This window comes from Etheostoma spectabile, chromosome 17 (assembly GCF_008692095.1).
Source record: "Etheostoma spectabile isolate EspeVRDwgs_2016 chromosome 17, UIUC_Espe_1.0, whole genome shotgun sequence".
Classification (NCBI taxonomy): domain Eukaryota; kingdom Metazoa; phylum Chordata; class Actinopteri; order Perciformes; family Percidae; genus Etheostoma; species Etheostoma spectabile.
The window spans coordinates 23,891,884-24,036,062 of record NC_045749.1 but is presented as its reverse complement, the minus strand read 5'-3'; the positions used below and the strand labels follow the sequence as shown (position 1 = coordinate 24,036,062).

Below are 144,179 nucleotides of genomic sequence, written 5' to 3'. Positions count from 1 at the left end.
ACTAGGATATTCTTGAAATATCACAGTTTATTTCTATTTATATTATGACTTAATTCTTGAAATGCCTTCTAGCAGTGGGCCTAATAGTGTACAGAGTGGCACCCCACCTTTTGTGCTGGATCAAACCCCAAACAAGGTGTGTACCTTCTGTCCCGTACAGGTGTGCCACCTCTGGCTGTTGGCTGCAGGGAGGGGGGGTGGGGGGGGTCATTGTGTAGCAGCTACACCTGCTGGAGCTGAACGGCATTGTGTAAATCCAGTACTGATCTGCATGCTAGCTGATACACTGGACCAATACGGGGGGGGGGGGGGGGGGGGGGGGGGGGGGGGGGGGGGGGGGGGGGGGGGCACCACTAACTTCGTTTAATCTGTGCAATCTGTCATTGAGTTGTTTTAACCAATCAGCAACAGGGATTTCTATTAGACCTGGAGCATACAGTTTGGTCTGCGTACATTTTTGTACAATATCATACCCATTCATGAGAATGCGTTGATAAAAACAGCTGTGATAAACATTCATGTGGCACTGGTTCATCTTATCTTCACATCTATGGAACTTCCTCCTAAATCAGTGCTCGCAATAAACTCCTGAGATTTATCCCACTTTAAATAGGTTGAGCAAACAGCTCATAAAAAGTATTACCAAAAAGTCACTTTGTTTAGTTAATAACTTTGAAAAGCTTGTATCAGCCAGTTCAATTTTTTCCTAATCCTCTACCAGGAACAAACAGTAAGAAGAGTCTGCTGAACTACTCCGTCACTCTGTATTTTCAACAGTAATTACCATGAAGGTGTTTTCTGCTTGAGCCCTAATTATATTTATCACATTCCTCGCTTTCTTTTAGTGCGTCTCCTCTGAGACAATAATCTGCCATATCAAGGAGGAATAATGAAATGCAAATACTTCCTCAAATTATAACCACATGCTTTATGTAACTATCAGATTTGTGGGCAGAGGTCAGCAGAGCCACTGGACTGACCCTTTGGATAGACAACACCTAATATTTCTGAATAATTCACACATCATGTACATATTAGATTTACCAACCATGGAATATGAGTTATTGAGTTAAATTACTTCAACACCATGCAATTATTGTTCAGGCAGAGATTATAACTGGATGTGTTTCCATATGGCTGGTCCAAGCTGTTTTGCCACTGCACCGTGATTTTATTTTTGTGGTTTGACATAAGCACAAAATATGACCTTTATGTGTAGGCTAATGCTGATTTGACGTTGCTGGGTAAGACATGAAAATACATGAGTCAGTCTGCATGTTGTGGTTCATGTTCCAGCCTGTTGGCATGAGCCCTTCATTCAAAAGACCACGAAAAGTTAAGCACTGTAATTCGTGAGCATTTCACGTTTCTTTTGCTTTATTCACGATATTAACGTACATATATATATATATATATTCAGAGGGAACCAAAGAGTCTGAAGACAGGGGAGGGCCAGTCGGAAGGTAATTAACGCACATTGTTGATTTTGGTCTTTTTTAAGAGATTTGTTGATTTTAAAAAAAATGCTAGATTTGAAAAAAATCTATTTTAACTTCTGTAAATTAGTGTTGGACTAACTATGTTGGTTTGCAGAACCATATAGGCCACTGGGCCGATATTGCCCTTTCAATGAATATTAAAATATAATAATTGGAGTAGTTTAGCTCCAACAGTTTAATTTTAACTGAATAGATAACAGATGTTAATCAATTATAAATATTGCGGTATCTAAATTACCTAAACGCATAGGTGTAACAACCTAAAAACCTATCATAATTTCCTTTATGTACATCAATAAAGACATTTGTACTATATATTGTTGCAGAAAAAAATCCCCAGAATGCAGAAAATGAAGCGATAATTTCATTTTTGCTCAATTTTGGCGATCTCAACCCCTCTAATGTTGAGCTTTAAGTTCTGGCCTTGTACATCATGCAAATATGGCACGGCATTTTTGGAATTAGACCTATATCCATATCCAAAATCATACTGTTAATGCTGTAAATAATAGGACACATGAAAGGCATACTGCAGCCTGAATGTTTACAATTATTTGCATTTGTGCCATGTCCATAATTCGGTCATCTTATAGACTTATAAGCAGATATATAAATGTATTAACATATGATGTTGGAAATTGTAAGTACCCTTAAAACTGATTAGTACCTTGCTTATGCTTATAGCTTTCAAAGTACAGGCCTGTATGCATTTCTATGTGTGCATTTCACTGTTTGCATATATTTTTCACTTTACACAGAAAAAAAATGCAAACATGCCTAATGTTATACAAGTGATTATAATTATTAGATTCAGTTATGTTTTTCATGTGTCATCTTACAAGTTTTTTTATTTTAATAAGCTTAAGGCCAATGTACAAAATACTCCATATCATCCAATATTTAACATATTCCCGGGAGGCGTTTGCATTCGGATTGTGTAAAGAGAAAAGAAGGAAAGAAAGGATGAAGCAGACAAGCCCTAATTCCTGAAACACGGGGTCCAATTATTACAACCACTCCCACAGACCTGTGGATGTTCCTCCAAATATTTCCACCTTTTGAATTCCTCCATGTGTTGTTTTCCGTCTCTTCTCCTCTCTCTATTCTCTGAGGTAATCGTTAGAACTTCCTCTGCCCCTGTATTTCTTTCCGGGCCACGGCCTGCAGCGCTGCCCTGAGTAAACATCAGGGACCGGCCCCCGGCTCGCCTCCACTGCAATATTGATTCTTTGGTGTGGCGCGGCAGTGAAGAGCACACACTGTGACCGCTCCACCCCGCTCCACCAGATAGGTCGGAGTCTGGTCCTCCAGGAGAATCGCTGCTGGCGGATCAGCCGGTTGATTTAAAAAGGTCTGCCTGTGTTAGAGCTCGTCTTTCACTGAGCGTCTGTTTGATGCAATACCACAACGTCAGGGCTGGAGTATTCCGATCCTTTACTTAAGTAATAGTACTGATCCCACACTGTGAAAATACTCTCTTACAAGTAAAAGGCCTTCATTAAAAGTTACTTATGTGACCTGTGTGTTGCTCTAGCTGTCTTCTGTCTGCACAGCTCCACCTGGACTGATGTCTCCTGTTGCTCTGGTCTAACATCATCTGGCCAATGACTACGCTGGAAAACTAGCCAGCTGGCTAACACTGGCATAGAGATGTTAATTATTGTGTGTTGTCCTTTATAAAATAAAGAATAAGAATAGCAGTGTGCAGCTATCATCAGCAACATGTACTTAAAGTAAAAGTACTCAATGCAGAGCTCTCCTCCCGTTAGGATCCAACCAGCGGTGTGTTCAATGGTCTCGTCATCTCAGCTGTTTCATTTCTAATAAAACTTCAGATCATAAACTACACGTGTTTAGTGTATATAAAAAGATTAGAGAGAGAGTTTTGGGGACTTTTTGTCTTAATGCAGAATATTTTTTTCCTTTTCAATGTGTTTGATTTCTACATGTTCATCATGTGCTATATCATATTATTTTCACTGGACAACCAAATCAATCTGAACTCAAGATCCGTGTACTTACTTACGCGGCGCAAACTCCATTCAACGATGGAGAGTGTGAGTTTTGGGAAATCTATAATCATGTTATAGTTGATGTAATAATGTTACATTCCATGCAGATAACACAGCTGGAACTTCCCCTCCTGTAAATCCAGTCAGTCGGTGGAATCTCCACATCCCATCACATGACTGGACCAACAACTCAACTTGGAGCTAGTCAGTGCACCTTGACTTTCCAGGTTACAAAATGCATAATAATATAATATAATCTATTGTTTTTTTTCTTCAATTGTGTATTTTGATATGCCAAAACACATTGTAAACTTACTTTGAATGTTTTAGTTTGTCTTTCCATGTCCTCTTTAAAACAGAATTTTTAATATGTGTCACTCATTTATAAAAATATGGATGAGAACACTTTAAAAGATATTCTATGAGCAGTAGTTATACTAGTATAAGAAGTAGTAGTATTGTGTAGTAGTATAGCAGCAGGACTCCAGAGTTGAGACCTTTCCACTCTCATGACAGGAAGTTTAGGAGAAGCTTTGGGATTTAACCCTTTGTGTTGTCCTCAGCTCAAATTTGACTCGTTTTCAACGTTTTTTTTATCCTAAATATGGGTTTCTTTTAACCACATTGCCCAAAATAACATGGAAGCCTGCATTTATGTTGTATGCAACCCAAACAACATTCTTTGCCGTTAAAATGAATGATGACTTGCATTGCATTTTGGGTGTTTTATTTCAATTTCATAGCATTAGTGTCCTGACGACACTGACATGAAACCAGCCTGGGACTCAGCAGTCCTCTGATATTACCTATCACTCCAAATAATCCAGCATTTCTGCCTTGTTTTGACTGAAAAAACAGGTATAATGTCATATAAATTAGGTTCATTTACCATGAATAAAAAAAGCGTCGAAATAATATAAGTGACAAAAACCTTTAACCCTTGTGTTGCCTTCCATTCGACCACCTACTTGAAAATCTTCCACACTTTCTGGCGTTTTCGTCTCTTTTATCGACACGTTTGTCTCTTTTTTTCAATGTTTTTGGCTTTTTTTTTTACATTTATTGCTTCTTTTCACAACCATGTACAAATACCACTAACACTAACTTATTACCAGGGTTACACTCATTTTTGGAATTCATGGTCAATAAACATCATTCACAGAAAATTACCTAATACCTAACACCTAACCTAATACCACAATTATGAACCATGTGGACTCACTTTAAAGGAAGGATAATTACAGAAGGTTATATATCAACGTTCAGTCTGTTTTTTTTTCCAAATGCAGTTTCTTTTTATAAAACACCCAAGATTCAATGAAAGTGGAGATCCTATCTGTTGTTGGACTTGCAAAGCGCAATGTGTGCACTCATCCGAGTCATTTATGAGTAATTAAAATTAAGAAGTTAAAAATAAACCCATATCTCTGATACAGACAATTTATAAAACAAGTCAAATTTGACCTGAAGACAGCACAAGGGTTTTTAAAAAGCATCAAAGGCATTAAGAAAATTTGATTTTGACCTGGAAGTTCATGGTTGACGGGAAGACAGCACGAGGGTTAAAATGTTAAAGATTTACCTTGAAATCGGCGTAAAAGAAAAGACAACAGCGGTGGAAATGTCAGAGCAATAAAGAGTTGCAGGGGCTGATGGGATTGATGGGCTGCTAACCCCTGGTCTGTGGCTCCTTGAGGCCCTTATGTAATCCTGGACCTGGTTCAGCCTCGGCCTCTGTGGATTCCTGCTGTGTTACTGGATAGCCTGCTGTTACCGCTCCGAGTGTAGGTCAAACATATCAGCGAGCAGCCATCAGGAACATCTCTGCTCTGCCTCCAGCCGTTGCATAAGGGTTGCCATGGAAGTGAGTCGGGGTTTCCATGGCGTTGTGCTCATTGTTGTGAGAACATTGGGTTTTGGCCTGTGCCACTCAACTAATGCCATGGGCTGTAGATTAGAGATATGAAAGGACATGTACTGTTCCGTTCACTGGCAAAATCCATGTTGTAGTTCATAAAAACGGATCTTTTAATTGGTTCTTTAATGAGACAAAGCAAGCTACACCAGGAGAAAAAAAGCTTGTTTTTTTGTTATGACAACTGCACTCTTACATACATTTTTTTTACAGTCATGGACTCCCTTTGTATAACACCACACAAATCTATATACTCAATGGCTTTTTAGAGTTTTACTTGAAAAATCGGATCTTCTGGTATGTGTAATTAAATTGTTGTTTTTTGTGTTTAACCGCTTGAGGTTGTGTTCGCTTTCCAGGACTGCCCTCCTCTTGCCCATCCAAGCTGACCTTTGACCTTTGGCTTTCCAAAGGGGAGAAGAATTCACAACAAAGTTTAGAGTTCCTAAAGGATGAGCTCATAGTACATAAACCTAGGACCTTTGCTTTTGAAGAGCATGCTTTTCTCATCTTTAAAGTACGTTTTCATATATTTTTTGTCACATACAAAACAAAAAAGTCCAATATATACATCCTCCATTTGTCCCGCATTGCAACCACAGGTCTCTTGTCCTGCGCCAGTTGCAAAGACCGTATTTGATGTTTTTTGGGCCACCAGTCCAGTTGAAGCATCCGTGTTTTATGTACTCTTGGTTTCTACGTTTACTTGAATCATGCAGTTCAAAAGAAGGAAACAAAATGATAATGGACATTTCTCTCTCTTTAGAAATCCTTTGAAGCAGTTGGTCAGTTCAGCGACAAAGTCTCACAAACTGGAAAGAATTCCTTTTGAAGCGCGATGGTCCATCCGGGCCCGTCTATTTGCTGCGTCAGTTTCGAAGATTATTCATATTGTGTACCATCACGACACGGTCTGCCAGTCTGCAGCACATCTGGCAGTCTACAGATGGAACTGAAGAGATGTGAAGTGGGATGGGGGAAGAGGGGTGGGGGGGGGGGGGGCAGCAATAGTGGACTTTTTGGGTCAGGGGGGCGCCGTCGGAGCTTCTTCTTCATACCGGCCGGTCCACAGCATACTGGCAGGGGCTCAGGTTGGACACAGGGTTCTGCACTGCCGGGTAAGCAAAGTTGGTGTGCTGCTTGGCTTTGAGCCGCAGGCTGGCCAGGCTGGAGTTGCAGGTGTCTCTGTACATGTAGGGGCTGGCTGTGGTGGCGTAGGGGCACGTGGCCGCGCTCACCGCTACCGAGTTGAGCGCCGTGGGGCTGTTGAGGTTGTTGAGGTTGCCCAGGTTGTTGAGCCCCGTAGTGGGAACCCCGGCCACTGCTGAGGGCACCATGCCAGAGGCCATGTTCATGGAGGGGATGGAGCTGGGGGGGGAGAACATGGGCTGGGAGGACAGGGGGCTTACATTCATTGAGTTAAAGAATGGGAAGCTCTTGGCAGAGAGCGGGCTGCTCGCTAGGCTCTTGGTAGCCCAGTTGTTGTAGGAGTAGCCGGTGTACATGTCGTCGTACGGCTGCATGAGTCCATTGAACTGGGCACCGAAGCCGTTTTTGCATAACTCCGCCTGCTGGTTCCTCTCGCGCTTCCTCCACTTAGCACGGCGGTTCTTGAACCAGACCTAGGGTAGACAAAAAGGAGAATCATCTGTACCACTGCAGTCCTCGTGCCTTTATCACTTTATGTCCAGGTTGGTGTTCATGTTGTGGTTTATGTTGTGTCAGTCATTGTTAATTTCCTTTAATTGTATGTTATGTACTTGGGAATGTAATCAGTCTTCTCATGCCAGTAAAGCTTTTTAAATTGAATTGAAATAGAAACATAAGTTCAGTCAACCCTCTTTGAATCCTGGTGCTCCTTTAAAAACTTTATTTCCAAGCTCAGGTTTTTCTCAAAAATATAAATATGCATGACTAAAAAAAAACGATACAGCACAGTATAGTGATATTTTACGAGGCAATACTGTATCAATACACAGATGCTAAGTATGGATCTATAATTATATATGTGTTGGTCAGTTTGTCCCATTTTACAGCATTAAATTGAAGTGAAATGAACAAACAGAGAAATATATATTTTTAGATAAAATAGATGTCATTTGAAATTGGGAAAAATGTAATAAATTGCAATATAGCGCAGAATATTATTCTATGTCTAAAATCACATTATCAGGGTATCGTGATGATATGGTATCAGGAAGCGTCTGGTGATTCCCACCTCTAATACATATAGAACAGTCTCATTTATGTTTTGGAGAAGGAAGACCTTAAGATATTAATTATTAAATTCTCAGCTACTCAGCTTCATCAGGACTGTGTAGGTGTGTTGTAGTCAGAACCAGTGAGACGAGCACAGCTATATGGAAATAACACTCATAGTAGGAAGCACATTAATAATGACGTTTTTATTCAACTGTATTAAAAAGATGAAAGAAACTGACACTTAATAATAATTTTTAATTTTTTGGATCTTCATTACAATTTAAAGAAAATGACTTACCACAACTTGGGTCTTATTTTGGTAGTTGTGTCCATCATTTCTATCTGATATTGTTGTACTATCTGCTGAGATCTATATAGATCTATATATGTGTATATATGTATATATAAAGGAGCCTAGAGTTTCTATTTTTTTTAATCCAAAGGTACAGATGGTACGATTTGTTTAAAAGGCTGATGTACAGATACTTTGTAGACTCAGTGGCTTTGAATAGTTTTACTAAGGAAATTAAGAAATACATAAAACATAACTATAAAAGCTGTCCTGGCTGTAGGTACGTGGCTGTTTGCCACATCTCCACCATAACTCTGAGTTCAGTAAGAATGATGGCCATAACACCATGTGGTTAAAAAAAAGTTGTAAAAGTTACAGAAATGCCAGTAGTAGAATGTAACTAAGTACATTTACTCATGAGTACTGTACTTCAGTCCAAATGTTGAGGTACTTGTACTTTACTTGAGTCTTTTCTTTTCATGTTACCTTATACTACTACTCTATATTCTACTTTAGTATTCTACTTTACTGCTTTAGTTACTAGTTACTTAAGTTACTATATATTATATGAGATGTTTTCAGAGCTTCACCAATAATTTGAATAATTGTAATTTTTGCACAGATGGAAAAAAAATAGAGTGACAGAAGAAGTTATTTTCCAATGACTTTTACCCTAACTATCAGAAAGTGTCAGGAGCCAATCCAGTCTAATTCTAAAACCCATCTAGTCGGAGTATCCTAACCCCTCTCAAATACTTTCAGTAATTTTGTGTGCATATGAATCCGGAATTTTCGAAAGACATAATGATCCCAGAAAGTAAGTGAAGTGTATCATCAAACAGTCATATTAGGCAAGGCTTATTAAAACTAATCATTGACTTATTTGAATAGTGAGATCCCGATGAGAGAAATGTCAGAAAATGGCAATCTTCACATTTGTCATTTTATGGTCCTATATTTGGAGGATATGAATTGGATTAAAGCTTAAGAGGAAAATCAAAATTGAGGGTTTTTTAGAAATTAAAACTGTAAAAAAGTTCCTCTGAGGGTAAAGTTGTGGACCAACTTTTGCTTTAAACTAGACAGAAACCTTTCACTTGTGCATGGAAACAGATCTATAAACAGCATCTGACAGAAGTTTCCTGGTCATCTGCATTTGTTTGTTTTACATCAAAATGAATTGCTATTAAATGTTTCCTCTCTTATACCCTCGTTAGACTTCTACAGGCTTTTCCTGTGTTGATCCTCAGCCGTCTCTCTGCTGCTTTGGCATACGCGCTGCGTATCATCCAATCCTCCGTGATCACAGTAACAGAATGCTGTTGGCCATTAATATGAGCAGAAAGTGCATGACTCTGAGTTTTCCATCCCACTTAGTGACAGCAGGGGAAGCCCCAGGCCAGGGGACAGAAGCTACCCAATCTTTACGGTGACTCGGAGGCAATGCTGTTTGAAATGTTGAATGTCAAGGTCCCTGGATGGCTCGACTGCCACATGAGTACGTCGTCTGTGGAATGCTCAAATGATTGCATAGGAAGGAGATCAAAGAGATCCTTTAAAGAACCACTGATGTTTTGCAGTGTAACGTACATTGCTGTGGTTCAGAAGTCCGGGACCCTTAGGGGGTCCTCAGAGTTACTGCAGGGGGGCCGCACAATTGTTGCAATTATTATTTCCCAAAACTAAAGTTTCTCAACATGAATCCAACATATATTGGACACCACACTACTACACTAATGCAACCTGGACATTTGGTTTATTTAAATTTACATTTTAGCATATTATTTAAACAGTTGCACATTTTTGTTCCCCCATCCTGTACATATTCAAATATTTGTTCTTTTTACTTTATTTGTATTATTATTTCATGTATATTGTATGTATGTATATTTTTCCTAGTATTTCATTTATATTTATATTTGTGCTTTGTGACTGATTTTGCTGCTGTAACACAGGAATTTCCCATTTTTCTTGGGATCAATAAACATCTATCTATCTATCTATCTATCTATCTATCTATATTATAAGCAAATTTAAATCAGCCTATTTGGAAAAAAAAAAACATTGATAGGCTTACTGTCCCATAGTCACATTTACAGTGACTTATTATTTAAATAGCTTTAAAAAGGTATGTATAAAAGCTTTTGCCCACCCTACATGTTACTCTAGGCCCAGTTTAATATGCAACTTCATTTTATATCATGTTGTAGGGGGTACCTAATCTGTCTCTCTCAGTTAAGGGGTCCTTGGCTTAAAAACATTGAAAACCCATGATGTATTCTGAATGACAAGTTCTGAGTTCTTAATGGAGAAATATATAGAACTCAGGCCTCCTTGGTGATATCGGCATACTGTAGAGGCTTAAGCTACACAGCATTACCTTTGAAAGATGTAAAATTAAAGACAAAATAAATTAAGATTGACTTTATTAATGCTGAACTGGGGAAATTTCTGTGCTGAATTTAAGATTACAAGTCATAGCCCTTGATATCAGTCCGGTCTCTGTTGGAATAATGTGACCCATGTGCAATCTAAAGGCTCTGTGCCAATGCAGGAACTAGTGTGACATTGATGTAGAGTAACAGAAGTTAACTGTGTGGAAGTAACACGCACAACTTGCTGCCGAACCTTAAACCTGTCCAATGAACAGACTGGTGTAAAAGACTGTAAACACAACATCTGATATATTATCACCTCATTCACTTGCTAGTCATGAACAGTTGCTTGTCTACACATCCTGCCAAATATGGAGCTACACAACATTCATCAGTCATATTCCAAGTCCAACACTCACTCAGCTTTTAGCTCCTAAAAGATCACACGCCATGCGCTACCTTTATCTGTCTGCTGGACAGGAAGTGGAGTTTATCCACAGTGGGTTTGTCCATATGAGTAACCACTTCATCATTACACCCAGTCATGTGAGTCAATGTTAATTATGAAATATAGGCAATTAGACCTAAAGCATTTTCCCCGTGCCTGAACCAAACTGCAATACTGCATTTGCTCAGATATTGTAAAAATAATTATGTTTAATTTTATTATTAGTGCTGAAAACTTGCAAAAAAAAATTGTGGGCAAAAGTGGCTTAATATATGATTCTTATATAATCCCATGCAACAGGTGAGTATAGATTGTTGAGAAATGATCACTGAGGTGTTCTGATAAATTTAAGTTAATAAGATGGTGAAAACATTCACACAGAAAAGCATTGCCACAGATGTGAGCGGCTGAACATCAGCACGTTATTTTAATGGTGAGCGTGTCAGCATGCTAATGTTAGCAGTTAGCTCTAATCCCAGCTAGAGACCAGAACACATGTAGCATGAGCTGGTTTTGTGGCATACTCTGACGGTCCTATTATCAGACAGGTTGAGTGAAATTTGATCTAGATACTCTGGAATCACAAATAAGCTTCAAAGGTCTTTACAGTGTGTGTTTAGCATAGCATCCTGTACAGCACGGTCCAGACCCATGAGGGACTGTTATCAGTGTGTTCCATCAGGCTGCATCTTTGATGACTAACAACAGCTCTCTGACGGATCACATGGATCGAGCTGACAGGTGAAGTATTTTGGGCATGTAGGGGTTAGAAAGGCTGCTGATAGACATTACTAGGGTCTGTTTTCCTTTCAAAATAACAACCAGGAATGTGTGCTATGTGACCTTTCATCCAGCCAACATTAATTTGATCCATTACTTGTACGGCAGGCCAGGGACTGTTTTGTCATCCATCAGAATGTGTGTCCTCCTGCTCCATATAGCTACAATGAGTGGATCGCTGGTTGTGGGCACACTGCTGCACCTCGAACATTAAGGAGACAACTACAGCTTTGGTCCAGGGAATAAAAAACATTGCCCCTAAACCTACATTCACTTTTTTTTCTTGTATTTTGAAAAAGCTAGTAAAAGGACCTTTAGTTAGTTTTTAAATCAGGATTTAAAGCTATAGTGCGTAGTTTTGGTCCCCCTCATGAGGAATTCTAAGTATTGACAACAATGTTCGGCGCGTCCACATGATACAAGCCTTCCGTGGTCGCGCACAGAGGTTTATAAAAACATGATGGACTCTTCAGAAGAGGAAATCTTTTTCCACTTGAGGGAAAGTCACCAAACTGAACTGACGGAATAAGTGTTACTTGGCTTAAATGTAACAAATGTTTATCAATATCAAAAAGTTATGCACTAAAGCTTTAAAGTGTAAAGTTTGAGGGTGGCACTGAAGGTAAGGCCATGGTTAATTGGAAGTCATTCTTCGGATCTACGGGACAGCTCCTAAGGAGCTCTGCTCTCCACAAATGTGTAGATCATCAAGTGTCCAAAATGCTGTATTAAATTGCAGACTTTCATTTTAACAAACACTTTTCTGATTAGCACACCTTTAGTCTCCCATTGCCTTCCCTTCCTCCACAGCCCTGCAGAGGAGAGTCTGGCGAGACCACATAGGATTCTGGGATTTTTAGGCACCGGATGGAGCCACGGGGCCTCTGCTAAATGGTCTCAGGTAGGAGGTTGTTTTGGTGGAACATGTGTACGTTCAGAAGTAGTCTGAGTCCTCAACAGAAAACTCAGATTGGACAGATAGTCTAGCTAGCTGTCTGGATTTACCCTGCAGAGATCTGAGGACCAGGTAACCATAGTCCTCAGATTGGACAGATAGTCTAGCTAGCTGTCTGGATTTACCCTGCAGAGATCTGAGGACCAGGTAACCATAACCATAGTCCTCAGATTGGACAGATAGTCTAGCTAGCTGTCTGGATTTACCCTGCAGAGATCTGAGGACCAGGTAGCCATAGTCCTCAGATTGGACAGATAGTCTAGCTAGCTGTCTGGATTTACCCTGCAGAGATCTGAGGACCAGGTAACCATAGTCCTCAGATTGGACAGATAGTCTAGCTAGCTGTCTGGATTTACCCTGCAGGACAAGGTAACCATAGTCCTCAGATTGGACAGATAGTCTAGCTAGCTGTCTGGATTTACCCTGCAGGTAACCATAGTCCTTATAAATCCACCAGAGGAAGGGGACCAACATCCAACGGTTCTTCCAGCGGCATCGGAGCAATACCCTAAATGAATAGTCGTCGATATAGACTAGCACACCTTCAACCAGGGAGGAATCGGCTGCTGTGATACAGATACGACGAGGGCAGAGTGTGGGTACCTACCCTGACCCGTGCCTCCGTGAGGTTGGTCCACACTGCGATTTCCTCTCTGGTGCTCATGTCGGGGTAGCGGTTTCTCTGGAAGGTGGCCTCCAGCTCCTGCAGCTGCTGGCTGGTGAAGTGAGTCCTCTGCCGCCGCTGCTTCTTCTTCAGAGAGCCGTCGTCAGCGCTGGACTCATCCAGCTGGTTCTGGTGGGACTTCTCTGTGTCTGCACACACAGAAAGACAAATAATCTCATAAGAGAACTGGCAGGTGCAGTTTGGGTAGGAAGATAGATAAGAGTGGACAGAATAACATAATGTGAACATAATGCATCACTTGTACTGAACAATTGTAGAAATGCATACACTGTAGGTGTGTTACACATTTACGTAGTGTTTCGAAAAAAACTGTAAATGGAAATATATGAATTAATCTGGAAATCCAGACCCAAATCCGAAAGATTAAGGGTCTGGCACTGAGTAATGAAAGTTGCCCATCTCGAGGGAATTGGATAACAGTACGACCGATCACAACAACACACGTGGTGACGTATCCAGGGCCACATACGCTTAGCTACCAGCGGAGCTAACTGGTAGATTTGACTGTCGTCATCTGTTTAGCTAGCCTCTGGCCCCGCCTACATCAGATACACCGATGTGATTGGTGCAGCTGGCCTATGGCCCCGCCTACATCAGATACACCGATGTGATTGGTGCAGCTGGCCTATGGCCCCGCCTACATCAGATACACCAATGTGATTGGTGCAGCTGGCCTCTGGCCCCGCCTACATCAGATACACCAATGTGATTGGTGCAGCTCGGCTACAAGGGCATAGTTAATGAGCAACATTACTCGATGCCAAAAGGAACTCGCTGAGCAAATTCAAATTGGAGTTCCAGAGTAGTAAGAAGGTAATTGTAAGAGAAGTACCCAAATCAGTAGATCCTATACAAAAGGAACCTTTGACACTATATTAAAGTTAAATAAGCACAAATGTATTTATTCAACCAGTCCTCCAAACCATCCGACCATATGGGGGGTTAACAGGTAGTTAGGATCTGAGGAACAGTTGTTGATGGATAATCACAGACGGCTGTCTGATCCATCATCTCTTTATTATTATGTTTTTTTTTGGCAATTTGGTTAAAAGAAATCCTTATTTGAAACTTTAGGAAATGGGTGACCCAGGTTCAGGTTCAGGTTACTTTATTGGTACCCATGAGGGAACTAGGTTTACTGTCTAAGAGGCAGGGCATCCTTACAACTTTGTAGACCACCACATATTAACAGACAAAAAATATTACCAGATTCCATAGTCCTTTCAAAGGAACTATAGGAAATTACAAATCAGTTCCTTTCTAGTGAATTGTAAGGATACTATGGGACCTGTAAAGTAATATGTTACCAGTAGTACATTGTGAAAGCGTTGCAATGCATATGTAAATACACTCAGGAAGCAGCTGAAAGGAGAGCTTTACTTTTGCAGATGATTTGAATCCTGCTCTGTGCCTGTCAGAGTCTAATTGGCTGAATACTAGATAGAGAAGCAGAACCACCAACACTTAAAAAGCGAACACATCTGTAAAACAGCACATTGTTCCGACACCTTTCACCCTGATCTGCATCAGCACTATCCCATCCCTGCTGATACTGAGTGGATGTTATTATGGGATCAAACATCATGTGAAGTCCCTCCATCCCACAGGCTGGAAAATGACAAGAATGAGTTTGACATTGCCAAGAGAGAATGATTCCAAACACTGCATTTCGCTCAAAGACGTGCAGGAGCAGTGAGGGATTGCATTTGGCCCCCAGCGCAGTGAGTTTAAAGGACCACACATCCATGTTATGTCTGCCAAGGCTTCTCTCTGCCAGATCTGACTCCTGCAATTGGAGGACCTCACAGAAAGACGTGAAATTAGTTGGCCAGCTAATCCTGCGGATCAGGCTTTTGTGACTGGGGCAAGTTGGGCTCTGTTTGGCGAGGGCTTAGCTCTCTGAGCAGTTTGAAATGATCAGCGGGGTTTAAAAAGAGGCTCCCCAGGTCCGCTGGAAAAACCAATAAGGGCCAGGCTGAGGCTGTTATCTGGCAGTAAACTGACACTGGGTAAGCTGTCACTTAAGGCCAAAGTCTATAACACAATAGTGAGGAAAGGGCAGCCCTTTTTAGAGTGGCGCGCTGACCAACAATAGGAGCAATCTGACTGGTAATGTGCCGACATGACAGAGCCGTTCCAGGTCAGCTTCCCCGACAGCTTTAATCTGGGGTAACAACTGCAGGAGGCTTTTAACCAAATCACTTTTCAACATCGTGTTTTTACAGAAAAAAAAAAGCTGTCGTGACTGAACGGCTACTCTAAAGGGTCAAATCAAAGTCAGTTCTTACAGGAGCTGCACCTTTTTTTTTCAAAGAGAAAGCTTAGAATAAAGACACGGATCATTCAGCAGGGCAGTGCGTGCCTCGGGCATGGGCGGCAGCGAGCTGCGGTGGGGCGCGGCGGTCCGCATTTAAGGACCTATTCTGGGTTCATTATGCAGGTACAGGCTACCTTTAAAAACAAAACCCATCATGGATAATTCAAGACAGAACATATTCATGTAATCATAAGTCATTTTGAAATCGCTAGGACATGACTATTTGCTGGAATCTTGTGTGTGTGTGTGGAAGAGCTTCCAGAGCCTTCCCCACTCTCTCAGAACTTTAACCACAAACCAAATGAAAACTTAAACTTGTGCATATTATTTCCCACATTGCCAGCAAAACATGGGGGGGGGGGGGACTGAACTCTTCAATTATTTGTCATTTTGCTGGATTAAAAACTAGTCACATTGTAAACACTTAGCAATTTCATTACTGTGCAATGTTTATTTCATATTTAATCATTTAATTTCATAACTGTGCAATATATATTATTTAATACTTTTGATACACCAATAACTGTGCAATTTTATGACTGTAATGTTATTTTTTATAATGCGTCCATATTTATCTGTCTTACTATTTTATTTATGTTTATAGTTGTCTCTGGAACTGTGCACCTCCCCCCCCCCTTTTCTTTTGCACTACTTATATTTTATATTTGATATTTTGTTCCATGTTATATTCTTTGTTTTGACCCTGGAAAGGTTTTGCTTCAGTCTTGTTGCACTGAGATTGCACATGTGTAAAATGATAATAAAGGCTTTCTATTCTATTCTATTAAACACATGAAATCTCATAAATACTGAAATTAGCTTATGAAATACCAACTGTGTGTAGGTTTTTCATTACAGAATGTTTACTCATATTATTGAGATGAATATGTCATCATACTTTTTCTTATTTAATTTATATCATTGGGTTTAATTGAACTGCACAAAAACTCAACAGTATTTGAGGCTTCTATTGTGAAAATATAGATCGATAAAATATGTAAATTAGGTTTAGATTTACACAGATAAAAAAAAAATACTAATAACATCTGGGCTGCACCATATACATAATACGTGATTTTTTTTTATCAACTGGTGCAACATACACATCGTTAAAAGGCTGCAACATGTGTGGCCGGGTTGGTTCAGTGGTAGAACGGGCGCACATGTACTTGGAGGTTTATTCCTCAATGCAGAGGTCCAGGATTCGAATCCACCCTGTCCTGATTTCCTGCATGTCTACCCCCCCCCCCCTTTCTCATCTAACTGTCCTGTCACAATTAAAGGGCTAAACACCCAAAAAATAGTCTTAAAAAAAAGGCTGTGACTTATACACTCAGAGATGTTTTGGTTTTGTCGTTATTTTTTAACTTTTATATTCAGTTCAATGTCCAATTTGTTCAATAACAGAAAGTTGGAAATGATTTCCAGTTTGTTGTATTTTAGCGGCAGAACTGAGAACACTTTACCTGTTTATAATTTAAAATTGTATTACAAGTAATGTAGTTATCTTGATATTCCACAATGTGATCGCATATCGCATATTTCACTCATATTGTGCAGCTCTAATTGCATTATTAAAAACAACACGCAAGCTACAGATTTGTCAGCGTGAAAGAAATGCACCTGAGAGACGTTTCTGTCTATGGTAAAACAGCCGGCTTTTTCATGTCAACATTTAGACGCTGTAAAAAAGCATCATGTCCCAGAAGAGACAGAGACGCAGAGAGCAAGGGGGTTGTAGTGAGACGGGGACAAGCTCCAGGCGTCCTCCTCCAGCAGCAGGAGACACACCAAGCTCCAGGCGTCCTCCTCCAGCAGCAGGAGACACACCGAGCTCCAGGCGTCCTCCTCCAGCAGCAGGAGACACACCGAGCTCCAGGCGTCCTCCTCCAGCAGCAGGAGACACACCGAGCTCCAGGCGTCCTCCTCCAGCAGCAGGAGACACACCGAGCTCCAGGCGTCCTCCTCCAGCAGCAGGAGACACACCGAGCTCCAGGCGTCCTCCTCCAGCAGCAGGAGACACACCGAGCTCCAGGCGTCCTCCTCCAGCAGCAGGAGACACACCGAGCTCCAGGCGTCCTCCTCCAGCAGCAGGAGACACACCGAGCTCCAGGCGTCCTCCTGCAGCAGCAGGAGACACACCGAGCTCCAGGCGTCCTCGTCCAGCAGCAGGAGACACACCGAGCTCCAGGCGTCCTCCTGCAGCAGCAGGAGACACACCGAGCTCCAGGCGTCCTCGTCCAGCAGCAGGAGACACACCGAGCTCCAGGCGTCCTCGTCCAGCAGCAGGAGACACACCGAGCATTCTCTCCCAAATACTTTGTGTTTGACAGTTTGTTACGACCGGATTTCTAACCCCACACAGTTTAACAAGCAATTAGATTGGGTTACACACACACACACACACACACACACACACACACACACACACACACACATACACACACACACGCACACACCACTAGATTTAAATAGAGAGGAAGGTGGGTTAAAAACAGTGGTGGAGGAAGTATTCAGATCCTTTACTCGAGTAGAAGTACTCATACCACACTGTAAAAATACTCAGTTACAGTAAAAGTATCATCATGAACATGAGTATTTTTAGAAAGCGTAAAAAGATCCACCCATAAACTACATGTGGTTATTGTGCAGGAATCTTAATGTGAAAAATAACTAGTAACTAAAGGAACTAGTAACTAAAGGAACTAGTAACTAAAGGAACTAGTAACTAAAGCTGTCGGATGACTGTAGTGGAGCAAAAAGTAGAATATTTCTCTCTGAAATGTAGTGGAGTAGAAGTAGAAGGTAACATGAAAAGAAAAGACTCAAGTAAAGTACAAGTACCTCAACATTTGGACTGAGTACAGTACTGGAGTACATGTACTTAGTCCCACTACACCACTGGTTAAGATGCCATGGGCTGCATGGAGAAGTTAGAGAGGGAGTGGAGAACTCCATCCAGGTGATTATTTGTCACATAACAGCTGATCATATTCCATAACTGGGACTAGATGAAACGGTCAGTAAGGGTAACGGGAGAGAGAAGCTTCCAGGAAGAGCCCTCCACCAATCAACAGGCCACCTGTCATCACGTGACCAACGTCAGGGCAACAGGTTAACCACAGGGAGAAATCCAAGGCCATCAGATGGAAAGAGTTATTATTTCATAGCTCAATTTCTTATTCTGTCTCAGTCCTGAGGGAGTAGTTTCCTCAGTCACTCCTTTGGTTTGCTGATTTTTGGAGATGATTTAACACAGATTCCTAAATATGGATTTTCACTTCTTGATTTCCAATTGTGCTGAATGGAATCAAGGCGCGTGCGCGCGGAGTCGGATGACCCTCTCGGGAGGGATAGCTTTCTCTCTTTTGCAATTCATTTTCTTATTCAAAGTCAAGTGAGCGCGTGCTGTTACGGTCCATCCGCTGCGCCTGCGCAACAGACAGTGGAGCTCCCTGCAGAGCGCCCTGGTACAGGGCCTCCCAAAGCCTCCAGCCCTTTATGGTTTATAATAGATTTTATTTCTATCTGTTTAATCAGCGCTGATTAAACTGAGCTCGAGCTAAAAAAAAAAAAAAAAAAAAGCAGTCGGTAATCGTCCTCTGGTTCTACCTCGGTCTGGTAGAAAAGCAGAAAATAATAATTAACAGCAGATGGTTTTGGAGCCGGTTTGCATCCATAATTTATTGAAGATATTGCGCAGAAACAAACACGATTATTATTATTATTATTATTATTATTAATAATAATAATAATTACCCTAGTATTATTTTAATCATTACAGAATGTTTTATTGCCATTGTATTATTGCATATATGTATATGTATATGTATATATGTATGTATATATGCATGCCCGGTGCCGGGGCTGGAGCTCACTGACCGCTGGTGTCCTGGCCTTTACATCCCGGCTCGTGCTGCGGGGTCCCGGAGTCGGAGAGCGACAGCGCCGGGCTGCGGGCCTCACTGTCCGTCAGCAGGTTAAAATCCATAACCAGGCTCTGCGGACACGCACACGCACACGCACGCGCGCACACACACAGACACACAAACCCGCACGCACACGCGCACACAGAGACAGAGAGACACATGTCAGTCTTCATCCTCCCATCTTCAACGACATAAGATCATGAGAACTATGATCATCTTGTCTTTCAATGGGACATTTTTGTCCTCTAAGGGTCTGTGTCTGGATCCTAACTTTAACTGACACCACTAATAATCAATTATAATTGTAACATGCATAATACAAATTTCACATCATCATAATATTTCAGTTGGTTGATCATTTTCACATACTTGCCTATAATATTCCTGTCATATTCCTAAAACTAAATCAGGAACATTGTAAGTATTCCATATGATGCTGCGTCTCACTTCCTGTAATATTCTGAAGAAGTAGGCTTCAAATAAACATTTAGATCGTTTTAATTTTTCATTCACTTGGCTCATTTTTCCTCTGGACATTACTAATTTAATAACTAAAAGCCTGATATAACACAGCAAAAAGCTTAATAAACACAGACCAATGCTTTTTGTTGTTGTCACGTTTTCAGGTTATTTTTTATTTTATATCCGAAAGAAACAAATACAACATATTTCCTAAAGACACAATGTGATTATAAAGGTTAGTGCATTAATAATACAGTCATTTATGCAGCATTTATAATTCATCTCATTTTGTCATGATTACCAGTTTTTTTTTCTTTTTGCTTCATTTATATAAATGGATTTTATATTTTAATTTTGTCCCAAACACACTCCCTATCTTCTCCTTAAAGGGTCTGTATAGATTTAGTTTCCTATTTGGGCAAAATATCAATTTAGCTATTTAAATCAGGAAAATGTCCATGTGGTGTGGGTTTGTGTCCGTTTGTTTCTATTTTCTCTCTGATCTTTCCATTGCCCCCCCCCCCGCTGCGGTTGTAATCCCGATCCCTTTGTATGAGCCTGACATAAGCAGCTATAACCAGACCGGCCCTGAATTGACTCTATTTCGGGCTGTGTGTGGGGGGGGCAGTCAAATACACAATGATGTCTCCAAGCCAAAGAGTGGAGATAGAACTGGTGTCAGCCCAAAAATAGCTGCTCGATTATTTATCTGCTATCAGTTAACACCTTGAACATGTGAGAGTGTGTGTGTGGTGTGTGTGTGTGTGGGGGGGGGGGGGGGGGGGCATACACTACGACCAAGCTGTAAGAGGTTTGGAATGATTTATGGCTACAATACTAAAGTCAAAGAATAGGCAGAAGCATAATAATTGTCCTACACTTCAACTGCATCCACAGTTCTGCTCCAAAAAGTACCATCGCTTCATATTGTTCTCATGTGTCCTTATTATTATACAGTTGACTTTATGAAATACTTTCACAGAACATGAAACATGTAGGAGTTCTTCAGTTGGCAAACCACAAGACTGAAGAACAAGTCAAAGACATGTGGAGGAAGAGAAGGGATGGTGAATGTCTCTGTTTCCCCCCCCCCCCCCCGCTGCTATTTACCTCGCATCTCCCAGGACACTGGTGAGTAAGAGCTGAAGCTGACGGGGTTAGGGGGACGTCCCGAGGCCGCCGTAGACCACAAGGACTCCATGTCACCAAAGATCTCAAAAGGCAGTTAACCTCCTCTCTGGGCTGGGGCTGCTGCCAGAGTCTGTCTGTAGGCCCCGCTGTGGCTAAGAGCTTCACAAGCAGCTAATGTAGCTATTGTGGGGAAGGCGTAGCCCTATATGCCCCCCCCCCCCACCTCTCTTGGCCTCCCCCTCTGTGTTTCCCTGCAGTCTGTTTGCCACCATGCCAGTCCTTTGTGTGCCAGTCACATGTGACTTGTGCTGGGGTTAAATGTGAAGCCGGGGGGGGGCATTTCATGACATGTCCTCAAACAATAAAATCCTGAGGGCATGACCTCGGTGTTTAGACACATGAGGATCATAAAACTCATCTGAGAATTTTAGAACAAAATCATCAAAACACAGCCCTCGTGTTGTCCTCCCGGGTCAAAATTAACACTTTTTTTAGACACTCTTATTACATTTTTGTCTCTTTTTTTCCACATTTTGCTTGCTTATTCAATCTTGAAGGTGAAGGATAATCACAGATATGCCAAGGTTCAGTCTGGGTAATGCTAGTAAATTGAATAAAATGCAATTAAAAGATAGATAGATGGAGATCTGACCCTAATTTCATTGAAGAGTGAGTTTTACAGTACTGTGTATTTTGGGGCACGTCGGTTGAAAGAAACACAAATGTCTGATGTAGAAAAGGGTCGAATTTTGAAAACAGGAGGGATAAACAATCCTCAAATAGATATGAAGAGTCCGGTAATTAAAGGGAATTCCGACCAAAAGCGAGACAACTGGGTTTAAAAAGTCTTGGTCTCCTGCTTCGTCCCTCCATGTTCTTCTGCTTTCAACGATTTGAATTTGGCACCAAAAATGATCACTGTCATCACTGTCAGTCATGAGCTTCCTCTTAAAGTCTTCCTCATCCTCACCTAACATTGTGTCAGTCAGTCTGACTACAGAAAGCTTCACCAAAGCCAACCTGCACATTGTGATTAAAGGTTTAGCACCTTCTTACCACTGAGTAGCTGGGACATCTGATAGGTGGCTCGACATTTTTCTTCCATCACAAACACCTGTAACTTATTTTAGCCCTGGGCCCTTCAAAAAAATGCTGCCTTGCACATTGCGAAGTTGTCACTGCTAACACAAAACCATTGTCCAGAGAGTTTAACAGAAAGGCGTGTGTCTGTTACGAACGGGCGTCCTGCTGTCGGCCGGGGGCCTTCCCTGCCTCTCTGGGAAAAAAGATGCGAGACGGAGGAGAAGGTCAAGTCTCCCAGTGGAGGGATTACCTCGGTAAGTCCGCTGCCTCTGGGTTGTGGCTCTGGAATAATGAGACTTTGATATGATCAGTTTCCCTTTGCTCATGACCGAGCGCATTCACTTTATTTCTTCTTCTTTTGTTTAGTTGGATGACTCAAAAACAGCTGATTATCTGTCTGAGTGAAAAAACACGGGACCTACTGTTTGAATGGAAAGGAACTTCTTGGCTTTATTAAGTGCTTAATGTTGCAAGGTGGAATGAGAACAGGTGATCTTACATCTGTCTCGTTCTGATCTGACATAGACATTAATATTATATTTTAAAATATTACAGGAAAGACATAACCAAGTGCCACGCCATCACCTTGGTTGGAGGATTCTTTGGACTTCTTTCCATTAAGATCAAACTGCTTCCTGTCCTTCTGAAGGAGCTAACCCTAACCCTTTCCCTCTGCCCAAACATGAAGATACATGTTATATTCCATGTTATATTCCATGTAATATTCCATGTTATATTCCATGTTATAGTACATGTTATAGTACATGTTATATTACGTGGTTACCTTGTGCTGTGTTGAGCCGTTTCCTGTTTTTTTTTTTGAATGAAGGAGAGTCCAGCAGCAGGTCCCAGTGGCCGTGGACCCCTTCAGTCAGCGTGCTGGCCTGAGAGAGCAACAGCTGTCCCTTTGTGACTAGTATTAGCCAGGTCCGATCATTTGGTCCGAGTTCTAAATGCGAGCCAGTCCGGAGAGCTAAATCGGCCCGTGGCAGTGACGGATGGACGGGGGTCAGTGTGGTGCTGGGAGGCTGGCTGGCCCGGCAGCGGGGGGCGTGCAGGTGATGCAAGCCACTCATTTTGTCCAGAACGAGGTGTCGGTACCCCCCCAACCCCGTCCCAACAGAGCCACACACACACACACACACACATCAGGGGCGCATGATTATATTTCCAACATCCAGAGCCCTCGTGCCCCTCCCTCCGAGCTCAGTATGGCCAACAAGCTCTCACTGAGCTAACGAGCAGGCTGACAGCAGAGACCCCCCAGCTCCTGGACCTCTCCTTCTCTCTCTTTAGTTATTGTTTACTCCCATAATCTTCTATATGTTTCTTGATAGATGAAAAGCTCATTCCACCTCGGTGGAACTCACTGGGATAACTATTTCACTCTTTACTCTTTAGTTTCCATATTTTCACCATCTTCACATTCCCTGATCCATGTTCTCTGTGTGTGTGTTTGTGTGTGTGTGTGTGTGTGTGTGTGTGTGTGTGTGTGTGTGGGTGTGTGTGTGTGTGTGTGTGTGTTTTGGTGTTTTTTTTATGTTTGCACCATAGAGTAGCACATTTAATGAATTGATTAATTTGCTCACAATGAAAATAGAGTCAATTCTGGTTTGGAATAAACGTTTTTTTTTTACACTGAGGGAAATTTCTGAAAATAAAACAAAATATATAAAAAATTAAAACCTGAGCTGATTTGGTTCAGCTTTTACCCCCCTCTTCCTCTGCTACAGAGCATATCAGAGGGTGCAGACTATTTCCTGGACTCCTTGTGGCACTGAACACATCCAGCTGGGATGCCACTGTGTGTTTACTGGTAACGCTGGGGGGGGGGGTCCTGTTCAGGTTGAGTCTCCGCTTTGCATAAGCAGTCGCCCGGTGACACCGATCTCATTAAAATATATATCTAGTGATAATAAGAAAAATAATAATAATGGAAGGGGAAATCTTCTCATTTTTTCGGGAGATTGCCGTTTCCATCTGGCGGTGCGCGCGGCAGACTGCTTGCATTGCCCCGGACTGCAGGCATTAGCCCGGGAATTATTCATCAACACGTCGGGAATTAATTCCCGGGATTAAGAGTTGATTAAGATGTGTGTCACTTTGCGGTCTGGGAACTTATTAAGGGCCTCCTCGAAGAGGCGGCAGATGGAATTCCAGTCCAATGTTTGGAGATGTTAATTTCTGCCCTCCTCTAACAGCCATTTGCATATGATATAGAGAGGGGGGGGGGGGGGGGGGATCCGTGCACAGACAGCCAACACGGGTCCACAGCACTGATTAACACACAGCCTGTCCATATTAACAGTTCATTACTGAGCACCAAAAATTAGATTTCACTGCTTCTGCCTCGGCCTCTAACGACAGGAAAGGGTTAAAAGAGAGCGTCGGGTCCAGGAGCACCTCTGGGCCAGGAACCGGAGTGGCGACCAACTGATGAAGTTATGCCATTATGAGTATGAGTGTGTTTTAAGTTGGCCTAGCATCGCTTTCCTTTTTACACTTTATTGTTGTAAAGAAAATAAACTTTCGAATTAAATGACATTACACCGCTTTGAATGCAGCCTTTATACCTATTCTTTATTTAATATTTAGTTCATATTAATCTTTAATATACTTGTTTGGTTTTTTTTACAAAATATGTGCGTAGTTCACCATGTAGAATCCTACATAATTGGACTTTTTCTGGTAACGAAACCTTTTCTGATTCTGATTTTAAAAGCCTTCTTGGTTAGAGCGGTCTAGACCTGCTCTACCTGTAAAGTGTCTCGAGATAACTCTTCTTATGAATAGATACTATCAATAAAATTGAATTGAATTGTTATTGTGCGATTTAATAAGACATTATGGGAGTTCCCACCTGTTAAGGCCGATGAGGATGATTCATATATTTAAACTCAAATGAAGCTGTACCCGTGCTGAACTGATGCTGGATGCCCGGTGGCGGGCTGCAGGAGGCCGGGGCCGGGCTGCAGGAGGCCGGGGTCGGTCTGCAGCAGGCCGGGGCCTGGCGGCCCGGTGACGCCTGTGTTGACGCACGCGGCTCCGTGCACACCGCTCCGTGCGCACGGCTCCCTGTGCATCACCTAACAACCCATTTACATGCTACCCTGAGGCCAAACGTCAAACTTCGATTAAACAAATGTTATTTCCATACGCCCAGACCAGGAAACAGATGCAGAGCTGCTGCCGAGGCCTGCTGAGGAACCCGGACCCGGCGGGTCGGACTCTTTGATTTTTAGAGAATGTCCTAAAACGACTAACGCGCCGCAAAAAAACCCCAAAATAACTCGTTTAGTAAAAAGATAAAATGCAGATTAGGTTTTTATAGTGACAAATATAAAATAAATCTATTGGGTTACAATTCTATTATTATAATTAAATGTATTATTCTTGTTTCAACAAGGACGGCAGGCCTGTATGTATTCAACTAGGCTATTTATTGTGAGCGGTAGGCTAATGAAGAATGGGCTCCAGGTTTTAGTATTAATACATATGTATATATAGGCTATATACACATATATAACACTTTATGTCCCGGCCCGCAGTTTGGCCGAGGCCAATATTACCGGAATAAAGCCGGTGAGCATGACCGAGATGCTGTTTGTTTCATTATTATGATGATGATAATTGTTGTTATTATTTTTATTAATATTATTATTGTCATTATTAATGTCAAACTACAGTTTCCAATGTCAAGAAGTCGCTCTTAAATATTAAATTGAATGCGTTAGTTTAACGTTGAGGTAATGTGTGTAAAACGGAGGCAAAATGGAAGTGTGTGTGTGTGTGTGTGCGTGTGTTTGTGTGTGTGTGTGTGTGTCTGTGTGTGTGTGTGTGTTTGTGTACAGCTTTGTTTCTGTGGCCCCAGCAGCCACCACCTGCCCCCTATCAATTTCCTCCGCGTGCCCAAATATTTTTGACCTCCCAAATATTTCCCCAGCGTCCGCCGCCGCGAGGCATTTTGGAGAAAGCATAAACATGATAATTCCGTATTTTTTGGGTGGGGGGTGTGGGAGCGTTTCACCCTGTTCCTAAACTCCACACACGCCGACAGAAGCAGAATATCGGGATGTTAGATGAACAAAATAAAAGGGTGACGGTGTAGTGGGGCCCGGCATGGGGCCGCAGCGCGTGCTGCTGTCTGAAATCATTCGTAACGACGGGGACCATTTCGTCTAAGTAGAAGATATTTAAATATGTCTCGTTGCCACCAGTTGCCCGACGTGTCGCCTCTCATCAATAATAATAATAATAATCTGCACCTAGAAGGAACTCCTGCGGTTTTAAACCATATCCAGAGCACTCAAAATCATATTCATGGTACTTAAACATCGAAGAATAACGCGCTGTTGGTATTCTGGAAAGCTGGACATTGTATCTTAGTAGAGAGTTAATGAAAGCCCTAACCTACCCCTCGGCTCGCTCTGGTCAACTTTTACGCACAAACCAAAAGGCGCTGGATGGATTCCAGACGCGCAAAGGAGAAAAAAGAGAGAGAGAAAACAGAGGAGAGAGAGAAAAGTGCGGGTATTTGCACTTACATTGAATCCCTGGTTGGACTGGTCAAATTAATCCGGGGAAAAGGCAAAGAGCTCTGCTACAGGCTGATGGGTGTCCTGGCCTCAGGCTTGCTGGTGACATGGACAAAAAGTTCCCCGGTGCGTCAGAAAGTCAGAAAACGCGTCAGTCACTTTCCTTTTTCTTCTTCTTCTTCTTCTTCTTCTCTTTCTTCTTCTTCTTCTCCTTCTTCTTCTCCTTGTCCTTCTTCTTCTTCTGTTCTTCTTCTTCCCTCTGTGCTGTCAAACATGAAGGCTGCGGAGTAGTGAGGCTTGATCCCCACACAGAGTATGGGGGGGGGGGGGGACTTTATGCTAAATATTGTGCTTGACAGGTCCACCACTGTAGAAAGGACAGCCCCTTACTCTCTCTCTCTCTCTCTCTCTCTCTCTCTTTGCGTGAACATGGGGCACACACGCACGCATAGACAATTGCAAACCCCCCCCCCCCCCCCGCCTCTTTTTTCCATTGGCTCTCTGTCTACAAACACTCTCCATCCCTCCATCCCCGTGCAGCCTCCCCACAGTGCAGCACTCTGTTTACCTGCCCGCGGTGCAGCTCGGAACTGCAAAGGGGGGGGGGGGGGGTATTTATTACTCTTAGGTCCAAATTCAATTGTTTTGTTTTATTACTGTGTTATATTTTATTTCACTTTGATGTTCAAGCTATCTCTTAGCAACAATCAATTTTGAAACAAAAAAGAAGAAGTTCGAAATAAAGTTCCCTGTTATCAATGTTTAACACGTTTTGACATAAAGTGAGTTATAGCATATGTATACATCTCTATTTCCAATTTTGACATAAATATGTATTCATAAGACAAAGGAGGAAAGGTTGAAAATTTTGAAAAAAATAGAGCTAGCTGCAAAAGAAATGCAGTTAGAACTTTAAACAGCTGAAATACGAAAAGTAGCCAAGTTCAATTTCAAACGTAATTCCTGAAAGAAGTTGAAATGGCAAATTAAGGAAAATGATGTAACTGTTTTACCATGAAATGTCAGCTTCATATTCATATTGATGCTACTCCAGCTTGGAATAGGGAGAATGGTGCCTAACCCCTGATTTCCACCAACTGTGGATCGGCTCCGTGCTCCGCCGTCCGTCAACACCACCAGGTCCAGATCTGTTCCAGAACGGTTGCGGCCACGACAGACCGCTGAGGTCACGAGGACCCACGAGATCTTGAGAATTCATTTATGATTGCGCGATATAACAGGAGGTAGATTCTATGTGTCTGAAAACCTCTGACCTGCTGACTTCAGGCCTGTCTCCGCCCATCATGACGTTTCCAAGGTGTAGTGCAGGGAAACATGATCCGCAGACATTCTGCAGTTGGTGGAGATCAGGGGCCAGTTGTTCCACTACGGCCCTATCGTCTGTTCTCGCACGATGTCATGTTGGCGAGCTGGTCAGATCCCCCGGGAGAAGTGCTGTACAGAACTACTGATTTTGGTGAAAGTGGATCATATTTTATGGAGAAGAAGTTTTGTGGTTTCTTCTCTGATGCTGCCTCAACTCTCTGGGATTTACAGAGTTTCCTAATGGACAGAAGGCAGCGGCGCCATTTCAAATGGAGGGGCCAAGCTGGGGCCACATGGGATTTTAGGGCCAACCCTCCATAGGTTTGATTCTACAAAAAGACCAACAATACGCGTATAACACTGAACACAATAATTCTAATTTATTGTTAAGGTACATGTTCTTTTTTAGGTACATAATAATATAAAATATTTGCCACAGTTAGGGGGCCCAGAGGGGGGTCGAGGCTTAAAATGACTGGGCCACTGGCCCCCCTTGGCCCACAGCTACAACCACCAATGCCAGAAAGCTTTACTTGTTGCTAAAGCAAAGCTAACCACTCACTGCTGCTAACTAGAGCGGCTGTCAGCCAGCCATCATGCTAATATAAGGAAATATAAAACACAAGGAAAGCTTGACAATGAGTATACATATTTCATTTAAATGTGTTTACCTTTGCTGTAGCTGGATAGTCACAGTTAGCTGTGTGGCACTGAAGTTACGAGGACATTTTCCGCACATAACTTTCTCTGTGTTCACTCATTTTAAATGCCGATTCAACGGTTAAAGGTTCCGTGGCATTAAAATTTTACTTTATGAGGTTTTTTAAAATTAAAATAAGTTACCCCAGCCTGCCTTACCCCGTCTGCCCTTCCCATCTGTGTACCTCCATGTTCCCAGTAAACCCAGTACACCCAGTACTGATAAGCAGGAATAGTAGTTCTTGCTAGTTTGTGGCAACTTGAGTCAACAAAGTTTTATGCACCCTGTGAACATAAAGTAAACTATAATTTAGGTCTTAAAACTACATTTTGACGAGGCCATCTTTCTCAAGAAGAACAACAGTACCAGTTGTTTCAGCAAAGTTAAGCACTAAAATGAAGCTGTCCATGTTTTTTCTTTTCGCTGCATGCACCACATTGACTGCAGCTGTGTGAGAACGTGGTGGCCTGGGGTGTGGGTCAGGGTGGATGTTTGGACCAGAAAACACTTCCACAGGAAATCAAAGGACTTTCACCCAGGACATGTATGTTCCTTGGGAGTGTTTTAATCCAAACCATGACCTGTTCCTAAACTTGGCTAGTCGTCGTGGTGCCTAAACTTAACTGTCAACGCTTACCTTGGTCGCCTAAACTTAACCGTAATCTCCGCCGAAGCGACCTGCAACTTGTGGGGCCCTGTACCCAGCTGAAAGCCCCCTGTTCTTGGGTAACCCAACTACCAACTGCCGCTGATACATATCCAGTCAATATGTATATATAAACACAGCTAAGCAACTACCACATGGCATCACAGAGACTTTTGTTGTGGCCAGATCTAGGATGCCATTCGTATTATGGTGGAAGTGGTAGAAATGTGGAGAGAGAGAGAGAGAGAGAGAGTAATAGTCCTGCAGTTGCACTGTTTTAAAAATAGATATGAAAGACATTTGTTTGAGTAGGGTTAACACATTCTTAACACAGCTGTGGGCTTTGAGATATGATGTTGGTGTACACAACGCTAACATTAGTCATCTTTCACTGACCTTTGTCGGTGATGCTGGAACTCGATCCCCAGAGTAGGTTAGGAATGAAAATGACCAAAAGTTGCCTGCAGGTGTATTTGTTTTTCTGTAACACCTGATGTGTGTAAAGGTGCATGGCAACGCTGATAAACTGCTTTTCAGCCATCTGCAGGTCAGGCGATACTGAGTGATACAGTATAGATGAGGAGAGTGAAGTTATGGAATGGGGGATGACTCCTTGGATTTTAATGTCTTGTTTTTCTGGAACGGTCACTGGAGTTGATATTTGGGACTTGTACTCTCGAAACCATCATCAAAACATTGGAATCGGCAGATGTATTGCAGTGACTGAGCATCAGAGCCAACCATAGTCTCACACTGCTAAACCAATCAAAACTAAACCAATCATAATGCATAATTATTATGCAAAATATATTACAGTTGTAGTTTGTCTAAAATCAGTGGGGAACATTGTCATGTCACCTGAATTTAGTGGGTTTAGTAACCTGGGCTGAGTTTTATGTGCTTAATTAAATTGGTAGTTTCAAATGTTGGGAAATTTGTTTCTTTGTTTTCTTTCTGACAGTAAGATGAGAAGATCAATACCACTCTATGTCTGGGAATCTGGTGCAGAGCTGGAGCCTGGAGAAATTAGCCAAGCTTAGCATAGCAGGGGGAAACAGCTAACCTCAAGCAACATCTTTAAAGATCATTAATGATCACTCTTTTGTGTAACACTCAAAGGAAGACATCCATACATAAAAGTGAGTGGTTGTAGCTGAACTTAAAATAAGTTTAGGTATATTTAAAAACATTTTGGTTTGGTGGTTAGTTGTTTTCTCATCTTTCCAGTTCTTAGTTCTTTCTAGGGCCAATTCATTTTTCCTCTAGACATTGCCATAGTTGGATCAGCATGAAACTCAGTTCAGTCATCAGTACAAAAGATGAACAACTGTGTTAAAATACATCTGGTTCTCTGGACTAAAAAGACAAAGGTACAAGCCTGTGGACATACACACTAAAGGACAGAAGTCAACACACGTTTTTAAAGGTGCATTTCGGCAAGAAACACCCAATCACAGAGCTTCAATTCATGTAATTTCATAGCCATGAGTGTGCCCTCAGGCCTCAAGAAGTGCTCAAAAATATCTCCAAGAATGTTGGAGGAACTTGTTATAAACAAGCCTCAATTTATCACTCCCACATGTTTCAAAACGAGAATACACTCGCCAAATATGACACAACCCTTCTGCAACATGATGCATATTACAGTGTCAGGGTTTATGTGGGTGTGTTTTGTAAAGCCATAATGCTGAGTCTGAAGCGCAGAACTACACCTCCATCCTGACAAAGTGGTGTAAATGTGTCATTTATGGTGAACTTAAAAAGAATTATTTTCTCCTATATTCTCATGACTGTTATTAATGATGAACCGACTCACGTCAAAGTGCTTCACGTAAATATTTTCAGTTTGGATGAAGGAAATGTAATCAAGAGAAATCCAGCTGTTTCATATGCTGCTGACCAGGGATTGGAGAGGAATTGGGTGGCTCAAATGAGAATATGCAACACAACTGCATGGTTATTACAGATGATTTCTTATAGAAAGATACTATTTATTCGATATTTGAAGCCAGGCACTGATGATTAAACCAATCTGTGACTTCATGTTTTATTTCCACACATGGATAGATTATCTATACTATCTGTGAGAATGTTGTAAATGTACATACTAGTGCATGAGAAAAAAAGAATTAAGAAAGTTATTGCCTCGGTGTTGCAGACATATTTGCCGTCGTGGAAAATGACATGCATATATTTGCTGATGAAATTTTGCAATTACAAATCCCACAGGTGATCAAACACTTTGCAAAGAGCAAACAGAGGTCTGACACACATGGTGTAGATTCGACATGCTTTAAACACAGAGCAATACTTTGAGTGTAAATGTTGAGCAAATGGCTGCTTCTGATTGCAGAGAGAGAGAGAGAGAGAGAGAGAGAGAGAGAGAGAGAGAGAGAGAGAGAGAGAGAGAGAGAAGAAATTGTAGGATTGGAGCTGTGCAATCTTTACATACAGGCCTCCGCCCAACGTACAGCAAACACACATACATTGTTTGGTGACTGATTGTTGGATCATTGTATTAGATGGTACACTCTCTTAAATCCTTTGATACACTTACGTAAAAGTTCTTTTTGTTGTTGTTGAAAGAACATAAAAGAACATACCAGGGAAGAAATATCATTCCACCTAACATTCATAAGCAAACAGAAGCCTTGAGACACAACCTCAACAGCAACTAGTGGGAGAAATGCTCCAGTACGTTCACAGATAATATATTCAATAAAATATAAAGAACATGATAGTCTTACCAAAATAATGAAGCTCAATGTACTCCCCAAGGTTGTTTCCAGTCACTTATGACCAAAACACATGCTAAGAGGTTCCTTGTATTTCATTGGACAATCTCTCATAAGGAAAAATCTATGGTAGTCTTTCATACCATTGATGATGAAGGAGGATTTACATTAAAACACATTAGCAGACTTGAAAGGTCTGCAACACATAACATAACACTAATGGTGTTTTCCCGATGCAGGGCACCTGCCCAACTCCCCTCCACTCTACTCGCCTTTTTGGGGTTTTCCATTACGAAAAAAAAGTACCTCGTACCTTCTAACAGGTACTTTATTTAGTACTACCTCAGTCGAGGTTCCGAGAGAGCTGAGGCGACACCAAAAGGTGACGTGAAAACCTGCAGACTGCTGATTGGTCGGAGAGAATCGTAGAATTAGCCAACGTTATGGAACAAGCACATCAGATTTAGTTACTTTAAACAGCACCTTTACAGTAGGCACCAAATCCCTTTTCCTCTGTTACTGTTACTGTTGCATTACCATCATTCTTATGTCTCATTCAAACAGGTGAATGAACCACTGAAACCAGTTTGGAAACATTGTTTTAAGGTACAAGAGAATATTTGGTGTTGGATTGATTCACATTGAAATCAATCGATATCAATAAATAAGGTCTCTGTTGTGTGTTGCAAAGTGGAATGCAATCAATGACAAAAAGATGCCTTGTGGCAGAAAAATATTAAATCTACTGCTAGTTGCATCAGTATAAGGAATCCTAAACAGACCCCTTAACCAGCACAGACACACCAGGTTGGATAGCATCAGAGAGAGACTGTTCTCTTTTATTTGTATGTATTGAAGAAAAATGTTTTCTTTCTTTTTCAACATAGTTATTTTTATTCATTTTTTATGTATTATTTTTATTTTTTAGAGACTTTTCTCTTTTATTTGTATTTATTCAAGATTTTTTTTTTCTCTCGTTCTCTGCATAGTTTTTATTTTTATATTATTTTTATTTTTCAGTCTCGGTTCTCTTCAATGGAGCATCAGACCGTGCAGTCGTCATCAACCCTGCGCAACCAACCGGTACTCCACTATTGCTACCTTTGTCCCGCCCTTATTTCTCTGTAACACAAGTGAAGCTTTCTTTTTTGTGAGTTCCTGTAATTCTATATGGTTAGACAATTTTCACAAACGCCACACATCCTTAAACTTTGACTCTTTAATACTGTCTTGTATTTTAAAGCCCTACATAACGCTTAAAGTGATCAGTTTGCATGCCTGTCAATCAAACTCGGTCACCAGGCTAGGTTGAGACTGCAGAGTTTTCCACGTCAGTGTGTTTACCAAAACCAGATTGACAGCTGCAGGAAGGTGTTGACTTTATTCACTTATGGAGCATTTTTTTGAGGAGTAAATGAATAAGTAGTGTTTGGAAATATTACGTTATCACGCAGTGGAATGTCCGAAACTTTTAAATTGTCCTGTTCTTGTAGTGAACTGAACTTTGGTCTGCTTCATTCACTGTTGGCCGGCTAGCCTGCTAGCTAGCTAGTTTGCCGAGCTAGGCTAGCATTAGCTACAGCAGGACTCCATCTTTGAAATATCAGCATCATTCAGGTAATATGTTTACTTGTAGAGAACCAGAACAGCGTGCTTACATATCTGCAAACCGGCGTTTTGCTTTATTAAATCAGGAAAAAAAATGGCTGTTGTCTGAGAGTGCAAACACGGAAGACACCTCTATCCTCAGCCAGATGACACGCTAGCTAAGTAGTTAGCTGTGGTTTCTGGGCTGCTAACGGTGACAAATGCAACGCATCTTAAACTCTTTAGTACCTTGATAGGTATTAGCTAAGTGTTAGTCATGTGTCCTCATTGTGTCTTTGTTTGTCCCAGATGACTGTCAGCAGTCCCAACACCTCAGGGTGGTGGTGAGCTAGCTTCTTAGCCTTTCTTTTCTTCTGACTAGCTAGTTAATCTAATTAGCCAGCTGGCACCTTACTAGCTCTAGCAGACTAGCAGACTATATCACTTGCTTTTGTTGTATGACTGCATTATGTTGCTCTGTTATAACATGTGTAGAGAGTGTCCCTATGTCTTTGTCACGTTCGCCTGGAGCCCTGACTGTTTTTCTATTTCTTACAAGTTACAGCCAGAGATGCTGTGTTATCCAGCTGCTTTCTAAAAGCAAGGAAGAAAGTCTTGAGTTCACTCAACAACATGCTGTGATTTATGTGCTCCATAGCTAGCCTGACCATGAATGGCACTACAAAAGCTCTTATCATGCAAAAATAGGTGTTAAATCATCACCTGCCAAAACAAACAGACTTTTATCTGGATACTATTCTGAAAAGCAGGGAGCCCCTCTGGCCCATTGAGCTGTCATTCAAACCAGTATGTAAGGTACTGATCTGGAGGAGAGACATGTTCATATTTTAGATTATTTTGGAAACGGCCTTGTTTTCCAGTCTGGTACCCCGTCATACAACACAATCGACTATATCCATGACGTTCCCCTTCCGGGATGCTCTTGTTCCGCCAGATGTGACTCTTTTCAGATGTCCCGTCACCTTCTATGTGTTGTAATATTAAACCCCGTGGATTTATGAAAACTACTTTTGAACGTACACGTATTCCACCAAAACGAGTTCCTTCCCAGGACTAGTTAGCAGAGGCACCGTTGTGAGATGATTGTGATTGGTTTAAAGAAATACAAATAAACCAGAGCACGGTTTTCTCCCATCCAGGAGTGCTGTGTGGACTAGCCAGACCTTCCTCTGCAGCGCTGTGGAGGAAGGTCTGGCAATGCAAGACTTGCAACACACTAATAGTCTTATCATATCATATCAACAGGAACCCTGCAGAAACCCGTTCATGTGTTCCTGCTCAACACAGTAGCAAGACAGCATGCAGTGACTGTATGTTTATACTTGTGGGCTTTATTAAATAACAGCATTCATTATTAATATGTCAGAAGGAGAAACGTCTTTCTCATATTGTTAATAAATAAATGAAAGCGATTGAAGGTAAGCTGTGATGCAGGCAGTTATTTTGGAAATGCAAAACCATTTAGTTCTCCAACATTTGACCTAAACTCACTTGTTTTTACTAAGTTTACAGTCCCTGCTGTGTGCACTGTGCAGCTGTATTGTGTTGGAAATTACAATATCTGACACTTGATTCACAAGGTATTAACTCTGCAGGGGGGCCAAACCTTTGCAGACGCTATTCTTTAGTTCTCTGGTATTTTGAAAGCGTAAATTATGGAAATCTAAATTTTTGTGACATATTATACATATGTCTAATCTGTCATTTGATGCCTTTTGGAGATTTCTCCATCTTTTCTTGGCTTCTTTATGCACATTAATACACATTTTTACCTGGGGTGCCCAAACTTTTCAGCCCCACTGTATATGACAAGTCTCTACATCCTGACCCCTACCTGTCATACCTTCATCCTCTTATTATTTTGAATAGGCTGCTGACATGAATTTGAAAGAATGTGCCCTCCACCACCGAGTCTTTACATTTCTAAATCTTCCCATAAAGTAAGAGTATTATCTGGCATGGCTTTAGTGGCACAGGGAAAAAGGTTAATCCTACCATTTTGAGGTATACTGCTTGTCAAATATGAACAGCATGTCATTTTGATATTGTTTGGTTATCCTTATTGGTTTTTAGGCATTGTCAAGGTACACATAGACCTTTGCTGTTCTTAGATTCTATATTCATTTGTGGGTGAGAGTTTTTTAGTTTGACTTTAGGCTTGGCAACTTCATTTTCATATACTTCTATACTTCTTACAGCATTTCAGATTTTCATACTGGATATGATTGTTTATCCATAGCTAGGGCTAGGCAATAACTCCATATGATCATTTATTGTCTTTCAGTGGAATCCTATCGGTATGAAATCAAATATTGAGATATTGTGTAACAGTTATGTTGTCTAAATTGATAATAGCAAGCACACACTAACTCTGTTCTCGGAAAATCTGTTGTGAAACATTTTGAGGGTATATAATTTGAAGAATTGCAGATTTGTTTTAACATCACACTATTTTTGTACATGCATGTCAACATAGTATATAGCTGGAAAAATATACGATATTTAATTTCACTTGAAACCACAGTTTGATGATTATTTATCTAAAATGTTATTGTAATAAATCTTTTGTGAAAGCACCAATAGTCAACTCGACAATATCATCGCAATATTGATGTATTTGGTCAAGAATATCGTGATATCTAATTTTCTCCATATCGCCCAGCCCTATTCATAGCTCAAGATGAATTCCAGTGTATGCACATGAATTGCTGTACAAAATATGTTTGCCATAAGAAATGCTATTTGACAGTTTTACTTGATGGCTCAGGGGTCTGTAGGGCATTATGTATAGTATATGTATAGTAGAGTATATGCCAATCTGTCACGTGGTTGGCTCTTAGGTTTGTGGCGCCCACCCATGCACGCGCTCTAAAATCTTAAGATAGTGAATTTTGATTTCAGTCATGGGTAAGGCAGGTCATAAATAAATCAATTTTGTGATAATAACCACATTATTGATACAGACATGTTAACAACATGTACTTAGGTATTCCAAATTGCATGTAAATATAAGCTCAAGTTCTTGGAGTCAAGTGATTTATAGTGTATTTTTATTTTACCTCAAATTCATACCAGACATTAGTGGCGTGTGAATCTATTTCTGAAGCATCAGTCCAATCAATCCAGACAGACTCTGGCCTCAGTTCCACTGTCACTGTCTTTAGAAGCAGCTGTCCTGTCAGCAGCAGGAGGACACTATGTCTTCTCCAGTCACCAAAGAGTTTTTAAGTAGTAGTAAATGACATTGTTTTTATTTATTGAAGAACCCATTTTGAAACTTGATCCGTCATTACAGATGTAGTTTATAAGTTATCAACATATAGACTGCGAGTCATTTTCATGCTAACTTGAACAAACAGAAGTGTGTCTGTTTTGTGAGATGGAAGAGTGACCGCATTAAAACCTGTGTGTGTGTGTGTGTGTGGTGTGTGTGTGTGTGTGTGTGTGTGTGTGTGTGTGTGTGTGTGTGTGTGTGTGTGTGTGTGTGTGTGTGTGTGTGTGTGTGTGTGTGTGTGTGTGTGTGTGTGTGTGTGTGTGTGTGTGTGTGTGTGTGTGTGTGTGTGTGTGTGTGTGTGTGTGTGTGTGTGTGTGTGTGTGTGTTTTTTCCTATTAAGACCTGACAACTATCAACCAGGATATCTTAATTTAATCATTTTGCAATAATGCTGTTTATACAGGGACTTTAAGTGATTATATAGAGTTATTGCCAAGCCCTGGCTTGAATTTCTGCCAAAATCAACTATCCCCTCTTCTTTCTCTCAGAAAAGCAGCATGGTGGACAAGAATATCTACATCGTCCAGGGTGAAATTAGTACTGTTGTTGGAGCTATCAAGAGGAACTCCAGATGGAATACCCACACTCCACTGGTAAGTGAAAACACAGCAATTATATTTGCTACTTTTAACTGAGTTAAGGTTGAATTAACTAAAGATATGAAAGCTGACTCGTGGGTTGGCTAACTACCGTTGTTTTCATCCTGGACCCTATTTTCTTATGTTTTTGTGTGTAAGTGACTGATAGGAACAATAATGTTTTCAAATTGTTCTAGTATTTAGCTTGACCGCTGTAAACGGCAGCCACGGACTGCAATGTAGCTCTATGGGGAAAATGTGCATTGTCAATTTGGTCCACTAAAAGTTTTTTTTTTTGACGCTGACAGACTCAGATTATTATTCTAAGTGTCTGACAACATTATGGAAATCCCTTCAGAGATGGACCTTTTTTAAAACCTCCTTTGAGACCTTTCTGTTTAACCAGAAAAAGCTCTGAAGTCGCTAGCACTAAACCCACCAGACTCCATTTAAAAAAGACATACTTTTAGCGTGTATAGAGCCAACATATTTCCACATGTAAATCAGTAAACTGTGTTTATTTCAACCGCAAGTAGAGTTGTGATGGTTAGAAAAGTGGAAAGACGAGCCACTACGGCTTTTCATAGTTTTATTTTTATTTTTGTCGACTTTGAATGAAGTATATTTTACACTGCTAAAAGTCCTGTTTATTTACATGGAGTCCGGTGGGTTTGGCAAGCGCAATTTCACGGATGTTTTTATATTTTATAAAAGAATCTTACTCTTTCACAGAAAGGTCGACCTCCTTTGAAATCCTTTCCGTAATGTTGTCAGACATTTAGAATATCGATCTGAGTCCGTCACTTTTGTGAAAGTAAATACAAGCTGCACAATAGCCCAATTAACTTATGTTGTAGATTATTTCACGGATTGCAGACAGCAGCGACCTTGTTTAATACTGGACCAATTTCAAAGATTGTTGTTACCATCAGTCACTCAGACACAAAACCGTTGGAAAATAGGGTCCAGGTTAATAAAAACGGTAGTTACCCTTTAACTTCAGGTTTTACTAGCCACTCATTTTGATTTGGCAACTATATTTCCAATAACATCAGTACTAGTTTAAAATGATTGATGTTGTGATAAATATCACAGATTTTGAAAAGAAACTTGAGAATCACAGGAATGACGTTGCCTTAGTCCACAATAATCATGGAATCATTCCTTATCTCTAGGGCCGCAACCAATGATTATTTTCTTGATCAATTGATTAAGTGTTTAGTCTATAAATTGTCAAATTAAATGTTATTCAGTGGTTTCCTAAGTCCATAATCATGTCCTCAAATGTCTTGGTTTGTCCGTCACTCAACTTTATTCAGTTTACTGTCATAGAGGAGTGAAGAAGCTGAAGTCTGAGAATTTGGAATGTTTTTTCATAAGAAATCACTCAAAACAATGAATTGATTATCAAAATAGTTGCTGATGAATGTAATAGTTGACAAATAACTGACTTCTTATCTCTGTAGTTCTTTTTGTCATCCACTTACATATTTTGCAATCATTGATTGCAGATGTAGAAGGGACAGTATTATCAGGTCTAGTGATGTAATTCATTATTTTTTTGCTTCTTCAGCTTTCTAAATTTAATTAAAAATGTACAAAATATCTTGTTTTGCCTTCTTATTTTTAGAAATGTAGAACTAAATAAAATACAGGAACAGAAACTCCTCATTAAAATGTTCCTTTGATCATCGCTGATGCATCTCAAGAACTTGAAGCTGCAAATTCATGAAGTTTGTTAATGGGCTTTTCAAGTCTGGCAGCAGCTGTCTTTGAAGCCATATATGCAACATGAACTGATGATTTTATACTGTTGATAACTCGTTCAGGATATTGACCTGGCTCATTGTGCCATGCATACAAAACCAAAGATTTTCAGTAAAGTTGGAAAAATTTCCACATGACCTGAATTGTCAATTGAAACAAAAAATTCTACGGTCTGACAATGTGCTGAGAACCACTGCAAGACTCTACCAGATACACCAACCCACTTTATAATCCACTTTTTTAAAAGCTTTAGAAGGGCCGTTTCTGTGCTATGATTTTCCAAAAACTTGACTGAAAGATGTAAAAACACTATTGTCTCCCACGGCTTTCAGAGGTTGTAATAAAACAGTATTTTTTTAAATAGGTTTTTTTAAATAGTCAGGGACCCAGCCATTAGAAAGGGAAATGTTCACTATAATAAACAGATGGTGCAACCACATCCCAAACTACTCATACCAATATAGAGGGCATAACATCAACTGGACTAGTGTCCACTAGTTTGTCAACAGAAATGGGGGGGAAATGGGACAGTTGGGAAATTGAAGGAAACTGGAGTGGAAATCTTGGACACCATATATACCTAAAATTTTGTTAGTAAAAAAAAAAGTGGAAATATGGATGGCATTTAATGATCCACTCACAGTGTGCATGTCCTCCCATCATGTTCTTATCATGTCTTTTCTCTGCCCAGGATGAAGAACAGGACCCATTACTTAACAGCTTTGGCCACCTCAAGGAAATACTCAACAACATAAAAGGTATGTGCGGCTGATGTAGGTTGGGTGTAAGGTGATGGTGTAGGTAGGTCTGCCGATGTGAGACTAGTACCAGTTTAGGGGCAGACCAAGCTGTTTAACTCACAGCTTCCCCACCAGCCTAGGCGAACCAAACCGGTAAATGCACCAGATTTATACGTTTTTCATACAAATGACCAGGGTCGGCCACGGTTGTGGAAATTCAAACCACGCCAGTCAACATGGGTATATCCCTGGTCGTGACAATTCAGAGATCTCCTGTGTCACAACCAAAATGAGCGGGGTGTCTGGCGGTGCAGAGAGAATTTAACTTAACTTTTCATATGTTTATCTTCTAATGCTGTTTTTTAACAGGCTGTGGTGCCTGTAAAATTACACTACCGCTCTGCAAAATGTCACTAGCAGAGTCAACTTTTGAGACCGGGGCAGATTAGTGAACATCCCGGCACTTGCTGTCAGCAGACTCTTTGGGAATGAATTGAACTGCTCCACTCTTCTGTTGTTGAAGCTGCCTGTGGAAATCCTAGTGTTATACAGTCTATGGTGGAAATCCAGTGTAAAGCACACTGAGACAAAATTTGGTGCGTGCGTGCGTGCGTGCGTGCGTGCGTGCGTGCGTGTGTGTGTGTTTAAATTGTGGATTTAGTTAGTCTTTTTGCTCACAATAATCTCGCCCCAAGCCTCTGACGTAAGTGGTTCTTGGTTCTACACCAGCAAAGCGTTGATGCTGCTCTGGAACCAGTTTTGACCTACAGAGAGCCGAGTCTTTGGCTCAGAACTGGTTGGAGATTAAGTACCGACCCTCAAACTGCCTTGGTGGAAAAGGGTGAGACCCAAGCTGGCTCTGAGGAAAATCCTGCATGTTGTCATGCCTTTGCAATGAGAGGCCTGGCAGCTCTCACAGCCCTACAGCCCCAGTTGTAGAAGTTGTGAGCAATGGGAAAGATGCAACACATGGAGCTGCACAGTGTGAGCCCCCACCGCTGCTGTCTTACTCCAGGGAATGCCTTTGTCACTGAGAGATGGACAGGCACTGCTGGCTGAGGCGGAGTCCACCACACTGGTTCACCCTCCTCTTTCCTTTTCCTCTCCCTATAATCCTTTACCTTCAGCCCTCAAATCACCAAAAGCCTTTGTTCCTCTGGTAGCAGATTCCTTTACAGTTACTGTATTTGACCATAATGGAAGTTGAATATAAAATTGAATTTTCCCCCTAGCTTTTTTAGGGCATTTGCATGAAGTAATGAGTCCATGTCAAGGATGTTTGAAAGCCTTGTTGCATCCTTAAGCCCAAATCCCCTGTGCACCCAGTCTCTGAAATGTTACATCCATGCCCTGATAAGAGACAAAATGGAGAGCAAATAACCACAGTAGAGCTCAATTCTGTGCTTGACAGACTGATCAATTTGTTTTGTTTTTGCAGCAGCATAACAACCTAATAGATCTCTCATACAGAAACAAAGCAATATTTGGGCAGGAAATCTTGCAGGTGGGCTGTGTTTTGCTGCTGCTTTGAGGCTTTGCAGCGGCCCAGCTGTCTGCTTAATGAATGCCCAGTAATTCCATTCATTCTGGTGTGTAGCTCTGCTCCTTCTAACACCTGAAGCCAACCAGCAAAGGAAATATGAATTAGTCCCCACAAGGTTTCTCATCTCCTCTGTCTCTTTACTCTTGTTTTCTTTCTTTTTATATTTCTCTGTCCCTCTGTCTGTCTCGCTGAGGGTTTCGCTACTCTGGCAGTCCTCTGCTATTGTAACTAGTGTGATTGACAGGACCATGTGCCATGGAGCTGGAGAGTAGTGCAGCTGGAAGTATATCATCTGTGAATTTAGTTGGGTAAATATAGCAGGGAGTCTTGTCAAGCAGAGAGATAAATTGTTCTGGGAAAGGAAGTCTTGTCTCTCTTTTCTTAAAGCAGAAAAACAGTTTCCTTCTATTCCTTGAAAATGCAAGGTCCTCTCTTGACTCCTGAACAATGAGAGCACAGTTGAAGAAGATGACCCAACGATGGACCATGTGTTGTGATGCTTCAGCTCCACCTTGCTTAGTCAACCAGGCAAATTGGGCCCAGGAAGCGGGGGCCTTTCCTCTGATATAAATGGGATGGTTTGGATTAAGCCTGATATCTAATGCCCCATCCCTAACCTCATTACACCCATATCATTAAGTGCTTTCCACAGCTTTGTGGCAAGCATCTGTCTTTAAATATGTACTGGCTTGCAAAAAAGAATGGTGTTTTCTGTCCTACATAGGTTCTCTGGTTTTAAACTTAAAGAACACAATGGTACAGAGTGTTTAAAAACAATAATAATTAACAGTTAAGCATCAGTTTGGTCCTTTTTCGTAAATTTGTACGTACTGTAACTCTTTAACGGTGATGGGGTTAGTGTCATGATCCCAAACCATTTTGTACAGGATGTTCAGTCTGGTATGCCCTATGGCTTTAACAATATGTAGGCTGAACTCCTTTTTCATAATGTTGGAGCACTACTGACCTATTGACATTCCACAGTTTTTGCAGTAAACATGTGGGACATTCTTTGTTTAATTATAAATAATGCAAATTTTCCCGTTTGGGTTTCATTTCCTGCTGCATTAAAGATATACGCCACTAAATTGAGCTAGGTACCCAACCATGGATTGTGCGTACCATTAAACCCATAGAAAGCTTTGATTGGTAATTACACATGAATTGTTTCTGTGGCTATATGTTGTTCACAATTTGGATTATTATGTGGATTATTTTGCCTTGTCATGTAATATGATTTCATTATTGCTAGTAGGCCACAGGTTCGCTAAATGGACCAGTAGCTGTTGTGATAACATGAGTAGCCATGTGTTGCGTCTAATCCAGGCATTACACTGGAATTAAAAACAAGAAAGTGATAGTGACAAATTGGCTCTAAGATTTGATTTGATGCTGCATATAAGCATAAACTCCAAATACCTGTATACCAAATATAAGATTGCAGAAATACAGAAAGTACTTAGTGTTCCAACATCTGGAACAATGTTTTGAGCTGCAGATTGAGTCTTTGTCTCTTAACTGACATTGACAGGAGGTCTCTCCCGTATAGGATTGTCGTCACACAGACAAATCTGTCTCAATCTCTTGTTGAATAATTCGTTGGATTTATTTTACTGCTGGACTATACCCCAGAGAGTAAGAAAGAACAGTCTGACATATATATATAGATATATATATATATCTATATATTTTTTTTTCCTCTCCTGTGCACCTATTCGCAGGTATACCTTGTTTTATCCCAAATTCACTGAGCCTCAGCTTTTCAAATCATCAATTCTTTCCCTTCCATCCTCCTCTCCCATCAACCCCCTCTGCTGCAGCGAAGGTCAGATTTTTTGACAAGTCTGCAGAAGAAACAGTCTGTTCCTAAATCCCTTCATTTTTATTCATACAAATACAGGTTTAGAGCCCCTTGCAGCCCCCCAGATACAAAGCCAGAGTGGCCTTTTGACTGACAGCTTTCTCCTTTTCATCCAAACACTAACGAAATTCACAAGCACACCTCTAATTGACTCGAATCACCAGCCCAGCACCAGAAGTAGATATCAGGGGGCATGGCAGTGAATTTGCAGAATGAACATTGTGGAGGATGATTTGATTACTCTCCTGCTGACCTTTTACAATAATTATCGTGCTTTCCCCAAAGCAGAGCACAGAAAGCAGCGCTAATTTGGCATGCAATAGTAGAATTATATTTTTATTAAGTCAATTATATGACCTAACAAGTGACAGTCATTGAATGCACTCATTCATGTATTTTATCTATTGTAATAATAAATGAATGAAATGAAGGGGCTCATGGGCGTCAGTATGATGACGCTGGTGTTTTGAAAATGTTTCCTTCTGTTTTCACACAGCCTAATCCATGCATTGCCGACAACCTCACTAATTCATCACATTTTACAATCTTGTCAGTCATCAAGAGATAATGCACACACATGCCGTCCCTCCGTGTTATTTCAAGGTCAAGCGTGAGTGGGTGTCGTCTTGGTGCCCAGCTGTGGTCAGGCAGGCGCTGGTGGGCCTCGGGGGGTTGCAGCCCTAGAACTTGCGATCTGGTTGTGGCCCTATACCCCCTTTACACCCTCTCACCCCTGTCTTCCTTTTCCCTGCCACCTGATCTTCACACATAAATCACTCCCAATTGAACCAGCAGAAGGCAGCTGGCAAATGCCGAGGAAGAGGAACCATAATTCATGTCGCTCAGCCACTTATGCAAATATGTTTACTCATGAAGGCATTCTGAGCAAGGAGAATCTGCCTCACGGCAATTCTTTACATGTCTGCCGCGTGGCCCGGGTGTCCCTTAACTGTAGGCATGAGATCACGGGTTAAATTCTCAGTCCTGCTGTCAGTGTTATTTTTACGACATGGTCAAGAGACAATATACTGAGTGGGCAGAGACACTTACATTAATGTCTTGTCAGATTTACCTGGGCATGGCATGAGTAGCTCGATAAATGATCTGTGCTTACACATAGATATGTGCAACAAATGATCATTTCCGTTATTGATTAGTCTGCTTGGTTTAATTTTTCTTTTGGTTCATAAAATGACATCCTAAAAAATACCCTTCTCAAATGTATGTTGTCTTCAAATTGCTAGTTGTACAACAGTCAAAAACCCAAAGATATTCAGTTTCTGATTATGGAAGTCAAAGAAAAGCCGCAGTCCTACACATTTGGGAACCTGGAACTAGTTCATTTTTGGTATTTTTGTTTGAAAGAAATACTTAAATGGTTACTCAATCATTGTAATTTTTTGTCAATTGACTGAGCGATTTATTGTTTAAGTGCTGAAATAAAGCTAAGTCAAACAATTAAAAATGAATGTAATGGAATATTCTGTCAAAATGTCAATGTTTCACTCAATCTTGTAAATTTTCCGGATTCATTTGTCCCAGATATACATTATTAATGTCAAGGTTACTTTTGTAACATATAAACATATTTTTAGCCTTACTGCTCCAATTTCTGGGAAATAATTTCCCAGAAATCATACATGCTAATGTCAGCAACCTCAATTTAATCATAGTTGCTTTATGTGTACTTACTATCTCATAACTCAGTTCTATAACATTGAGAAGACTTTCCATTCAACTGTCCAGAATCTGCACCTGTAGTCATTTCAGATTAATTGACAGTATGCTATGCTTCACGCCGTCAGGGGGATTGTCCTGTCATTGACTCTGTCATGTTGATGGATAACCTGACTGCTTTCCAAGTTTGTCTAGTGTAACAGTCCTGGTACACAATAAGAATATTGCAAAAAACAACAGCGTGAAGATGAAAAGACTTGCCATACAGACACCAGTTACTGGTTGGAAAAACCCAGGGTTTCCGTGGGGTCTTAAAAAGTCTAAAAAACGTCTACAATTTCTAAATCAATATTTTAGGCCTTCAAAAGTCTTTAAATTTGCAGTATTGTGTTCTAAGTCTTAAATCATTTTGAACTGGTCTTAATTTTCCTACATCCATGCAATGCTACCCATGATATTTTTACAAATGCTCCCGCAGTCCTTTACAACGTTTTTCTTTTTTTAATTTTGTGTTGTTGTAGTTCTTCCTTTTGCTAGTCCACATATACTTTCGCTCTATTATGACCACAAATCTCTTTTGGATTGTACCACAGTCAAAACAGATTCATTTATTTAAATTTCATTCATAATTGTCTTAAAAAGGTTTTGCTGAAACCTGCAGAAACCCTGGATACCAGCAAAGCTTTCATCTTTTAGGCATTACAGTGCAGTCACTCGTGTTCAAATGACATGCTTTTTGATCTACTAAGCGATTAAAGTTAAGTTGGGCTGGTTAAAAGGCTGAATGTCTCAAAACTTATTAACATATGACACATATACCTATTATGGGAACACTAAGTACATCCCAGGGAACACCTGTCTGTTTTTGATTGACCCTTTAAAGCATTCATTTTGAAATTTTTGCACAGTTGTGAAGTAGGCCTCAACTAATGACTAATTTGGCGATTGATTATTCTGAGGATTATTAATTGTCTCAGTTCTCAGAGCCCAAGGGGACAAAGTGTTTTTTTTAAAAATCTGATCATCAGAAACAAACCACAGACATTCACGCTACGATATAAAACGAGGAAAGGTGGAACTAGCAATTGTTTGGTAGTTTTACTTAAACTATTATTTTTACTTTAACAATTCATCATTCAACTATTGGATATGTTGGCCATTCCTTTTCTGTTGACTAATCGTTGAGATACTTAAAGAAAACCTTTTTGTAAATCATACTTTATCTGAACCGAGATGGGGTTTATTAGATATTTGAACCTCTATTTGTAGTTAATTTGACTGATTAGTGTCGCCTGGCTTCTGAGATCACCTGTTGCTCTTAAATGAATTAAACTAAATGTCATGATATCACAGAGAATATAAATACTGAATGGATGTGTAGTTGTGATTGATGGTAGATGGGAGGCACCATGGATTATGCAGGTGTTATACATTGACAGGCCTTTGGCCTACCGGCTGTAAAAGCTTCCATCAAAAGAGCTATGATTAATAGGAGTTGCTCCCCCCTCCCCCAGACAGGCTGCCACCTAGTACTGGTTAGTAGCTGTAAATCTGGCCAGTTAACAGTGCCCTAACCGGGGACTGACAGGCAGGGCTTAGGACCAGTGTGAAGAGGGGATGCAACTGTTGGACTGTTTCAGAGGCTCTCAACGATGTGATGAGTGGATGGAGCGTCCCAGCAGAGGGCTATTAATCATGCCAGCTGGGGTGTCTGTTAGGTTGGAGGGGGATCGGGCTCAGGCATGGACTGAGCTGAGGGTTGGATGGAAGAGAGGGTCCAGGGTGCCGCGGAGGACATGGATGTGCTGACAGAAACAGTGGGCAAGATGTGAGCAAAACAAACTAGCCTTCATGAGCACCATCACACAGGAGGTGGAGGGCAGCCTGGGCCAGGGCTCGGACACAAAACCACATTCACACTCAAGCTCCCAGCATGCACAGACATCATTTTCTTGAATAATGCAAAATCAAATTACAAATCAGATTTTAAAAAATTAACACACAAATCAGTGTGTAAATACAGACATTTCCTACTTATGTAAAATTCATGTGTGCTTTTTGTCACCATCTAAACTAATTCACTGATTAAACCTCACTTTAATCTGATTGCACCTGCACAATTTATACAAATCTCAATCAGAGGCTACAATACACAACTTAAAATGCTGGTTATTTAGGGTGTAGCGATACACAGAAGTCACAGTTCAGTTCATACCTTGGTTTAGGGATACAGCTATTGATTATTTTAGTAATATAATATTCTAAAGATTATTCCATGGATTAATTGAGTATTTGGGTAAGAAGTACAATAGTAAATATACAAAAGAGAAAATCTGACAATTTCCTTAAATGAACACACTAATTGATTTATCTTTTTTGTGTTGAAAAATCAACATTTTTATTGCTTAAATAGCATACAGTAATATCTGTCAAAACTAAAGGCATTTAGTGCCACTGTTGCTTGCTCTGGAGGAAACCACTAGAACTGTTGGGTCCTTGTAAATTCTGGAGTGTGGTCTAGACCTACTCTATCTGTAAAGTGTCTTGAGATAACTCTTGTTATGAATTGATACTACAAATAAAATTGAATTGAAAATTGAATTGAATAGTGCATTTAGGTGCCATATTACATTCTGTTTTTTTTTTTCTACCATGGTTGAAAAGCAAGAAATTCCTGCGCTAGTGCGGCATACCACAACCCCCTTAAGAGAGTAGAGTAAGGTAGAGCGAGAATGGCAGGGCGCCTTAAGTGAGTGACGTCAGTGGCCGCGTGGTCACGCAAGGAGAGCGAGCGGTAACAAAGATGATGTAAAGTGAGTTAAAAGTGAACAGTAAAACAGCAAGCTAGAGCTTCTCAAGACACGGTGGCTTTATCTGTTGTCAATACCGCCAGGAAAGTGAATGGTGCTACCCCCGAAAAAACATTGGCTTAACCCTTAGCCTACAACATCTGTTGCAGCCCGAGGGCAGCCCGTCTAGCTGCTGAGCAGGCAGAGAGCAGAGGGGGCGACTCAGCATTTCGCTAACTTGTTCCGCACATTGAGCTTCTGTCTATCCGCCATATCGACCAGTTAAAAGTTTGTAACAGAAATAAAATGAATTATGGATCATTTTTATTCTATACTTTGTAGCCAAGTTTACTTCTCTACTGGCTGTTGAAACAGGAGACGTCTCTTACGTTCTAAAACCAGCCTCTGGACCCTCGACCAGCTGAGTCGCAGGAACACCACCAGCTGGTTTAAGTCGAGCTGAGGCGGGCCGGTTCTGACCACTGCAACTTTTCTCTGTGACGCTCTAAAACAGTTTTGTCTCATCGCGAATCTTTAGTCTGAACTGGGTTTACGTGCATCAATCTACCGACCATGTATTCTGCGTTCACTGGACCGTGACCCCCGTACCGTCATGGTTTGGCACAAAGACATGCAACTTTACAGCCCTGCTCTTTATGATTTTAACCAGCTATGGATTCTTATCTACATACAGTTCTAAGTACACATTTGCATAGACAGTAACACTAATCTTAGTCAGAATTGATGATTGTCCTGATTTGTGATATAAAGAATCAAACAAATAATAATATAGCTAGAACAAACCTCCAGGTTAGTTAGTCAAACTCGTTTGGAAGAGAAGGTAAACAGTAAAATTATGACCACAACTGTCTGTAAACCTCCGTCACAGCTTACAGACACGCTGTGTGGGGCGGCTGTGAGGGGGTCAAAGCATGTTGAAGTGTCCTTGGGCAAGACACTGAACCCCAGGGGGTGGGTGGGTGGGTGGGTGTGTGTGTGTGTGTGTGTGTGTGTGTGTGTGTGTGTGTGTTGGTGTGTGGTGTGTGTGTGTGTGTGTGTGTGTGTGTGTGTGTGTGTGTGTGTGTGTGTGTGTGTGTGTGTGTGTGTGTGTGTGTGTGTGTGTGTGTGTGTGTTTACCTTGTACGGCAGCCTGTGCCACCGTGTGTGATTGAAGGGTTCCTGTACTATGTAGAAGAGCTTTGAGTAGTCGTTAAGACTAGAAAAGCGCTATATATCAAAACAGTCCATTTACATTCACTTCCTGCTTCAACCTAGACCACCATAGTTTTGTAGTTTTACCTTCAGTACGTACATTTTGTTAGCCCTTTGGACTGGATGCTGATGTAGCCATTATATTTTCCAGGCCTGGCCCACTGAGTCCGATGGATCAGTTAAGGTCTAGACCTTCTCTGTGTTGTCAGTTGTGACTTGCTGGTGAGGATTTAGTGTTTTTTATTTGTGCAACCTGGATTCTGTTTTAATGTTCAGTTAAGCACATTCTTATGAGGTGGTAATCTGGGTTCAGCACAATACTGAAACCCTGACCCACACTCACCTCTTTTTAGCTTTCTCCAGAGCTAGTGAGCTTTGTCTTAAGTGTTGCTTTAATTACTCACACTGAGTTCTTAGCATTTAGAAACCGGGGGGTATTGGGGCAGGGTTTGAGATGTCTCAACACCTCTGAATCCAGCACCCGCTCATCACTGGAGGTCTGCTCTAAAAACACTCATGGTCTGCATGTGGTGACATATTGATTGGCTGAACAGCATTTTCCAGATTGACTAAACAAGCTGGCTACTTATAAAACTTATAAACTTAAATATGTTTGTTGTGTTGTTAACAAAACACCAACATCACCACTGTGTGATGACAACATCCAAAATACAAGATTTACTCTTTGTCTTTGTGACTTGAGAAATACTTTCAAATGCTTATGTTTGAAAATACAAAAACAGCCAAAATTAACAGAGCTACTTGCCTCACCTAGTAAGAAAGTCAGGCCACACCACTGCTGTTTGGGTCACAGGGGAGAAAAAGAAGCTGCACAGCATTGGAATACTGATTTAGAATTTAAATGTCTACGTTGTGAAGGAAGCTTCAAGATAGATATTAAATAGAAATTTAAATTTAAAATGTTATCAAATCATGGATTTGGAAAATCGTGACCCCAGAGGGTTGATTGATTGATTTGGTGTGTGTCGTGTGTCTCCCCCCCCCCCCCCCCCCCCCCCCCCCCCCCCACACCTAGTCAGAAAACTTGCACATTGTTGTCAGGAACAAGTCAACATTGGTGTCAAGCTTCATCCTAATGAAACTGGACTGGTTGGAAGCACACACATTTCACAGCCCCCATCTTTCTATAAATCATTTAAATGTTTTATCAGCTATTAACAATATTGGAGACATTTCATTGAAATAACAGTATCCTGATTGACGATAAAATGTACTTGAGCTGCCAGAGTCTTTAGACATAACTCACAAGGTTCTTTGAGCTTTAGATCTCAGCGTGAATCTTGCTAATTTTGCTAGTGTGAAAGCCTTTTGTTTGTGTATTGTTTCTACTTGTAGTGAATCGCCTACACTTTTTTCATATAAACCTAAGATTTAGCATCTGGTTGATGAACAAAAAAAATCTCAGGCATTAATATTATACTTATTTTTGCCAGAATTAGGTTAGGCCGCTGCTACTTTTTGTGTTCTCTGGATATTTTTAGCTTTCATATAATTTCTTTTCATTGTCTTTAATAATAGTGCATTGCTTTGTCCCAACACTTGTGGCACACTGTAGAGAGATTAGTTTAACAATTTATTGCTGGAGCACAACCCAACATAACTAAGGCTAAGCATGCTAATGCCACAGGACTGTAGTTTGTCAGTGAGTTGTATTATGTGGACAATGTATAAGTCATGGCTGGTTAATGGCGTCGCCACCATTCTAGTGTCTGGTATGTTGCCATTTTGGTGGTTGTAAAATGCGTTCGTGAGAACACAGACTAAAATAGGTCTTTAAGTCCGCTGCACTCTTGACAGAGCTCTGTAATTCCATATTGACAGTTATATAGGGTAACGTCCTGTAAAAGGGGTTTAACACTGTCCTATTGATCGTAATCATACAGAGTTCTGCGAGGTGTAGTGTAATGGAGAGTCAATGCACATGCACTTAAGGCGATACCCTGATTTCTCAACGCCATGTAAACACCTTTCAGTTAAAATTGGAGTTCTCATAACTCTGTAAACAGAGGAAGAGAACTCCTTCAGTAAACTGGGTATTGCTTAACACCTTATATATATAACACCTTAACCGGGCTATGATTGGTTTAAGCGTCTGGGCATGCTTCAACTGCCCTTCAACCGATATACTTTGTCAGCGCGCGTTAGTCGTTGTCGTTGCTTTGACATCATACAACAAAACAGCGTTACCTGAATCCGTGGGCATCTGTTTTCCTGCCTGTAGAAGCAGCAGTGGACATTGGGAGATGGCTAAACCAATTGTCCATCTCCGGTCATTGGTTACAGATAACATTATGATGAGCCGAACATGTTGTCAGTCATGTGGTGGGAACACTGTGCTGTCCTACGCTGAGATAATCTGTGAATTAAACATGAAGTTGTTACATTTTGCTAATTTTAATAATCGGTTGAGTGTTGGCAGAGTTACTCCTGTCATTCTCCCCATTCTTCGCGGTTCATGTATACGGGAAGAACTCTCATAACCTGGTTATTCACTAACCGAGGTAAGACCATGCCCCGGTTACTGCTGTGCATGTAAACACACTGAATGCTGCAGAATTGGCGATGGTGTTGATAATCTCCGGAGTAGGACAGAAAAGCTGGTCAAATCAAGGCACACAGTCCACTAGCTGTGGAAGCAGCGTTGGTATAGAGGTGTTGGCTTTGTAGGGGGGTGGAAGGTGCGTGGGGGTTTGTTGTGGTAGAAAATAAGGGTCCATATTAGTATTTCGGAGAGGCACTGTCTTGCTGTCTTGCTTGTGTGGCGCTCACATCCTTAAGCCTTTGGTGTCTCAGTGTGAATCCCAGACTGCCTTGATGGACTGGGTTAATAAACCTCTCAGCAACCATCCCTCCCACACACACTGGCAGTCAAACTGAGCACACACACATGTGAAGTCTCTTGACACACACAGCTGCTTGTTATTTCATGCCCCATAAGGGTGCTGTGACCACGGACATTGTAATACACATATCCAATTAGCTAAGCATTGCATTGCGCATCGGTCTCAAGCTGGGATTCTCACAGATACATACATGCTCTCTTGTACTGGACATACAATTTATTTTCTTGTTCGTTTCTCATCCCATTGTAGTGCTTCTTTTTTTAGCAGGGCTTTACTTACGTAGATCATTAAGTCAAATAATTTATCTTAGCAGATTGTAGTTGTTTCGTCCAGGCCTTTTTTTAAAGTTTATATTCTGTCCCATTTCATATTAGAGATTTTACAATGCCAAAAATGTTGTAGTCCGTACCAATACCACCAAGAGTACACGATACTGTTTGTGTTAAAAAAAAAAATACCGCGGTAAAAAAACAAAACAATAAATCCCATGTCCTCCGTTATAAAGTGTATTTTAGGATAATGAGGATAACACTTGTCACCCTTTTGTCATTGTCAGTTTTTTTTGTTCTCTGAATTTTCTGTTACTGTTTTGGTGTGGAGGGGTCATGTAATCTGAAGAAAGCTCACAGCACACCTCTCTGAAGCCTGGCAGCACCACTCAGCCAGCGTACAGTAACGTTCCAAATGTTCCCCAGAATTCCCAGAAAGCATGTGTAGTTACTTCTGTTTCTCTCTGCCGTTGTTGTTTTTCACATAGAACCGGTCTGGTTGAGGTTAATTTAACTGACGTTATAGAGGTCCACTAAAACAAGCTCTAAAGGGGGCTAATGTCAGTAGCTATCTTAGCTAACGTTAGGCTGTGACAGACAATGCCAAAGAGAAACAAATTCATAGTCCATAGTCGGAAATGGAACCTCGTCAATATAGACTGGCGGAAGACTAGAACACTTGTAGGTGTATACTGCTCTCGTCAAGTCTGGAAGGATTGCAGCCCCTGATACCTACGGTAATGAACAGAAACGAGTGTCCTCAGATTTTCAGAATGTTGGTGCCAAGGTACCGGTTCTCGTGACATCCCAACTTCATATTATTTATACTGTCTGCTGTTTAATGTTGTGTTTAAAAAGTCATAGCCAGAAATTAACTATATAATCCATGATTTAAATTCCATGTACTTCCACTACTGTGGCAATAAACTGCTTTCTGACTGGCTTTCATGGACTCCCGACCTGTGTGTTGCTGAATGAATATAAGGGAAACGCAAGGGATATTTGGAGTAATTTTTGCCATGAAAAAATATTATGGCCTGTCATAGCTTTTACCCAGATGTCAAAGGTGCAATGTATAATGTAATGTCTTCTCTATTCAAACATCAGCATTTAAAATTCACTCGTTGCATGTGCTGATTAATTGGACATGCCGCTCCAATAGAAATATCTCAAAATGCACAGTAGGGTGCAAATATTTTTTAGAAAATCTTGTTTCTGACAGGTTATTTAAGATCGCTTTGACATCGGCGTAGAAGAAAAACAGTCGTCCATCCCTTCTATCATTGATATACGATCCCATTGCCAATTGGCACAAGCCTACTCTGCCCAACATCCATACGGTTGTCATCCCCTACCGGTTGGAGCTTGGAACAGGACACTGGTCCGAGGCACTCGCCTCTTGAGTGGACAACCAGAATTATAAAAAGCTGTCCTATTTCTGGGCTGCAGCTGGGGCTTTAAAATGAGTGTGTGCTGTAAAGGTGACATGGGTCAAAAATGTCTTGTTGAGGGATGGTGGGAGGGTCACTGGTGGCTAGAGGAGGACAGTTGTGCTTGTGGCCATGTTTGGGGGGTGATTAAACAACTGGCCATATTTCATGCACAAATATTGAATGAAAAAGAGGTGACACATTCAGTCGGAGTGCTTTAAACCTGTTGACGCACCCCTTCTTAAATAGAGTGGGATCAGTGCCGCCCTCCATGGGAGGGAGCCGGGCAGGCCGCTGTGGCCCAGTGCAGCTGACAATACGTGCTAACAACCTGGGACAAAAGGAAGGTGTTGATTGCTCTGAAAGCAAAATAGACCTGCCAATATGTGCAACCATGTTCACTGCCTGCTCTCTGGCCCACTGCGTTTTTCACAGCTTTGGACAACAGCTAATTCATCTGGGTTGTAGAAAACTGAGGTTGAAGGACTCTAGTTGTAATATAAATATTTTAATCAGTGTTCAGATCGAAGATTAGTACTTTTAAATTAACAAATCAGTTTTTTTATGTACAGGGAATTAATTCTGGCACTCAGCAAGATGTTATTTAGAAATACATGTTTTTATTAGCCTAAATTAATTAGTTTCAGTAATGGTCCCATCCTTGATTATTGCAAAGTCTTACCTTAATGCTGATTAATATGAAGGAAGCTTTGTCTGTAGTAAGATAGAGATCACAAGTGTACAATACAAAGTTTTGCCTTAATGTCCAGAGAAGAATTGGTGACGTAGATGTGACGTCGAGCATGAACTTGTGCTAATGATTATTTTGGGTCTTTGCAAGAGTTGTGCCGATACATGACATCACCTTACTACTTAAAGAAAAAAAAGAAATTATAAATATGATGAATGTGTACAAATGTTTGCTTTTTCTCTTAATATACCTACAGTTTCCCCAGGTGGTAATAATGTAGTAAATAGCAGTGGGAGAGATGTGTCCCTAGATTTGTCCATAATCCCTGTGTGAGACGAGCACCACCCTGAGCTCTGCCTGCTCCTAGTCTGACCCGCGCCTGTATGTACGAGGCAGCTAGCAGCCATCCCAGCTATGCACTGTGCAGATATGTCTATGTTGATTTTTAACTGTGAAAATAAATGCTAAACGGGCAGGTTATGACTGGTGAAATTTTCCAAAATTTACAACCTGGGAGGAATTGGGATTTGCGGCTCCGGGGCGTCTTCTGGGTCGACAGAGCAGGGGGCGGTGTTAAGGGGTGGTAGGGGGTCAGACGTAGAGGTCAAGAGAGAAAAAACTTGTGAACTTGTGGGCAGCAATGTTGAAGTCAAGTATAGGTCAAACTAATCCCGGGCTCAAAGCATATATGACTCCAAACTCAACACCACAGATGTATTAGTCTGGGCTGTATACTGTGTGTGCTCTGAGAAAACAGGTTACACAAGTGTAACTTTTGTACTTTGTTTGCTGATTGACTAGTATTTGGACTGAACATGACATAGTAACCACACTGAACAACATACTGTACATATGAATGGATTTCCCATTGAAAATAGGTTTTCAATCCTTGACAGATTTTTCATTTTTTTTTCCACATCATTTTATTTATTTAAACACACTAATTTTCCCTTTTGCACTATAGAGAGGCTGTTGTAAAGGAGAGTAGTACGGAAACCCTTTAATTGGCTTCATTTTGGCCAATACTGACCCACGAGCTCATTTTCAGGTTGTGTTCCTAGTGAAAGCCCAGTCTGCTCTGATTGGTCGGCATTGATGTCTGTAACGGCATATATTGCTGGATTTTATATCGTGAAAAATCAAGATAGGCCAATAAAGGCTTGTAAACCACAAACTACACAACCAGGCATGTTAGAGCAGGAATGGGATCGTGAATAAGGGAGAAGGAGAAACCTCAGCAACCAAGATAACAGCTTTCCCTGAAGAATGTCGCTACATGTAGCAGTGTATGTAATGGTAACACTGCAGCAGCATGCCGAGAGCAGGTGACCATGTGAAGAAATCCGTCACGGATTGAAGTCCATTTAGCCGAGAGTAGAAAAAAACTGTTGGAGGTGGAACGGTCTAAAATCTGAGGTTTTGGCCCACACAGATTTCTTTTAACAATGTTTACCTCATTATTTGAAGCCTTTACCATATTTAATAGTAACCTCCAACATTGTAACATTAGATATGACAGAAAATAAGGAAAAGCTAAATAATTTTAATTTTGCAGTGATTGTGTATGGGACAAGGAGGGTGGCCATTACTCTGAAATAATAACTTAATTTTCATATCACCTTTATCAGCTCTATTTGTGCACCTTACTATCCATGTGGATCCTTGACTTCCTGACAGGCAGTCCCCAGGTAGTTAGGGTGGGGGACGCACCTCTTTCACCCTCATCCTTAATACCAGAGCTTTTATCCACCTAACATTTTGGTTTTCTTTACAAAGAGTATTACTGCATTACAGTGCTAACATCACCCTTTTTTGTATAATGTGTTAGGTTATATGATATTGTGACTATTCCCCAACATTGTACTGCCTGTGAACCCCTGATATACATCTGTGTAATGCTAATTCAGTAGATTATAGATCTCTATAGAAGGGCTTTTTCCTAAATTTAGCATGTTCTGATAAATTTGTGTGACATCCCGGTATTAGTTGAGTTTTAAAATGCATGTAAACATAGTCCGTGATTTAGTAGAAAAGTCTCTTGTCGTTGATTTCTTAAGGTGTGATTATAGTATGTACATGGTATACATTTATCCTACATCTTTCTACTGTTTACAGAGAAGTTGTGTTTAGCCATACAGACGGTATCTGTCACTTACACACACAGACACACTACCCATGCCCTTTTCTTTAAAGGTGACAAAAGAGATAACCAATTGTTTTTCTGTTTATCCGAGGTGACATGACCAGTGGCGCAAGGGGGCGAGGAGGCCCTGTGTTGCCATAGCTAAATATACATCCCTGACAGCTCCATAATAGGTTCCAGGAAGTTCAGTCGAAAATAAAAACAAAGCAACATTTCTAGCTGATTGGCTTTGAAAGGCCGTTTTTCCTTGCTGAATGGGAAAAATGTGGACTTCAGCATTCCATGGCCGTGATGCCAGTCGGATTGGATAGGCGCAGCCTTGCGTGTGCAGAACGAGCTTGGTGTGAGGGAGACACATTGCACTGCAGAAACCAACTTTATGGGAAAGGACTTGTCTACATGTTTGAAACAGCTAACAGCAAACAAAAATAACAGGGAAATTTTGAGCTTTGTGTATTTGTCAGTTTTTGTCTTATACATTATTATATTGCACAGTCTTAATCACAATACAGGGTAGTTTTCAGACATATATTATATTGACACTGGCACCTACTTTTTAGTGGTTTAGGACATTAAAGAGTATGAGGCCCACCATTTTGTGGTTTGGAGCTAATTCTTGTAAAGGCTGAAGTGTAAGCCAAAATGGGAAACCGTATACCGTTATCTTTTCACTTCAAAGTTTTTTTTATTTGATGCCAACAATTTTGCATTTCCAGATGTTGTGCACTGTAATGCCTTTTAATGAAAGGGCGATGCTTGTAGCAGGGATGACACCAAGTTTCCCTCACGTGATGTGGCACGCTAAAGTCAAATGAGACAAATAAAGGCCCATTAAAGCCTGCTGTACACTGTACATTTGTGCTCTTCAACATTCTTTTGTAAGAGCAAACCACAAGACAATGTGTATACAAACACCTACCCCTCTGTCACTTTCAGGACAAAATTGTCATGAATTCATAAAGATAATGCACTCCCTGGATCCCATCCCATTTGCTCAGCTGTCTGACATTACCACACAGTATCTTTGAGGAGCCACTTACTGCAGCATGGTTTAGAATTACTGCACTCCTGGCAAACAGTCTCAGTATTAGACTCCAACACCCCTTTAGCAAATTATGTTTGTATTCCATTTTTTTTCTCTTTTCCCTCTCAAGTTTGGTTAAATTATGTGCTGAGAGATGTTTTATGACAAACAGCAAGCCCTAGGGAAGTGCACTTTATACATCAGCGAAAGTGAGCTGCCATGTGAACAGCAGTGAAGTGGCTCATTTTTTTCCTCCTTCAACCACTCAGCTCTCTCCTCGAGTTGACACGCTGAGAAAACAAGGAAACTGGGATCTTGCAGAAAAGCAGGCTGCAGTGTTGGAAATCTTGTGTGGAAGTGAAATGGCACTTTTATTAGAATTGTTTAATTATTGTAAATACCTTATTAATTTGTACATGGACGTATGAATGACAAAAAACAAACTGTCTATCTAATGCTGTTTCTGGCGTGGCTGACATGCAGGCCCACAGGGGAGTCATTTATGACATTTGTCGCCTTGGTCTGCTAAGCCAGCCCGAGACATCTCCAACTACTCTGAGCGGGGCAATTCAGTGGCCCAGTGGGGATAAACCTGATAGGCTTTTATGTTACCCCGCCATGGAGCCTGTGTGGCATCACTCGTTGGAAATGTCCCCTGTAAGCCTCTGTTGTTCAAAAGTCCCCATGTGTTTCCATGGATAGGGCAGCCTGTTGCATGTGGAGAGCTTACATGCACAAGGATAAAGAAAACTGGGCCCTAGTTTAACAAATCAGTGGAACGTGAGCTGCATAGTTCCTCCAACTATATTTATAAAGATATTTTAATTGATCATTTTAAATACATATTTGCCTTGATTAACTAGTGACATGACATATGAGACAAAGGTGAATGTAATCGTTCTCTACTGCTTCTTTACTTATGTTTTTTTCTTCTTTTAAGTAGTTTTATAGATTTTAAAATCATTATGTTCTCCAGTTTGTAACATTCCCAAAGCTGCTTGCTACATTGTAATTCATATACAGTTTTATTCTTATTGTAAAGTGCTGTTTGTAGAGGACCAAGGACTTGCTGCGGCTCAGGACTCACTAAGTGGACCCTGAGGCTTTCAGCTCTGTATACCCAGTCTCTGATGTAGTTCATTTGGGTTTTATCCCAGCTATAGAGAGCACAGGGTGCGGTGCTATATGTGCTTTTTATTTGTGTGTGTTCTCTGGACTAGCTAAAAAGCATGTAGTCGTGGAGATGGCTCATCAGCAAGGCTTTTTCTTTAGCATGCAAAACCAACTCTGTAATGCACATATGCTTTGTTTGGGAACTGGTTGACTAGCTGCTGGCCAGGGGAACGCACACTGCTCTGTTGTCTCCTCAAACCACCCAGCCCCTCAGCCCAGGGTAAACTGAAACAGCTAAGATTAGTATTAATCCCTCTTAATGCTGTGGCTCATAATATAGTCATTAGGTGACTTGAGACTAAGCCATCCTACCTAACTGCTGCGATTTATTAAACGCACACAGAGGATTTGCTGTCAATGCTGGGTGGTTATAAAGCGCGCATCATGTCTAAATACAGTGGTATCAGCCTATTAATACTTATGAGATGTGCTGTGGCTTCATTCAAATGAGGGGTTTGCACACTGAGGCAGGGATGAAATGGAATGACTGGGCTCTCCACTGAATCCTCCTTTCCTGCATGTTTTTGAAATTCCTCTGCATATTCCACAAGCACCTCACATATGGGTCAGTAACAAGGGATGAATTGATATGAAAATATTGGCCAATAACCGATATGAACATTTTGTTAAGGCCAATAACTTGTAACTTATAACTTAAATAAATAATTGATCTGTATAAAACATGTTTCTATGACAATCATAATTTGTACATACTTTAAAACATGTAAACAAAGTAATGTTTTTTTAAATTGCAAAACATTTGGAAAAGTCCATAAATCATAGATTTACTAAGTTACAGGGCCACCATGAAAAACATAAGTAACAGCGTCTTTTACAATTGTGTTTTAATGATCATTTTAATTTGTTAAAGGCACAGTCAGCGCCGGCTAAAAATGAAAAGCTTGTTAATAACTGACATGTCTTCTTAGTTGCTCTTTGCTTATTAAAAGAGGAAGAAACAAAAGGTCTGGTAAAAGATTTGGTAAAAGCTTTAGTTAAGAAGTCCTGTTAATTTGCGTATCAGCATCCCAAATGGAACTGGCTGTTGAGACCCTCATTTATCAGTTGTCCAGTTTTGGGGATGCTGTGCCCATCGTGGCCTCATCTTGTGGTTCTTTGCAGACGGGAGTTAAACAAGACATCATCGTCTGCAGCTGTAGCCTGTTCACTTCAACGTTGAAAGGTTATTTTATTTAGAGATAAATCATTGCTGCTGTCATATTGAGGTGCTACTTGCCCATCTTTGGCCTTCCTTTTGGCTTGACCAAATCTGGCCATTCCTCTCTGACTTCAGTCATTAATGAGCTGTTTTGCCCACACAATTGTACAATTTGTATATTTCTCAATGGTCTGTAAACTCTAGACCCCTTAGTGCACAAAGGTTTCAGGAGTCTAGCTGTTTCTGACATACTGGAACTACTACTTCTGGCACCAGCACATCATTGCATGTTTAAAGATCACTCATCTTGCCCACTCTGTTGAGTCAAACTGTAACCGAACCTCTTAACCCCGGCTACATGCTGTATAAATTGAATTGCAGCCATTTGCCACTGGCAAATTGTGCTAAAATCAAGAATACCAAATAAAGTTGGAACTACACATCTCAATATTCTAGGATAAAAAAATATTTATTAACTAAAATATCAAGAATATCACCAGTGTCAGTGTCCTTGGTTTGTTGAGTGGATTCAGATCAAATTGTATTGAATGTAGTGTCATCTACATAGCCTGGATGTAAAAAGCAGCTCTTTGACTAAATCTAAAAACCCACTTAGAGTAAATAGGGCATTATGGTAGTGCAGTGTTTCCTGTGAACCCTACCCGTTCAATGGCATTTTTTAAACACTACATCAATTTGTTCACAGTGGCCGTGTGTAATACCCTTAGTGTAGTTGTAGTGTGAGCCTCGGGGCTGTGGTGCGTTGTGTCCTGTGTGAACACAGTAGACTCGGCCTGTACAGTACAGTGCATGGTTTCTGGAATCTCTCCTACCCCATGGGAATGCCATTAGTGGGGAGCTGAAGGAGTGCAGCAGGTGAAACAAATAGGGACAAAAACTCCCCGCTCCTTCACACAGCCTCACACGCCTCAGCTTTGTCTCTTTGCCTCAGTCTTTTTTATCTCACCCCACATCTGACATATTCCTGCCTTCTTTCTCTCATCAACTACTGTCTGTCCTCATTCTGTTTTTCCTCGATGCCACTTAGTACCCTAGCTGTGGAAATGTTGGGCTGGACCACAGCAAAGCAGTCAGCCCTATAAGAGCACATGTCGAGCGTTTGAGTTTCCCAATTGGCTGTAACTCTTTTAAAATGAATAGGCGCAAAGTGTTTTCAATTAAGCTTCTTTATTGCTATTATGAGACACGGGGGGTGTGAAGTATGAGTGCGCTCAGAGGCGTTTATATGTTCATCGCGTTATGTGTTGCAGTATTTTACTGAAACACCAGGGGGCGTGCAAACAAAACATGCTATAAAGAAGCAAGAAGTCAACAAGTGTTACCTAATGTTGGTACCGAAACCCCCTACACGACCATTATCTACCGGACCGAATGACAATGGGGATTTCGGTGCCACTTAAATGCCTGTGCTGCACTCTGGTGCTCTGAAACGGACAGTACAGGCTACAAGGCATCACTGATCGTGGTGCTAGCTAACATTGCACTTGCCAGCAGGTAACGTTAGCCTACTGTTAGCTAGTAGCTAACGTGTGGCTGTATTTCACAGGAAAGCATTCCAACACCGGGACGTACAACGGTCTGCAGCTAAAAACACATTTTTCGAGACACAATGGCCACTGTCGGAGTTGTCGGGAAGAAACAACACCAACCAGGCTTATTGGTGCATTCAATTGCACCATGTGTGCTCATGGTGCATTTAAGTTCACCGCGAATATCCAGCTGATGTAAAATACTCTTCTGCCATCTAGTGGTTTTTCTTTTTGATGCTTAACCTCAGTAGATTAGTGAAACAAGTTATAATTATTACTATTATTATTTTTGTCACCAACTTTCGTTTTGTTCCCTTTTTTATAGTATCAATTCAGACACTGGCACTATTTTAAAAATATTGTTTTAGCAGCTGTAAAAAAAATAAAAAACGATGTGTCAAAAAAAATAACCAATCAAACAATCTTGACACGATACCCATGTGTCTCCGTGTTCAGCTTTAGAGATGGGTTGATTTTTAATTTCTACGTCCAATTTGTTGCATGACTTGTCAGTGCATTCTCTAGTCTTGGCAAGTTCTACCTTTTGTTGTTTTACTACCTCACCATACTTCTCTGGCCCTTCATCCCTTATTCTTGCACTTGTGGATGGCGGTCCTCATCAAGAGGGGTGTGAAATCCAGTCCGAGTCCGAGCATGTGCACTGGTTTATCCTGCCGACTGGATGCCGTCTGCAGCTTAACCCTACACCGTACCCAACCTCAAGCCCTTCAAAGCTCATTACCCACAACTGTGTTCTCCCTCCTTCCCCTCCTCCTCCTGCCTTCCCTGTTTTGTCCTCGTCCCCCTTCTTTTTTCCCCGCCCAACATCTTAACCAAGACACATGCTGACATTGGCAAGGGTACATGTTTAAAGGATGGGATGGAAATTGTGCGTCTTGCTCTCCACTGTTTGTTTTTCTGGAAATAGAGGTGATAATACGAGCCTGCCTCGTCTGAAGGGCATATCGCTGTGACACTACAAGCAAACACTTATGCATCAATATGAAATGGAAGGATTTGGATTAGATGTCTGCATTTATGGCGAGGCAGGTCATTCAAAGAAATGTTTAAAGAGTTGATATTTTTTTCAGCTCCATTAAAGTAAAAAGATATTTAACCATGAAAGATAAATTCATGTGGGACTGTTATTTTAAACAAATGATTTCATGGTGAATTGCTTCTTTGAGCTCAAAGTGCTACAAAGTAGTTCCCTTCTGTACATCACACATTTATACAGAAATGTCATGTGCGCTCCCTCAGGTTTGAATTGGGCATGATAACACATCCGTTATTTATAAGTACACTGAGCGTAAAGTATGTCCATCCATCACTGAGGGGACAGCAGGCTGTGGAACACATTAAGTGGACGTTGGGCCCCGGCCAGCTCACTGCCAGAATAATGTGGCCTCTGTGCAAAGTATGCAGCATAGAAAATACATTTTATGTACAGGATAACAGGTGCAAAGCAGCACAGTGGCTGGCAGGCTCCGGCCTAGGCAAGGTTTGGGGATGAAGTCATGTTGTTTGACTGTTTTTTTTTTTTTTTTTTACTTGTTCTGCCTTTTTGACTGAAAATTTTCATTCATTTTATTGGAGACCTTTAGCGATCCAAGGTCTGCATTAATTAAGAGGCTTTCTCTGCTGACAGGAAGGGGCAACATCCAATCTAGTAATCAGTTCCAGTAGAAACAAAATCGGCTCACTAATTAGTTTGCTACCATCAACCTGATACTTCCAAGCAGCTGCTCTTAGCATGAGCTTTGTGGTTATAGGGCATCCTGGGCAGACTGAACCAAATAGAAGCTCCACACTGTTCAGCCGACTGCCATGGCTCTAGCTCTTCTGAGCCAAGATAATATCTCAACAAAAACACACAAGCACAGAGCTCAGATCATTAATCACTGCGGAGACCAGATTCACTACGAGGTGGCCAGAACCAGCTATCCATCATGAGTCACCACAGTCCCTTAAACTGTGATAAGTGCATAGTGTTACTATCCATGTTACATCCATGTTTACAGGACTGTCATGAGTCAAGACAGCTACTGTAGTCAGCTATCATTTCCTGTGGACCCCTTTAGACTAAAACTTGATTTGCACAATGTTTGACATTTTGTGTTTAAGTGGTAAAAATGAAAGGGATTTTAGAGCTGGGTGAGGATGACCATAAAGTTACACTACATTAAACATAAACATGGCTTCATCAGAATCAACAAATACTAATAGCATCTGTTCATTAGGTCTGCCCTACCTGGTAAATGTCTTTTAAACTCCACACGTCATGTTTGTAATGCAAGCTTTCTGTAACAAATTGTATTGTCACTCTATCATTAGTGTTATTTTCTCAGACTTGAGAAAGCTTCTTTAGATCCACAGAAGTCATTACACAATTGTTTTTACAGGATTAAGAGTAATCCCATGATTTGTAAACTGACCTTTATGTGTAAAAACGCTGTGATTTGATTTATTGCTCAGCCCTACATACAGTACCATGGATGTGGTATAAAAAAGGACAATTTAAAGATATTATACACTCTGATACAATAAGCTTAAAAAAAAACAACTGTTGATTTGAAATTAAAGGAAGCCCTTATTATATTTAAAGTGCCACAGCATTGTACTTGTTGCCTGCATTCCTTAACTCAAGCCCTACCACCTTGGCTGTTATACCGCTGTTGCACTCCCACACAGACACACTCTAATCCCTCATAAAAAAGGGGAGCAGCATGTCTTCCCAGTAGCAGGACCTCCAGTTTGTCTTAATGATCAGCAGGAAGTCCAAAGGGCAATTTGAACGGAGCCTTTTAGGTCAGAGGTTTCAACCAGCACTGTGGGCCTGTTTGGTCTTCAGAGGTGTCATCATTAATATCAGGGTCTCCGATCTCGGCCGCATGGAGGACTGCTAGTGGGGGGAGTTGTGTGACTTTCTTAGATTTTTATGAAATCTCTTAGAGTGCTATTCATTGGGTTGAAATGTTTTTCACAGGATTGGTCAGTAAAGTTGTTATTCAGTAGTGACTAGGTGATGCAGTGCATTTTCCCAATCCTCTGCCCCAACCGGCTGCTATGTCAGCATTAAAGGATGATATTAGAATTATTGGTTGCATCTTTTAACTATGTAATTGTCTTGTTAATATAGTCATTGGTGTTATGTTGATCCACTCTAGAAAACAACCAGGAAATAAGTCAGGGGATATTCCACACTGCCAAGCCACGGCCTAGCCACGTGTAGTTCCATTTTACAAGAGGTGACGTCAGGCTACGACGTACAGTCCAGCTTAGGTGTGTGTCTTCACGTACCTACGTAGCAACAGTGTAGATTTTACACAGAAATATAAAAACAGCCTTAACAGTTGAAACCCCTCTAACACACACACACACTTTTGTTTCTCACTGTACTTTAGCTTCATTACACAAATCAAACATTGCACTCTGTAGATTTCAGAAAAATGTAATGTACTACTAGTATTGCAACAAACATCATGACATTAATATGACAGACATATCCTGGTTTAGTAAAAAATACAATATACTTAGTAGACTAAATTTCTCTGAATTGATCTTACCAGCTTTAATTACCATTGTGTTTTCACTAAGTGAAATAGTAACTGTTAAATGTGTTACTTTTCTGAAGAAGCGATATGAAGACATCTTTTGATTGACTTAGTGATTGATTAGGTTTGGGAGCTTATAAGTGTGTGTTCTACTATTGGTTCTCTGCTTCTTCACCAATCCAGTAACCGTGTTCTTGTAAATAAAAATGCAAACTATATTCCTTGTAGCCCTGTAGGAAATGCTCCCCTGCAGTAGCCATTACAGCCGTCCTCCCAAGCATTTTAGAAAGTTTTAATTTCTCTAGGGCTTTCAAATTGCCTGTTTAGGTTGTGCAGAGGCATTGTTCCAAGCATCTATAAAATACCACTGTGGCCCAATGAAAGGACCATATGGAGCACCATAGCATTGTTTCATCCTAATTGCCCTCTTCTACAAGTGTCAATTTCATTCAGGAGAATACAGGGACCAAGGGCAGAAAAGAAGAATGAATGAGACAAGGGTGGGGGCCGAGGGCTACGGAGAGCTGACATTCATCAAACTTCTCCCGACAGATGGATAAGAATACTGTCGTGCAAGACTTTGTTCAGCAGACGAACAGCAGAATTCTCCCTGGATTTCATTTAGCCTTGCTGGTCTTGTTAAAGCGTTGCCTCCATCCTCAGCATTGCAGCCAAGGACCCTGACTCTTAATTTTAGCAGCTGAAGAGGTCCAGATCAATAACCATCAGTGTTTGGTTTTGGACCGCTGCGTCGGTCAAAGGGGGGATTCACCCCCCCCTCATCTACTGCTCCCCCTTACTCTGCCTCTGTTGCCCCTTTGTAGAAGATGTCATTTAGTTTTGTACATTTTCACTGAAAGCTTGTCAACTGTGGGTCAGTGTCAAGGTTGAGATTTGTGTGCACGTGTCGTGCACACACAGGTGTATACTGCAATGTTGTCTCAGCAATGGAACAGCTAGGCAAGGTTGTTTCTTTACGGGAATCTTCTGCTGCTGTGTGCACATAGATGCATTGATCTTATACGTGTCCGGCCAAGTCAGAACCACTGTTGAATATCTGTCTGTTTAGTAGTCTTTCACAAAAAAAAGAGATCTACAGTGAAGTTTTATCATTACTGTCCCCAAATCATTAATGCTTTTTCTACATCTCAACTCATTTCAAACGCCTTTTCACACTGAGGACAAAATAAAGTAAGGAAACAACGATATTGAATATATGTTGATAGTTTTCCACGTTCAAACGTTTTACACCAAGGCCAATGCGAATATTCACGTTCCATGTATTCCACCGAAAATTAAAGGTTTTCACTGTCACACAATCATTGATTCATCATTGTGTTTACTAAAACAAATCCACATTAGACTCTACACACTGAAGACAGGCTCGTTGTAGTGTAGCTTTGCAGTTTTGTTGCATCTAGCATTATGAAGAAGACTTTGACAGTTTGCTGTTTTGATCTAATAACAATTGTGTGTGATGATTTTTTTTTTTGCCAAGTGAGTTTTTTAACACACAAGGAATTTGTTTTGGTGTAGTTGCAAGTCACACATTCTCTACATAGAATATTTAACAATATAAGTATAGGTATACAGTATGTATTAAATAAAAAAAAATAAAGATAGAAATAAAAAGAGCCTTTCAGCAGAGAGAGTACTGTGGCATGTAGAGCCGAGGTGGAGAGTTAGGGTGGGGTCCGGGCCTTGTTGATAAGACTGGTGGCAGATGGGAAACAACTGTTCATGTGGTCCTGATGGACCTCAGCCTCCTGCCAGGGGGGAGCGGCTCAAAGAGTTTGTGGCCGGGGTGGGAGGGGTCAGCCACAATCTTTCCAGCACGCTTCCGAGTCCTGGTGGCGTACAGGTCCTGGAGCGGTGGAAGATTGCAGCCAATCACCTTCTCTCAATGCCTCTTCCTTATCCAACCTTAACCTTCTGAGTTTGGCTGTGAACCAGGGTTTGTTGTTGTTGTAAGTCACCCTGGTGCATGATGGAACACAGCAATCCTTACAGAAGCTGATGCATGACGCCACAGACTCTGTACTCATCCAGACTGTTGGTAGCACTCCTGAACACATCCCAGTCAGTAGAGTCCAAACACGTCTGGAGATCCTCCACAGCCACACTGGTCCACTTCTTTGAAGTCCTCAATACCGGTTTGCAGAGCTTGCTGCAGCTGATTTCTGCCTGTACTAGGCCAAGAACACCACTCTGTAAACATTTAGTCATTTATAGCCTGTTTTTGCACTATATCACCAGCAGTTTGTTTGCATTTAAAGCGCCCTCTGGTGTTCAATTTGAATGAAACTTTCAGGGCGTGGTTCAGGTTGGGGTTTATCACGCCCCTTTCAAAGTTCATTGGTTAATAACTTGAAAAGTAATTGAGATATTGACATGGCTTTATACAACTTGTAATAAGCTTGATCCATTGATGGTTAACTAAAGATTTGGTGTCAATCGGAGCTACGGTGTAGGACGAGATCTCAATTGTGTTTTTCCAAAATGGCGGGAACATTTTCTAGGCAGACCTTAATGCTCCTTGAGGCTTTTTTTGTAGAGCACATTAAGCTGCACCTGTGTGAGAAATTTCAAGTCAACTGGACTTAAGGTGTGGGGGGCGTGGCCTTACTAATTTTGCCTTTTGAAGCCTTAATTACAGCGCCACCATGTGGCCGATTGGGTTCACATTTCTATAGAAGCACATGCACACCATTTCCAGTTATTCCCCCAAGTTTCATGTTTCTAGCTCATTCCAGCATACTGGAATTTGAGCCAGCACGGCAGACAACAAATGATAATAATAATAATAATAATAAAAGACAAACATAGAATGGTTCTACCGCTTTGCGGTTTGAACCCTAATAATAATAAAACTAAAACAGACATTTATTTGCACAAATTATTCCTGTTTGGTTTGAAAACACTAAGAAAGGGAAAAGTATGTTGCTTATCAGTTGTGTTCTCAAATGTAACTTTTTAAGGGGTACCTAACAAATATTTTACATTTACTTCAAGAAATCCACATGAGTGACTCCTAGCATCGACATGAGTTAGATTCATTGCATAGCACTTGTGACATTTAAAGTTAGTTTGTTGCTCCTGTTGTTTCCTTCCTAGTGGAGAACAGCAGGGGCAAATGCCAGGATTAGGGCTGGTGTGTTAACAGCATGCCAAATTAATCCGAGTGCGCAAGGCCAAACTGCCACCTAAGTTACCGTTTGACCGGTTGCTATTTAAAAGTCTATTTTTTTTAAACCAAATCCGTCTCTGTGCTCGCTCCACATAAAACAGTCTGCAAACTTGACCAAGAACACCACTCAGCTTTAACCCAATATTCTGTTCCAGCTCAGCTACAGACTCAAAACCACTGAACCCGGCGACATGTTTTCCTGTCTTTCATGACCCAACCTGTTCATCACCAGTACTCTACCAACAACATTATCTTCACTTAACCTATTCAACAGATTTTAGCAGTTTAGGTAATGTAACACATCTCCTGTGGCAGTTAGAATAACTGATGACAGTTTCCTCATTCAGAACTCACAAAGGGAAAACACTGTAATGGATTGTTGGCATTATTTGTGCCATTAAAAAAACAAAGAAACTGTACAATTATAGGGTAAACACTGCTTGATACACCGCTGAAATACACTGGATAGGCCATTAGGCTGCTGATCATTTGGTAGATGATAAAAGGTTTGAAAATAATATAGTTTGAATAAATGATGCTGAGGATGGATGATGATAAAGGTCCAATGCAACGTCCAGTAGGAACTCATTTGAAGCAGAGGCCTATCATTGTAAAATATGTGACACGTTAAACTGGCAGATTCAGTTCTTTATCCTTTTGTGATTTTAATGAATCAACAACAAATGAGTTGGCTAACCCAGCGGCTGCAGTGTTGGTGTGTCTCTGTGAATAGCTTCCACTGCCTATAGCTCCCCTATACCTTGGGCAAAATGACTGTCAGTCCCTCCATCATTCACACAAACAGCACACACTGATGCAATAGTTTGGAAAATTGGCTTTTTGTTTATATAGCATCAGACACAGAGAAGTCCTCGGCTTGTTTACTCTCAGTAGATATGACTTGCAATCACACTCCAGGTAAATATAAAATGCAATTAATCAGATGTTAAGATCACAAAACTCTAAATATCTCTCTTAGGAATGAATCTCTTTTTTAGGGGCACAGTTAAAGGTCAACAGTTTATGATGAATAACATTAATCACCATTACTTTTGATATGAAAAAAAAAAAACTATACATGCATTGTTTTGAGTGGGAGCCTGATTAATGGGCCCAACCTGTGACTACAACAAAAAGAAGACAGAGAACAGATTTGGTAGCCTGGGAACTTCAAACGTGGGTATTTTGCTACCTGGGTGTCAGAGTCACCCACACAGGTGCATATAAAAAAAAAAAATTCTCCCACCCAAAATGCAAAGAATAAGCTAGCAATGTAGAGCAGAGTTTTTATGTTACACTACTTTCAGATTTGACGTGCCTATATACTTTGCAACATTCTTGTACTATTTTGACAATATTCAGTGTTTTCCTTTGTTTAACAAGGAAGTTACTCAGTGACAATGTAATGTAAATGTAATACTCCTCTGTTTCGGCCATTAAAAGAGCTTGTATGGTTTCTAGTGCTCAGCTCCTTCACACTGGGACTCTGTGGAAGACAGGCCTGTTTGTACAACTCTTAACATGGCTTTAAATGCCCTGCAAAGACCTTTGGAGCCCTCACATTGAAATATGTGCAAATTGAGATGGTCTGGTTAGGTATGGATATTGTTTGTGTTTCATTTCTTGATCTTTCCTGTGCAGTTTTTCTTGTCCTGTTGTCTGGACAATAAGGTGCATCTGCAGCTCAGACTCCTCTCCTGCTGTTGCTCCCTGGGTTCTAAGCCTTTTCTGCTCCAGTGCCAATAGATGTGCATGTGTTAAAGATGGCTTCTGTTTTGCAGTGAGCCGGCCTCATCCCGGGGTGCTCTCCTGGGGGCAAAGGTCCACCCCCGCCTCTCCTCTCTCTCGTTGCCGGGGTCATTTGGAGAAGTAATCCACACATGGCTGGATACTCTCACCACAGCTCCAAGCAGAAAGATGGAGCTCCAGCATGGTAGAGCTAGATAGGATTAGGCTCATGGTGAATCGTAATGGGCTCATTTTACAAACCTCTGTTGTTTTACTAAATAAGCTGAACTCAAGTTGGACTTGTTTGCGCTCTTATATCAGGCAAAGCCAGCCCCTAGATGGCAACATGCACGCCTGGGTGAACCAGTTTAATCCTGCAGTGTTTTTTTTTTTTTGGGGGGGGTCAATGTCAGGCAGAAGTTAACCTGGTTATAGAATGATTGCCTCACCACGGCTGCAAACCGTCGTTATTTATTTCACTTCACTCCACAAGCCCCGGAGATTGAGTTGAAGTACAGAGCCTGTATTTAGACTTTATTTAAGATGATTGGTGGCGGCCACCGACAGCCCGCTCCAGTCAGCCCCGTGTTCACCGATGGCCGGCTGGATCAATACAACACAATTGAGTTTTCCAATCTGTGGTCTTTGGGAACGCAGCCATAGCACTTACAGGGTGATCGCCTCTGATGAAGTCTTTATCAGGAACTATTGACAGATTCATTTGAGCAGCCTCCTTCCACCCTTACTACACTGTAAAGTAATGGGATACAAAACCTCTCTTCACAAAGTTTTCTGGCAGCTGATGGACAGCCACCTCCCTCCCTCAGAAGTTGACACCAATTTTTATTTTACTTAATTTCCAAGTATATGTTTTTTATTTTATCTTCGATGAGGAAAAGTGTTTATTTTTGTGCAGTTGTTGCTAAATTTACACCTGGTGTCACCCTTCACCCTTTAAACCAAAACGGCTTCAAGCTTTATTATATTTAACAATAGCTAAAATAAAACCCTGGATGAGAAAACATTGAATAAAGCAGCAAGCGAGAGATAAGCTTTTGAAAGCAAGGCCTAAAAGTGACCTGGCGGCCGATGAAGGGACTGTGTAAATTTCCAAACTATTTCATATTTGATTTCTAAACAAGCTGCAGGGGTATTGGATATCACACGCTAGTGCACGGCGGTCACATGCGCACTTTTGGAAATTGGTTGGACACTCGGAAGCTTTTGATGTCCAAGTTGTTTTCTTCTTGAAGTGGAGCTGCTCTTAAGAAAGCCATAATCCTCGTGGTATTGCTGTGGCAGGCACTCCTCTGGCACAGCGTTTCACAGCGGCATGCGTGACTCCACTAATTTCCCCCTTGTTGTTTTACCTGTTTTGTATTTTTGCTTCCCCTGCTGAACCCCCTTTCTCTCTGAATTCTCCAGAGAAAGAGAGAGACTATTAAAGTCAGGGTGGATTGGCCAAAGGTGTTTTCCCAGAGTGGAGCTCCCTGCTCTCGCACTGCAGCTGGATTCGATTAACTGTAGGATTCATTTGGTCCGGCTTATTAACACTCATGTTGATGATCATGGTTTTCTTCTGATAGATGATATTTTACTGTGGTCAATTATCTAATGGCACATCAATTCAGTTTTTTTGTAAATACATGTATTTCATTAATTCATTATTAACAATTTTTAGAAGACAGAGGCGCCCTGTTTTTTTAGTTTTGTACTGTAAACCGTGCAGTTGAAATCCGTTCCAACCCATTACTCTTAACAAGAGTTTATCCACACTAGCAGCTCTTTGGGACATATATTATAATAATATAATAATATAATAGATATTTAATATTTTATCCTTGTCTCCTATCTACGTGCATTGCATTTTTAATGACGGATTGAAACTGATACCATTGTTATTTTTAGACCCCGCGGTATACCGTATTATTGCCCGATGTAGCATTTTCACTATAAAGATGCGTAGATTATAAAGACTTGAAGCAAGGGGAAACAGCTAACCTAAGTCACCTAAGTTACAGTGGTGCTCAAAAGTTACATGCCCATGCTTAGTTGACTAAAAAGAGGAATAAAAAAATCATGTTTTGGAAATTTATTTTAATACCTTAATTAAAAAATGAGGTAAAATCCAACCTTTAAGGACACCAATTTTCTTTGTGAATGAATAACGTATTGTAAATAAATAAATGTTCTTATTTAAAATACAGGGGCATAAGTATACATACCCCTATGTTAAATTCCCATAGAGGCAGGCAGATTTTTATTATTAAAGGCCAGTTATTTCCTGGATTCAGGATATTATGCATCCTGATAAAGTTCCCTTGGCCTTTAGAATTAATAGCCCCACATCCTCACATACTCTTCACCATGCTTAGAGATAGGCATGGTTTATTTCAGTTAGACTAATACCTGGTTTGATTTGCATTGAGAGATGATTTTATAGAAAGTATCCCATGCCTATCTCTAAGCATGGTGAAGAGTATGTGAGGATGTGGGGCTATTTTAATTCTAAAGGCCAAGGGAACTTTATCAGGATGCATAATATCCTGAATCCAGGAAATAACTGGCCTTTAATAATAAAATCTGCCTGCCTCTATGGAATTTAACATAGGGTATGTATACTTATGCCCCTGTATTTTAAATAAGAACATTTATTTATTTACAATACGTTATTCATTCACAAAGAAAATTGGTGTCCTTAAAGGTGATTTACCTCATTTTTTAATTAAGGTATTAAAATAAATTTCCAAAACATGATTTTTTATTCCTCTTTTTAGTCAACTTAAGCATGGGCATGTAAACTTTGAGCACCACTGTAACTTAGGTTGACTTAGGTTAGCTGTTTCCCCTTGCTTCAAGTCTTTATAATCTACGCATCTTTATAGTGAAAATGCTACATCGGGCAATAATACGGTATACCGCGGGGTCTTAAAAATAACAATGGTATCAGTTTCAATACCGTCATTAAAAATGCAATGCACGTAGATAGGAGACAAGGATAAAATATTAAATATAATTTATTTAATGCCTAAAAATGCTTAAGTGTGGTTGTCAGAGAGGCAAGTCTTTGCACCGAGTGACCTGGTCTGGAAGAAGAACAGGACTGCAGTTTGGCAGCATTTGGGGTTCGGACCTAATAAGAAGGGAGAGGTGTTTCAGGACCAGTGTTTGGTATCTCCCTCTTCCCATCTCTGTCCCACTTCCGTTAATGGTATGTTCCAGTTGAACTGGGACGTAGTCATTTTTCTGAGGTCCCAGTCTGAAATTTCAACCCCTTCCGATATGAAAAGTCGGGAGAACCACACCAGCCCTGACATCACACTGCTCCAAGCATCAACAGTAGTGGTAGCTGTATGAATGTACAGTTTATTAAAAAATATTTACACGAGAGTTTTGATGAAACATCAGTAATGTGGACACAGTCACTAAGTGGGTAAAGGCAAACAGTAGAACAGTCTGGTATATTCAGAAAATAACACCACTTTACTGTAATGCAGCCTTTAAAATTGGGGGCACAATTCATAAAATTGTCACAATTTGATATTGATTTTAGGCTTTCGATTCGATATCGACTTTTAAGCTCGCGATCCGATTCAAAATCAGTTTTCAATTCAAAAACGATTCTCAATTTTAGAGAACAATTCAGAGTGTACATGTAGTTACTTTTCCCATGTGATAGTATAAACAACATTACAAAACAAAAAATATATATCTACAGTATTTTTGGAATTCTATAAATTGATTTTGTATCGGTAGAGCTTGAATCGATTCAAAAATGTGAATGGATTTTTTGCACACCCCTACTTTAAAACCAGGAAAAGACAACTCTTATGTCATATTACGATATTACGATATCCAAAATCTAAGATGATTTCTAGCTTCATATATTGATTTTGATATAATATTGATATATTGCCCAGGATTAATTTTGGTCTTATTTTTGTCTCATTAAATAAGTCGTACACTGAGTGGTACTGTCCATTTTCCATTTGTGAACATGTTTCTACCGTGTTTGTACATGCAAAATACTTCATAATATTTGTGGTTAGCTGGTATTGCAAGTCATTTATTTCTAATTTAATGTTTAACCTTTATTTAAAACTCGGGGCCCATTGAGGGACACCCTTATTTTCAATGGGACCGAATGCCCAGCATGCATTTCAGCAAATAGACAAACACTTAAATGACAACAGATACAAAGTTTAGACAATCAGGCAAAGCAGACACAAGAAGATACATACAAGACCTTATCAAAGCCTGAAGCTGACTGGTAGATGTGGACAAACCCATTTTAAGGTGCTTCTGCGGCATTCCAGGAATGTGGAGCAGCAAACGAAAAGACAGTCTTGGCAAGCTCAGTCCGACTGCGAGGGATCTGGAGTTTAAGCCATTCATTAGGAGTGGAAAATGGATTAGCATGAGGAGTTAACAAGACGGAAATGTAATGGGATTAAATTAAATGTTTTTTTCCGACCTGCTACTGGAACGCCTTCTACTCGGCTGTGACGTCGCTCCCAGTTCCTACTTCTAAATGGAACGCAGCATAACAATCATACCTCTCTCTCTCTCTCTCTCTCTCTCTCTCTCTCTCTCTCTCTCTCTCTCTCCTGTCCAACATACATTTAGGGCTTATGGCAAATTGTGTCCTGTAAAGGCTGCTAAAAACATACCTATTGAACAAGGACCAGTAATGTTTTCTAACTGCGTCCTTATCCAAACATACTTAGCATACTGCTGAGGCTGTTTCAAGCAGGGATTTGACTTTTTAGCATAGTTACAAATAACAAATGGTTTTACTTTCTATAAAAGTTAATAATATAATGATACATAAATACTATGAGGTTATGTTGAGCTCCAGACTGGGAGAGTTCACACTGCCTTAGCATTGTGAGATCTGCGCTCAGCGAGTGCCCTTCTAGTTTTTAGTGTTTTTTGAGAATTGTATGCATCAGGTAAAATTTTCTCAAACTGTATATTTTGTAATGAGTGACATTCACAGCATAATTGGTAAACAAGAACATATAAATGAAAAGTGATATGTCTAAGGTTATATTCCCATGACTGCATGTTGTGTGCCTACATGACCGACTGTCTTTCTCCTTCTTCAGATCTGTCAGATGTTGAACCCAACGTTTTTCTGAGGCCGTTCCTAGAAGTGGTCCGCTCTGAGGACACCACTGGTCCAATCACAGGCATCGCCCTCACTTCTGTCAACAAGTTCCTTTCTTATGGCCTTATAGGTAAGCCATCTTTACATGTGTCTGATCTTTTTTATACCCTAAAAACATACCAAAGGCACACGGCCCTGCAGCATATTTAAGTGTGGATTAGTTGATGAATTGCCTGCAGTATCACTTTAGACTATCACCTTTTATGAATATGGACAAATTAAAAGCTTGAGACACTTGCTCAAAGTGTTAAGTGTGGAGGACCAGCAGGGAAAATGAACATGGTTTAGGTTCAGGAACCTGGTACCGGGTTGCCAAAAAAAGTGATTGTCTGTCCAAACCTGATTGCTGTCCACTCTAAATGCAAAGGATGAATTTAGTCATACACAAACATGTTATTTGAGCGTTCAGGCTCTTGGGCTCTCCCGCGTGTTGTTTTGTTGCCACTGGTTTTGCACATTTCTCCACCCGTTCTGCTCGCTGTTGCGGCCTCCCCAGCAGGCTGAGCCGGGCCACTTCCAGAATGTTTAACGTCTAGACGAAAAAAGGGGACATGCCAAATCTCTAGATGAGCCTTGTCTTCAGCTTTTTCCTTACTCGTAAAGCACCAGTAAGTTGAAATCCGTTCAGAAAGCCCATGAATCATCTTGGCACTCTAGAAAGTGTGGATGAGTTTTGGTTGGGAAGCTATGTCTAGGTCAATGCTGTTGCTCATCGCCAGATCAGTCGAGGAATGCCAGGAATGGTTTATTCTCATCATCCATTCAGAAGCTAACTTGTGCTGGCATACAGTCAGGTCTAGAGTTTCAAAATTCCGGGAATTTTTAAAGTTGGAAACTTTCCATTGGAATATATGGGAATTAACTGGACTAAATGGGAATGAATGAGAATAAACTGGAAAGTTTTAATATTGCTTGTTAGGGAACTTAAATGTAGTTGAATAAAAAACTTCTTGCAGCATAATCTTGGTTAAAAAAGCCTGACATAATCCAACTTCAGTTGAATGTCACGCAGTAATCAGCATAGGCTACTACATATTAGAACAAGAATTTTTAAAATACAGGAGTTTTTTTCTTTTTTGGGGGGGGGGGGGAGACAGTGCTGATGGTTAGATTAGCACGCATATAACCATAACCATACTAAATCAAAGGCAGCATGCTAGCTGCCTTTATATTAAGCTATAGGTCAATGGTTTGTGCTACTACTTAACCTGCAGACAGCACAGAACACTTCTAGAATCCATTCTAACCCCATCCCTAACATTCTACAGCAGATTGAAGCTGGTTGAAGACAGATTGAAGACATTACTGCATTTGAGCCAACATTTCCAGTTCATTCTTGTAAATCCCATTAATTCCCATAATTTCCCATTAATTCCCATAATTTCCATTATTTCTTATTAAGGTTTCCAAATTGGAATGTTTCCAAAATTCCCTAGCTTAACTTTCCATTGAATGTTTTGGGAAATGTACCAGAAAATGTCCAGCCCTTTGCAACCCTAGTCAGGACGGCCTGTCCTCATTAGCCTCATCATGGGAGTATGGCCCGGTGGCTGCCAGTTGGTTTTGTTAAGTGTGAAATGAGCGTGCATCACCAGATGTTGGTCTGAATAGCAGAGGTTGAGTCAGTGTTACATTGCTGTCAAAACAGCTGCAGCCATTGCTTAACTAAATAAGAGCCTAAGCTTACAGAAACATAGCACACTGTTATGTTAAAAAAGCTTCTGGGAATCTACCTCACAATTTCTGGGTCCTTTTTTAAACAGTTTGAAGTTTTTTACTATGTTAACGATAGGATGTTTAATTGAAATGTTTGAAAATGGCTAATTGTCATGCATGTTCATTTGAAAAGATTCTGTCTGTCCAGGCTCTCACAGATGTACAAACAATATCTCTTCAGAAATTGCCTCACAAGTCATCCCCTGTGTCCCAGAGCCTCTGTCTGTCAATCCAGGCCTGACACCAGCTCCCTTAATCTCCCCCACCCCCATCCCGACGCCATCCTCCCACCACCAGCATATCATCAGCATTGTTCTAAGGGGTGCACAATTGTGCCGATGCAGCACGCTTGCTCACAGCTCTCATTCTCTAGTTGTTGTAAAGACGGAGAAATATGACCGTGGTTCCACAACCTTATTAACCCTGCCACATCTCAGTTTGGCGTTTGCTCCTCCAACAGTACAAAGTCTCCAGCCGCCTGTTAACACACTCGCCTCTCCTCTTGTTTTACTCCGCCATGCATCCATTTTCTCCCCGGTAGTGTGGGTGGGTGAGGGCTGTGAGCATGTGATATTGAATGCCAGTTCAAAGACTATTGAAACCCGATCTGAAAAATGTGTCTGAGGCTCCCGGAGGAGACTGAAGACATCATTTCAGACTGTGTCTAAAATTTAGATTTTAAAGGAGAATTGTACTTTGCCAGTCATTTTAAGTCATCTGTATTACTGAAAGATATTACATAGCTGTCCAATGAAAAGCAATTCATAGTGCTCAATTTTAAAATTTAATATTTAATTTAAAGTAAAAAAGTGACCATAGTAATATACAATTTTGTTCTTGCAGAATGCCAAATGCTTAAGAGTTATGTGATTTAAAAAAAACAACAACCTCTTAATCCTGTCTGACAGTTTTTAAAGCAAAGTTTCATTAATCACAAAGAATGACTATCTAAAACTAAATATCCATCCCTAACTAACTATAGATAGATTGATTATACACTGTACAGTGATAGTGCACTATGGTACTGTACTTTGGTAATTCAACTACATAATTTATTGGCCATTCAGGCCACCCAAGCAAAAATATGGTACTGTTAGAAAACACAAAGGTTTGGCTGTTTCTTTCATTTGCATCAGTTTCAATAATTCCTAGTCAAAGCAAATCATGGACGTCATTACATAATATCCTATAAATGATAAAAACAGTGATTACAAACATGTAGACGGTAAAACCATATCTGTTGATATGCCTGAATAATGTACCGACTGTATTCATCAGTACATAGTTTTAGCTGAAATTATAACTGAAATCAGCATATATAAAACTGACGTGGCATTCATGATAGCTGAGGACATAAGAGTGGTAAATGGACAGCACGCACAACACCAGTGATCTTGTCAAGTACTGCCATCTCCTGGCTTGGAAGAAAAACCCCAAAAAGTCGTTGAACTCTCTTAGGGGCTATCTCTTCTCTTCTGAATTCCGATTTTCTTAATCAATCTTTCCTAGCATGAGGTTCACCTGTGATACCTCTTCGTAAAATGTGTTTGTTTTATCTTCTCGCAGTAAGAAAGTTGCTGCGTGGTGTGCATGTGTAAGCAGCTCTGATGCCTCTACTTCATTGTGATTCTTGCTGAGTGATTCGTGGTTCCATTTTATGCTGCGTAAGCTTTCATCAAAGGAGGGAGTGCGTTATGTTCAGGGTCAGTTTAGGTTTGTACACATTACACCCTCACCCCTCGCTAAGCCTGCTGTGAGGCAGTGGGGTTCCAGTTTATCCTGGGTGTTGTGTTGAAAATGATCCTCCCCTTCAGCACGTCACCTCAAACATTTTCCCGCTGGTATCTCCAAGATGTCCCCTGCACCGTTTTTTCATTGTCTTGGATCCCAAGAGAAAGGGGGAAGGAAATGGTCTCCCGGACCCACCCACTCATAGTTTGAGATAATTCCTCTCGATCTGTGGCCTGAGGTCTACTGGCGTGGAGGCAGCAGTGAACTAAGCCTGGGTGCTGACAGATATCCAGATCTCTGCTCTGCCTTTTCTTTTCCCACTGCTCATCTCTCTTCCGCTGTTTCTCCTTCGTTTCTCTCCGTCTTCTCTCCTGCCCAGCAGAGTCAGCAAAGCCCCTCGCAATGCTGCTCCCAGCCCACAGAGGGCCCAGAGCGGGGCTCAGCTGAGGCTTAAGCTGCAGCCACTGCCAGAAGAGATGAGCTTAGAGTACAGCTGTAGCCTGCCTGTGATTTCACTGTTGAATAAATTGTTATTCTTGAATTTATTTATACTGTTTGTATATAAATAAAATAATAAAATGGCTGGTATAATAAAAGAAAGAAGTATATAATTAGCACTACAACATTACATGTAGTGCAGCAATGGAAAGAGCAACGCGTTTCATTTAAAAAAAGAAGATAAATTGTACAGATTTAAAGGTGTGAGCCCAAGAAAATAACCCAATGATGTCTACGGGGTCCTCTTGGCCTTTTTTAAATCTTGCAGGTCCCTTAACTCATAGAAACACAAAACTGAATAGCAAGAGTACCTCTTTCATATAAAACCAAAGGTGAAGGAGATAATAATCCACAGGCTCTACATTAATAACCCTCCAATGCCCCAAACAGTCTGAAAAGAGCACAGACATAACATACTTATTACGACAAATTTAGACAATGCAGACAATTACATTTAGTTTGTCTTATCATTCCTGGGAACTGTTCTCAAACTATATGCAACTATGTTGAGATTAACTTAAAATGGAGTCAAATTCCTTGCAATAAAAAATCACCATAAAGGCACAAATTTATGATTGAAACTTCAGTGTTGCATTTTTCCTGGATTTCATTTGGGGAACCCATCTCAGCAATCACATTTGTTGCGTTATTTTCGGAAAAGTAAATGCAAAAACACTCAGACAACAAAATTCTATAAATACATATGCATTCCATGCATGTGCTATTGTGCACACTGACAGTGGAGCTAAAGATAAGCGCAGAGCAGCCTGGCTGAAAGGTGATCTTATGCTATTCAGAAGATGAACAGGTGAACAAACTCATTTTCTTCTCTGACGATGGAAAAAGCAGCAGGCCCTTTGTGTGGTTTCTAAAGATGTATTGGCCCTTATACAGAGTGCTGCTCGAGAGCTTTTTGTGTGTTGCTCTCTTAAAAACCAGCCACTCTGCCCTTCTGCTCTCTCTCACTCACACCACGTCTTTGATTTTTGTGACCAGAGTTTGATATTACTTAAACTGTTTTATGTGGCAGCTGGTTCAAACCCCTATTGACTTTGCCCACATACCCTCAGGCGCACACACACACACACACACACACACACACACACACACACACACACACACACACACACACACACACACACACACACCACTCTCTCATATTGAGCCTCTCCTTTCCTCAGTGTTACTTTAACAATGCTCCCCCTAACCCTCCCTTTGGATACCGCTTGTATAGACTGTGCCAAGAGAGGGATTAGAGTTTTATATCACTTCTGACATTCTGCTGGATCCCCCTGTGTCTCCAGATTCTCGGTCTGGACATTGGATGATTTCAGCACAACTTCCATGCTTGTTGTCGCCCTTGCCTCTGGAGGGATGTTGGCATTGCTCTGTCTCAACAGCCTCAACCACGCATACACCAGTTCTCAGCCATTAACCAACTTCTGATTGATATACTGTCTGCACTCAAGGTCAACAGCTGCCAATTACCAACATGTCCCAAACATTTCCTAAGAAGTAACATTTATCATTTATTAAATGTCTACTACGCTCACACAGAAAGGTTCAGTATCACTTTAAACCCAGAGCTGCCCATCTCTTCATGTTGACAGGCTGCATTGTTGTTTAACTTAATCCTCATCTGCACCTCCCTTTCTCCATCTCTCTCTCCATCTTTCTGCTCCCCTCTCTTTCCCCTTGTGCTTATTAGTTAATGAATTGCTGCTCTTGAGGGCGATGGGAAAGGAAAACAGGCTGGCTCCAGGCAGAGAGCTGGCCAGCCGGTCAGGTTTCAAAAACACTGGCTCCTGTTGCTCCGACAGCCAATTTGTCCCAGTCTGCCCCCGACAAAAGGCCACATCTGGTCATTAGATCCCAGGGTTTGAAGGCAATGTGGATAGGCCGTACCAGATTTGTCTAGTTTTGTTTGTGCGTTTCGCAGTTGGAGCTGCGTTCTTGGTTGCTGAGTTTACTGACAATTTCAGCCTACATTTACATTACCGCTGGAACAGTGACTCGTTCAGATTTTCTTGTCATATCTGGCACAGAATGGGTTTGATTGCCAAAAGTACAAATTTCCATTCAGAAATTTAAATAAATACTCAGAGTGGGTTTCTACCATATGCATCACAGGTGGGGCTAGTAGGGCTTAAAATTCCATGTGCACGCCAGTCTCAGCTCTACAAACACAGGTGCATGGAACTGTACAGGGCTGCCAACTGTCACACGCTTCTCACACGCTCTCACGCCACACGTCCCTTTCCCACGCAGCGAAAAACAAATGGATTGGCATTTGTGGCAAGAAAACTCTGGCGGGGCCACACAATATATACAAGAAAATGTTATGATGCAATCCAAACATAATAAACACACGTACATATAACATGTTATAATTTACGCTTTTTCATGATTTTGTCTAAAACTCTGCTTTACGAAGCATTTATTAACCATTAATAAGTTATTATAATCCTCAGTTGTAACATCATAATAGCCATTCAAATCATTTAAATGTAATATAATATATAAAATGTTATGTGTGCAAATTTGAACTGTAATTATTGCATTACTAATAATGAGTACATTTCATTCTCATTTCATAGTTTAACAGTGAAAACATTTACAACTTACATCTTAATTAAATAAGTATTGTTTTACTATTCATCCGTGATGGTTCGTATAAAGTGTTACCTCAATCATAGTCTCGCTTTGCCAGACCTTCCTCCAAAGCGCTCTGGAGGAAGGTCTGGCTAGTCCACACAGCATTCAGGGATGGGAGGAAAACGTGCTCTGGTTTATTGGCATTACTTTAAACCTATCGCAGTCATCTTGGGCAGGGCTAAGCGCCGGAGAAAACAGCTGCAAAATATAATAATAGTCTCTGGAAGGAACTTGTTTTGGTGGACCCTGTAAGGACGTCAAGGATATAGATTACCTCACTCTAAACTGCCCTGAGTAACATGGCTTCCTTTCAGTGCTCTTGTCTATTAACAGCTGTCATTATCAAGCTAATCGTGTGTGGATTTTCTGAGTCAGCCTTTTGAGAAAAGTTGTGTGTTTGCAGATGCCAACCATGAAGCAGCAGCAGAAGCCATTGAGAACATGGCTGACGCCGTCACACACGCTAGATTTGTGGGAACAGACCCTGCCAGCGATGAAGTCGTCCTCATGAAAATTCTGCAGGTACATGTTCATAAGTAGTAACTACATGTTTACAAGTAGTAACTACAGTGGCCTTGCACTGACCTGATGGAATCAACTAACAGTATTCATGTGGTCTCCATACCTGTTACAGTACATCCAGCACAGCAGCCTTTCAACAACTGAAACCTTTCAGAAGCTCAGAGTTTTAGTTTTGTTGAGACTATGAGACAGGAGTGTAATATTTTTTTAAAGATTATTGTTTGGACATTTTAGGCCTTTAATGACAGGACATCTGAAGAAGTGAAAGGGAAGAGAGGGGGCGGTAGGACATGCAGCAAAGGGCAGCAGGTTGGACCTGAACCCAGGCCCAGTGCGTCGAGGAGCAAACCCCTACACATGGGCACCCACTCCACCAACTGAGCTATCTGGGCACCCGGGAGTGTAATTTAAGATATTTAACATGTTGTAACACCAGTTTTTGAACATGATGGTTCACAAATAGAGCAGAGAGCGAGACACTTAAACATATTTCCTCTGACACAAACATAGTATCAATCTTCTGACAGTATTGGCTGAGTGAGATGTTAATGTCTGCAAAAAAAATGTTTTAGTTGCACTGGGCTGCCCGTTAAAATGCATCCAGGGATGTTGTCCGGCGTGGCAGCTTTGCATGGTTGGATGCTGGCGAAGACATTTCTCAACCAGCTGGAATGACTGGTTGCTGGACGATGGCAGGAATTAGTTCTAGCTTTATCCCTGCACTGTGCATCCTGTAAGCCAGACGATTGTGGTGATAATCACAAAACAAATAAAAAATTACATCTCTTTACTGTAACGCAGCCTTTACCAGGAAAAGACAACAGTTATGCCATATTATGATATTACGACATGCAAAATCTAAGACGATATCTAATCTCATATCATGATATTAATAAACTATCAATACATTGTCCAGCGCTATCCATACATACCCTTCTCATCTCCTGACGCACCCACCGCTAGCCTAGCTTACCACAGATCCTGCAGGTAACTGGTTCCAACTAGCCTACTGCTCCAAATTAGTGAAAAAATAATGGCAACATGTTCCTACTTACATGTTGTGCTAGGCTAGCAGTGGGTGCGCCAGACAGAGTTACGACACGCACGGAGGTGAGAACGGTATGAATTGACTTATCTAACTCTGGGGGATACGGTGAATGAGCTAAGGTCTCAATAAGTTAGCATGTTCCTTTTAATGCAGAAGATGGAAAACACCGACCAATCAGAGCAGACCCTTTTTGGGAGGGTAGCCTTAAAGAGACAGGCGCAATGATGAATACAGATGCAGGCACACAGTATAAGGGAAATATTTTTTTAACATTAAAGCGTCTAAATATGTTCTAGAAGAACAAATACACAAAAAGAGGTAATGCTAATGGCTGTTTGTACCTCCACCAGTCTTTCGGGAAAAGATCACCTAGCACGAGTTATGGGAACAAGATGCTTAAGTTCACTACTTTGGTTTGATGTTTTTCCTTTTTTTTAATAGGAAGTCCCAGCATTTGCTTGGAACGGGAACTACACATTTTTCAAACTTTTTTTTTTTTTTTTTTATCGTCCCCATTGTCAGTCCATGAGGGCTGTGGAGCTCTGTGTTTTTGAAATGTATTTTTCTGTGCTGGATATTAAAAGATACATATAGTAGTATGATTTCACTCGACAATTCCGGTACACGGAAGGATTTGTTTCAATTTCCTCATCCAAACTACTTGTTGGATAAACTTGATTGAATTGACTGTAGATTTCAGTCAAATGATAATGTGTTTCAGGTCCTTAGGACTCTGCTGCTGACCCCAGTCGGAGCCCATCTGACCAATGAGTCCGTCTGTGAGATCATGCAGTCCTGCTTCAGGATCTGCTTTGAGATGCGTCTAAGTGGTGAGTCGCAACAAACACTCTTCAACCTCTATTTCTGATGTGATAGTCATTTCTAGTAAAACCCCAGCTGGTTTTAGATTGTTTTACTTCAGCTAGAAACACATCAACTCGTACTACAAAACATTCAAGGACCTTATTTATGGTTTGTGTGCATACTTAAATATCTGAAACAACCTTCTCCATGTTTACACTCTCTACCAAGGTTGGCACTTCTCTTGCTCCTGCTCTCTTAGCCCTACCTTGTTGTACCTAGTTAGTTAAGACTCAAACAGAATAAACTTTATTGTCCCCGAGAGGAAATTTGTCCTGGGCATAGTGCTACAACCTGTTGCATCACAACACACACTTGTAACAGAAAAAACATTCTCGACATTCTAAAATCGACATAAAGTAAAAGAAGTTAGTAGTTAGCCTGTTGTCTTTGTCTGGCCGTCTCTATTGTACCTGCTTCTCTATTTTATTCTGTTTGGTTCTAGTATCTGTTTCTCTTCTGTGTTTGCAGAGCTCCTCAGGAAATCAGCTGAACACACACTGGTTGACATGGTGCAGCTACTGTTCTCCAGGTAAATGAATAAGACTGTGTTTGTGAAGATGGATGCCCTACTCCTGTCTGAGCTGCTACATTGTGTCCCCGTCTCCTGTCTGAGCTGCTACATTCTGTCCCCGTCTCCTGTCTGAGCTGCTACATTCTGTCCCCTTCTCCTGTCTGAGCTGCTACATTCTGTCCCCGTCTCCTGTCTGAGCTGCTACATTCTGTCCCCTTCTCCTGTCTGAGCTGCTACATTGTGTCCCCGTCTCCTGTCTGAGCTGCTACATTCTGTCCCCGTCTCCTGTCTGAGCTGCTACATTCTGTCCCCGTCTCCTGTCTGAGCTGCTACATTCTGTCCCCTTCTCCTGTCTGAGCTGCTACATTCTGTCCCCGTCTCCTGTCTGAGCTGCTACATTCTGTCCCCGTCTCCTGTCTGAGCTGCTACATTCTGCCCCGTCTCCTGTCTGAGCTGCTACAGTCTGTCCCCGTCTCCTGTCTGAGCTGCTACATTCTGTCCCCGTCTCCTGTCTGAGCTGCTACATTCTGTCCCCGTCTCCTGTCTGAGCTGCTACATTCTGTCCCCGTCTCCTGTCTGAGCTGCTACATTCTGTCCCCGTCTCCTGTCTGAGCTGCTACATTCTGTCCCCATCTCCTGTCTGAGCTGCTACATTCTGTCCCCGTCCGTCTCCTGTCTGAGCTGACACATTCTGTCCCCGTCCGTCTCCTGTCTGAGCTGCTACATTCTGTCCCCATCCGTCTCCTGTCTGAGCTGCTACATTCTGTCCCCATCCGTCTCCTGTCTGAGCTGCTACATTCTGTCCCCGTCTCCTGTCTGAGCTGCTACATTCTGTCCCCGTCCGTCTCCTGTCTGAGCTGCCACATTCTGTCCCCATCCGTCTCCTGTCTGAGCTGCTACATTCTGTCCCCGTCCGTCTCCTGTCTGAGCTGCTACATTCTGTCCTCTTATCATGTCTGAGCTGCTACATTCTGTCCCCGTCTCCTGTCTAAGCTGCTACATTCTGTCCCCGTCTCCTGTCTGAGCTGCTACATTCTGTCCCTGTCTTCAGGAGACACGGATGAAGCTGGGAAGAATTAAACACATGGTTTGATAACAAGGATATTTTTAAGGAAAAGGCTAATTGTTATCGTTGTTACATTTCTATCGTGGGTTACCATTACATCCCTAGCTAGGACTCTTCATAATTATAGCTGCTGTAGCGATGGTCAGGGCCGAGCATTTTAAACTAGCAGGGTTAGTGTCTATAGCATAATGGCTGATTATGTTTAACATATGAAATTATGACCGTCAAGCTTTGAACTCGCATGAAGAAGTAATGTTTAGTTAATCATGATTACCACACTACAGTTCTTCAGAGTACATGTACACTGCTGGGACTGGTCAGTTGTTAGAAGAAGACATGAACGTGATTTGATAAATTAGAAGTCGTGATTAAAATACCTTCATTGATGCAATCATTAAGGTATTGTTCCTCCATTAAGCATAAGATACTATGAATCCTTTTATATTACTGATAGTTCATGAAGTACTACAAGAATGAATTCATGCTTTTTTGCGCCTGAAGTCATAATAATGCATGTACCATTATTAGTGTTACAGATGAGATTTGAGATTCTTCTAGAATTTAATCTTGGGTGCTGCTTCTAAATCTCTTTTTTATCTTGAATAACAGGAAAGTTAAGAGTAGTTACAAGCCCCAAATCTTAGGTTGTCTGTCCATAGAAGAAGAGTCCGGCTGCTCTCCTTTATCACCTCTGGATTTTCTGCAAATATCTGTCTCTCAGGCCTCATTATTCTCCATGAAGATTGTGAATTTCATTTGGCACTGTGCACAGGGTCAATGGGCCACTGATTCACTAATGCCATAACATGATTTCTCCTTTGGCATTTAGCATAAGAGATCCCCCCCCCCCCAATCCAGATGCATCAGAGTGCCGGTCACATTCAGTCACAGACGAGGGATGAGCCCATTGAGCTGTCCATCGCATGATCTGCATACAGATGAAGCTGGTCTCTGCGTTAACAGCAGAGCTCCCAGCCCCATAAATACTAAGGAGCCCCCCCCCACACCACACACACACACACACACACACACACACACACACACACACACACACACACACACACACACGCACATAAAGAATTAACATTGCCTGCGATCTCAGACAGAAGCAATCAGAAAAGAAATCTATGCTACAAAGAAGTTCTCCGCCCATCTGTATGTGAAGGAACACACCTGCAGGACAAACAGAGCTCCTAATAAAGTACTGGTGTTACTCACCTACTCTCTGAAGGCATGTATGGTTCCACCAAGACTATTTGACGCAGGATTTGTCACAAAGTGATGGGTTATCTTCTCCACCGTGGAGTTAAGTGTTTGTTTTTGCCAAGCTTGTCGCCATTCGCTGATGCGCCCTCCAAACATTCTAGGCCTGTTTTCATTTTATTTATATGCAGGACTGTTGTATGGCACCTTATTATCATGTCTTCTAACTAGATTTTACTGTGCGAGCATGGAACTAGAGAAGCACGGCAGCCATAGTCGTAAATAGAGGCATCCCTGCTCATGAACAGCAGATATAAATTTAGTGTGGGCTTTTTATTACATCTTTCTTATACTGCTCACACACATACTCACACTCCCCACATCTCATTTTGCTCATGTTCCACCCCAGCCCCCAACTTGTCCACAGACCCTGGATAATAGAGATGTGAGAGGGTCTGTGCAGGCCCCCACCCCCATCAGAGAATGATCAACAGCAGCTCTCCTCAGAAGGAGTCTTAGATTGCCTGCTGAAAGTATTAGGCATGTTAATCTGTTGGACCCACAGATCATCCAATAATCATGCCCGCAAGACAACACTCTATTAACGCTGAGTTAATGTCAGGAGGGGGGGGCTGCTGGCTGCTTTTTCTCTCTTCTTTTTGTCTGTGTGTATGTGTGCGTGACTGGTGGTGACATCTCATTTTCCAGCAAAGCTTTAAAGTCCACAGGACCCTAGATGCACACACACACACACACACACACACACACACACACACACACCACACACACACACTTGAGAGCAGCAGCCAGCGTTGCTCATCAAAGGCTAGAAAAGTTTATTAACGGCTCAGGTTTGAGATGTTGAGATTCCAACCGCGATATTGCCTCTTAAGCAGCCCGTCAGCTTAGAGCATGTTTAAGTTCCTTGTGTATTAATTGTTTCTTCTGTTTTGGGTTAAGAGAATACATGAAAAGGGGTACTCTGGGAATTTAGTATTGCTCTTCCATTGAGTCTGGGAACCTGCAGTAGAGGTTGAGATATACTCCCCACCATTTCAAATGCGGAGAATAGATGGTTTTCTTAGTCTTCAAGAGAATCAAATCTCTTTGGGTTTTGGACATTTAAAGATGTCACATTGCAAACTCGTGATGGCCGTTTTTCACTATTTTCTGACATTTTATGGATTAAATAATTAATTGAGTAAACATTAAAAAAAGTGGTGTTTAATCATCCACGCTACAGCTATACCATCTCCTTTACCTAATGGTTTAACAGCTCAGTTTGGTTTTGTGTCTCGTTCAGACAGAAATTTGCACTCTACACAAACCTTTTCTCTAACATTTATAATGCTTCTTGGAAGGTAAAACCTAGCATATAAACCAGCAAATAACAATTATAAAAGTAGTTAGAGACAACATAGAAGCAGTTACCAGCTACTCATTTTATCAGCAAAATAATGAATCCTGTTTGAGTTACAAATTCTTTTTTGAGTTTCCTGTACCTATAAGGACAATGCCTGGACATTAGGTTTATGTCAGAAGACTCTCCTAACTAAATTCTATGGGTCTTTTTTCTTTCTTTCAGGCTACCACAGTTCAAAGAGGAGGCCAAGAGTTATGTGGCTGCCAACATGAAGAAGGTAAAAGGACTGAAAGGTTGAATGTGTGGATTGCTCGCTACTATTCCCCAATCTTCACTGTCTTGGTTTTTTCCATTGTCTTTGTGCCCTTTCGAAGGTTTCTGTTTGAATGTTCTACCTGTGGCTGTGGAATCCAGTTATTGATGTAATAGCATCACGTCATTGACTGAGAAATGTGAACATGTCCAAAATACCAAGATCAGCCACATTGTTCCTGCATTTTGTAATCTGAAGTGCTCTATTACAGAATCTTAGTTAAAATGACCGTGATTCACTGAACAATGTAATTAAAGATGCAAAAATCGGGACAAACCTTTTTGACGCCTAGTTATGGTTGTCGTCGTCCTGTCACCTGTTCCTATCAATGCCCCCCCCCACCCTGTAGTATTTATGTGAGACCTGAATTTTGAGCTGGAAGCAGGTGTTTTGAGCAGTTTTTGCTTTTTGCATGAACTGTCTGCCCATCCACTGCCTGCTCATTGGTTGGCTGCACATTCTCCAGGTGTGTGTGTGTGTGTGTGTGTGTGTGTGTGTGTGTGTGTGTGTGTGTGTGTGTGTGTGTGTGTGTGTGTGTGTGTGTGTGTGTGTGTGTGTGTGTGTGTGTGTGTGTGTGTGTGTGTGTGTGTGTGTGCGTCAGTGTGTCCCACACCCCCCCACCATACACAAACGTGTACTGTGTGTTTTGTGTTGCTCCCACTGCTGACATGTTACCCGTCACTAATCACGGGCCCCTGCCCGCTCCCCTTCTTTTCTGAGGCTTACAATATCTTGTGGAAAAACAAACGAGTGCAGGTAAGGAAGATGACTTTTAGTATTTAGGCTGGAGAATTTCACTGTAACATTTCCCTTGTCCTTTTTAAAAGACCTCCCTTTAAACTAGAAGGAGGAACTTGTCATGCGCTGTATTTACATAAGAAATCATCTGTTATTGAAGAACACATCAGCTGATGTAGTTTATCAAGTTAAATATAGTCCACTATGACATGTCTGTGCTTGCAAATGCTCACATTACATTTATTTTAGTATTGAATTTTGTTTTTAATTGAATCTTATTTTGGGTTTCCTCCCCTATGCCTATGTCTCAGCTGCTGTGGCTCACGCTACACGATACGTTATTGGCTGTGGCAGGATAGAGCATGTCTCAGTAGCTTGTGTCTGTTTGTTTTAAAGAAAGTTTAGATCAGGTCACCGAACAGATTCCGAAGAGTGTCTGAAACCGTAACTGGTTTGAATAAATAAACTCAAACACCCGCACATAACAGCACACCACATGAAAGCAGAAGAAGTGGCTGTGGCTCTCTAGTGTCCAGTATTTGTGTGCATGTACATTCAGTGCTGTTTTTTTCTGTCCATTTTCTCATAGACTCACCTGCTGTTTACTCCACAGCTGAAGCTGTGCTCGTTTTAGCCCATGATCAAATAGGATGATCACTTTTGAACATCACTTAGTTTTTTTCCAAAGTGGGGTACACCACCCATCTTATACAGCATGATTATTGCAGGTGCACGTTTGTTTCAAATATTCATATTAGCTCAATTGTATGGGAATAATTAACTGTATTTGTCGGTGGCGTTCCCTTCTTAGAAGCTCCATATCCCCTACATGTTCAATCAAAGCTTATAAAGCAACAAACAAGCTTAAAATTAGTTTAACTACATGGCATTTGGCATTCTGTTACTGTCATTACTCATAGTGATGTACAAGTAACATGTAATTTCCCCTTGCAGGATTAATAAAGTATATGTTATTATTACTATTATTAGCCTTTTATTTTCTGAGAATGAGAATGTTAAAAGAAACAAGGCTTCCTATCTGATCATGGCCTTAATCAGCAATGGTGGAGCAGTGTAGTGTGTTTGGAGAAGCCTTACTCAGTGGTCCACTCTGTTTCCTCCAGTTGAAGATGCGTGCTGGTGGGATTCCGGAGTCATCCAAATGGAAGAAGCAGAAACGCTCACCGAGGCAGTCTCGCCACATGGTGCGAAGTCCCTCCGGTCAGATGGACTCAACACAGTCCAGCACCCTCAGCAACAACAACATTTTAGGTAAGACATATACTATTGTGATAAGACACTCATCAAGGACCCATCCCAAGATATCTGGAATTTGAAGAATATAAAATCACATCCACATTGCCTGTTTTCCTCTTTAAAATATCCTGGTATGGTCAAATGTAGATGAGAATAACATGCGTTTTTTCATGAAGAATCGTCTAATATTGACTTTCCGGCAATGCATTAGAAACCTGTGGCAGACCTTATACCATATATTGCTGCTGATTTTGTTATGATGGTGCACTTCACCACTGCCATCATTGAGTCCTTCTTCACATCCTCCATCACCATATGGTACGCTGCTGCCTCTGCTAAGGACAAGGCAGACTGCAGCGTATCATCTGCAGTGCTGAGAAGGTGATTGGCTGCAATCAGCCGTCTCTTCAGTACCTGTACGCCTCCAGGACACTGAGGCAGCACGTAGTGATAAAATTCAGAATACTGGTTTGATCGGTGTTTGGCTTGACATCAAGCCGGTTGGAAAATGTTTACACTGGCCCAAGCATATTGTGTGAACCCTGAAAACGCATCATGTTTCACCCTTGTATGACTGCATCACTTTCCTGGTAGGTGGCGTCCCGTTCATTGAGCAAGGCTTGTCCACCTCTGGCCTACCAGCTTCAGACAGTGCTGGTTCGTTAGTTTCCAGCCCTACAACCACAGACAGTGGCCTGGACACCTGTTCCAAAGCTGCTTCCAGGGAAGACCTCTCTGACCTGGAACAATGTTACTCATTGGCAACCACTCCTGGCACTGCTGCTACGCTACCAGGGACTGAGCCCGGCTCGCCAGATTCACAGGTAAGGCTGTTTGGACTATCAATAGAACGAGGAACATCATTAAGTTAATCATAAGCTATCAAATTGTTTATTTTAGATATCTATTTGATGAATGTCTTTTTCATATTTTATGTTTATTTAGTGAAATTCTGTCTATTGTTGACTGCAAGTGTACTCAAGTGACTATTCCTCTGTCTTATCTTTGGAGCGGTTACGTGACTTTACCTTTTATATATGACTAAAGATTTGTGTTGTGTTTGCGTCTAGTCTGAGGGCAGGCAGGTAGAAACCGCTCAGTCGGCCTCGGTGGAGTCCATCCCTGAGGTTCTGGAGGACAGAGACGCCAATACAGAGCAGTCAGACAGCCCCTCTATCCATGACATAGACTATGTTAACCCCAGAGGAGTACGTTTCACACAGTCCACACAACGAGACGGTGAGGACACCTCTCATTTCTCTATTTTTGGTTCTCAGTTCTGTTTTGTATTTGTGCCACTGTTCCCTTTGTTAGAAAGATGACATGAGTTGTTTGTTTCTCTTGATACACTTTGCTGGTCAGTAGGGCTGGGTACCATTTCAAAACTTCCGATACCGGTACCAATACCGTGACTTCGATACCAATCCTAAACAATACTTATTTTCAATACCAATTTTTTTAAAGCAAAAGAAATTAAAACATAACACATTCGGTACACATTTTTGTATATTCCGTTTTCAGCTCCTACTAATTCGCTCGGTGCCTAAAGATTATTGAGTTGGGTACCCAGCTCTAATGGTCAGATGCAAATCCAACAGTATCTTCACAGAGTAACCTGTGTCCTCCTCGTCTCCCCTGTAGGAGCGTCCCTCATCCCTTATGGCCTGCCATGTCTAAGGGAGCTTTTTCGCTTCCTGATCTCACTGACCAACCCCCATGACCGCCACAACACTGACGCCATGATGCACATGGGCCTGCAGCTGCTGACTGTAGCGCTTGAGTCGGCACACATTACTAACTACCAGTCTTTACTCGGACTGGTCAAAGATGAGCTCTGCAGACATCTATTCCAGGTAAAGTAGAATGTAGAAATAATTGCTTGTAGTTGATGAGTGTACAGTATGTACCTGTTCTGTATGTAGGATATTAAAATGCTCACTGGTATATTTTCTCTGCATTAGTGACTACGAGGAACACCTTTAAAAAAAATCGACCAGCCTCTGTGGCAGGTGGATTTTAAAATCCACTAGCTACACAAGCTATTTACCAGCCAGCTGTTCTTTTTGCCTCATAATGATGAAATACAGGAAATGCTCAAGTGTCATTCTTGAACTTGTTAAGAATACACATTTCAGTGCTGTCAAGTTGTTAAAGGAGAATTCCGGTCGATTCCAACACGTAGCTCTGTTGTCTGTAAATGTGGAGATCTGTCAGTAGAGAGAAAAATAGAACCAATCAGTGCAGCCTACACCGAGTCATCCTCCTGCTAGAGTTAGCACCTGACAGGCTTAAACAGGGCAAGTTTTACACTCGTTTTTAACCTCTTAACATGTTCAAAATGTCATTAAAAGTGCCTACCCTTGTGCACTGATTCCTTCTGAGTGAACCTGACTGCAATAGATGTGACAGAAAGGCATAAAAGTTGTTAATCCATACCTCTGTTTATTGCCTGTTTTTCTGTGAAGTCCACACTAGTCGATTGTTGAACTCATACAATCCAATATTCCAAAATGTATTTTTTCCACACAAAGAAAAACGATTTGCTGTCGTTATGTTATTAGTAATGACTATGTAGAAACAGGTTGTAAACTGACACCACAGTAGAGCCAGGAGAGCAGAGCGGCTGCAGCAGGTCAAAAGTTCAAGAGCCCACTGTTGCTTACTTACCTATGAGCTCTTCAACTCTTGAACTGCAGCTATCCTGTTTTCATTTTTCTCTCTACTGACAGCCCTCCAAATTTTCAAACAACAGAGCTACGGAGGTCTCCTTTTACATGACAAAACTTTTTGGCTGTAAAAGCCCAGATTTTGGTGTCCTTTGGCACATTCTTATGCCCTATTTCTTCATATACACCCATCTTAATTATTGCAGAGACAGCTCAATAAATACATATTTTCTGATTGTGTCCCAATGGTAAACACTGAGACGGCAAGAGAGATGACAAAGCGGCATGATAATATAATAAGAGAATGGGATGGATACCCTGCATGCTGTTATTAGCTGGGGGTCACACACCCACCTGGGGCCTATAGGCCATTTGTCAGTGCCCAGAAACGTCCCGCACACAGCAGAACTAGAAGAAAAGAGAAAATCAGGCTTTCTGCAGAGACAGACACCCCCACCCACTTGTATTTGGTCAGAAGTGAGGATTATAAATGGTTGTTTTTATAAAAGACTGAATAGATTTTTATGAAAACTGCATATTTTACCTTTAACTGGCATCAATAGGGCCTCATTCACACAGCCTGCGTTAGACATTGCCGTGACCCTTTTTGTGGTCTGAATGTCCCATCACAGAATCTAAAATTGTATGTGGAGAAAGGTGGTATGCTTTTCTATATTGATATTTTAATGTCATCTCTTCTGATCATTTTGTCTGTGTTTTAGTTGCTGAGCGTGGACCGTATGAACCTCTATGCTTCCTCCATACGGGTTTGCTTCTTGCTTTTTGAAAGCATGAGAGTACATCTTAAGTTTCAGCTTGAGGTAACTATGCAACTAGTTTGTTCATTGACTTGTTTTTTATGCATAAAATTATCATTATGCTCTGTCAATTGACTGCAATACAAAGTTACTGATCCAATCCGAACATGAACTGACAGATGTACCTAAAGAAACTGATGGACATCATCACTTCGGAGAACATTAAGATGCCCTATGAGATGAAGGAGATGGCTCTGGAGGCACTGGTCCAGCTGTGGAGGATTCCCAGCTTTGTCACTGAGCTGTACATCAATTTTGACTGTGACTACTACTTCTCCAATCTGTTTGAGGACCTCACCAAGCTGCTGTCCAAGGTAACATCCCAGTGGGATCACTTCAAGCTCGAAATGTTCCACTACTGATACCAGTATCGGGACTGCCTCCGATTCTGCACAAAAGGCTGGTATCGGAAAGTACTGGAATTATACACCGATCTGATACCTCGCAATTTACCCCGAAGAAAATCTACTTTATAATAGTTTGTTTTTTTTCCCGTTGTGACTCTTTGTCATACTGGATAGTAAAAGAAAGTTCTGTGGCGTTCATTCTCTCTGTAGGTCATGTTTTACAAAGAGTTTAATCTGAGCCCATACAACAATAATAGCAATCATATCACATCTTTACAGGGATAGTAGCACACAGTTGTTAAAACATAAAAAATACAATGTATGACCCACTGGAATCGGCTCATACGCAAGTTCAGGTATCAGAATCGGTATTGGGAAGCAAAAAAAGGTATGTGACCAACTCTATTTTAAGCATATTAGGATTTGATGGTCCTATTCAAAACACCTTAAATTTGTTGTACTAGACTGTGGAAGTCGTTGTTGGATAGATCAAACTTCAGTCAAAGTGCTTTTTTTTTTTCTTTTATAACCCTTTTTCCTGAATGTTCGATAATAATCGACCTGTAAATAACTATTGTATTGTACCACAATTTTGTATTCCAAGAAATAACGCAAAATGTGTGGGTGGGTAAACAATATTCGCTATGTATTTTTTTTTAAGGATTATTTTTGGGGCATTTTAGGCCTTTAATGACAGGACAGCTGAAGAAGTGAAAGAGGATAGAGGGGGGGAATGACATGCAGCAAAGGGCCGCAGGTTTGAATCAAACCCGGGCCATGTGTAGAGCAAACCTCTACACATGGACACCCGCTCCACCAGCTGAGCCATCAGGGCGCCCGATATTTTTTTTCCCGTCTTTTTAAAAGATAGTGTTCGTCACCACTGATTTGATGGATATCTGCAGGTTAAAAGTCTTTAAAAACAAATAATTTGGTTCCCTAAAATGGGCATAGATTTTAAAGTTGGATAAAAAGTCTTTAATTTACAATAGCCACAGAAAGTAACATTAGTTGTACACTGCTGTTAGTAAGCAGCTGCCACAAAGCTCGATTACAGTAAGATGTCTGTTCCTGTTTCAAATGCACAATAAGGCAGGTTATAAGAAGCTAAAATGAACATTAAGCAAAGCTCTTCCACAAACTTCACAATAGAAACAGGAGGTTAGTCAAGGGTAAGCCCTGTTGGAATATCAGATATCAGACATACTTAATAAAATAAGATTAGCCTAGTCTTTATTTCCTCTCGTTGCACCTGTTGATGCCACTCATCATCGTTTAATGTTGAATGAATTCCAATATTTTGTTGGAAATACAGTTTTTTTCGCCTCTGGCTACAGAATGCGTTCCCGGTGTCGGGGCAGCTGTACACCACCCACCTCCTGTCACTGGAGGCTCTGCTCACAGTGATTGACAGCACTGAAGCCCACTGCCAGGCCAAGGTGCTCAACAGCACTGCTCAACAAGACCAGTCAGATACCCTGCTGGCAGAGGGAGAAGGTTCATCCCTAAACTCAACAGACACTACCCCTGGTACACACACCCCGGCACACATCAACTGGGACTTTATGAATATATAAGTGCCTGTTAGACTCTTGGTCGACCGTCGTTTTATTTTGTCTTCAGACCTCAATAGGCTGGCCAGTATGAATGGTGTAAGTCTTCCACAAGCTGAGAATGCACCAGCGTGCCCACCAACCAGTGGTCATCTGATGGCAGAGAAGATGATTCTGGGTAGGCAGGATCAAGGGGACAATGAAACTGGTGAGACTTGGATCTTACACACTGTTTTACTTTAAAGTCTTTCTAAGCATTGGGATGGAAGCTGATGTCAGGTTTCAATTTTTCATCCAGCTGAGAAGAGAGCCCCGAAAAAGCCTCAACGTTTCTCCTCATTTTTACCTGATTCTCAAGAGTTGATGGACATCAGAGCAAAGAAAAAGGTGAGTGGTATTGATTGATCTAGTTTTGTTGCAACGTTACACATCCACCGCCAATTATTAAATCTCCTACTACACCTTAAAATTGCCTTTTTTCATCATGATTCTAGCTGCTGATCACAGGCACAGAGCAGTTTAACCAGAAGCCCAGGAAGGGCATCCAGTTTCTGCAGGAGAAAGGCCTCCTCAGTAACCCCATAGACAACAACCAGGTGGCCCAGTGGCTCAGAGAAAACCCCCGACTGGACAAAAAGATGATCGGAGAGTACATCAGTGATCGCAAGAACATGGAGCTCCTGGACAGCTTTGTAAAGTAGGGTGAACTTTCATTTGTCCTTGGTTGATCATTTATGGGTGCTTTTGCACCTGCCTCATTTAGTTTGGTTGAATTGCACTCCAGTTAGTTTGCCCCGCTGGCGCGGTTCGCTTGGGCAGGTGAGAACGCGGCAGTCACCCTCGGGTGTGTCCCAAAAGCAAACCAAACAAGCGTGTTGAGACCTGCTTGATGCGGTCCTGGTACACTTTCAATCCAACTTGATCCAACTTCGAACTGCACCAACTGTGTACTGTATACTAAGTCTGAGCTAATGTCTCCTGGAGTCAGGGCAGAGAGCAGCAAATGTTAGCAGCTCTCAGTGTTTCTCTCATAGAAACAGACTACAGTCAAGTTCAATGTCCGTCGCTCGTATCTCCCAGGTCAAACCAGCCGCCGCTAAAGTTGGAGACAGACCCCGGCAGAGCAGAGAAAAGTCTGCAGACGAAGTAACGTCACTCGAAACAATGTCTGATAATTTACATGAAATGAGCAGGTTTTACCATGGAGATGCAAAAAGATTCACTTTCTTGCTCTTGCCCCAGACATATCCAAAAAATAAGAGGAGTGAATGTTCTTCGTGGTTCGTAATGATGCATTACAAAAGCTGCACATTTTTGTTTTGTTTTTTCCCATTTGTATATACTTAAATATTTGTTCTTACATTCTTATATTTTTATTCTTATATTTTGTTATTATAATTATAATTATTTCATGTATATTGTATGTATGTATATTTTGTGTGCTGCTGTAACACTGTAATTTCCCATTTTTTTGGGATCAATAAATATCTATCTATCTATCTATCTATCTATCTATCTATCTATTTGGGTACACTAGATTTTTCCAGGTGTGAAACCAAATCAAACCAAAGGGAAATTGCTCCAAGTTTACAACTAATTCTGACCCAAGCAAACAAACAATAGGTGTGAAAACGCCCTAAATGTATTTGAGGGTGTAGAGGTTTAGGTTCTCATGAAGTAAGTGTGTGTGTGTGTGTGTGTGTGGTGTGTGTGTGTGTGTGTGTGTGTGTGTGTGTGTGTGTGTGTGTGTGTGTGTGTGTGTGTGTGTGTGTGTGTGTGTGTGTGTGTGTGTGTGATGTTAGTAGTAAATAATGCTTGAAGTGTAAAAACATTTAAGGTTGTTCATATTATGTGAATCTTTCTTTGCAGCACATTCACCTTCCAGGGGCTTCGTATTGATGAGGCCCTGCGGCTCTACCTGGAGGCCTTCAGGCTGCCTGGAGAGGCTCCGGTCATCCAGAGACTCCTCGAAACATTCACCGACAACTGGCATGTAAGGCACATGTGCTCAACCTCTGAACAAATGTCTGAATAAGTCTTTATTGCAATGTATCTGCAGCATTTTGACATTGAGATTAACACTAGCATCGCCAGGCACTTAAGGGGTCGTGCTGGGTATCGTTTGGGTTTTTCCCAATACCGGTGCTAAAACGCCACTTTTTAAAAGTACCTAAACAGTGGCTCAACGGTATGTTGAGAAATGTAATGACAATAACTTCTAACAAAGCTGTTCCTGGTTATGCCTGTTAGTGACCGGCCGTTTAGAAACCTGTATTGGCACCAGGTGTCGGTATATTTATAAATACAATTAAATTATGCAAATCCACAACAACATTTAGAAATACTACAATTAAGAAATGTTAGTGTTTAGTTTTAATGAGTCACATAAATAACATTCTTGATTATTATTCTAGCATATGGCGCACACATGGGAATCCCGTGTCGGGACACAACCCCTATCCTCAGACAAAAAGTGGGATTAGTTTCAATTTTATTTCTGATAATTTACACATTTGAAAGGATGAATACTGTTGGCCTACATACCTTAGTGTGATAATAAGAGATTTAAAGTCTATGTAAGTCAGTATTTGCGTCAAAATGAGTTTCTGTTTCCCATTCATAGTCTCGATGCGCTGTATGGTCATCATGTAAATGCTCCAGTGAGGTGAAAATGGGACTCAAACACTGTCTCATGATTGACCCTCCAGGTTATAGTAGTAGGATGACATAAGTGTTAACACAGACACACACATATGCAATGATGGGCAAACTCCACTGGCGGAACATTTGACTTCTCAAAATAGCAGAAGGAGCCATGTGACCTGGAAACTATTTGTAGTAATGTCCTTTTCTTAGGCTGACCACATACACACAAATAGTGGCCTTGAACGAGCGATGAGTCATTTTAGGCAGTGACTCTGTAAATGACTTTTCCACTCTATGGAATAGCAGCAGGTGGTGCAAGGTGAGATTCAGATTAGATACAAATGTAGATCTTCTTAAGTAATACACAGTAAAACAGTCCCTCCACCAAAGCTGTAAAAAAAAAAAATCCCATACAATTAATTGTCTCGGAATCTTTCAGTCATGAATTTATGTGTTTATTTTTTTAAACAAATTAAAGGTGCTCTAAGCGATGTTTGGTGACGTTACATCTTGTTGAAGTATTTTCAAACAAAACAAGACTAGCTCGCAATTAATTAAACAAAATAACGGTAATTGCGATTAGACAAATTATTAAATAATTGTTACAGGCCTACCCTCCACTGGTGTTTGGTTAAAAAAAACAAAAACATTGCTTTGTGCCTCAGTTTGCTGTTTCTTGTGTGTCATATTGTGTGTCCTGTATGTGTGTGTTTGTAGAAAGTGAACGGCTCTCCTTTCATGACCAACGATGCCGGCTTTGCCTTGGCCTACGCTGTGATAATGCTCAACACTGACCAGCATAACCACAATGTCCGCAAGCAGAATATCCCCATGACTATAGAGGTGAGTGATCTCTCGCTCTCTCTTTCTGTCACACACACACACACACACTCACACTTTCCTGTGGAGGTCCTTTCTACTCAACAAGTAGCCCCATATGAAAACTTCAAAGGGCCCATATTATGAAATTTTTTTTGTGTTTTGTTATTTTGTGTCACTGGTGCTTCCACACGCATACACACTTGGAAAAAACTATCAAAGCTGTGTCCTCTGTCTTTAGTCTCCGGGTGAGCTGTTCAAAATCTAAACAGCTTTCTATGTCACTAGAGACGAGGTGGCTAATCGTAGCATGCTAGCTCGTTCTTAATGGCAAAACACTACTACTAGTTGACCATGCACTCCAAAAGAACTACTTCCTGTCCCTGTTGTGCAGGTATTCCACAAGTGGCCCTCGTCTAGAAGAAGTCTCCCAGCAAATCCTGCCTTGGACTGACCAAAGCTGGAGAAAGATCTTTCCCATCTAGCTGATGGGATCTTACCTAGCTCTCGACAAAGATAGGATAGAAGTGAGATGTCTCACTCTGTAGCTAAAACAGAGACCTAAACACACAGGGTGAAAACAGCAATGTGCAGTACAACAAAAATATGGTGTTTTTTTAAAATGAAATCATGGACACCTATTCTGGTACAACCTCAAAATAAATTATGAACCTGAGTTCTGTGTTTAACTATTGTTAGTTTGCAGATTTCATTAAGAAAAGGAAGAAAAAAAGCTGCGCTGTATTCATAGATCTATTTTCTCTTTTCCTGGGGCATGGCTCTGTGTCTGATGGAATGACATTCCTCTGTGAGGGCCAGCATTTCCACTGGTGCAGCTTGGTGGCTCAGAAAGCCAACAGCTGTGGGCAGTGGTGGTCCGTCTGAGAGGTGAACTCATCCTAAACAGGCCGGGGAGGAGGTGGGAGGGGGGTCACTCTCTTCATCTGCTGTCTCTTTCTGTGTTTTTTCTGTCTTTGATTGACAGTGGCTGAAGACTAAACAGCCTCTCCGGGGCAGCTCGTGGACAGTTTGTGGGTGGGCCACTCTCACTGACAAACAATAGCAAGCACTTGCTTGGCTCTCTTTTATGTACACGTACTTTGTAGAAATGATCTTTCTTGAGGCGAGTCATACAGCTCATCACACAGCTGGTGTTGTATGTTGTTTAAATTATCCCTACACATTCCCAAAAGGTCAACTGCGGTGTGATGAAGAAGGCCTGTTGACCTCCAGGCTCAGACAACAGGCAGAGGCTTCCACACAATAGTTTGGAGACGGCCAATAAAAGTGGCGCCTAGCACTTCAGATACTTAGCAGCTTGCAATGTGTAGTGGCCACCGCAGCATGTGTTGGCAGTGGGGTTATTTTTGAAATGGGAAAACTATGCCTAGCATCACTGTGTGTAAATCAGATCCTACTCCCAAGGATCTGACAATGTGATGACATGTGGTCAGTGAGGTACAGGTTAGGTCAATTGTATATTCATTTTAATTCCTAAAATACAGCATGCTGCTTGATTTTACAGCCTGCGTGTTTACCAGTTGGCTGCTCCCAGAGCTGCTCTCTGATAGAGAGTGACTACATGTGTGAGTCCCTCACATAAGGAAATAAGGACAGATAGAAACAGATTATAGAGGTCTGGTCCTTGGTAGCTTTCTGCTCTCTCTGGCTCGTTGTGCCGCTGTTTATTTCTCTGTGTGTCCCTGCAGAGAAGCTCCTGCTTCGCCTCCTGTTACCTGTCAGAAGCACTAACCATGTGTAGTCGAGACATAAAGCCTAGCCTTGAGGGCGTCAGTCATCGCAGGGTGGTTGTGTTTATTTACAGGAGGCTCTTGGCTCTAATCCCTGTTTTCCTAACGCTGCAACTAAAGCATATTAAGTAACACATAGCGAGTGTGTTTCCACACAAAGGCCTTTTAATTGTTGGTTGCTGGATGCAAAGTGAACGGAGCACTGAATGCCAGAGGCTTGGGTGTCTGAGATAAGCTCCCACGTTGAGATGCGTTGACTGACACATTAATGGTGGAGAAATGACATCTAGAAATCAATTTTTCTATGTGAGGTGCTTGAATAAAGTTTTTTTAAAAGGAAAACAATGCTGATTACTCCACCGTTAACTGCACTGTTTTCTTTAACCAGCAATTCAAGAAAAATCTGAAGGGGGTAAATGGGAACAAAGACTTTGACCAGGACATGTTGGAGGATATCTACAATGCTATCAAGTAAGCTGCCATCACACAAGATTGTTTGTTTTGTCCAACCAACAGTCCAAAACTCAGACATATTCATTTTATAATTATATAAAACCTAGGATAGCCACGCTCCTTCATCTTGGAGAATGTTGGGACATTTAGCTAAATAAGTGACTCAAATGATTAATGGATTATCCAAATTGTGCTGATACATTTGGTGCCAATCCATAAATAGACAAATTGTTTCAGCTCTGCTGTCAAGTACTACAGGCTGTCATGTTCATAATCCGGTTGTTTATCAGATTGTTCCTGATTCAAACTTTTGCCAAAAGCAAGTTCTTTTACGACTGCTTTTGTTTAGACAAACAATGTTTGTATTGCTGAATGTAAGACCCAATGATATATTAATAAGATTTTATAAAGGTTCCCCTACTAGCCTTTTCCAGAGCCTTGATTTATTTGCTGGCGTGAATGAGTTGGTGTTACAGCTGCCATGGTTTTCCTCTGTAGGAACGAGGAGATTGTGATGCCAGATGAGCAGACAGGGTTAGTGAAGGACAACTACGTATGGAGTGTGTTGCTCCACCGCGGCGCCACACCTGAAGGGGTCTTCCTCCACCTGCCAGCCGGCAGCTACGACCATGACCTGTTCACCATGACCTGGGGCCCAACCATCGCTGCCCTCTCCTACGTCTTTGACAAGAGCCTGGACGACAACATCATCCAGAAGGCCATCACTGGCTTCAGGTAGACGTTCAAACAGTCAGAAGCTTGAGCGGTGCAACAGGAAATAAGGATTTAACAGTTTTGGGCCGCTGTGGCTCAGAAGGTAGCGTGATTCAATGCTGTGTTTGTGTGTGTGTGGGTATATAAGTGCTGTCCATTTACCTTTTACAGCCATATGAACAACCTTCATATCTCCCATGTTGTCAGTTTAACCGTTCTGTATTTAACTGAATCTGACTTTTCCTGCTAAGATAAACACAGCACTACCTAGGCTGTCATTGGTCTCTGCTACTAATCTATGCTGTTGATGAAACCTGAATACTTTAACATCCACAATGATTGGTTTGAATAGTTCAGGACTCTCTTAAGGATGTTTGTTAAGCTGTGTCATTGCGGATTGGTCTGAGAAGTGAGCGTCTGAGATTTGAGTCGGGTGGATTTATGTTATTGGCTGTTTTAGCCGTTCTGTGAGATCTTAAGGTGTAAACTCATACGCGTTTCTGTCATTGCAGGAAATGCGCAATGATAGCAGCTCACTATGGCTTCAGTGACGTTTTCGACAATTTGATCATCTCCCTCTGCAAGTTCACCACCCTGAGCAGTGAGGTGAGGCCTTTCATGTTGTACTGATGTGGTCCAGTTTGTTTTACCATTATAGAGTTTGGACATCCAACCTCATTCTTCACAGTTGAACATAGTGCAGTAAAAAATTTCACATAAACTACAAGACAGGATCCTGTCCTGTACTACAAAAAGACACAGTGGTGAACATCATGAGGTTAGAATAATGAATTGTTCATATACAGTTTGAGCCCATATGTTTAAAAATCTGGTAACTGTAACATCCTCGTCTGAAAGACTGAATATGTTGTCATTTAATTTGGTTTAATATTGATATGAATTAGAGCTGGGCAATATTTCAATATTATATTGATATTGTAATAAGAAACTAGATATTGTCTTAGATATTGGTATATCGTAATATCATATGGCATAAGTGTTGTCTTTTCCTGGTAAAGGCTGGATTACAGTAAAGTGATGTCCTTTTCTGAATTTACCACAATTTATCTGTTCTATTATTAGCTTTTGCCCACCTAGTCATTATATCCACATTACCGATGATTATTTATCAAAAATCTCATGGTGTAAATATTTTGTGACCGCACCAATAGTCAACACTACAATATCGTTGCGGTATCGATAATGAGGTATTTGGTCAAAAATATCATTATACCCTAATAAAAATACTTGCATATATAAAAATGTGCATGTGTGTGTAGATTTAAAAGTGAGAATTCCAAGAGAGTGAGAAAAAATACACTTCAGGGCCACAAATTGCCCCTCTGTTTTTTTTTTTACCTTATATTGTTGGAGCATTTATGTATGTTCTTGCATAATATTTAAAAAAAAGTTTTCTTGTAGTAAAATAGACACATGTACTTGAACTGTTAAATTTGAATTAATTAATCAGTTAGGAAAGATGTGTGAAAACAATATCTGTGTCCCCTCTCCGTGCAGTCTGTGGAAAACCTTCCTACAGTGTTTGGCAGCAATAATAAGGCACAGACAGCAGCCAAGACGGTGTTTGACCTCGCCCATCGGCACGGCAACATCCTGAGGGAGGGCTGGAAGAACATCATGGACTCCATGCTACAGCTGTTCAGAGCCGAGCTGCTGCCCAAAGCCATGGTGGAGGTCAGGACTCCTACACTCTAAACGCTGTGTGCCATCGTGTCAGTGATTGGATGGTGTCTGCTTGTTGATCCAGTCTGTGGGATCTAGTTTCTGTCTCTGCATCCTGCTGTTCTGCTGCCATCTACTGTTCACTGCTCAAACACTATGCTTGTTGCCTCAGGTGGAGGATTTCGTGGAGCCAAATGGGAAGATTTCTCTTCAACGAGAGGAAACACCGTCAAATCGGTATGCACAGATCGGTTGATATATTTACATTAGACGCTAATAGGAACAGGTTGGCAAGGTATCCCAGTGTAATATGTTTTCAAGTATAGCGACAATCATGGTGTGTGTGTGTTACAGCGGTGGAAGTAGTATTCAGATCCTTCACTTAAGTACTAATACCACACTGTAAAAATACTCTGTTACAAGTAATAGTCCTGCATGGAAAATGTTACTTCAATAAAAATCTGTAAGTATCATCAAAAAAATGTAGTTAAAGTATTAAAAGTAAAGAACACTCCTCCCATTGTAGAAAGAGTAAAGGATGCAACCAGCTGTGTGTTTGATGACATCATCATCTCAGCTGGACCTGGAGCCTTTATATTGTTGCTAGGTTACTTTATAATAAAACTTCAGATTATATAAACTACATGTGTTTAGTGTGCAGGAATCTTAATGTGGAAAGGAACTAGTAACTAAAGTAACTAAAGTAACTAGTAACTAAAGCTGTCAGATGACTGTAGTGGAGTAACTAAAGTAACTAGTAACTAAAGTAACTAGTAACTAAAGCTGTCAGATGACTGTAGTGGAGTAACTAAAGTAACTAGTAACTAAAGTAACTAGTAACTAAAGCTGTCAGATGACTGTAGAGGAGTAACTAAAGTAACTAGTAACTAAAGTAACTAGTAACTAAAGCTGTCAGAGACTGTAGTGGAGTAACTAAAGTACTAGTAACTAAAGTACTAGTAACTAAAGCTGTCAGATGACTGTAGTGGAGTAACTAAAGTAACTAGTAACTAAAGTAACTAGTAACTAAAGCTGTCAGATGACTGTAGTGGAGTAACTAAAGTTACTAGTAACTAAAGTAACTAGTAACTAAAGCTGTCAGATGACTGTAGTGGAGTAACTAAAGTTACTAGTAACTAAAGTAACTAGTAACTAAAGCTGTCAGATGACTGTAGTGGAGTAACTAAAGTTACTAGTAACTAAAGTAACTAGTAACTAAAGCTGTCAGATGACTGTAGTGGAGTAACTAAAGTTACTAGTAACTAAAGTAACTAGTAACTAAAGCTGTCAGATGACTGTAGTGGAGTAACTAAAGTAACTAGTAACTAAAGTAACTAGTAACTAAAGCTGTCAGATGACTGTAGTGGAGTAACTAAAGTAACTAGTAACTAAAGCTGTCAGATGACTGTAGTGGAGTACTTGAATAACTGTACTTACGTACATTCCACCCCTGGTGTGTTATCATCCCAGCCATGTTCCATTCAAATGTTTTCATAAAGCATATCTTTCTGTAATAAGGACCCATGTATTTCATACAACCTGACCAAGATGCCCACAGTCCAACTTGCAGTGTCTTTGTTGCATGCCAGGGGGGAGTCGGCGGTGTTGAGTTTCGTCAACTGGTTGACGTTAAGTGGCGCCGAGCAGTCAGGACTCAGAGGACCCTCCACGGAAAACCAGGAGGCCAAGCAGGCCGCCATCCTCTGCATAAAGGTAGGACTCAGTAACACACCATCTCAAGTTAAGATTTATGATGTAGTATAATAAAACATATATTTGTTATAGCATTGTACTCACATGCACAATAATAACTATGTAATAGTCAGTAGATAGATTCTTGCTGTATCATCACTCTTACCTTAATGCAATATAGCGTTTGTGGTCTCGCCTCATTTCCTGCTTTACTAAACACAACCAGAAATAATTTTCTTCACCATTAATATCTTTGCCTGTATTTATCGGTCTCCGAGCCCTTGAGTAGTTCCGAAGCGTCTGACTAAAGCCATCATTTGACAGGATTACTTTTCTCCACAAGACAGAAACTTGACATAAAGTTTTTCTTTACAGGAATCTTCATAGCTAACCCATAAATGAATGCCTTGCCTTTAATTTTTTTGATAAAGCATTGATTGGGGTTTGTTTTAACGACTGCATTATTTCTACAATGACATCACCCATTCAGATAGCTGTTGTGGTATAAAGTGTGTCGACATCACCTTTCTGTTTCTGTCTTTCTAGCAATGTGACCCTGAAAAGCTGATCACAGAGAGTAAATTTTTACAGCTGGAGTCTCTGCAGGAGCTAATGAAGGTTATTAATATTTCTTACCAATATTTCTTGTCAACCTCTACAGTATGCAGCTCATGCTTGTCTTGCTGTGTGTTGATTTTAACTGCAGGGGTTTTTGTTCAACGTGCTTGTTGGCTAGTTTGGTTAAATCACGGTTCAGTCAGTCACACAGACAACAACCCCCCCCCCCCCATTCTCCTATTCAGGCTCTGATATCAGTCACCCCAGATGAAGAGACGTATGATGAAGAGGATGCTGCCTTCTGCTTGGAGATGTTGCTGCGGATCATTTTGGAGAACCGGTATGAAGGAGAATCTGTCATTAATATCTTCACAGTATGGCTGCACAATTAATCGCAATTTTATTGAAAGCGCGGTATGGACGAGTCTAATGCAATATCCAAATCACATGCGGGAGACAAAATATGTGTCAAACCATCTAGAATGAGGTAATGTTGTGCTGCAGAGATTCCCGGCCTACAAATGGTATCCCACAGTCTGTAGAAAATTCTCGCAAAAATTACGCCCTTATCTATTTTGTTTTTTATTTTATTATTTCTCAATGAAAATTAGAAAAATTATACCAAAATGATCATTCCCACTAATATTGTGAATCTTATCGCAATATCAGTCAAAAATATCACAATTAGATCTTTTCTTCATATGGTGCAGCCCCACTTTACAGCACAGACACATGAATTGTCCTGTTATTTATTTTTTGCATTTCCTTAATCATCAGACAGTATAGATATGACTAATCTGATTGGTGGAGAGCTGACCCGGAAAGGATGAGCGGGACTAGAGTCTCTCAAAATCTGAGGAAAATCTTTTAACCCTCATGTTGTCTTCGGGTCAAATTGACCCGTTTTCCTTTATCAATGTTTTTTTTTAATTCTCCAAATAACATGATTGATTCCACCCAACGCTCTTTGCCAAGTACATATCTCTACTTTCATTAATTTTGGGGCGTCTTATTCATTTTTATAGCATTTGAAAAACAAATGGAAGTGTTTTTGAAATAGTATTGAGTAAAAGTTGAGATATTCCAGTCTGTGATTATCCATCAACATCCATTCCTTTAATTTCAGTCAAAATAATTCCCAATTTCTGCTTTTCTAACTCAAACATTATGAATAATTTCCAATGAATGAGGTTTATTGATTGATTGAAATTCCAAAAATAACTGTAAAACTAAAGTTAATAAGTTTGTGTTATGTAGTGTTAAACGTCAAAAAAAGTGACAAACATTGAAAAAAAGCATCAAAAGTGATGAATAAAAGGGACAAAAACGTAAGAAAAACTTAAAAACATCAATTAAAAAGCCTCAACAAAAGTGTTGATTTTCAATTTTGACGGGAAGACAACACGCGTGTTAAACTGGATCTGAGATGAAGACAGATTATGCAGCTGCACCATTGATTTCTCCTTAACATGTTTTCAGGAACAAGTTTCGGGATCTATTTTAGTAAAATATGAGATCGTATTCTGAACAAGACGCCATGACAGTCTGGCTTTGAATTTCCGGAGAAACCAGATCCACCTGACGCTTTTGTCCAATCATTGGCAGTCTGTGTCACTTCAGTGTGTTCTGAGGCACTCGGGGAGGCGGTTAGTCCGACGGCCTTTTCTGCCAACGGTCAGACGTCAGGTTCTTAACATAATGAACATCTCTTTGTGTGTACGTGTATTTGTGTGTGTGCGTGTATTTGTGTGTGTGTAGGGACCGTGTATCATGTGTGTGGCAGACAGTGCGAGACCATCTCTGCCATCTCTGCGTCCACCCCAACGAGAGCTGCTTCCTGGTGGAGAGGGCTGTGGTGGGACTCCTTCGTCTCGCAATCCGCCTGCTACGACGAGAAGACGTCAGCTCTCAGGTAAACCATACTCACACACTCACTCACACACTCACTCACAAACACACACACTCACATACACACAAACTGTCCCAGACTGTCACAGCGGTGAGACTGAAAGGTCAGCCTAAGTCCAAACAGCTGGTGGGCGTTGTGTCTTGTTGATGTCCTTGACCAGCACACTGACTAGAGCCCTGCACAGGCTTAAAATGGTGGCCCCAGCCCTAGCCCGGCCTGGCTCGGCCCGGCCCTGGCCCGAGATGTCAGACTCGAGCCCACCCTTGACCTACAGCTCATCAGAATTCTCGGCCCCGCTGTAGCCCAATACACAGCCTTGTTTTTAATGGCAAAGTAATTATATCTCGTTTTGTAAATTAGATCATTTATAAAAATGTTTGTTAAAGTTTTTGTTTTTTAAAATGTTGACAGAAGCCAACAGTGAGTAGTTTGTTTGTTTGATCAATTTAGCGTCTTAACCCTTGTATAGTATTCAGGTCAAATTGACCCATTTCAAATTTTTACAACAAGAAATAGTTACTTTTTTCTACGTGCAAATCAATGGCCTTACCTTATTTCCTGTGATAAACATGGATTCCTGACTCAATTTAAACAATTATTCTGGATATGACCACTTATGTTTTTAAAACCCCTAATAAGTCATGGGTCAGTTTGACCCGAGGGATATGAGAGGGTCCCAAAAGTGAAGACAGTACAAGGGTTAAATCAGTATTCCTGACAATTCTTTGATCACTATAATTATGCGTGAACCTTTGATTAAAAAAAAAACAACCTGAATCGGTGCAGGCAACACTGAGTATCTGCATCTACGTGTACAAGCTTCCACTGAGCTAAAACCGCAGTGGTCGGGGCAAGTTTTAGAGTGCCTTATGCCTCTTAATAAACACAAAATGCAATAAGCCTTCACATAACTGGGACACATTCAAAATGTTCAGGTGGCTGCTTTGATCGTAAAACATTTCCAAGCTGACCTTACGTTCGTCACTTAAGTCATTGATGGTCCATGATGATAGGGGTGAGTCATGCTATCACATTCACATTGATGACCTACAGTATAATGTAATGACGCTTTCAAAGGTAATTCTTATTGCACTGGATTGCCTTAGATGGCCGCCCTACTTTCCCAGTTAGAACGCTGTTTGAACACTAAGATCATGAAAACTCCTCCATTGTGCTTAAACAGACTCTGTGAGATGGGTTCTGATAAGGAGAGAAATGTAATGCTGACCTGACCTCTTTAGGTGGGTGACCTACATTAAACCCCATGATCTAATACTCACTTATCAGTTTTGAATCTCCACATCTTTTTTTGTTTGTTTGTATGTAAAAAACAGTTTGACCTCTTAATACATAAGATCAAGTTTACAATATTCTTTCAAAATGTTCATGAGGCATTAAAGTGGAAATCTATCTTTTTCATTCAGTCACATGCCATTTTAAATCAAATGATGTGACTGGTGGACTGAAAGGAATATTCAAGATGCATGTCAAGACGTGTGTTCATGAAAATACCGCAAACATCCTCCACACAATTAGACAAACATCTTTCTCACATATTTCAGATTGATTTATTAATTTAAATGTTAACTGGGGGAGAGTATTTCTAATGTTTGTGACCATGACTGTAGGCGTTAAAATATAGGGAGTTAATAAAGACAAAAATGTAAAGGAGCAAGTAGTAGAAAATGTGAATTAAATGTTAAGAAAATCCGTTAGATTTAGTGTTGAGTAATTGTTTAGTTTCAACTCATCAGTTCTCAGCTGAGCTAATGTTGAAACCAGATGATCAGTGAAATCAGAGAAAACTGATTATGTCATGAGACCAGAACTGAAGGCTGCTTCGATATTTTTGCTTTTTCAAATATACTTGTATTTTTTTTTTTTTATAAATGCACTGAAATTAAGATAGAATTGAAGAATGTACAAGATCCTACAAAAAGTAAAAGCTGCAAGCAGTGAAGAACTGGCTCTCACCCAGCGGCACGGCCGATGGATACGATGTATTGCAACCACTTCCTGTTTTGCAGCGTGACGTGAGATTTTGCCGCCTTGACACGCCTGCATCGTTGGAGATAACCACAAAAGCTTTGATATTTATGTTTGGCAAGGTCTCTACATTGTACTGACCAATTTTGAAGTAAATCGGATTCAGGAGGAGTGCGTTAAATTACAGCGGCTGCAAATGGTCCAAAACGTCCAAAAGATTCAAAGTGAATCAAAAATGGCTGACTTCCTGTTGAGTTTAGGCTATGGCTCCAAGAAGCTTTTTTGTTAGTCTGGTTATGATACATTTGCTTACCAAACTTCAAACGTTTCATTTCATGAAACGCACTGCAGGAGCTACTTCTTTGAAATTTTGAAGGGGGCACTATGGAGCTAATTTACCTCACTACAGCAAGATCTCCATATTTGTATTTCAGGGCTGATCTTCTCTCCCCATGTGCCCCCACAGGTTCTCCTCTCGCTGCGTCTCCTCCTGATGATGAAGCCCCCCGTCCTGGCCCGGGTCAGCAGGGAGGTGGCCTATGGCCTCCATGAGCTGCTGAAGACCAACGCCGCTAACATCCACTGTACAAACGACTGGTTCACGCTCTTCTCCCTGCTGGAGTGCATCGGAGCGGGGGTGAAACCTCCTGCCTCCTTTCAGCTCACCTCCAGCACACCAGACAGTGACACAGGTTCAAAATGTCTTTCTACACTAATGAGCACATATTACATTACACATGGTTTAAAACATGGTTTGGGTGGAAAACCTCCATTTCTAGTGAGTAAACGGAAAAAACGTTTTATTTTATGCAAAAGGATCATCAATGACGGTTTTTAATGGATTTGAAAAATGTCTTGATATTGTAAAATTAGCAGATTGCTTTAAAGCTATTGTTGTAAAAGCTGTTTTAAGCACAATAAAGCTGTTTAACAAAAAGAAAGTAGTGACATTTATGAAAGACAGACTTTTGACCCACATTTTTGTGCAGAAAAATATATATGTGTGCTTTGTGTCTCCAGGAGCCCAGTCAGATAGCGAGCTGCCATCTCCTCATCTTAGCGAAGTGAGTTTAGAGCGTGGCTACACGTCTGACTCCGGGGTCTACACCGAGCACAGCAAGACCAGGATCCCTCGCTCAGCAACAGATGTGGACGTAGCAAGCAGTGGATGGCTAGTGGTCAGCATCACACACACACACACACACACACACACACACACACACACACACACTCTGTATAACATCCTTAGTCACATCTGCAGATTCACATATAAACCAATGTGGTGCTCTAACATAAGAAATATGTGTTGTCTGTATAGTGTTTGATGAAATTTGGATGCATATTTGTATTCATGTGATTTGTGTTGTTTCCCAGGTTGGGAAAGATGACCTGGAGCTGAGTAAGACCCATCTTGTCAACTCTAAAGCTCAGTTGAATCACCCGCTTGTCAACCAGTACAGTCTGACGCTGGGCCAGGACTTGGGCCAGCACGACACCAAGTCCCTCATCAAGTGTGTGGAAACGCTGTCGTTCATCGTCCGCGATGCCGCCCACGTCACCCCGGACAACTTTGAGCTGTGTGTTCGAGCTATACGAGTGTTTGTGGAGGCCAGCCTCAACGGAGGTGAGACATTGAAAAACAATTTAAATTTCACAGGAGCTATTTAAAATTGGGTGGCAGTAGCAAAGTCTGTAGTGAGGTGGGTTGGGCATCGGAGGGTCTCTGGTTCAAGTCCCCGTACGGACCAAAGTATGGAGGGTGGACTGGTAGCTGGAGAGATGCCAGTTCACCTCCTGGGCACTGCCAAGGTGCTCTTGAGAAAGGCACCAAACCCCCCCCCCCAACTGCTCAGGGCACTGGTCCAGCAGTCACAGCCACCCTCACAATGATATCTCTCCATTAATGCATGTGTAGGACCTGAGCGTGCGTGCGTGCGTGCGTGCGTGCGTGCGTGCGTGCGTGCGTGCGTGCGTGTGTGTGTGTGTATTTCAGGCCGTGGTTTTAGTGCGAAATAACAGTGTAAATTTCAGAGTTTTATTATCTACTTAACCTGTAAACTCCATGGTGACTGACTCACGCCAGAGATAAAGTTAAAAATCCTACAACCTGACAGGTTTATAGTAGCAACCCTGTGCCTTCAGTCTGCTATGCCCCCCACCCCCCACATTCCCTCTCCCTCTCTCCGCCCTTCAACTTTCTTGTCATCTGCCCCTCAAACTCCCTCCTCCCCTTTTTCCATTCATCCCTCTTGTGCTGTTTGTGCTTTACAGTATGACAGGGATTAGGGTTGAGATATGGCAGTGGTGTACTTGTGCTTTGGCATAGCTGTTGACCTATTCATTTTCTCCTGATGCTTCAGGCCATCGGATACATGCTGTCAACCGAGCTTTACACAGGCGAACAAAAGCGCTGGGTTGATCAAAGCACTGGGCTAAAGGCATGGCGCTAATCTGTACAAGATGCTAATAGAAAGAGCAAAACCTTTATTCAGCGTTGTGGTCTGACTTGAGATCTTATTGTTACGGGTGGTTTCAAGTTTAATTGAAAACTTTTTGGAAATGGTCCATAGCTCGGTGGTTGTTTGGAGCATCAGGCCATCTAGGGTGTGATCCGAACATGACTAGCTTTTGTGGCATGATAATGGGCCAAACTATTTAACTCAGGGGCGTGGCTCATACTAGTAAGAATGGTGTGTAGTGAAAATGTTATTTTGTTTGATGTTTGTCATTAACCATTACTGAGTCTTTTCTGGTGCTTCAGTCAGTTTAAAAGTGAAGTCTGCTTTCATTCATTTAATCTCTACCTGTAGTTTTAGATCCTAAACAAGATACGATTTATCTTCTTTAATAATTTGCTTCCTCAGGTTACCGCAACCACGATAAGAAGAAGAGCCACAAGTATGACTCGTCCAAGTCCCGGATGAGAAAGAAGGCCGGGGGAAGGGACAAGGAGGGGGGAGGTGGCCCGAGGCGAGGTGGCAGCAGGGCGTCCAGCCAGCGTCCGTCACGTTCCCACAGCGACGAGGAGGAGGACGAGGGTGTCCCGGCCAGCTACCACACGGTGTCATTACAGGTTAGTCAGGACGTAAGTACAACAGCACTCCTGACCCTTCTAGCTTCTGTTGATTTGAGTGGACATTGAGTGCAGGTGTAGCTTTATATTCTGACCAAAATGAAAATGTTGCATAGTGAAGCTTTCCCCACAGTGTCAAGTGGAACAAAGACAAGTTTGTTCCTGAGACTTAGGTTCATAAAGGCCAAAATGAGAAGTTCATTGTCAGAGCGCCACCATCTGGCTAAATTGATCCAAATTTAACACTGCCCGCCCGATGAATGGTTCTTAGATATTCAAATGACACACACACACACACACACACACACACACAGATTCCTCTCTTTATAGTTATAGATTAGTTATACATGTATTTTTGAGTTTTCAATTGTTTAAAAAAAAAACTTTAATTATTAGTGACTCACCTGAAGGGCTGCACATATATAAATGAACCTCAGTCTTTATTAGAAATTGTAATGACAGTATAGAGTGAAGTGGAATTCTGCTAGGGCTGGACAATATTAGGGCAATATTAAATTGCGATTATTTTGACTGATATTGCGATTGTGATACGATTCACGATAGTGGAGGAAATGATCGTTTTGGTATCATTGTTCTCATTTTTCATTGAAAATGATTAACTTTGAAGGAAATTAAAATTATTATAGTGTGATCTGTACCAAACAAAGATTTTGTTACTTTACTTTGTAGGATATGATTTGTAGACCAGGACGTCTCTACAGCACCACAATACTTCATTCAGAATGCTTTGACACATATTTTGGGATTAATTATGCAGCCCTAAATTCTGCATCTTTTTACAATTTGATTCACACAGTTTGCAAACTTATTGATTGAGAGCTAATACCTTAAAGATGTCAAAAGTTACATCATTTAATGTCTAACATATAATTCAGGAAAATGCCCGTTACCTGGTTGGATCTAATATGACTTTAAAGGTCCCATGGTATGAACATTTCACTTTATGAGTTTTTTTTTACATTAATATGAGTTCCCAGTGGCTAGAAATTGTGATAGGTGTAAACCCTAGGTATCCCACTCTGCCTTTGAGAAAATGAATGCTCAGATGATAACCCTTTCTCTGGTTTGCCTGCCCAGAGAATCCCCCCCCCCCCCCCCCCCCCATTAGAGAGAGAGAACATGGCTTTCAAACAAGCAAAGTGGCAGTTGGTCTGGCTGAATTTTGGGAAAGAGACTTCAGATACAGTATTAGGGGACCACTAAGGTCTATATAAAGAGACTTCATATACAGTATTAGGGGACCACTAAGGTCTATATAAAGAGACTTCAGATACAGTATTAGGGGACCACTAAGGTCTATATAAAGAGACTTCAGATACAGTATTAGGGGACCACTAAGGTCCATATAAAAGAGTCTTCAGATACAGTATTAGGGACCACTAAGGTCTATATAAAGAGACTTCAGATACAGTATTAGGGGACTACTAAGGTCTATATAAAAGAGTCTTCAGATACAGTATTAGAGGACCACTAAGGGGTATATAAAACACACTTCAGATACAGTATTAGGGGACCACTAAGGTCTATATAAAAGAGTCTTCAGATACAGTATTAGGGACCACTAAGGTCTATATAAAAGAGTCTTCAGATACAGTATTAGGGACCACTAAGGTTTACATAAAGAGACTTCAGATACAGTATTAGGGACCACTAAGGTTTACATAAAGAGACTTCAGATACAGTATTAGGGACCACTAAGGTCTATATAAAGAGACTTCAGATACAGTATTAGGGGACCACTAAGGTCTATATAAAAGCATCCAAAGTGTACCATGTCATGGGACCTTTAATAATTGTCGCCATCTTGACTCAGAATTCATTTAGCTTCACTTGACTGTGCCATCCTCCCACACTTCCCATTTGGATTTCTACTGTAGATAGTAAAGCCATACATTGTGTGATTGTTAACATTGGTGTGGGTATGTGTGGCCTTCCAGCTGTTAGACCTGATGCACACTCTCCACACACGGGCTGCCAGCATCTACAGCTCCTGGGCAGAGGAGCAGCGCCACCGGGAGGCTGCAGGAAGGAAGATCGAGGCCGACTCCCAGACTCTGTGGACCAGCTGCTGGTGCCCGCTGCTGCAAGGTAGGTCCAAATATCACAGTATACACCAGATAGACCTTCTCATGCAGCCCACTACAAAGGTTCTTGTAAATAGTACCTTAATGAAGCTTTTAACATTTGTGTTGTCTTCCCATTGTCTATGATCTTCAGGAGTTTTACACCTTTAAAAACCTAGGGGGATCATGTTAGATGATACATTAAAGTGTTAATGCACTTAATGTTGCTCCTGCCAGTATGTCTCTGATGAGATGAGAAAGATGAACTGTATCGGCTGTTTAGTAAATTCACCGGAATATACATACATACATTACACAGACTGGTATTACTCCGCATGGACATACTAAAGTTGCATGTATTAACTGCCATTAACCAACAAAATTGCTGAGGAGATCGATAGAGATTGATAAAAAGTGGAGAATAGCATGCTTATTTGGCAGATTGAATAACAGGCTGTAGGTCAGTTTGAACTCCACTACGGCTCATGAGTGTTATATTGTTGCCCACCCCAGGCATTGCTTGGCTGTGCTGTGATGCCAGGCGACAGGTTCGGATGCAGGCCCTGACCTACCTCCAGAGGGCGCTGCTGGTCCACGATCTGCAGACACTCGATGCAACTGAGTGGGAGTCCTGCTTCAATAAGGTAAGAAAGAAGCTACATGTCTGCACTCACTATACAATCCTCTTATCCTCTTATTACACAGAGCTGACAGTGGATATTACAAACCAACTCATTTAATCTCATGCAGTCCCTTTCTTTACACTGTTCAATTCCACTTCTGACTTTTTTTGTGTGTCTGTGTGCGTGTGCAGGTGCTTTTCCCCCTGCTGACTAAGCTGCTTGACAACATCAGTCCAGCTGATGTGGGCGGTATGGAGGAGACCAGGATGAGAGCCTGCACACTCCTCTCCAAGGTTCAAAGCAACACACACTGCAGCACACCCTAACAACCAGCAGCCATGCTTTCACATGAGCAGAGGATTTGGATGTCTGTCACTAGCCATGTTTTCATCCTCACGTTTTTATGCAAATTAGGTCCTATTTAAGGAAAAAGGCTTCATTGAAACCGTAAAATTCAATTGAATTTTATGAATATCGACACAATATTTGGACGTTTTATCTCATCTTTATCTGGTGTTAGCCTCGTCTCACGGCTGTTTGTGATCGGCCAAGATGAGCGGACACACACACACACACACACTGAAGATAAATGAGAACTGGTCGCTAAATGGCAGGGGGACATAATTTCATGTAGGATATTGACGTAAAACCACATTGCACATTGTAAAGTTATTTTATGAATGAAGTAGACATATTAAAGACCTGAGGGACAATTCAATGTCAGTTTTAAATCATTTACAATTTCCTAATTGTCTCCATCTGTTGAAAGCCTGACCCTCGTCTTCACTTTCCCTGTTAGCTTTTATTTGTTCTTTGTTTAATTTCCATAACTATAGCAGACTACTTCAAAAATAAAGTGAATGTACAATGAAGAAGAAATCTCCTGCTACCTTTTACCTGGCTGGATACTCACTAACACAGGCTTTTCAGGTGTTACGCCGAAATCTGTGACCCGTCAGAATGTGTGACTGTAGCGGCGTCTAGCCGCCGTAGATCAGTCTGGGACCCGGCCAACGCCATTCATAAACACTACATAAAAATAGCGTTTGTTTCACTGTTAGTCTTGTTTCCTGTTACTGGTCATTCATGGTCATCAGATGAAAAATGAACCAGTTTAATCAGCATTTAAAAGCTCGGAGCTCGTAGTTCTGTCCTTGCTGGGGCTGATGTGGGATTGTTTCCTCTCGTCCAGGTTTTCCTGCAACACCTGTCTCCTCTGCTGTCCCTGCCGACCTTTGCTGCCCTGTGGCTCACCATTCTGGATTTCATGGACAAGTACATGCACGCAGGATCCAGTGACTTACTGGTGAGGATAGGGTTAATACTAACATGCAGTGTTGAGATGGGATTACAGCTAACTCATATATTAGACATGTATTAGATAACTATCTCATTATCTAACACATTACAGAATTGCACTATCATGCTACTTGCACACTGGTTACTTCATATTTAATATTATACATGCTTTATTTAGTTATACATACTATGTATGTAGACTGTACATTTTATTATTCTATTGACGTGAAACTCTTGGTATCAGCCTTACAAAGTCATCGTTAACTCTTTAAATAGTCTGCCATCAGTGTAGATACATCCTTCTCTTCTCTCTGTGTTCATTCACTATATGTTGTCGTTCATCTATCATTATTATATCTGATCCAACATCGGTGAGTAGTCTCTCAGAGACTGAAGAGTGTTAAAGTATAGAGAAACCTCTGGTGGCTGAAAGTGTTTTGGCAGCCTGTGAATTATTTGTATATATCATTATATAATATATTTGTTGGTGTAGTTGGAGGCCATCCCTGAGTCTCTGAAGAACATGCTGCTGGTGATGGACACCGCCGGGATCTTCCACAGCGCTGACTCCAGGACCGGGTACTCAGACCTGTGGGAAATCACCTGGGAACGAATCGTCTGCTTCCTGCCTCACCTGAGGGAGGAGCTCTTCAAACAGACCGTCATACCAGGTACACGGCCGGCCTCCTCAGCTTTCTCACCTTTGGATGTTCCAGACAACACGATGCTGGTCTGAGAAGGTCCACGCTTTGATGTAACGATGTAGTGAAACTGATCTTTCTCCTGAATCCTCTTCGCTTTTAGATCCAGTACCCGGTCCTCCAGCAGAACCCGTGCAGCCGCCACCCTCAGCAGGCCAGCCTTCATCCCCTCAGGTGTCTCCACCACCTGTCCATCCGCCCTCCCCGGTCCCAGCCCCCCCTGCAGAGACACAGACCCCCAGCAGGCCAGCATCCCCCCAGGAGCCCCAACCAGCCAGTGCCAACGGTAACACTGCTACACACCCAGAGACACGTTAGCTAGCACGACCGGCACGTCCACACGAGACAAGCCTCCCGTGATCGTGCACAGCCGCCTCCCACAGTTTGCCAGTATGAATAAAAGAATTTCACTTAATTCTAATTATTAATTTCTTGTTTTGATCAATATCTAGTAATAATTAACCCACTCACTAGGCCTATAGCAATTTTATTAATTGTCTAATTACAGTATTTTTTAGCAATCACCAGTTCTTTATTTAATCACAGTTAATTGCTAACATTAGGTGTATGAATGCTAATAGTCGGTAGTAAGTTAATTTAAGAAAAATATACTTATATACATGTTTTATAGTAACAACAGAGGCGTGGTTTACTTCTCTGGGCTGTGTACTTCAGTTTTTACACCATCTGGGTCACATGACATGGTGATATAACCAGAAGATTTATCCTGGGATTTATTGAAAGCTGATTTTCTTTTTCTTTTTTTATAAATACATGAATGAATATCTTTAAATTTGACTGAAAGAGACAATTATCAGGGTTTCCGCTGGGCCTTAAGAAGTCTGAAATGAAAAAATCTAAATTTTAGGCCTTAAAAAGTCTTAAAGCCGCTCAAGTCTAAAATAATTTGAAACAAGTCTTCATTTTCCTACGGCCATGCAACGCCTCTAAGGCTCTGTTTTATTCTGTGGTCTTCTAGTTCTTTCTTTCACAAGTCCAAATATAAGTCAGTGTATTACAACTTGTTGGAAGCCATTAAAACGTCTCTTCTCTGTCTTGTAGGGTCAGACCGCTCCTCTCCAGTCCCCACCTCACCCCCCCCCATGCCCGTGCCGCTAACGACGTCCCCCGCCCAGGCTCCCTCCCCCCTGAGCCAGTCCCCCCTCATCCTGCAACCCCTGGCCTCCCCCCTGCAGGTGGGGGTCCCGCCCATGTCCCTGCCGATCATCCTGAACCCCGCCCTGATCGAGGCCACGTCCCCGGTGCCGCTGCTGCCCAGTCCCAGAGCCACGAGCCCTTCTGACCAGGTCAAGTAAGGGAACTGGAGCCCCACCCCCCCACTCTGTCATCCTTCAGACCACCGTAACTGGATCCAACTGACTTCTACTAGAACTCCAACAGCGCGTCATCAGGTTTTTAAATGATGTCATCTTGTATGTAGAAGAAGACAAATAGATGTGACACCATTTTATTTATAGGAGAAATCCCCCCCCCCATTCTTTGTGCCATTTTTGTGTTTGGTTTATTCTTCTTCCTGTGGATGGATGACTAGATGGAGACAATAGGACATCATGTCCAGATAGGTGGGGACAGAAAATGCAGGTTGAAAGTGATAATAGGAAAAATCTGATTTATTCTTTTAATATTCAAGCCCTTGTTGTAACCCACTCAAGCTGTAGCTTACAACCAGGGCTGGACCCTCCAGAGAAGACAGGGACAATGGGGGTGTTTTGGCCGCCTGGGACGAGTGTTGGACTTAAGTTGTACTACACAATGGGAGCATTTTATTGGCTGAGCCCAGAATTTTAAATTCAATGCATTATGTGTTTTAGACCAATACAATAAAATACAAATTCCAGTTCCGTATTTCCCACCACAGTTTATTCCCGGGGGTGTTAACCGTCTTTAAATCTCATAAAGACCCAGAGCTAGCACTGCGTTAGTCCGCCTGTCGATACTGAGTCCTCTGCCCCGCGCGTGGCTCTCAGCTCCGATCCCATTGGTTCCTGCTGAAGATGTCAATCTTTAAGAACACCTCCCAAAAGCATACTTCAATTTTTATTTAAAATGGCTCAATTGTTTCCTACAACAGCTGGTCACTGTTGGTTTTAACAAACGTTACTCAAACAGGAAATAGAAATAATTTGTGGGGACTATTTTCAGTGGCGGATTAATCCACATTTGGTGCTCTAGTGCGTATTTGTGGCATATTTGTGGGGTTGAGTCAAAATAAATACAACGTGTGTGTGTTCATGGTGATGAAGGCAGATGTCACCCAGTGTGTTTTTAATAGTTTTCGCCAACAACGGATCTCGGCACAAAGGAAGAAGATAACCCCCCCCCCCCCGAACTTGATATGACCAGGCTGACCTCATGGCTTTGCTCACACACCTGTGCTTTATGCTAATCTAGAGATTTTTGAGGAAGGGACATTAAAGATCCACACAGGAAAGATATTTCTTTTCAATTGTGCATGAGCTTCCCCCCCCCCCCCCGACCGCAAACAACAAGCTTTGATGTTAGACACCTTATGAAGTCCTCTTCCACTGAGGACAGAGGCACGTGAAGCCTTCTGAGATGGACGGGAGACGTCCCATCAACATTCCACCATGTAGAGACTGGAGGGTGCAGGGGGCTCGGCTCGAGGACAGTTAGAGCCAAATAGGGACTTTTATGGTTTATGATAAGTCTAACGACTCCGAGTTGAGAATTGATGTCATGTCATCATGTTTGTGTCGCTCGCTGCAACAGTCCGCACATGATTAACCCCGGGGCCGGGGCAGCCGGCCACCTCATCCGTTAAATGAGATCATTACTGAACACCTACCACTGATTTTATAGCACCGGAGTACTTTGAAAAACAGCCATCTGTTTGGTTTTTCTGCAGGTTATTTCAAGTTGTATGATAAAAATAAATGAAGTTCAATAAATGTATTCATCCTCAGTGGAGCCATTAGAAAGTATACAGTAGAGCCCAGAGGACTAGGTCTTTGTTCCAGACTGACGCTTTGCTCTGATTCAGACACACTCCGGGGCGTTTGACGTGCAGTTCAGGTCCTCTGAGCTGGCCTGGAGGCGGTCTGGGGATCTCGGTCCACGTGATAGGAAATCATATGGAAATCATGTGATTTTAATTCAGAACGTAGACTCTTCAATCCATCTGCTAAGATCTGTGTTGTAGGTAATATCGTATGAAAAGAAGTTGAAACGGATGTGTGAGCTGTCATTTAAAAACGTAGTGACCACACGTCACTCCTTTTCTTCTCCCGTTGGGATCTGTTTGTCACTATTTCTGACTTGTGACATTATTATGATTTTTTTTTTTGACCTGACTTGATCCATCACATAGGACAGACTACATTTTAACAACATGAATACAAAACATAAAACCTCCAATCTAATTTCTGATGTGGCTCCCCTTTGAATTAAAGGAGAGTTACACACACGGTCGATGAAGAAACGGCCACACAGGTTTAATATGTAATATGTAACCATGTTTCCATCCTACATGGATCTTCATCAGCCGTCATAGAGCCTGGCAGCCTATTGCTGTGCATGATGTATATGGTTTCCATTTCTCAAACATGTAAACCACTGTGAATGATCTACTCAACAGAGTGGGATTTAGATGATTAGTGTTCAGTACAGTGTTGTTGTGCTATAAATTCGGCGGTATGAAACGTTTCTACGGTATGAATTCAGTTATGGTTACATCTCCCAACGAGGCGCTGGGCCGCTACAGTTCTCTTCCATAGACCCTGTTCTTGCATGCTGATTGTGCCTTGTGTACATTGACATGACCCCGATAAACTGATGGAGACTAATTCACCATGTTAATGCCAAATGTGACGTAGACAGCTTAGCATCCGCTCAGCGTGGCCCCGGGGTTCTCTCAGCGATGTTAAATGTTATTTATTGAGTTGGGAAAGAAGAGATTACCTTTTCCGTAGTACAGCTGGCAGTCAGGTGACACTACAGCCTTACAGAGCCACCGACAGGAGACATTTTGTAAGCGGTGTTGATTTGTTGTAGGGGACTCTTGGCAGCAGCTGAGTCTTGCTTGAAAAGGAAATTAAATGAATATGTGTATATATAAATAAAAGGTAAAGTACTTTTTACTATGTAATAAATATAATGTAAAGAAAGTGCTTATTCTGGTGTTGGTGTTGTTTTTTACACTGAAATACAGACGTGTTCAGATCTTATCTTAGCACAAGGAGTCCTCCTGAGACTACATTTACACGTTATAACAGGAGGTAACAGTTCATCTTAACATTCACCACATCACACACACACACACACACACACACACACACACACACACACACACACACACACACACACACACACACACACACACACACACACACACACACACACACACGCACACGCACACGCACACACGGACCGAACACATTTCAAAAAATGGAATTAGAAAGGGTTTTGTGCGGCGGAGCACCTTTAAATGCAACCTGTATCCTCTGATGTCCCTCCTCCATCTTGCTCCTCGGGAGGCTCGGCCGGTTGGTGTAAAGTTATTGTGGATTTAAAGTCCTCTAGTTTAATTAATATTCATATAAACTCTCCACGGTATCAGACTGACAGTTGAGTTGAGACTTCTTCGCCAAACTATGTGCTAATCCTCCTAATCATCTCCACCTCTGGCTGGTTCATCTGTACCATGAAGCACAGAGTCCTAGAAAACCAATTATGGAAATCATATCTGTACGGTGTTACCATGCCACCGCATGTGCAGGGTCACTGAAACTCCGGATTTACCCGCCGAGTCATTCTTCTGGGGTTGTTTTGGAGAAAGTAACTCAAAAGGAGTGTAAAGGGTTACACTTCAAAGACAGTAATATTTTAATATAACTACTCTCAAATGACAGTAACTGGTATGCTATAATCTATTACATTTTAGAAGTAACCTCTCCATAACTGTTAGATTTGGTTTTACGCAATTATTCAAACACAAGTTCATCTCAAACAAGCCCGACATCGGCGGTTATTTGCGTGGCGACGCCGACGCGGCCAGCATTGTTTAAACAAAACTACGTGTAATACGTCCCTACACCCAGGGGGATAATAAAAGGTGTGTGTGTATATTTATGTACAATTGTTTTTTAAGATGGAACATGCAAACTCTGCGAATTGAATTGAAATGCAAACCTTGGCCATTTTTGACGTGTGTGTGTGTGTGTGTGTGTGTGTGTGTGTGTGTGTGTGTGTGTGTGTGGTGTGTGTGTGTGTGTGTGTGTGTGTGTGTGTGTGTGTGTGTGTGTGTGTGTGTGTGTGTGTGTGTGTGTGTGTGTGTGTGTGTGTGTGTGTGTCACGGCCTTCGGATGTTTTGTGCATATGGCTGCGAGCACGTTAAAGAAAAGAACAGTCTGCTATCAATGCTCTATGAGGTCTACGTGTATATGTGCATTTGTTACTGTATTGTAACACAAGATACTGTATTTCATAAAATAAAACATTTCCACAACAATATTCCTAAAAAAGAAAGAAATATAATTGTGGATCTCTGGTGTAAAACATCTGAGTTTTATTAAAGCAGAATGAGAACCACAGTTTTTTAGTAAACTAACTGTATCAGAAACTACAGAGGCCAGGAAAACTGTTATATTTGTACATGGAATGTAAAAACATTAAAACGAGGAACGATAATGGCAAACTGTACGAATTTAAATTATCTAATCTAGAAAGAATGCAATCTCTTGACGGGACAGTGGAACGTAAATGTGAACTGCACTCCACTCACACGTATTGTTTTTTTTCCCCTCGTTAACCTTGACAGATTCCACATCAAACCCCCCCCTCCCCCCCCCACTGTCATTTCGCCTATCTACACCACCTGCAACAAACAACAGTTAGAAAAACAATCCCCTAAAACCAGAATCCTCACTTGGCGTCCAGCTTGGCCATTTCCTGAAGGTAGATTCCGATGCTCTCGCTGTCGAACAGAACAAAGTAAATGTTTTTCAGAGAGGAGCTGGTGGACGACACAAAATGGTTGGAGATGGCCTTGAGGATCAGCTGGGCGGCCGTTTGTTTGGGGAATCCGTTCCTGTGACACAGATTCAGCTGGTCTAAAACACATGACTGACAACAAACCATAGAGCTGTAAAATAACTGAGTACTACTGCTAGTTCTACTGAGTACTACTGCTAGTTCTACTGAGTACTACTGCTACTACAGATCCAGTCACAGAAATACTGAAACTCGCTGCACTCTGAAAGTAATGGTACTGGTCAGCAGGCTGGGTAATGTTCCACACCGAGACCGGGACTTTGATACCGGATCCTAAACAGTACTTTTTTCTAATTTCTTTTAACGTCACATATCTTTTTTTATTAATTGTCCAGCTCCTGCTGCGTGAGCTCTCTGTGTAATCAGTTTTTCTAAACAGAGACATTATTAGATGTTGGTTAGTCTCGCTTTACCGGACCTTCATCCACAGAGCTGCTGAGGAGGGTCTGGCTAGTCCACACAGCATTCTGGGATAGGAGAACAACCTGCTCTGGTTTATTGGTGTTTCTTTTAACCGTTTTATTCCTTGTTTATTGTGTTATTGTTTGGTTGGTTTTTGCCCCTCCAAATGCAAATACATTTCCTGAGAAAGTGCATGGACACTGTGTGTGTGAGTATAAGAGCTCCAGCGACCTGGGTGGCACCTCTGACCTGACTGGACCAATACATTAGCAGCAGTACTGGTCCTGACCCCCAGGGAGTCAGAGGGGAGCTCACCGTCCAGCAGGGAGAGATGGGAACGCCACAGACTTGAGCTTCTTCTCCTCGGCTGCGGAGAGGCAGTTCTTCACCGTCTTCTCCAGCTGGTCCTCGCACTTCTCTGAACCCCACTGGGGACGTTACAGTGGATGATGAAGCGGGCGGCCATCCCACTGGCCTGGCTCACGGCCACTGCAGGGGACACACACACACACACACACCACACACACACACACACACACACACACACACACACACACACACACACACACACACACACACACACACACACACACACACACACACACACACACACACACACACACACACACACACACACACACACACACACACACACACACACACACACACACACACACACACACACACAGTTCAATCATTGGAAGTAAGGCTGGGCGATATGGAGAAAATATGATATTACAATAGGTTGGACCAAAAACATTGATGTCAATATTGCAACAATATTGAAGGGTTGGGGCTTTCCCAATATATTTTCACAATAAAATTTTAGATAAATAAAACTCCATAATGTAGATATAATGACTATGTGGGTAAAGGAAAATAATAAAACAGCTAGAACAGTCTGGTAAGTTCAGAAAATGACACTTGTTGATGTTACAGTATCCAAAATCTAAGATAATATCTAGTCTCATATCATGATTACCTCGCCCTCCTTGGAAGCATGGACAGAGCGCTGAATCGGCAGCAGCGAAATAAGCTACAAGCATGAAATACATATATTTTTTTTCAAGAAATGTCATGGGGAAATTGCACACCTTTAGTTTACATCCACAAAAGTTCTGTTTTGCCGCTGACAGGCTCAGATTAATATTCTAAGTCTGTCTGACAACATTATGGAAAGGATTTCTAAGGAGCTCTACCTTTCTCTTAAAGAGTAAGATCCTTTTTCTAGACATTAAAACATCTGTAAAATTGCGTTCGCTAAACCCACCAGACTCCATGTAAATAAACAGTCATTTTAAAATCGTAAAACACACTTCTTTTAAAGTTGACAGAAACAAAATGAAACTATGAAAATTCGTTTTGGGTTGTCTTTCCATTTTTCCAACTATCATAACTCTAGTTTTGGTTGAAATAAACACATAGTTTACCGATTTACATGTGAAAATAGGTTGGCTCCATACACGCTAAAAGTATAGTTTATTTAAATGGAGTCTGGTGGGTTTAGCGGTAGCGACCTCAGAGCTGTTTCTGGTTAAACAAAGAGCTTTTTACTCGTTTGAAGAAGAGCTATTTCTGTTTGAATCCTTTCCGTAATGTTGTCAGACATTCAAAATAATAATCTGAGTCTGTCAGCGGCAACAACAACAAAAAAATTGACAATGCACATTTGCCCCATAGCGCACTTTCATTTCCTCATTCATTCATTCAGTCTGTATCAGACGCATTTTAGCGCAGTTTGTTATCTGCATGAATAAAAATATTGCTTTATCAACTATGTTAGGCATAGACTATGAAACGTTTTTTTTGTCCTCATATCACTAACACCACCCATCGTGGACATGCCCTACGTCCCAGCACATTGTTTTTGTTGCATTATGTTTTAAAGCTAACAACGGTTTTCTTTACATCGTTGATGTGGATCATGTTAGTGAAGCGCCGTCAGAGGAACGTGACTGAAACGTTTTTTAAATGTTGTTGTAGCGTTCCCTGGACACCGGCCAGTAAGAGACATTAGGAAGGAGTTCCACAGGGTTGAAGGTTAACGATATTAACCCTTTGAAGTAAAAGATTATGAATCATAATTCTGTTAATGATGGTGCTGCAGCTTTAGAATGGGATTAGTACACCTAGGACTTTTATACATTATAGGTACCATTTCACAAGTAATATTATACTTATGAATACATGATATTAATACACTATATTGGAACTTATGTATTTAATCTAGCAGCTATTTTCTCCCACGCAAATTCTCTCTCTTTTGCAGCAGCCGCTGTGTTACCTTTTTCTTTATTTTAACTAATACATGTTCAATCTTGCTGGTCGTGTACGTGAGTGTTTCTGCCGAGCAGTTTGTTTGTGGTTGTTGCCATGGTGAATCGTAGTATCATGGCTCCATTCATGCAGCCTTTTACTGTGGCGGTGCACCCACTTAACCCTGAGTCCACCTACTCCGAGCTGACTGAACTCAAATCAGCTGTTCTGGTTAAACCTCCTTCCTGAACGGGCCCCGGGACAGCGTGTACCTGATGCCACCTCCAAAGGCCCCTGGGCCTTCCGCAGCTCCTTGACCCCCTCCAGGAACTCTCGGCCTCCAGCTTTCTCCAAGGCGTTTCCTGGAAACCGGCACAGCAGATGAACACATGACTGGATGGATAGGGGGAAGTCTGAAAACGTGATTAAGATAAAAAGTGCGCAAGCACACGTCCTCCTCACCCACTCCGTCTTTAAGGTCCATCTCTGCGTTCGTAGGGTTAATTATTCCCTCCACTTTGATCGTTCCAATTTTGTTGATTTCACTCTCTGTTAGAGAAAGCTGTGGATTCACAAAGTCATCAACACAGGGATGAAAACAGCTGCTGGACTTTTCTGTCCTACTTTATAAGGTAAATGTGGAAATCTTGACTGATATGTTGGTTCATCCCAGTGAGCGAACACTGTTGTTGCTCTGCACCAGTTCAGACCCAACACTGGAGACGAGACCCGTCTCAGCTCCACTCCTGCCAGAGGCTGGTCTTAGGACGTAGGAGACGTCTCCTGTTTCAGCCAATAGAGATGTCAGCTGGTGGAGTCAGCTATAAACTATAGAAATTAAATCCATTTTATGTCTATGTTCCAAGCAGTCAGCTGGTGGAAATGGCCGTTTCAGACGGAGTCTCAGCGAGCGCCAGTGAGCATGGTGTGTGGTCGAGCGAGCGAGAGAGTGACTGAGGGAGGGATCAGAGAAATAAAACCTATCCGTGATTCCTCACTAGAAACGCAGCTGTGGCAAGCATCCCACTATCACTTATATTATCCTTATTCATATTTAGAGGCAACAAATGATAAATCCAGCTACAGAAAAAGCCTGAACATCGGAAGTTAGAACGGAAGTACAAAGCGATGTTGCTATGGAGATGATAGACAGTCTCGTCCCACTGGTGTGAAGAGACAGCTTTCAGAACGTTGCAGACCGGCATCTTGGTACTTTTACAAGTTTCGACTCATCTTGTCGCAATTCTTTGGTCTGAGCTGGGCTTTATGATTACATATTTACACTGGCTCTGACCTTCAGTTCATATAGCGGCGCTGTCCCCCAGAGACTCTCAGAGACATGTCTTACCTTCTGTCCGAGGAACAGGCTCTTTGCTGACAGGATGGTGAACCCGTCTCCGGGGCCGTCTTCTACTGTGGAGTTTGGTACCGACTCGTTGTCTGTGCTCTTTGTCAGATTGGAAAAAAGACATATTTAAACCATAATTAAATTGTAATTCAAAATAAATAGATTTTTGGAATTGATTTTGAATCGGTAGACCTTGAATTGTGAATTGATTTTTTGCACCCCCCCACACTGGGGGCCCTGTCTGAACGATCATGGATCAGGATCATGTAGGGCGCGCTGGGTGCATGGTCCTAAAGGGTTGGACTTAGGGTCTTCATTAATCAGATGTTCTGGGTAACATGCAATCAACCAATCAGAGGTCCTCTCCCATTCCCTTTAACAGCCAATCAGAGCTCCTCTTCCATTCCCTTTAACAGCCAATCAGAGGTCCTCTTCCATTCCCTTTAACAGCCAATCAGAGGTCCTCTTCCATTCCCTTAAACAGCCAATCAGAGGTCAGGCGCGTTTGGACCTCAGAGCTGTTATGATGGAATACCCATCATAACCACCTTCATATTTTTATTTGTAATCTTTTGCATGTGTGTGTGCTGCTTCCCTGTGTGTGTAACAAGCATAGTGTGCGTCCCTGTGTGTGTAACAGTGTAACAACCATAGTGTGTGTCCCTGTGTGTGTAAAAGCATAGTGTGTGTCCCTGTGTGTGTAACAAGTATGTGTGTGTCCCTGTGTGTGTAACAAGCATAGTGTGTGTCCCTGTGTGTGTAACAAGCATAGTGTGTGTGGAGCATTTAACGCGCTGTTATAATAACAATGAAATGCTGCGATATTGACTTTAGAGGTTTTTGTTGGTCAATGTTGCGATCACTTCCCACTGCCTCAAGATAGCAATACGCCCAGAATGCACCTGAACACACCTTCCTGTAGGCCCAGCATGCCCAGAATGCACCTGAACACACCTCCCTGTGAGCCCAGCATGCACCTGAACACACCACCTTTAGAGATGTGCAAAGTCAGACGCAAGTGTCTAAAATAGATTTAGACAGCAGTTGACAGCAAAAACAGAGTGGGAGAGGGGGGGGGGGGTATCATATGAGGAAACCAGTCAACTGCCAAGTCACTCAGTTTAATTGTCTATTTTGGAAAGTGAAGTGAATAATCAGATGCCTGATTCTGCTGTTTGAAGATAATTGATAGAACGGCTGTAGACAGGGAGAGGAAGAGGAGAGAGACAAAAGGCCGCACGTCGGAATCTGGACTGAGCTCTGGTACATGCCCTGGCGTTCGCCCCATCATGTGGTTTTAGACGCTGTTCAAGAATCTAAAAACACATTTAATTTGAAGCCAACTGAGGCCTTAACTGCCCCCCCCCCCACCCCCCCCAGTTCGTGAGTTTTCTGTGATGTTGACTGACCTTTGGCTTGCGGCCTCGTTTGCCTTTAACCTTTTTCAATGGTTTGACGGGTTTCTTGCTCTTTGAGCGTTCTTCCTGCTTCTCGGGGACGGACGCCTGGCTTTCTGCTTTCACCCGGCCCCCCCTCTTCTTGGAGAGCAGCTCTGGATGGATCCGAGGCAGAACCCCTCCGTTAGATATGGTCACCCCCCGCAAAAGCTGATGGAGAAAACCTTTCCGTAACACGGTTTGACTACGACACACAGTAACAGTCATGTGCAAACAGATGTGAAATGACTGTGGTTGGTCCAAGCTGAGGTTACCCACAGTGTTGGGACACTTCACGCCTCCTGACATATTAGCTGCTACACACACCATCTGCTGTCATGTGAAACCTTCCCAATCACCACGCATATGCCTCGCACTCCAGGAGGAAGACTTTCACTCCCATTATCCTGAGTACACACTTTTATTACTCCTCATTTGTTATTTATTCACTGCTGCTACTTTTACTCACACTGTACTTATTTATGTTCATACTTTATTCATGTTCACACTGCACTACAATAGAGCTCAACAATCTAAACCATCCGAGACAGACGGACCATGAGCTACGAGGATGTGGTACTAAAGTTTAGAAGTCCGTATAAAATCAACCCGGTTTTAGGTCAAACATGGTTTATTCAAAATCTTATGGAGAAATACTGCACTGCCCACAATCATAAGCATAACAGCGACTTCTCTGATTGGTCCATCTCGCTGTTTCTATGGAAATGTTTACTGTAGCTGCGTTACTGTATGTTAGAGCGAGCTTCCACCACTGAGGTCTCTGATAGTCTCTGTCCACAGTCTTGGACCTTTTGCCTTTTTTGCTGTTTTCAAAATGTCTTTTTGCACCAAATCAAATGTTAATGGTCATGATTCCTCTCGTAGCTGGTTGATTTGGTTCCAGGCTTAAAACATTTCACACAAGCAATTTCTGAAACATCAACTGAACAACTGAATGGGGAAAACCACTTCGGGAACCAGAGCTGTTAAAGAAGCTGGCGGTCACTGTTGAGCTCTATAAAATTTGTACATTCCATTGTTTTAGGAGCATGATCTTTTTTTTTCTTACTGTAGCAATGTTGCTTTACGTTACTTTTATACACTTATTGACTCGCTCTTTTCTTATTCTCCCCTTGAATTTGACTAAACAGTTTCCCTAAGGGGACTGGGTATTTTGATAAAGTGAAAACCTTCCAGACTGTATAAGCAGATCTCAGTTGGCCCCTTCTAGTCCCGGGTACCTGGTTGAGTTCCTCATCGTTGGCCACAGCCAGCTTGATGTGCCTGGGAGTTATTCTGCCCTTCTTGTTGTCCCGTGCTGCGTTTCCTGCCAACTCCAAGATCTCAGCTTCAGGGAGAGAAGACACAGTGAAAGCCATCAAACATCAAGGGTGTGTTCAGGTATTTAAACGCTTTCCTCTCCAGCCCATCAGGAACAACAATGTAACAAGTTTAAACCAGACTCTACTATGAGCAGTAATGTGGACATACACATACCAAAGACACTTCTTTCTTTCTTTGTGTTACTGGCTTATGGCGCAGGGAATTTACTCCCATTCCTGTTTCCAAAAGAAAGAGACCCATGCTATAATAAACTGTTATTGCTATAGTTTTTTATCATAATGCTTTACAGATGGTCCAGGGGTGTCTAACTCAACTTCCCTGAGAGCCACACTGGAAACGACCAGACATGTGGAGTTGTTGACGTGCTTTTATTTAATCAAAAAAGTAAAATATCTTTGACTGTATTATTGCATGTCTCATACGCAGGGTTTCTGCAGATTTCACCAAGTCAAATTGAAGACTTTTTAAGATATTTTTAAGACCGTTATGGATGAAATGTAAGACCTTTATCACGAAAAAAAGTCAGACATCAGAGTCCGGAAAGGTTGTCTGAAACAATTCCCAAAAACGTAATGTCCTTTGAACAAAAAGTAATCAGTGTTGCCAACAGTGACGTTGTAGAGCGTCCTCTGGTGGACAGACTATGCAACGCCATCAGTAACAGGGACGTTGTAGAGCGTCCTCTGGTGGACAGACTATGCAACGCCATCACTAACAGGGACGTTGTAGAGCGTCCTCTGGTGGACAGACTATGCAACGCCATCACTAACAGGGACGTTGTAGAGCGTCCTCTGGTGGACAGACTATGCAACGCCATCACTAACAGGGACGTTGTAGAGCGTCCTCTGGTGGACAGACTATGCAACGCCATCACTAACAGGGACGTTGTAGAGCGTCCTCTGGTGGACAGACTATGCAACGCCATCACTAACAGGGACGTTGTAGAGCGTCCTCTGGTGGACAGACTATGCGACGCCATCACTAACAGGGACGTTGTAGAGCGTCCTCTGGTGGACAGACTATGCAACGCCATCACTAACAGGGACGTTGTAGAGCGTCCTCTGGTGGACAGACTATGCAACCCCATCACTAACAGGGACGTTGTAGAGCGTCCTCTGGTGGACAGACTATGCAACGCCATCACTAACAGGGACGTTGTAGAGCGTCCTCTGGTGGACAGACTATGCAATGCCGTCACTCTTAACATGGTTGAAGGGTGTCTATTTTTTATTTTTTTTTTTTATATTCATTCATCACAATCATTGATTTGCCAATATGAATGATTCTGATGAATGATTAAAAAACGATAAAATAACGATAGTTTGGAAAATGCCTAATATTGGCCGATAATATTGGCCCACCGACATACTGTATCGGTCGGCCTCTAGTACATAACAGTGAAAGTTGTGGCTATGTTTACAGCAGTACAGTATGCGGTTCCAGACTTGACTTATGGTGGCCCCCTTACCTGCCAGGTACTCGATAACGGCTGCCATGTAGACCGGCGCCCCCATGCCGATGCGGTATTTGTGCGTGCCGGTGCGCAGGTACCTCATCATCCTTCCCACAGGGAAGATGACACCTGCCCGGGCTGAACGGGACAGCTTGGTGGCCTTCTTCTTTCCTCCTCTGGCTGACATGGTGCTCTGGACAGAGGACAAAGACAGTCAGTCCCATCATAATAACATACACATACAGCAGCTTTTTAAACACAACACATACATACTATGAAAGAGTGATAACATACAATAGATAATAGAGAGCTTTAAGGGACTGAAACCACAGTGCTATATAGCAATGCTATCGAAAAAATTAAGGAAATTAACTACTTTGCCATAAACACCTTCTGCTTGGACAATTGAGCAATAATTGGACAAGGTTATGTATGACTTACCCTTTACAGATGATTTATGAGGGTTGAATTAAATGTGTAACAAACACAGACAGATGATGGGAAGACACTTGTGATATTCATGGATTTTCCATGTTTTTACTGTGGTTTTTCTATCAAATCCTGGATAAATCATTTCGAAAAAATAAATGAATAACTCAGTCATGTATCAGGTAACGTTAGTGTAGGCATCCTCCAGCACAACTGATTAAAAATCTGTAATGGGGTTATTAAATAGTGCTGTACTAGGAGGAAACGTCACGTCCAGTATCTCGGGGGCCATGAGGCCAGTCGGTCCAGTTGTACACGCCGTACGTGGACCGTCCATGTTGGGAGGAAAGGTTACCGTTCACCCCCCGAGGTTTCCATGTAAACACGTCGGGGCACTGAGCGGTGTGATAGGCTGCGGCCTGCAGCAGCGCCGCTCAACACACACACACACACACACATCATTTCCACGTAGCATTAATGCAGCTCCCCGCTGGCGTTAACGGTGGAGGGATATAATGTGTGAGTGTGGTGTTCGGCGCACGAGCCCAATGGAAAAAGACGGGAATGTGACCGGGGCCGTATATAGGCTAACGTTACCGTAGCCTACCGAACCAAACGTTACAGTGAAGCAAGCAACACCCCTTCGACGTAGCTACGCAGACGTTAAGGTTGAATTTTTCGGTTATTTAAATCGTATAAAAGCCTGACACGGTAACTCAACCGAGACGTGTATTATTTACTGGCGCATATTCAGCCGGGGGAGATGAAACATTAAGCTAGGGGTCAATGTTAGCTAACGTTATGCCAGCTCGGCTTCGTTTAGCTAAACGCAAATATTCAGAACCTAAACATTCCGCGAGGCACTTTCGCGTGTTACTCCACAATAGAGACATTAACCACAACGACCTATTTCTTTTAACGTGCCCCCGCCCGCCCCCTGCTTTTTCATGTAGCCTCTAATCCTTCCATCCAGTGTAATCACATCAGACATGGAACGTAAAGCGTCTCCGTCAATCCGGTTATGCGCCTGGGTTTGGGAAATGAAAAAGCGTCCAAGTGTTACCTGTTTTCTCCTCTTATCACGCGAGTCAGCGCGAGTCAGAGATGCTCCTGCACGGAAAACTGCCGAATCCCCGCGGGAGTTTTGGTTCTGTGTATGTTCTGTCCTTGCGCGTAATCTAGCTTCCCCGACCTTAGAAAAACCCCACAGAGCAAGCAGGAACAGCGTAGTCTGGTTGGAGGCAGGCTCTGTGCTACTGATGCTGCAAAGGGGAAAAATTCAGTGAAAACGCCCCCCTAACATGGCTTCAACAAGGACTATGTTGGTGGAAAGGAACGCGATGGGATCACATGTGAAGGTAGCAATGTTACCAAAGCAAATAGATATTATGAATAATAACTAGATACTAAATGGTACCAAAAAATGACCTCTCATAAGGCCTTGGAGCAGGCTATTAGGCCTAAACATGCCTAAACAGGCAGTTTCTTTGTGGTTTACTGAAGGCTATATGTAAAATATAAATGAAATGTACACAAATCCAGATCTAACAGGTAGTGACTATAGCGTCTCCTCTTTCAACATGCATACTGTGGGGAGGAATGCAGACAGATGATGCTGCCACTGTTTGATGCATCAGAGGAAAAAATCCCAAGCGAGCCAATCAGATCACTTGACTCCATCTTTGATGTGTCAAAGCCAATAGACCCATGAAGGGAGATGACAGCCATACTCACTTAATGGTAAGTGGTCCAATAATTACTGTATATATAAAGGTTGCATATCAAATCAATCGAGGCGAGGGAGTTAAGAAAAAGGGCTGAAGATGGCGCCAAATCAATAAACAAATAAAACAAACTGGCAAGTGAAAGGGGAAACCAAACTGGCCTGTCTAATGTAACAGGTTCAAAAGTGGCAGCCTGCCCCCCCCCCCTTATCTAGTGAGCTAAGTACACAGCATGGCTTGATTATATTTATATCTACAAATAGAGGGGCCATAAGGAAAAAGTTAAGGAGCCGCTGATGGAGTGGATCATTTTGTGAGTTGGAAGGCAAGAAAGACCTCCAAAAGACATGTGCCCAGTAAGGCATGGATACACAAAACCCAACCTGAGCCCGATGGGTCCCGACGGTACGCGACGGGCTAGGCTGGGTACGGACAGATGCTACTCAAATTACTAGGGTTTCCGCAGGGTCTTACAAAGTCGAAAATTTCAAAATCAGAATGTTAGGCCTTAAAAAGTCTTAAGTCCGCTGAAGAATTGCGTTCTAGGTCTTAAATAGTTTTGAACAGGTCTACGTTTTGTCAGTGAAATGCTACCGCAGCTTCATTTCTTAATTTCTCTGACCAACATGCAACTATATTGCAGCTGAGTGCAAGTGGCAGTAGCTCAGTCCATAGGGAGTTGTGTTTGGAACCGGAGGGTCACTGGTTCAAGTCCCCGTATGGACCAAAAGTAGGGAGTGTGGATTGGTGGCTGGAGATATGCCACTTCACCTCCTGGGCACTGCAACGGTGCTCTTGAGCAAGGCACCGTACCCCCCCCCCACCCGCTCAGGGCGCTGGTTTGGCTGACAGCCCCCCCCCCCCCCCCCTCCACTCTGACATCTCTCCATTAGTGCATGTATAGATCCTGTGTGTGTGTGTGTGTGTGTGTAGTTCAGGATTGTGTGTGATTACTAACAAGTGTGGACACAGAGTGTAAATTGTAATTTCCCCATTGGGGATGAATAAAAATTATTTTTTTTAAATTAAAAAAATTAAAAATTAAGTCTCTTTCAGAACGGATTTAATTCTTCCACTCTGTGGAAGGGCAAGTTAATTGATGTTTCCGGACTCTGACAATTATGTTGTTGTTTTTTTACATTGTGATATAGGTCTCAAATTTCATTTATAATGATCTTTAATCTAGTGTGTAGTTTCTGCCGCCCCCAAGAGGAATTCTAAATAAAACCAAAACTATTGTTAGTCCACAGGATATCGCCGTTGACAGTTGCTAGTAGCCAAGGAGGACACGGCAGGCTAAAAAACACGATGGACTCTTCAGAAGAATTATCTTCACTCAAGGTTCTGCGCGGGAAAGTCGCCGGACACCACAATCTTCTAAACATATTCATACTGAGAAATACAGAGAGTTGTGTGGAGCTGACAGTCTTTATTAGCTTAGTATCAACTTGGATGTAACAGACGTGCATTAATATAAAAAAGTTACGCACTTAAGCTTTAAGAATATCGCTTTATTAAATCCCAGCCACAACAGTTGTCTAATCAGGATGTTCTGAAAATAAGCTGCAAGCAGTTCCTTGAGATAGGTCATCTATAGAGCTGTAACAAATTGTGATTAATGATATAATTGTCTCTATAAGTCAAATTAAAAAATATATATATATTTTTAAAACATAGTACATTTGTCAATAAATCCCAGGATAGATGTTCTGGTTATATCACTGTCATGTGACCCAGATGGTGTAAAAACTCAAGTACACAGCTCAGAAAAGTATCCACACTTGTTTTAATTATTAAACTGACATTACCATAACCAGTCTTAAGACCTAAGCTAATGTTAGCAATTAATTGCAATTAAACACAATAACGATGATTACTTAAAAATATTGCACTTAGACAATTAATATATAATTGTTGTCATGTCTGATTTGTTGTTGGCTACATTATTATTCCAACTGTGCAATATTGGGACTTCAATCTACAATGCTGCGCTGTTATGTAATCAGAACAGAACTTTGGCAATAATAGACACAGATATGGTCTGATGGAGTACATAACAAAAAGTTAGTTTCAACAATGCAAGTGGATTTTCAGGAAGACAGGAAGAGTCTGGATGTTTGTCAAACAATATGTTGGAGACATTTTCAGGAGCTTCAAGATAGAATGCTATCAATGTTCACTTCAATTAGATACCAGTCGACAATGAGTTATGAGAATACTTAGTGGTAATAACCAACTCAAAATAGACTCAACCCTTGTGTTGTCTTCCGGTTGACCTGCACTTGTTGTCCTTCTGGGTCCGAATTAACACTTTTATTGTGAAAGTCTTTTTTTAAATATTTTGACTCATTTTCTGAAGCTTTCATCCCATTTTTAAAGCACTTTTTCCAATGTGTTTGTCATTTAAAGAAAAAATGTTTTCAATGTTATTTTTCACTAACACCAACTTATTACTAATAGTTTAACACTTCTTTTTGGAATTCATGGTCAATAAATCTAATTTATAGGAAATCATACCTACTTTTGAAATAATTCATTATTTTGCGTATGTTAGAGGAACCTATGTTGGTGGATAATCAGAGACATGCATCTCAAAGTTTAGTCAGGTTTTAAATCCTTTTCATTTTTTTTCCAATGATATCAAATTGAGTACCCAAAATTCATTGTACTTAAAGTTTTGGGTAATTTGGTTCAAAGGAAATCCATATTTCTCTTATAGAAGTTTTGAGAACAGGGACAACACAAGAAAACACAAGGTTAAATTAATACACTTTTGAATGTTTCTCCTCTGGTAGGCACTACTGAACACTGGATGCCAAAACAATTAGACCCAAGAACAATTCATTTCCACATGTCATCAGTCTAAGGAACAGCTATATCAGCATTGTGGTATTCGACAATCCTGTAAAATAACACAGTAATACTTAATCAACTTACTGTAGTATACTGCTACAATGTGCAGTAGCATGTGCATTGTATCCTGTCATTGCCATAGGTAAGTCTAAGCAAAAGGAATGTACTATCTCAATATAAGCGCATCAAACCACCCCTGTACACTGTAGCTTATATCCACCCAATATTATATAGAAGAGTATTCTGTTTGCTACCTTTACCACAACCCTGTACAACAACAACCCAATCTAACCTGTACATAAATCCAGTAATCACCGCGGTTCAATCCCTGGCTCCTTCTGTTGGACACGCCAGGGCCTTGAATGGCAGCTGTGTGTGTGTGTGTGTGTGTGTGTGTGTGTGTGTGTGTGTGTGTGTGTGTGTGTGTGTGTGTGTGTGTGTGTGTGGCAGAAAATGATCATTATAGACAGCAAAAGTATTTTTCAACTTGAAGGATTGGGAAACAGTCACCCATTACACCTGAAACATGTATACATATTCATACTGCCAGTCATCAATGATAGAAGGAGCACAATAAAAAGGCAATGGGAAGGTGTGAGATCCAGACGGATACAACAAGAACAATTTGAAATAAATAAAATAACTAAATGAACACAAACTGAATAAAGATGATAAAGTATGATAAAGAGTGACAAAATAAAATAATGAAATAGATAGACAAACAGACAGAAAGACAGACAGAGAGACAGAAATGTACTCATAACTCTGAACTACCTCTGTGGAAGTTCCTGCTACAGTAGGTGTCTCCAGAACCCCGTTTGATTACACCACAATGACACACGTACACACACACACACACACACACACACACACATCACAAGCGCCACTGTCATGGCTGGTGAAGATCAAATAGACCTATGGCGTAGGTAACCAAAGACAAACACTGTATATTATACAGTGTTTAAACCATTCGGCATCATACTTAGAAAACATATCAAAAAGATATTCATTCCCATCCAAAGAACATTACAAACTCACTTAATGATAATGAAAATGATTTCCTTTATGGATGTCGTATATATGGAGCGCAACAAAAGGCTTCGGACTCTGGCTCAGCCTGCTGAATCCTTGAAGTCCATGCTGTACCCTTGTGGATTGATTGTTTGTTAATTGTACAATAAAATGTGATTTTATGTGTATTTATTTCCACCGCCACAAATCTTGAAACTGATTTGATAGTGGGATATATTGTATTGCAGTAATTTGTAATTCTTTCAGTTTAATGGGGATAAAGGAAATGTGATCATAGACAGTCCTGTGTCAGTCACATGTTCTGTGCTGATGAGCCTTCAGCATTTAAACATCCAAATTCATCTTAAAGGGGAAAAAAATAGGCTAAATAAACAATACTGGCTTTAATTTTAAACCTAATGACGTGGATTTCTGTTTAACGAAAGATAGAATTAAAGGAAATTGTGACATCACAAAGATAGGTAATCAGACATGACCGGGCTTAACAGGGCTGTGTAGTAGATACTTAAAGATTATTAATAATGTGAGTGGACATGATAAGGATCATTTCTGTTACATATGAAGTACTGGTTGTTAGAGAGAAAAAAATCAAATCCCCAGCAGTGGGCAGTGCAGGACTGAGTGAGAGTGCGTTGTCTATGACTTTAACTGGGTCCAATGTGCTGAAGAGCAGAGAAAATATAGAACATGTTATGTCAGCATGATAATTGTTAGAAGGCTTGAATCTTACAATAGAAACAAAGTAAAAAAATAAGCTTGTTCTGTCATTTGTGCTGACCAGGCACACAGCAAGAAATGCTTTTCTCATGAGTTTAAACCAACACTAAAGTGAAATGAGTAACGTTTCAAAGCATTTAAAGAGTGTGTGACACCTGTGTCGCCGTGGGTGCATTATGTCAATTATAGAACTAGAGAAGGGTTGTGTTTGTGTCTTTAGCACTACCAACAGAATCAAGATAAAATTCAATTCATTCAATCCCAACAGGTTAACGTTTGGTGGGCTAGGTTAGTGGACACCATGGGCTTTAAAAACATGGAAGAGATCCTGCTGGAGACTCCATCCCACCAATCAAGTCTTGGCTTTATGGTTATTTCTGTTTTGATTTGTCAGAAATAACCTTGCTGTTGTAAAACAGAGAGTAAAAGTTCATTGGCAAAAGGTGCCTGTTTGGAAACTGGGCAGAATAAAAATAAGAGGATCCAAAGTAAAAATGAATATAGCATTTGGTGATTTGAGGTAATGTGTTCCAGGGGAGATGATAATGATAGAATAGCCAAATAATGACCGCTTTCAGAGTAAATCTACTGGGGACAAAATGCCCAAAGTTAAGGAGCAAAATACAGCATGTGTTTCTGATTTTAGGACATTTTATATATTTCACCATAGATATGCAATAGCTTCATTATAAATTGGATCTGCAGTAAAAAAAAAGGCTGAAAGAGAACTGGAGAGAGCTTCATTTGCAATGGAAAGTGTGTTGGAGACAGTGGACAATCGTGTCCTCTGCCTGTGGAGACTTATCTTTCAAGAAAAAGGAGAGCATCAGTGCCCCAAAATAACATATATTTACAGGCAAGTGACAACGCCCTCTTGTTGCCGTAGAAATGATTACTCTTATCTGTCAGGCGCAAATGAGGAGGTGACAGGTGAGAGGTCACATGAGGTCACAGAGGATGGATGGGTCAACAGCCAGTTGGCCGTGAACACGGTAGACTGCTGTTCATTTTCTGCAAACTTGAATCAACGTTTAGTCAGTGAACACGGATGTTCTCTAACACTAACCATGTGGTTATTTCTTTAACCATAGTCTCGCAGTGCCAGACCTTCTTCCACAGTGCGGTGGAGGAAGGTCTGGCTAGTCCACACAGCATTCCTGGGTGGGAGAAAAACTGGTTTATCTGCATTTCGTTAAACCAGTCACAATCGTCATGGGCGGGGCTAAGTGAATATGGTAATAGTAATAGGTTATAGTAAATTGTATGGGGGGGGGGCAGATAGCGGATCAAGGAGAGATGCCTACGGTTGGAGACAAAAATGAAATCCCGCTGAAACCATGCTGGACTCATAGTGCACCTTTAGAAGCATATTTAGTCTACAAAGAACAAATGCGATTATGATAAATTGACAGAAATTCTGTTAATGTAGAATTAATCAAAATCATCTCTACTTTCTTAAATGGTGATTTAGACTTTTACTGGACCTTCCAACACCCACATCATTTTCACGAGGGTTGTGACGCTCCACAACAGAATTATTAGATGATTTACAGATGTCTCTTTCACCAAATAAGTCTATGGGATAAGTCCAAGTCAAATTAGATACATTTCCTCTATATTTTGGACTTTTGGGGAAAAGCTCAATCAGCACAGCTCTTCCTTCTGATTAGGACATTAAATATCATTCAGGTTGTCCTCAAGCACCACAGACTGACACACTGATGGACATGCTGCAGCGGACGGGTAGACCTCGGGTAAAATACAGCGCTGTAAATACAGAGGATACGCAGATATGTCTGTTGTGTCACGATGAGCCGGCACTGGAGTTTTACCATGCAGGGTCAGGTACTGAGGGGGATTCTGCAGGATGTTGGATCCACTTTAATGACCTAAACCAACAGGATGTGATCAATGCTGCCAGTAAGACTGCTGGTCTTAGTACTGTAGCAGATGGTGCATGCCTCAGCATCCTCCTTCAGAGGGGCCCGGCAGATGGCTTCCCCAGCCTCACCGCTGCTTCAGGGAGGGAGGAGGCCCCAAAGCCCCGCAGCTAAAGGGGCATGGACTCTCTTAGTCAGCATCCACTGTGGATGGAGAAAACACCTGGAGACAAAGACAGTCTAAACAAACCCTGTGCCTAGTGATGAAAGACTAGACGAGGTCTTACTGGTTCTGCTGCAGGAGGAGGAGTCAGTGGATATGATGATATGGTTCTTTGATTTGGTTTGAATTTTTAACACAGCAATAAATATTATACAGTGAGTCAGGATTGACAGGAGGGGGCCATACAAGTCGTAGATACCTGGATAAGATGTGTGATCTCACGGACTCATTCGGAGCGTCAGCGGGGCCAGTGATAACACAGTTATTCTCAATTTCATGAAGGGAAATAACTCAGGGCCTGGCAGACCGGAATGCGATTAAACAGAATTTAGTAGAAAATATACACTAAAGTGTAGGGTAAAAAGGATTTAAAGAGCAGCCCACATCCACCTGCTCACCTGTTTCTCAGTCTCTTTTCAATATATTAATACATTTAAGGTATCAGGCAAATCCCCCAGTACCAAGGAGCATCCAAAACTTCTCCAGTTAAACGATTATGTGATCCTTTTTTTTTACCCAGATCCAGATGCTCACATGATGGGTATCGAATGAAGTAGAAAAAGGTATCAAATGAAGTACTCTAATGGTATCACATCACTTAACACAGAGATCTTCAACAGGTGGTCCTCAGAGTTAGTGCGGGGGATATTTTATAAAATGTCATGTCTGTAAATATACATTAATATGAATCCAACGTTGTAATAGCAAAGATAAACTGGCCCATTTGTAGGTAAGGTACTATAGGTAACAATTTATTTTCATCTATTTGGCCCAGTTTAATATGCAATTCAATTGTATACAATATACATATGCAGTAGGGGGTCCCTACTCGGTCTCGCTTTCAGCTGAGGGGTCCCTGGCCTAAAAAACATTGAAGACCAATGACTTCATGACAACGGATACTGGTATTTGCTGGTATTTTTTCTTCTCCATTTTTTTTTTTAAAGATACCCCCCCTGCCTGTGATAAGGTTCTGGAAGCTTAGACCGGGATACATGATAAGCTATGTTAAATTGCAGGGCTCCGGGTTCCCTTCAGCCCAAGATTATTTGTTCTGGGAGATGGGTCAGTCCTAAACGGGATGGATAGACACATAAGGAGCTTGGTCCAAAGTAGTTTGTTGATAGCCAGACAGATTATTTCAAACGGATGGAAGATGAAGGTCCAGGAGTGGGCCTGTGAGACGGCTAGGGTGGCGGCGTTTGAAGGAATGTCATATAAACAGTTTGCCAGATTGGATGTCTATATGAGAACATGGAGAAAGGACCTGGACTTTCTGGAGGGCTCCCAAGAAGCTTTGTGCTGGGGAGAGACGTGTATGATGGGCCTATGGTGTTATCATTTATACATATGGTTATTTGGTTGACGGGTTATGGTCTATATTGTTGAATGATCTTGAATATTGTAGTTACTGTGTCTTCTTATCTGGATTGTGTCAGGATGGGTGGTGATGACAGGGTGGTGGGGGGGTGCAGGTCAGTCGCAAGTTCCCACAGTCAGTTGCAAGTCATCAGGGTTGCGGTGTTGTCTTATCCCTGTGCCTTCCTTCCCTCTCACAGCAGCTGTAACTTCGCCATATCCTTAGCTCACGTGAGAATCGTCTTATCAATAAACCATCTGGCGCATCAGGTCAGGGCTCTGAAACCTGAACCTGGATCCGTAGCTGCCTGCTTGTGCCTTTTACCTGACCCGTTCCTGTTAACCTGTGAATCGTCAGTCCCGTCTCTATGGACTTGCTGTCTCTGCCTGTAAGCCTTTGTACCATTAAATCATTAAAATCTCTGAACTGTTCCTGGTGGTCTGCATGTGGGTCCTGCTCCTGGGACTGCACGTCCACCACGTACCCCCCCCCCCCCCCCCCTCCCTACAACTGGAGACAAATGCAGCACTTTATTCAATCAAAAGAAGCATCTCCTCTGAACATAATCCATGTAGTGTTTGTGTTTGCCATCACAATGTAACTGGGAAAGCAATTTTGTAATATGTAAAAATATGTCATTTCTAGTAGACAGGGTTGGACTGTGTTTGTAGTCATAACACAAACATATTTTGTAATAGTTGAAGATATCTGCAGAATTGGGATCTAACTGAAGGGAAACGTAATGCTACAGCATACACTTCTAGGGGAATCTGTGCCTCCAACTTCGTGGCAACAGTACATAAGCCGAGTCAAACAATAAATTATTTTCCAGTTTGGTGTGGATGAAATTGACTGACCAACCCCATCCAACAGATTCGGGATGACAGCCAATCAGTGTTGGACCTCACCGATGCTCTGGCGTCTGCATGGGCGCGAGGTAGGTTCCACATATTGAAACCAGAAGAGTCAAGGTGGATTTAAAAAAAAAAAATAGAAATTACCTTCGTTTGCATATTTTCACAAATATCATGTGATACAGTACAAATGATGTTTGAACAATTCTGCATTGTACTTAGAAAATATATAAATAATTCATTAATTTCCATCCAATGAATTACAACCTTACATAATGACATACAACAATAATAAAAAAGGGTAAAAAAAACTTAAGAAGATTTGCACTTGAATGAAAGAAAAGTAAAACAATGAACCAATAAGAAATACAGTACAAAGAAAATTGACCGGTATAGCTTTATAATCATGTTTCATTACAAAATCAGCTATATGAATACTTTGACTCAAAATCGTTCTGAAATTCAATTGTGACATCATGTCAAAGCTGACATTTTGAAGATGTAGTTTGGATGGATATGAAACTTTCCTTGTAGAATTAATAGGTTACCATTCTGATGTATCGTTTTGTTTTTGTTATCATAATATAGAATTAAATCTTTGGCTTCCAATATAATTACCTGATTCTTTTGAATATTGAAATGGTTTTCCGATTTCTACCAGAACTCCACACTCCCAGAAGAAATGTGTGATAGTTTCTTATTTAATTTTACAACATTCACATGTGTTGCCCACAACCACAAATCTTAAAACAAATTCCTTAGTGAGATAAATAGTGTGCAGTATTTTATAATGTTATTATTTAAATTCATTGGGCATAACAAATTGGTACGATATAATCTGTTGTTTCCCAGTGAATGTTAGACAAATTCCAAACAAAATATTGTGGAGGCTGCAGATTAATGCCAGTGGTGTCACAATGTTGTGTTCAGGGACCCCTGGGTAGCACAGCTGTTTGAGTG

General features: G+C 41.4%; 3 protein-coding genes and 1 long non-coding RNA gene across 9 annotated transcripts; 1 reads left to right on the top strand and 3 right to left on the bottom strand.

Annotated features, from left to right (window-relative positions):
- Positions 1 to 5,518: 5,518 nt before the first annotated feature.
- Positions 5,519 to 26,934, bottom strand: pitx3 (paired-like homeodomain 3). Of its 2 annotated transcripts, none has more exons than XM_032542028.1 (4): positions 26,630 to 26,934; positions 19,363 to 19,480; positions 13,086 to 13,291; positions 5,519 to 7,048 (listed from the first exon to the last, which is right to left on the bottom strand). In XM_032542028.1, exons 2-4 carry the CDS (start codon positions 19,469 to 19,471, stop codon positions 6,479 to 6,481), a joined length of 885 nt encoding a protein of 294 aa, XP_032397919.1. In that variant the 5' UTR covers positions 19,472 to 19,480; positions 26,630 to 26,934; the 3' UTR covers positions 5,519 to 6,478. The 2 variants fall into 2 exon arrangements, with proteins under 2 accessions (XP_032397919.1, XP_032397920.1); XM_032542029.1 differs by lacking the exon at positions 26,630 to 26,934 and adding an exon at positions 22,870 to 22,888.
- A 6,266-nt stretch (positions 26,935 to 33,200) lies between these two features.
- gbf1 (golgi brefeldin A resistant guanine nucleotide exchange factor 1) lies at positions 33,201 to 120,795 on the top strand. Of its 5 annotated transcripts, none has more exons than XM_032541935.1 (41): positions 33,201 to 33,398; positions 37,398 to 37,502; positions 39,946 to 40,012; positions 74,957 to 75,088; positions 82,022 to 82,140; positions 83,910 to 84,018; positions 84,521 to 84,581; positions 88,418 to 88,472; positions 89,229 to 89,264; positions 90,371 to 90,518; positions 91,098 to 91,327; positions 91,574 to 91,742; positions 92,145 to 92,356; positions 93,892 to 93,990; positions 94,107 to 94,301; positions 95,672 to 95,864; positions 95,958 to 96,095; positions 96,186 to 96,274; positions 96,382 to 96,584; positions 97,757 to 97,880; positions 99,251 to 99,376; positions 101,492 to 101,574; positions 102,055 to 102,291; positions 102,783 to 102,876; positions 103,789 to 103,965; positions 104,126 to 104,190; positions 105,543 to 105,666; positions 106,192 to 106,263; positions 106,449 to 106,543; positions 107,962 to 108,115; positions 110,565 to 110,790; positions 111,119 to 111,276; positions 111,473 to 111,722; positions 112,963 to 113,183; positions 115,130 to 115,280; positions 115,769 to 115,899; positions 116,070 to 116,171; positions 117,071 to 117,184; positions 117,671 to 117,848; positions 117,982 to 118,164; positions 118,941 to 120,795. In XM_032541935.1, the coding sequence occupies exons 2-41, from the start codon at positions 37,407 to 37,409 to the stop codon at positions 119,192 to 119,194; spliced, it is 5,670 nt and encodes a 1,889-aa protein (XP_032397826.1). In that variant the 5' UTR covers positions 33,201 to 33,398; positions 37,398 to 37,406; the 3' UTR covers positions 119,195 to 120,795. The 5 variants fall into 5 exon arrangements, with proteins under 5 accessions (XP_032397826.1, XP_032397828.1, XP_032397825.1 ...); XM_032541937.1 differs by having other exon boundaries at positions 33,330 to 33,644; positions 112,963 to 113,171; XM_032541934.1 differs by having other exon boundaries at positions 33,330 to 33,644.
- Positions 38,370 to 55,339, bottom strand: LOC116705679 (uncharacterized). Its single transcript, XR_004335990.1, has 3 exons — positions 55,328 to 55,339; positions 43,286 to 43,290; positions 38,370 to 38,484 (listed from the first exon to the last, which is right to left on the bottom strand). It is a non-coding gene; the product is annotated as an uncharacterized LOC116705679 (long non-coding RNA).
- Positions 120,796 to 123,389: 2,594 nt separating the features above from the next.
- macroh2a2 (macroH2A.2 histone) lies at positions 123,390 to 132,610 on the bottom strand. The gene is given in 10 exon segments (XM_032542018.1): positions 123,390 to 123,945; positions 124,626 to 124,746; positions 124,749 to 124,799; positions 126,839 to 126,928; positions 127,029 to 127,128; positions 127,915 to 128,013; positions 129,324 to 129,521; positions 130,592 to 130,698; positions 132,163 to 132,340; positions 132,589 to 132,610. Coding segments are annotated over 9 exon segments (1,104 nt in total). The 5' UTR covers positions 132,335 to 132,340; positions 132,589 to 132,610; the 3' UTR covers positions 123,390 to 123,779.
- Between the last annotated feature and the right edge of the window lie 11,569 nt (positions 132,611 to 144,179).

Bases quoted from the DNA above. Each gene is read 5' to 3' on its own strand.
- pitx3 (XM_032542028.1), bottom strand. From the start codon at position 19,471: ATGGATTTTAACCTGCTGACGGACAGTGAGGCCCGCAGCCCGGCGCTG. The intron at 13,292-19,362 runs GTCAGTGAGCTC...CTGTGTGTGCAG, and splicing joins TAAAGGCCAGGACACCAGCG to ACACAGAGAAGTCCCACCAG. The intron at 7,049-13,085 runs GTAGGTACCCAC...TGTCTACCCTAG, and splicing joins TCACGGAGGCACGGGTCAGG to GTCTGGTTCAAGAACCGCCG.
- gbf1 (XM_032541935.1), top strand. From the start codon at position 37,407: ATGGTGGACAAGAATATCTACATCGTCCAGGGTGAAATTAGTACTGTT. The intron at 106,264-106,448 runs GTTATTAATATT...TCTCCTATTCAG, and splicing joins CTCTGCAGGAGCTAATGAAG to GCTCTGATATCAGTCACCCC. The intron at 117,849-117,981 runs GTACACGGCCGG...CTTCGCTTTTAG, and splicing joins CAAACAGACCGTCATACCAG to ATCCAGTACCCGGTCCTCCA.